Source organism: Scomber scombrus, chromosome 15 (genome assembly GCF_963691925.1).
Source record: "Scomber scombrus chromosome 15, fScoSco1.1, whole genome shotgun sequence".
Classification (NCBI taxonomy): Eukaryota; Metazoa; Chordata; class Actinopteri; order Scombriformes; family Scombridae; genus Scomber; species Scomber scombrus.
The window spans coordinates 6022404-6166582 of NC_084984.1; the positions used below are offsets into that span (position 1 = coordinate 6022404).

Genomic DNA, 144179 nt, shown 5'->3' on the forward strand with positions numbered 1-144179 from the left:
CGTTACTGTTGAGGTAAAACTTATAAAATCATCTTTTCATACCCATTTACTGCATTGGTCAGTGTGTAATAGGTCATTGGTTGTCTCTTTTTTCTTGCAGTGCTGACTGCTGTTTCACCTATGATTTATCATTATGTATTTTATTGCAGTGCTGGTTTTAAGAGGGTTTAAAAAATATATTAATGTGTGTATTTAACATCTAAACATCCTAATGTGTGTCTTAGGCCAGAACTTAATCCAGAAAGGGTGTTGTGGATCTGGTCAATCTGGGGCCTAGGCTACATTCAACAACTTTCTATTGCATGGTTGAGTGTTGTTACCTTTATCTTTAGTTACGTGTGTGTGTGTGTGTGTGTGTGTGTGTGTGTGTGTGTGTGTGTGTGTGTGTGTGTGTGTGTGTGTGTGTGTGTGTATCTGGGTCACCCACTTCTTGTTGTATTGGCCTAGATGGGGTCTCCCCTTAAATTCTCCCCAGCTTCATAAACAGCAACCCTCACCCTGATTAATAGTTCTTACAGCACCTCTGTATTGCTAGCTGCAGTCACTCCTGACATTCTTGTACATGGTTTTATTGCTGTCTAAAAAAAAAGAAATTTAGATTTTTTTTTCTGTCATTTTAATAAAAATAACAGTTTTCAACATAAGAAACCTGGACTCTGCTATTTACTTCTCTGTGTTATATGGGTCAAAGTCAAAGAACTGTCTTTAATTGTAGACACTACAGAAGTGAACTGTTTTAAGAACCACATATGAGGGACTGTGTATGATACTACTTTTCAGTAGGTATGGGTAAGTTAGTCTTTCTTGTTGATAGATAGATAAATATAACATTCCATGTGTGTATCAACTAAGAAAAAATAAAACCACATTTATTTATAAAACCAGTATTTATAAAACCAGTGTAACTATTTTATTTGCAAAATGCGAATGCATATTGTATATACATGCATTTAGTTTTTTTTATAACCTATATTGGGTTATTCACGACACCTTAAATTGTGCAAGAGTTTATTATTCCTTTTCTACCAATGAATTCAAGTGGAGATAATCTTTAATCTTTAATTCTTGTTTTGTCAAAACTGACCAGGGTTAAAAAAAAATCCTCATACAAACTCTTTCCAGTGCTCTGAGGGGCTTTAAAGTTTTACAAGCAGACATTTTTCATGATGTTGATGATTGTTTTAATAAATAAATTTAGTAAAAGTATGTCTGATTGTTTATGTTGTGTGAATGAACTGTCTTACTGCTATCTTGTGTACATGCAATCTCCTCTCAGGTGCAAAAGATATGTTGATCTCAATGAGATTTCCAAAATAGAAGATAAAAAACTTAAAGGGTTTTGGGGTAGGTTACTCCTTTTTCAATCACAGGGGCACTTGAAAATCTACTGCCCGGTCATGACTGATTTTACACACACTACATGCTTGCTGACTCCACCTGCCCTGTGACGCATTAGATGGATTTGGGTTTTTAACCCTGAGTACGGGTTTCCAGGAAACCTTTACGCCGCCTAAATTGAAACAAATAGGTCTGCAACCCGCAACATTAACCTAGTCTACACCGCCTATAAGTTAAACATAAGCACTTGAAGGGTGGAGTTTGTTAAAGGTGAAATCTTACGTTGGCCTGTGTGGGAGGAAACCTAGCCTGGGATCCCAAACTCGGGGCAGTAAAATCCCTCAGCTGCTGCAGCCAGCCTGGCTGTACTTTGACAGCTCGGTACTCGACGTCAGGTCACTGTATGGTACTTGGCGACGTGTCATCGACCATTTAACTGCATGACTGTCTGTTTTACACGGCAAGTGAACCATTTGACTTTACACAAAGGTGTTTCTCTAGCTAACAATATAGTTATGTGTTGGGTTTAGTAAGTAACGCTGCTAACTGGGAGAAAGCAACTTGTTAGCTGCCTAGCATTAAGGACCCTCCCATTACTGGGACGGCTAGCGGCTGTTAGCCACACTGTGTCACTGAGCCATCAATTTGGTAACTACCTATTTACTTTCTTCATATTTATTCACATTTCTACTTTGAACAAGGTTTGTTAGGGGTTTCTCCAGTTAGCCAGTGCTTTGTGACCCTCACTTGTTTTCTTTTACAGGCAACAGTTATTGTTTATCTAGGCTCAGCTGTAGCTCGCTGCCTCTATTGTTTACATGGATAGCGGTCATCTGAAGAGCTCCATGGGCATGTGGAGGCTGTAACAAGACTGGATCAAAGCACAGACCAACCACTGTGGAAATATGGAAATGGACCTGGGAGCTAGCTAACGTCTGTTGACGTTTAGACAAGACGTCTACAGCCAACTCTCGACCAAAAATGAGGATGAACGGGGGTCTAAAGGATGACAGCTGTGCCTGCTGGACTGTTTGACTTCGTGTGGGCGTTGGACAAAGGGCAGGGGTTTGTTTGTCCACATTAAAGCTTAACCTAATGCAAGATTACACGAGGAGAAAAGAAAGTACAGGTTGTTGGGAACTGGATCGCCCGTCTGGCACTGGGATGATGCTTAAGACCCTTCTTATCACCAGTCTGCTTGGCTGGGCAAAATGTCAAGAGAGCCAGAGCATGACACTAGAGGAGAAGACTGTCATCAGGTGAGAAATGTCTAGACAGACATATGACAACACTGTTCATGAGTGATTGTGTAAGCCTCTGCACACTTTTTGTGTCATCATCTGGTTAAATTAATACATTTCCCCCCTTTTTTGTAGGGATCAAATCATTGAAATGTTTGATCACGCTTATGGCAGTTACATGGTAAGATATTAACTTTGTACTGATTGTTATTACCACTACATTTATGTTTGCATGTTGCATAAGTTCAGTAGGGAGTTAAGACACTGTGAGTCAGTGGCCCAATGATCTGCTTTGGTGGGGTTGTGAAGAAAGCAAGTCTGCAGAGTTTGGTTGCAGCTGCTAACATCCTATGATTCCTGTGGCAGTATTGATTGTTATGTGTTAAGCAGTGGCTCATACAGTGTTTTATATAGAAACTTGTGTCTGTATGAGTAAAATACAGGAACAGGCAGGGTGTGAGAGGAAGAATGGAGCTGCATGTTCCTGTGTGCATGAGTGAAATAAATTACAGGTTTATTGTAAGTTGTGCAGCAAAGTGTTAGTAAGAACCTGATGTTTAAATCATCTATGGAGACATTGGGAAGAAAGGATGGGGCAGATGCTAACACTGGTCACAAAAATCAGTGTAAGGTGAGGAAGATTGTGGAAATACAGGATACACAGTTTCTTTCTTTCTTTTCATTATAAATGCAGTCTGACTGTTGTGTGTTATGAAGGAACTTTCTGATATTAATACACAATTTACATTGTTTCTGCAGAAGTTTATCCCCTGAGGTCAGTGACTCTCAATCGACCCTCAATAGTGGATTTTTTCGGCACATATCACAAATCTGAGGGCTTAAATATCTTAATGACTATATGCCAGCATGTCGTAATTTTTATCAAATAAACCACATTGTATGTAGTGAATTTTGCACAAAAAACCCCCCAAAAAAAACTGGTCAACGCTCTCAGATGTCAGTTTCTGTACTGCATTTTCTTCTTTCTCACAGGCAGATACATTCACCCGTACCAACAGATAAACACAGATGAACAAATATAACTGAATAGTTTATAGTTCGAGCAGTAATTGTCAGTACCAAGAATCACAATTCATTGAAACCATCTTATTAGAAACTGGTTTAAATCTGGGATACCGATTTTAAATTGATGCTCTGTCCTGGAATAGCAGGTAAATTATGGGAGAATTGGTGAGTGGAAAACCAAACAGGACTATTAGAGATGCAGCACCCAGTTTCTTTTCTGTTCAGGAGTATTTTCAGCCCTCCAGCTATGCTTCCTTAATGGACAGTTGGTGTTGTTTGTGTTTCAGAAATATGCCTATCCAGCAGACGAGCTGATGCCTCTAAGCTGCAGGGGGAGAGTCCGTGGACAGGAGCCCAATAGAGGCGACATAGACGACTCATTGGGGAAGTAAGTTCATCATCCACTGGCATCTGAAGCCTAGAAAGACCCAGTGAGGTTTATACAGCCACAACAGTTAAATTAGCTAAAGGAAACAAGCCATGTATTATTTATGCATCAGTTGGTATCAGTGCAGACCAAAGCCAAACAAGTCTAATATCTAGAGTAAGAGTGCTATGAGTGCTTAGAGTATTCTTGAAGTTATCAAAAACCTGTGCATTTGCTTAGTTTATTAGATTTAATCCCTCTTCATCCTCTGCCTGCAGATTCAGTCTTCTCTGAAAACTGTAACAATACATTTTAATCTTTCAGCAACTATTTCTCAAACTGCATTTTCTGCAATTTTGTACCCATATTAAAGGGAATGTTAAAGGCAATATTTATGTAATGTTGTCTCTTTTGAAATGGCATTTTGCATCTTCAAAGAAGACGGAGACTGAGTAATCGTTTGCTTTTATAATGTTAAGCTCTTCCAAACAGATTTAATTTGACATGGAGTAGTAGATTCCCCAGTTCCTCAGGGGTACAAGAATTAGATGCCAATTTAAGTCTTTGGAATTTAAATCATGGACTTATAGTACAAAACATCATTTTCTGTAGCATACATGTTGCATAATGTAATTTCACTGTAAATTCTACAGATTTGACATTCAACAGCTGGTGGTTCATTAAAAATGAAACTGGATCAATGGCAAAGTGGGGTACCAGCTGCAGTCTGCTGCAGCAGAGACTCTCATCGTAACCTCTCTTCTGCCTTTTCCATAGGTTTTCACTCACACTGATTGACACCCTTGATACCCTGGTGGTGAGTATTTGCTCATCCTCTGTTTACATTAATAAAAGTAACTTGCTATAGTCTTTTAGCTTCTTTGAAATGTGCGCCTGATGTTTTTGCAGATACAGCATTAACATAAAGCACACCTTTACATTCACTTGCACCTCCTTGTTTGTCTTTACGAGCAGGTGCTAAACAAGCTTGATGAGTTTGAAGATGCAGTGAGGAAGGCTGTAAAGGACGTACGCCTGGACAATGATGTGGTGGTGTCAGTGTTTGAGACCAACATCAGAGTTCTGGGGTATAAAAAGGCTTCTGATTTACTATATAGTAGAGTATTATTTGTATGTATAACAATATTAGAGTTGAGTAAATGCTTCTAAATTTCACATCAGTACAGCTGTTATAAGACTTGATGTGTGAGGTTTTAAACCATCCATAATAACCTTAATGTTTTATGCCATTATTCTACTATTTCTTCTCAGAGGGCTTTTGGGAGCCCACGTGATGGCTGACCTGCTCCGTCAGCGTGGGGAAAGGATGCAGTGGTATAAAGATGAGCTCCTGCACATGGCCAACGAGCTGGGCCATCGATTACTGCCTGCCTTCAACACCACAAGTGGCCTTCCTTACCCTAAGGTATACCTTATGTAGTTGCAAATATTAACAGTCCAATACTTCGTTATTTAAAAGATGTTAAAGTCCCAAAAGGTTCAAACAGAAAAATCACCAAGAGTCATCCAGCTGAATGCAGTTAGAGTTTTATTCGTCGACTAATAAACATCCTCGGAACCAAAACAACACAGACAGCGTCTATGCAGAAATGATACAATGATCTCAGATAAATGTTTCTTTTTATACTGGTAATTTTGCTGACCATCGTGGAAAAGTGGGAAGTCCCCTTTGGCCGAGTAAATTTCAACCAATCAGCTTCCTTTCAAAACAACTTTTCTTGGCACCGATCAATATCATGACCACTCCATCCATTTCTCGGGTAAAATGAGTCACAGGTGCATGGAGTTTTTTCATACCAGTGATTTTTTTTTCAGAGTGTGGCCTTTAGACTTTTTTTATACAGGCACAGTTCATCGGCTGATGCCCACTTACATTGAGCTATATTCACTATAAGCCATCTCAATTATAATACTGTTCAATTACTTTTCATACTGCATTCTGTTTTTAAAGATAATAATAGTAAAAGTGTGGCATATTTAATCACATACATTTTAGTGTATAGTTATCAGATCATCAAATGGGCTTATTCACTCAGTAAGTGCAGAATCACATACACCTCCTCTTTTATCATAATGCCCTCAGTTTTGATTATCTTTAGCTAATAACAATCAATAATCAAGTACCCTGTAAGCAGATACAACATTGTTCATTGTTAATATTTATCACCCAAATTTTAAACTACACTTTGTTGAATATCACAGTTTTTATTTTAGATGTCTTAGCAGATAAAGCAGACTGTCAAATAACCACATCAATAAAGGGAAGTTCCAGTCAGTGCATTACAGGGGAACTAAAATATTTCAGATTTTAGTTAAGTAACTAAAAATCATTTTAGCTGAGTCAAGTGACAAGAAGATTTTTTTTTCCTGTTTTGGTTTTCCAGGTGAATCTGCGGTACGGAGTCCTAAATCCACTTTCACGCACAGGCACTGAATCAGACACCTGCACAGCCTGCGCAGGAACAATGATCCTGGAGTTTGCTGCCCTCAGCAGACTGTCAGGGGACTCTGTTTTTGAGGTATTACCTTCCTCTGCGTCTCTGCCCCTTTTTCAAATTTTATGTGCACTTAATTGGAAGATACTGAGATATAAAATTAGACTACAGTATTACTTTTATTACTAATTTTACTTAGTTGTAACTGATGTTAGTTAACACCTATTACTGTTTTACAGGAGCATGCCAGGAAGGCTATGGACGTCCTCTGGGAGAGGAGACAGAGAGGAAGTGACTTGGTGGGGACAGTCATCAATATCCATAATGGAGAATGGGTCCGGAGGGGTGAGGCAGTTTAAACACACTGATGCATAGTGTAAAACGATCTAAAGTTTGGTGTAGGTGAGAGATGAAAAGTGGAAGCACGCATGTTCTCACACAGACAGTGGATCAACATGATACAGAACATATTCAGAAATATACGTAAACCGCCGTATACATGGACCATAATGTAATGTAATATTGTCACTTGTGTGTTTGCAGACAGTGGAGTTGGTGCTGGTATCGATTCGTACTATGAATATCTGATGAAGGCTTACATTCTCCTCGGAGACAATGTTTTTCTGGAGAGGTTCAACATTGTAAGTTCTCGATCATCACATTCCCCATGTGAATCTATATCCACCTACTGTATTTTTCTCCCTGTTGCAATATCATTTCCAACTATTGGTTTTTGTTTCAGTTGTGATTGCTTGGGTTAAAGTGTTTTCTCATATCTTTTTCATGATGTTTACCTGTAACAGCACTACATTGCCATAATGAAGTACATAAGTCAGCCTCCCCTGCTGCTCAATGTACACATGCACAACCCCACTGTGAGCGTGCGCAGCTGGATGGACTCTCTCCTGGCGTTCTTCCCTGGCTTACAGGTCTGTAATCCTGTCCTGAGATGCACTTGATTAATTACATTTACTGCCTTTAAAACATTGAAAGGTGATGCTAACAAAGAGGTGCTGACAAATGTTAGTGATTCAGTTTAATTATAGAAATTCTTGCATACGTTTCTGGTGTGACATTTATTTTTCCCCTCAGGTTTTGAGAGGAGATCTGAAACCAGCTATTGAGACTCATGAGATGCTTTATCAAGTCACCAAACAGCACAAGTTCCTTCCTGAGGCAAATAATCTCTACTTTTTTTTCGTGGCTTTATTTAATGCCATATAGAAAATATTTTCTAGAAGCAACCAGTGTCACTAACTTCACTCTCTTTATTTGGTTAATATCCCTGTAGGCTTTCACTACAGAGTTCAGAGTTCATTGGGGCCAACACCTACTGAGACCAGAGTTTGCAGAAAGCACCTACTACCTCTATAAGGTGAACAACCTCACAGAAATAAACTATAATTTTCAAAGTACATCACACTTGTACTCACACACAAAGTACACAAAGCTTTTTCATACCAATTTGTACCGTATAAGTGTGGTTGAGACTGTGATCTGTGCAGGCCACTGGTGACCCCTACTACCTCAGAGTGGGACAGTCCATTGTGGAGAAGCTCAACGCCTATGCCAGGGTGCCTTGTGGGTTTGCTGCTGTGCAAGATGTTCGCATGTTCGCACTGGGACACATGAAGACAGGTATTGTGTAAGACAGTTGCCGGTGCAAACTTCTTTAAACGTGACAGATACATGTTTTGTAGAATTCCCACATGGAAGAATTACCTTTAAAAAGTGTTTGTTGATGAAAAAACCCAAAATATTTTTCATCAATGTGTGATAATGTCTACTGTGTCTGTGTTTATGTATGTTATTGTGTGTGTTTGTGTGTGTGTGTGTAGGATGGACTCATTCTTTCTGGCGGAGATGTTTAAATACCTGTACCTGCTGTTTTCGGAGAAGACCGAGCTGCCCATTGATATTGACGACTACATCTTTACCACAGAGGCACACCTTCTACCCGTCTCTCTCTCCACCACCCAGCCATCCTGTCAAGGCAACAGATCAGTGAGAGCAGATACTTTATCACAAACACAGATGCACATTTGATTTTTGATTTTTGATTTCAGCCTGATATAAGTTTCAAACACACATGAAGAGAAAAGGTTTAGCTCAGTCTAAAATTATTATAAGTCGGTTAAGTCTTTATTATTTATACATAAATAGTAATTACTATTAGTTGCCATACTTTATATTGTATATTGTTGTGTATTAGATTTAAAGAATGTGATTTGATATACTGTGTTCTTACTTAATGGCTACATAAATGGATAGATTTGTCTTCTTATGGCGTTACTACAATGCCATGTCTTGAGAATAATACTGACCCTTAATGTGTGACCTAATGTACATATGAATGTAGGAGCTGACAAGTGTTAACTTTGTGTCCTGTGCTCCAGGAAACTGTTTATCAAGAAGAGGATCTGTTCACACACTCCTGCCCCAGCACAGAGACTTTGTTTCCCAACAACCCTTCATTTGCCAAAACCATCCGAGACAGCTATAAGTACCTCACTGGGGTGGGACGAGCCTTCCATCCTTTACCTGTCAGGTGTGTCCATTTGTTGCATGGAGCTTTTGATGTTAGAGTGGAACCTTTTGGCCATAATTAATTTGAGTTTTAACTTTGGGTTTGTTTGTACTTTACAGGGAAATTGAACTACCACTCCACGATAACGGCATGGAGCCAGTGGAGTTCCTGAAAAGCATGGGCATCTCTATCACCCCATTGAATGAGATCATGGCTCGAGACATTGGGAATCAGAAGGTATTTTGATTACTTTATACTCATCTCAGGATCCAAAGTTCTGCTTGTCCTGCTGCTTTTTAAATTTTAACTCTCAACAGCTGAAGTAACCAAGTAATTAATGTTATCAGAATGTTATCATTTTTGTGTTTCTCTTAAATAGCGTATAGTATCTGTTCTCTCAAGTGAGAAATCATGGACTTGCAGATATTTAAAAAGAAACAGGATGTTATTTTCACATGAGGTTGAAGAGAGATGATCAAAGAAGTCAAACATTATTATGTCCCAATTTATCTAAAAATCCCTCTTTGTTGGCTAATCTATTGAGACAAGAGGGAGTAAAATGGGGATAAATATCACATTTTTTAAATATTTTTCAGGATTTGTAGTTTGCTTAGAAGTTATAGAAAAATGAATCCCGGCTGTGAAGAGAAGGAAAATCACTGCTGTCAATCATTTTTTAAAATCATACAAAGATGTTTTTTAATCTCCTGACTTTAAGACCTGGGTCTGTCCATTTGGCTGCTTAGATTTTCTCAGTGATGCACTGAAACAACACATTGAACCGTGCATTTTTACCTTTTTAAGCATGCTTTGATGGAGCTGTCTGAACAGGTTAATTATATAACCTGCTGCTCAACAAATTATATATCTAAAATTGTACATAATAACAGTGCTTAGAGTAACATGGATTCAGAAAATTATAAGCCACTTTAACCAAATAACATCTCATCAGCATTGCTATGCTCAGTTTTGTGCTTTCTTAAGCACTAAGCATGCCCCCTGTGGTATCACGAGATCTCCAGCAAGGAAAAAGGGAGATATGTCAATCATAGTAATTGGATAGCCAAATGCTTTATAAGAATTGGGTTAATAACAAAGTTAATGCAGTAAATGAAAATGATTATAATATTAAGTGTCATCGATTAACATTTTGATACAGCTTCTCTCCCATAAAAACATGACACGACAATTTGGGAAAGCAATGTTTGAAAGTAATCTGTTTTTGATCAATTAAAAAAAATATATAAATCCTTGTAGGATCAAAAAGGAGTGTACCGGGTTAAACTTGTGGCAGAGGTGAGCCAGACACCAGAGGAGGAGGAGGTGGTTCCTCATGTTGTTCAGCTCATATCCCCCCCGTTTCTGGGTAGAACAGTCCTCACCGCAGGACCTGCCAAGTTTGGAATGGACCTCACCAAGCAAGAGCATGGGGTGAGTTTCTAATGTTAGAATAATATGGTATACGGTATCAACATTAAAGCTCCCAACAATGTATAGCTTTTATTAGAAACAGGTGTTGGATTGTAATGACATGAACAAGGAAAAACTTGATATTACTTTCTAGATTTTTCCAGAACTACACAAATGTTAACTGTTTTGCCAAAAGAAATTAAACTTTTGCGCACTCTTTCTTCTGAAATGCAAACACAATAACACATGAACACAAACTCTTCCGCCGCAGGTGAAGGGCAGCATAGTGAAAGCTTCCCCCTACACAGCATGCGGGCAAATAGATAATGCAGTGGAGCTTAAAGGCCACATCGCTCTGGCTCTGCGTGGTGACTGCATGTTCGCTGCAAAGGCTCGTTGGCTGCAGGAGGCAGGAGCCATAGGAGTCATCTTCATAGGTGAGGATCCCCTCCACAGCAACAGATCTTTTTTTTTTTTTTCCTTCAGTACATCTCAAATCTCAACATGTACAGCTTAGAATAACAGTCAAATACTTGAAAGGCTGGAGCTCAGGAAAATTAAATGATTTTAATTATCCCGCGTGTTCTCTTTCTTAGACCACCATGAGGGAAGTAATAGCGAGGAAACACCACTCTTCCAGATGGTGGGGGACGGCGACTCCACTGAAGACATCACCATGCCTTTGGTCTTCCTGTTCAGCCGTGAGGGTGCCATGCTCACAGCAGCCCTGGAGGAACATCACAATGTAGATGTGCTGCTGCTTCCCAAGGAGAGGCAGCTTGGACAAGGTGAGGACCAGCAGGAAGCAGATTAAGGGATGCTGTGATATTTCTATATTTTTTTGTTATGTCAGCAAATATTGTCAGATGAAAATACCAAAACCTGTCTGTCTTTTGTTACTCTCTGACATCCATATTTTGTTAATGGCTCTCAGCTTCAACCCATTCATCCCCACTCAAGATGTACATTTTATCTTTAAAATAGAGGTTACAAATATATACCATAATCAAAAGGCAAAGTAAATAGTGCATGTGTTAGGGTCTGTTTTCAACTGGGGATTTGGCGCATTAGTGAGTATAAGTATAAGTGGGATGTGACTCAAAATAAACTACAGTGGTGATGTTGATTGCATGAAGGAACAAATCACCCACCATATGTTTTTAATAGTTTGCTACATGCAATTTTACTCTTGATTTGTTAACAATGCACTGATTGGCCTATAGGTGGGGTACAACATTCATTTTATTTGTGTATTTTGAGGCATCCATGCATCTCAACATTTCAAATTGAAATTAGAAAATTGATTCTGAATGTGAACTGAAATTACATCCAAAAATAATATTGCTATGGTTGTTTTTATATATATTTGTTTCTATGTATCTTTTAGTTTATACAGGCACTTTTTGGTGGGTGACATGTTTACTGTTGCCTTGTAATAAATATTGTCAGATCCTACTTAGATCTGACAATATTCAATATGGTTAGTCTTAGATGTAATTATTTTATCTGTTCTGTTCTGATTTTGTTTTTTTCTATTTCTGTTTTTCTGATTCTGCTTCTCTCCTCCACATTGTCCAGATAAGAAAGGCAAACCATTCGGCATGAACATCAAACTCCGGCTAGCAGAAGAGGGGGAGCTTGAGGAGGGGGCAGCCAGAGGGCCCACACTGGAGTTTGTCTTGGAGAAAGAGGAGTTGGTGCTTCTTAATGAAGAGGTGGAGGCAGAAGAGCACAAAGGAGAGCGACAATCGCAGCAGCAGCAGCAGCAGTTCTGCTCAGAGGCAGCACAGAATGACAGAACTGAACCGTGTTCAGAAGAATCGTCTCAAAGCCTAAACTCTAACAATGGACCAGACTCAAATCCTTGAACACTTCTGATCCCAAAGCAGCCAAAGTTTCTTAACACTGATCCCTCATGCGTTTCTGAATGGCATGTGCCTCAGAGCCCCTCACTGCCCTACGTGGAGCCCCTAACCGCATGTTTACAACCGATAGAGGAGAGTCAAGCAGTGTGATGACCACACTCAGATCCTTGACTCTGAAACCTAAAGATGGGTCTATATTCATTAGACAGACCGTCAAAGTGGAACTTTTAGTCCATGCTGCAGGTGTCTGAAATGAGGGGTTTTATTAGACAAAACTAGGTAGTTAAAGGCCAGACGCTGTTGGTTATTATGTGCTGGTGCTGTCTAAACCTAGCTATCGTAGGCACATACAAGGTGTTTGTGGTGATAATGATGTAGATCATTGACTAGAATTTAAAATTACCTCACCTAAGAGGAAAACATAGGCAACGAAAATGTACGTGACTACATTTTTATGCAACGCAGTTTGTTTTTAATCTAGATTGCACCTTTTCACTCAAACAAGTACTGTTAAATATTCAATAATGGTGAATAGAATATTGTTATGGCCAGTACTGGGTGTTGGCTACCATAACTTTTCAGTAATATAACGTCAGTAGATGAAGGACACAAATTGGGGCCAATTTGGGAAGTTTATTTTGTTTTGTACTCGTAAGCAACTTCAGGGAATTTCAAGAGTGAATGCAGTTTGCAAGTTTTGACAGATTTGTTTGAATGTTTGCATTTTCTTTCTGCTTGTGTGCGTGCATGTGTGTAAGGTGTGTAATTACCATTATACCCAAGGCAGCGTCATTATCACAATACATCATTGCTATTAGATAAAACTATTCCTGTCTTTACAAGTTGTCATCATCAATGAATTAAAAGTATAGCATATGTATAATAGGCTGCCACGAATCTTTGATATTTCAGACTGAAAGCAATTTTTTCAACCTATAAATAACTGTGCAAGCATTGTTAATTTAAAATTAATCATGTCCTCTTTCAGAACATTTAAAAAAATTACCAAAGCTGGTTTTCCTGGAGATAAAGTCTTCACGTAACCATTTGGTTGGTTGCTGATACAGCATCAGGCTGGTCTGCAGTCCAAGACTGCTGTGCACTTTGTGAAACATGTGGCAGATTCAAACAGAAATGATCATCCAGCCTGTCGTAGCATTTCTTTGTGTGTGTGTGTGTGTGTGTGTGTGTGTGTGTGTGTGTGTGTGTGTGTGTGTGTGTGTGTGTGTGTGTGTGTGTGTGTGTGTGTGTGTGTGTGTGTGTGTGTGTGTGTGTGTGTGTGTGTGTGTGTGTGTGTGTGTGTGTGTGTGTGTGTGTGTGTGTGTGTGTGTGTGTGTGTGTGTTGCAATAAGTAGTTTTAATTTGCAAAAAGTCAATAATCATCCCATTTATACTGAGTAATAATTAAATGTTTATAACATCTTAAAACATAATAAAAACTCTACAGGGTTAGTTTCAAAACAGACAAATAGGATTATAATATTTTGTGACGTCCAGTAGGATTTCTGAAGTGCAGCAAGTTTTTTTTTTTTTTTAAATTGGTTTATTAATGGTTGCAGCTAAACTAGAAAGGTCAGTTGTATCCTGGAAATTGTTTCCAAATGGATACAGTTGTACCCAGTGAATTTCTTTGAACGCAATTTGGATCTAGTTTTGTGTTGTCAGTCTCTATCTCTCTCACACTCTACACAAATGAGACGGAGATGTTGTGGGCATTATGATGTGTAATAACTTTATGCAACAATTCAGAAACATGCATTACTGTTAAATCAGTTTGTTCATATATTCACTTTAATCTCACTAATTATAGTTTGCATGGTTTTTGTTTTTTTGTGATACATGAAAATGTGAGCTGATTTATTTTATTAAGTTTGTACAGTGGACCTTTTCTCAATGCTGCTGAGTCAAGTCTTAATCCAACATGACTTTTTTTTTTTGGTGTTTAGTATGTATGAGAACCTGTATACCTCAGGACTGTGTACATTACTGTTCACACAGAGAAAACAACCATGAAGACAAGAAATAGGGTGTTTTTTGTATTATTTTTCATGCTATTTAATATTGTGCTCAGCTGTTTTCTAAAATTTCGGTTTTTCAGCAACTAAAATTCAAAAAGTGCCAAAAGAGATGCATGACATGGCTCCTGTTTCTGTTTCACATCTTCTCTGTATTCCGTTTCTGAGCTTTGATGAGGCTGACTCATCAGTGAATTAACTCATCAATGAATTAAAACTCACAATTTCAAACTTTTTCCTCTTTGCTTTCTGTATTTGAGATTTATATTACTCTTCATTGTCAGGATCATTGACTGAAATGGGGATATATGGTGCCATATATAATGTTATATAAGAAGAGGAAAAATCTTCTGCAAATCCATTTCATGTCACATATATATTATATCTTAAACATTTAAAACGATGTGAATGCCAGGTATGGTATCTGTAATTTCTTTTCAACATCTGTTGTGATAATCTTGGTGATAACTTATTTCTCATTGTCACCCATGTATTTTTCTTAAAGTCATAGAAACTAGAATGCTTAATGTGCTAAAGGACTTAAAAACTTAATTTCACTGACTTTACTTTAAAGAGAGAAAAATCTTTGTAGTTACAGTTTCTCAACAAGAATGATATTTTATTTACTGTTTTTTTTAGTTAGGTAGAGAATTATTTCTAAGCTCACTTCTCATGCCTTTGCAGTGAAGTATTCAGCCCCCCAACAAAGTAGAAAACGTAACACCCACTGCCTTCAGCGACAGGAAGTTTTAAATACTGTGACTATTTCTGTCAGTAGAAAATGAGACAGAAACCTTTCGTGCCGGATGCAAACAGCCAGCAGAAAAAAGCACCATGACAAGAATGACGACATTTATGAGACGTTATTGATAGTGACGGATGCTTAAAAGGACATATGACAGCAAAGTTTCCAAATGAGTCACATAATTATGCTTATTGATATTCTAGTACACTGTGCGTGAAATAATAATGCATTTAAGCAGTTTGTCTATGCTGCCATTCATGTAATAATAGATAATAATATTCACCTTGAGCTCACATGATAAAATGTAATTTTAACAAAAATACTATTATAACTATTTAGTGTGAGTAGATATATTCCAATCTACAGAACAGAGATACAATGCTTTATTTTAAACTCTTCCATGGTAGTCCATTTTGACTCATTCTATCTGGTGATTCCTATCTGACACAAAGAGCCACCTTTTTTATATGATCCTGTGCAGCTAGAAACTTTTGTTTCTGCTCTGGTCACAGAATCATGGCCATTGCCTGAGTTGACCATTCAGTTCTGAACAAACATACAGACCCAGCCTCATCCATCTGCCATTTACCATATAGCCTATGTTTGTCAAAGAATAATGGATTTGATGGGCAGTATTCACAACAGTAGAATGAACGACACATGATATGTTTGTTTATTAGATGTGCATTCAAAACTCTTGAAAATATGTCCTTAGAGTTGAGGCATAATTTCACTGCACCTGCTATATCCAGCTAGATCTCTTTCTGTGTTATTGAAATGAACGAGCTATTTTCTTTGGGCCTTTCATAGCCTCAACTCATAACCTAAAATGGCTCTATACACTGTCCTTTTTTCCACAGGCTCACTGTACAGTCATCGATGACTGTGTGTTACCGTAAATGTGCCATGACGCTGCACTGTGCACATTTTTAATGGCTCTGTCTGTGGGATGAATCAGCTGTTGAATATACTGTGAATTCGCTTTTAAACAATCTGAGATTAAAACCAGCAAATACGTTTTCATTATACAGTTGGCTAGTTGTTTAGGTTCACAAATCAATTGACTCCAGGGCTTCGACTCAAGCATCAGCACCATTATGCAAATAAATCCATCCAACCACACTTTACAATATACTACAATATTTGCACATCAGCTTTTTCTCTCAACCACTACTGTACCTTCAATAGGCTATTGTTAGCCAGTCTGTGTTGCCTAATGTAAAATGAATTGGTATGAATGAATTAATGATTGGTTGACACACTGTCAACATAATGCTCATAATATCATATTAAATGTATATTATCATATTAATGTTTATTTAAACCCCCAGGGGTCCTTAAATGGGCTCCAGGGGGTCCCCAGCAAAAAGGTAAATAATTTATTTTCACTATAATTCCATCCATAAGTAACACAATAATACAATTTCATATACTTTCTGTAATAAAATATCTAAAAGCAAAAATCTTAGATGGGGAACCTGGGAAAAAATCTTATCAAATGGGGGTCTGTGGTCTAATTTGTGTCAGTGTAGGGATCCTTAATGTAAAAAAAACATAGAACCCTGGATCAGGGTTAGGGGTCAGTGGTGGTATGTCGTATACGGGTCAATGACGTATAAGGATTTACAACAACTCAATTTTAGAATAATAAAAACAAGCATATCTAATGCAGTAGTTCAAACATTCAGAATGTTGTGTACCTGAAGATCCATATTATACATTTGAAATTAAGTGATTTTAGTGGGTTTTTCAAGATTAATTGGCACTGGCCTTAAAAAAAGACATTTTTCAATTTACTTAACACGCTTCACATTTTTTTTTTTTTTACAAGTTTTCAGTAATATAAACTGTTTGGAAACAAAGTATTTGCATTTTTTTTTTTTTAATTTTTGTAAATGATGATCTTTTATTTATATAAGATATTTCAAGATGAATCATGGTCGCACCACATGACTTTTTTTTAAGGCCAGTGCCAATTAATCTTGAAAAAACCCACTAAAATCACTTTCAAATTGTAATATGAATTTTCAGGTACACAACATTCTGAATGTTTGAACTACTGCATTAGATATGCTTGTTTTTATTATTCTAAAATTGAGTTGTTGAAAATCCTTATACGTCATTGACCCATGCATGAATCCATGGTCGTGATCGTCTGCAAGACTTCAGATGCACCCTTCTCATTTAAACCGGTTTTGCAACGTCATCACGTCTCACGCACCTCCTGCGTCCATGGTTGTGCCCTGTTTCCCCGGTTAATCTCTCTGTATCTGCTGCCTTCAGGTACTGTTGGAATCTGTCAACTCCAGGCTGTATTAACAGTGGTGCTTTGGGGAGGTTATGGTAAACTCTACTGATGCTCCATATTTGTCATGGTGTGAGGGTGGACATTACACATTACAAACTGAAGTTAAAATTAGTATGTAATCATAATCATATTTTTCTTCATCTTTCTAGCATCATTTTTAATTTTTTACTCCATCTAAGCTTAGATGACAACTGAGCTATCACCATGACAACTGAGCAACAGCTTAAGTAAGAGGACCTTGAGATGGAGCAGAAAGCTCTTTAAAAATGGATCCTGATTATTTATTTTTTTCTTTGCAGTGGGAAAAAAACAGGTACCCAAAGGACACTATTTTATAAATTTACTGTATTTAATGTTTAAATCACATGACATTGACTGTATGCATAATAATAATAATAATAATAATAATAATAATAATGTTTTTTCGTATAAATAAAATAATGTAGAAAAACACAAGCTGTCTGCTGTGTGACAAGTCTGCGTGTTATTATTTGGAGTTTCCGAGGAAACCGTAAAGGCAGCATGTCAAACACACACACACACACACACACACACACACACACACCCACACAGTCCTTCCCTGCCTGAAGCTCCGCTATCTTTAGCACTGCCACGGATTACAGTGCGCAGTGTGTGGACAGACAGCGTCCTCTGTGCCACCTGCTCAGTTTATCGCCGTGAGTACTTTGCGCTGAAACTCGCTCTCGGAAAAACAAAAAGAAAAACAAAAACATAAAAGTGATGGGGGAATGACAAGGAACTCCCCGTCTTCGGTTGTCCGTCCCCCGTGAAGACCCCAAGGATGCTGCTGCTCTCCAGCCCACGGGACGGACCTCAGTGCCGGGCCTCGCTGCTGCTGCTGGCCGCGGTCCTGCTCTGTGTCATCCCCGCTACTGCTAGCCTCCCAGGTACAAAGCTCCACAACAACCCGCACTCACACATTACAAACACACAGCCAACACCACCAGACAAGCCAATTATCCTCGGTAGTGTTAAGCTTGTTGTCTGTCAGTCTGTCAGCCGAGGCAGCTGCTTTTTCTGTCAAAATATGACATTTCAAACTCAGCAAATAGAGCATTTTATTAAAGGCGGGCGTGTTTTATTTACTTTGATTGTTTCCTATGGTGTCTGTTTTGCTGCTACCTAAGTAGCTTGTTGTTAGTATGGGGCATCACATGAGTTCAGATGGCCGTTTTGGACAGGTTAAACAAGTAGCTAGGTGTACTTTGACAGAGTGAAAGACAAAAATGCACATTCCCTTCCTTGTGTGGCTAAATAATTCATTTCCTTGTATTGACTCCTTTAAAAAAGCCAACAGATTATTATTTCATTTAAACATGTAACTATCCAAACCCGTGTTAGCTAAAGTTGAGCCACACACAATGACATATCAGTGTGGAAAAGAAGAGGAATAAAAAAAAAAGTGATACCAGGTGACTTTTCCATTATTAATGAACTGATCTCTGTTTGATAAATGTATTTTTAATTTGTATTTATCCTTTATTTAACCAGGCGTAGTCCCATTGAGATATTAAAATCTCTTTTACAAAAGAGCCCTGGGGCAACAAATAAATATTAACTGAGTTGATCGGTAAGTTTAATTAAAAATAATGGCAAAGTAGTCACAGTAATCTTACTGAGTTTAGTGATAGTTACTGCTTAGTTAATCTAAACAGCAGCAGCAACTAAATCCAAATAATTTGGTTGTTAATAATTGCCAAAGCAGCGAAACAAGCCATTGTTTGTAATGTTGTAAATGTAAATGAACCACAATAAACTACATCATTTGCATTTATTTATTTGGGATATGACTGATTTATCTTTTTATCTTTTGAGTCACCGGGTAATCTGATAACAGGAAACTGGTTTGAACAGTTTTGCTTCTTTGTATTGTTGAAGAAGTTAAAAATGGAAATGTCCCATATAATTCTGAGTGCAGTTTTATGCCTTTCAATGTGTGTGTGTCAGTGATTGTAGCTGCAGATGTGTGCTGGGCACTGAGGAGATAATCTGCCTCTCAGCTTTTAACACAGCAACCCTGTGGGAGACACAACAGTTGGAGGCTCACATGTAATCTTTATCTTTCATCTGAGGGACACACACACACACATTCTGCCCTCCCACTGAACATTTACTGCCTTTCCCTTGGCACAAATTTGTAGAATATATAGATCTTAATTTTTTTTGCCCAAACACAAATACATCCACACACAGTTGTATAGTGGATGACTCCAACCCACTGACGTCTTATCATGAAATGAAAATGGTGTTCATTTGGCTTGTGCACAATAAAAACGATGGAGAGTTAGTGACGCAATTTGTGCTGTTGTTTTTTCCTCTGTAGGGAACATTTGAAAAGTCTGGTAACTTTCCATCTCATTGGAAATGTGACAATTTACTCCCTCAAATGCTGAAAAAGACAAATGTAGGATTTTTTCCGCCCCCTGTCACTAAGTGTCATTCCTGTTTTACATGACCAGAAAAGAATAATATGTTTGGTGTCATTGCGGTTTGCTCATGCGATACGTGACATTCCTGGACACCTGTTACATTTGAACGCAGCTTGTTCATAACAGCTTTTTACATTGTGCCAGTATGCAGGCTATTGTTTGTGTGTGTGTTGTGTTGAAATAACAAGACAAGGAAAAATAATACTGTTTCTCACTACAAGGTGAGACCAGTGATGACAGCACATTGTGTAATGTGACTGAGATTGTCATTGGAGTCATATCATATCATATCATGTCCACTGCACTTCTGAAGGAAACAGGAAAAAAGATTATTAAATGTACTGGAAGAGTCTACACAACCTCAAAAACCAGTATTGCAGCCAGTCTAGTTTGAGCATGATTTTTTAATGCAGTGTGACAACACCATGAAGTGCATAGCAATCAGGTGGTTGATTCAGCAAACATCGACACATCGTGTGTAAATACACTAGAAAGCTTTTACAGAACATTGGGTTCTTGGGATGGAGCTTATCCAAAATCTCCATAAACCCAATTGGTTACATAAACCATGTCAAGTGTGCTGGGCTGGCTAAGATACAACATTAATTACCTAAACATGCAGACTTTGTTGTGTAATTCAGACTCAGTGGGGTGCATTGAATTAACAGCAGCAGAAAAGTCACTTTTTTTTCACAGATGAAATTATTCGCATGTTGTTGCTGTTCTAATTTTAGCTTTCGCTGCGCAAACATCACCTTCACTTCTCAATATTCTAATTGAGCCTGATCATTGTTGTGCTGCCACGTTTAAATGCCAGGATTGTCATTCACCAAACCCACATAGAATTGGTGTGATTATTATTCAGCGAGCTACTGCCTCTGGCCTTTTCCTCTAAAAGGCTTAAGCATTAACGATTCATATCTTCAGTGTCACACTGTGTCTCCGTCACAGACACACGCAGCCACTGGCCTGATGGTTTTTTTCAATCACCTTTTATACCCTGCAGCAGAATTAGTCATCTGCTTTGTAGTGGGAATTGAGAGCCGTCAACAGTCAGGTGGAACAACACATCAATGCTGCCGAGGAAAATAGAGACCACCGAGTCGATGACTGGGCTCACATGTAATGATTTGTATCCTCATAGGACTGATGTATGGCTTGCAAATGTTTGTATGCAATTAAAAGGCGGTGTATGATTTAAGTGACATTTTTATTTTCCCCCTGGGCTCAAGAGCAAATCTAGTCTTTAAACTCATGAAAGTTGTCAGATTGAAGTGGGTTTGAACTCTGTACACACTTGTCAATAGAAATACTACTTTTAAAAAGGTTTTAATGGAATCTCGTAACATCTCTGTGGGCTGAAGAACAGGAAACATAAGAAGTGATGAGTTGCTTGGAATGAGGAACCAGAGAGTGGAATATTTAAAGTCTTTAAAGGGGATTTTTTTCCTGAAACTGTATGATGATACTGTTAATGTGAAGTAAAACAGGTGCTGTAAGTACTTTCTGTAGATGCTGCCACAAATAATCCTCATTACCCAAATTAAATTAATACACATGATGCAGGAAAATGACATCCATTCCATTTCATTTATTTATTTTTACAATTTATTGTTTTATTTCTGATATATTGTGTGTGAACTCATTGTTTCCTGGAAGTTATTTAGAAAAAAATACACTTACAATTAATCTTGGTTTCAAATGGAACTGTTATAGAGCTTGTGTGGTCTTTGAGGGAGTTTGACATTACCAGTGTTCACAAGCTCTCTCTCTCTCTCTTGTCCTTTCTATGCTTGACCTGTGGCTTCTTATTTTGAGAGCGTAATGTTCACAACCAGACCTCTGCAGGAAATGAGAGGCCCCACAATTAATCAACTTACAGAGCACTTAACAGACATTTGGTCCAACCCCAGTCAGCACCGTCTCAGCTGTTTGTTTTTTCTCTGGAGTAAGATTTTAAAGGGTAGCTCGCTCAGTTTTACTACCTTAAATGTCAAATTAGCCAGTTTTGTGATTAACAATGACAACTTAGCAATCAGCCAATATACTATGTCTGTGGTTTTGCATTTACAGGACTGTAACTGTGTGTAGCCAAATCTCCATCAAGAATGGGTTTAACTGATTGAAGATTGCTTAAGAAGCCTCGATAGTATCAGAAACATGCTTATCAGTGCTGACGCACATACCCAGAAATCTGTCTGTATTAGATACCACACCAGATACTTTTAGTAACGTGATTTAGAAAAAAGCTAATAAAATATTTTAAGTCAGTTATCAACCAAAGTAACCCAATCAATTTGTGGCAGTATTTTCCATTATTAAGTGTAGTTTAAGAAATACTCCATAATCCTATCAGGCTTTCAAGAAAATGTAATTGCTGCATCACAGATTAAATGCTGAACCAGCCAGAAGAAAACAAACAGGATGACCATGAAAAAGAAAAAGAAATAGAATTAATCAAGAAGCTTTTATTTGCCACCTATATGCTGCTTTGGTATAAATACCTTTAACCTTTTTTTCTGTTTGCTGCTGGGGTGTGCTGCCCTGCTCCGCTCTAATGATAATGACACAGTAATTACCACATGCGTGATGGGTCTGACTCGTCATTGTCTGACATGGCAGACAGTAACTGCGACATAAGAGACAAATGACAGACGGGGCAGAAGAGACACGCTAGCACCTCAAGAGTCAGTCAAACGAGGAACAAAAGTCACCTCGCTCATCTAAGAACTCACATTCCATTGAAGAGGAAATTATTTGGCTTTTTAAAAAATTCACTTCCTTTTCACCTTTATCTGTCTGTCGCTTTCCTGCCTCAGCATTAAAGTGTGTGTGTGTGTGTGTGTGTGTGTGTGTGTGTGTGTGTGTGTGTGTGTGTGCCTGTGCGTGCATGTGTGTGCATGTGTGTCAAACAGGTGCAAAGTCATGCCCCATTTTCCACCAAGCGTGCAAAAATCTTTAAACGTACGAGTCACCGCGTCAGATTATCGTGAGAAACCAACACCTACATTTACACAGGATCTTGAAACTGATACAGCAGACAGTTTCCATGCATTTAGTCAGTATTTAATTTCAGATCAGGGTTTTTTTGATGCGGTTTTCTTAGAATTGAAGCAATCTGGGTTGAAGTGGCAGCCTACGTTGTTAAAGACTGAGAGGTTTGAAGGTGGCTGACTTAGCAATTTTCTCTGTGACAGTAATGTGTCAGTTGACTTAAAAAACCTGAGCTTTGCTTCCATTTGTCAGCGTTTAGCCTCATTGTCTCTTTTGTCTGTTACTTTAAATTAATGTTAATCCATGTTGTGTTCATTGTTGTTATTCTGTGCTGTTGTTTGCTTAGGTAACTTCATTTTTCTTTTCTTAATGCTCACAATCTGTTATACTTTTCATTCATTTTATTATCACACAAACATCATCAGTCATTAGTTCAGTCTTTTAACACATTATTTACACTCCTTGCTGCTTTTATGGGGCTACAACAGTGACAGTTAAATTGTGTCATTGAAAAAAAAACCCTAGGCTGAAAAAGTAAATTTCCATTGCATTACAAAATTACAATCTCACAATCTTATTATTTTATTTTATTTGGATGTTTTCTGCATTACGATGTTTTTCAATGTCAATCTTAAGATCATTTCTTCACGTCTGTCTTTCTTCAGGGACAGTTTTTTTCCACCCTCAGTATCGCATGTTTTCTATTTCAACTTACTGTCACTGTTTGGCATGGAGAGCACAGGGCCTACATTACCCAGTATGCCTTGCTGTCCAGGGTTATGTCATTTTCATGAAGTCACAATATAGATAACATCCTCCAAATCCTCTAGAGCTGCAACGATTAGTCAATAGATTCATTAGTTGCCAATTAATAAATTAAGCACCAATTATTTTGATACCTGATTAATCATCTTAACTCATTCTTTAAGAAAAAAAAAGTCTAAATTCCCCTGCTCCAGCCTATCAAATGTTAACATGTTCAGGTTTCTTTACTGTTCTGTAGTTAACAGAATATCTTTGGGTTGTGGAATGTTGGATCGGACAAAAGAAAAAAATGGAGTACTTTATCTTTTGGGAACAGTCATGGACATGTTTCACCACTTTCTGACATTTTATAGACAAAACAAGGAGTTGATTCATTGAGAAAATAATTGACAGATGAATTGCTAATGAAAATAATTGTTAGTTGCAGCCCTAATATCCTCTGTTTTCTTGTGTATTTAGTTTCGATATATATTGTGATATTATGTATTTTCTGGAAAACTAATTGAGATTAATTGTTTTTGGCTCATCTGGTTAATTAAGTATTTGAAAAATAAAGACACAAAAATCCTAAGGCAAAATCTCTGACAAAGACAAATGTTATTTATTCTCAGGGTTTATAAAACACATCATCATATCACCCAAACTTAACTCATCATAGAGCAGCAGTGCTTCTCCCAGCTGATGCTAAGGAAGACAAAACATTAGAAACAGGCTGTTTGGTATTTGTTTTTGCCATGGTTACACAAAAAGGCACATACGTAAGTCACATGAGTTTCCACATACATGCACTTTATCCATGTGAACTGTGTTTATATGTCAAGTGAAGAGACTGCTCAGCAGAGCTCTCAAATGTTTCCATCTGATTAGGCTCACTTCCTGTCTGCTATCAGAGGGTCAGGAAATGCACACAATGGGAGTGTACGACCCTCTTGGCCCTCTTTTTCCTGCTTCCTCTTTAAATCTCTCTCCAGCTCTCTCTGTGTTTCTCTAACACACACACACACACGCACACACACACACACACGCACACTCATAATTACAGATTAGGTAACATTTGTTGTATCCGTCAAACAGCTTGAAGGAACACAAGTTAACGCTGACATGAGAGTGTGCGCATGCTTGTTACTGTGTATTTGTGTGTGTGCCTGTGTGTGTCTGAGAGTGTGGGCCAGGCGGTGTGAGAATGCCTCTGTTTGCCTCTCTGTTCTTCCTGGCAGAGCCGCTGCTGAGCACACAGCAGCAGCAGATGGTTCGAAAAGTCGATTTTCACTCGTTCCAAAGACTTCTTTAAGGCTGCGTTCACACCAAATCCGGCAATGCAGCACCGTCCTGCAGGGTTGTGCGGAGGTGTGGGCGTGCTTATTTGTGCTTTAGAACATAATCACTGTCAAACAATCAGAAAATAAAGTTTTATTTCTCAAATGTGCTTGTTTTGTTTTTGCCACTGCTGCTCGCTCTCTTCATATACTCTCTAGCTCACTTGACCACCACTGCTCTCTCGCCCATGCACTCGCTCTCTCTTTTTCCCTTTTTATTTTTTAAAATGAGTTGGGAACAAGTAAATAAGGTTCTTCTTCCTTTTGGTGTCTGATCTCTGTAGTGTGATGTAGGGTTGCATGTCGGTAAAAGTTGATTCTGGTTCAGCTTCTTGCTGGATGGCTGCTGTATTTTTTTTCCTGAACCCCATGCGGTCCCCCTGCATTGCCGGATTTGGTGTGAAATGTGGCCTAAGTCTCTGAGTAACATAATGTTTTTTCTCACATCCCCTGTCTTCACTGATGCCAAACGACCCGATGTACTGCAGCAATTTCTCTGCTTTTTTCCCCCACTTCTCTATCTCCTCGTCTCTCTCTCGTTTTGTATTTTCTTCCCCCGTCTCCTTGATTGAGCTCTGTAATGCACGACAGCACCGTGTGGGAGGAACGCTGATGCAAGGCCACCTCCTATGGTGACTTGACATTCACTTCTGTCACTGTGGCGCCTTTATTATGCCAATAATAGATTTGAGCAATTTTGTCATATGATTATCGTGACGAGCATCTTCATTGGTTCATCTCTGCTTAGAAAAAAAGTGCTGAGTTATGTAAGCATGAGTTTAGTAAAATAATAATGATTAAGTCAATTTGTTCTTTTTAACTACTTTAACACAAAAAGCACAATGAAATCATAAGCACATTTTTTCATGACAACTGCTGATGAATGGTAATGAATGCAGTTTTTGATGCCCTTTCCAGATTTTCACGCCCACTTTGCTTTTTCCTCGCCCTGTTTTTCTCACGGTTTCCTCGTTGCCAAACACATCCATAACGAAGCACCTGTTTTTTTCTCGGTGTGTGTGTCTGTCTGTGTTTGTGTGTGTGTGTGTGTGTGGGAAAAAATAATTATCTGCATTCATGTGACTGCAATAGGTTCCAGCACATTAATTTTCCATGTGATAAATAGCTGATGAAGTGCTGACCAGTGATGCTGAGGCTCCAACTGCATTATAATAAAAAAGGGTGGATTTTAAACAATAGAGCAGTCTGATTTATCCCATTCATAACCAGAATTAAATGCATGTTCCCTAGACACCAGTGATTAATTCATGTGTCATGAAAGGTTCATTTAAAATGGGTTTTTTTGGTGCATGATGACATACAGTCTGGACAAACATAGTTAATGATTCAGCAATACACTGAGATACGGTCTCCAGCAAAGCATTTTCACGGCATTTACACCAATATCTCAATGTTTTCTATTGTGTTTCACTCTAGATTTGTTCTGATTAGGCTTCCGGACATTTAGATGATAGCACTTCTGAACATATTGTTGTGTGAATGTTTAAAAAAAAAAAAAAAAAAAGTTTATTTCTGTACAACCAAAAGCGCCTCATGATGATTGATTTCTGCTTTCCTACAAGTTTTGGGCTCAGTACATTGACAAAAAAGAGGTGAAAGTGTTTCTGCACAGTTTTGTTTAAACAAGACTTAAGGGTCTGGCCATGCTAGAAGCCCGGTGAGGCTGTACTGCACTGCGGTGCCTTGAGCTAAATGCTAAATCAACATGCTCACAATGACAAACTGTTGTTCATCAGCACTGAACACCAAGTACAGCTGAGATGGTGAATCATGGGAATGTCAAGAGCTTTGTAGGTATTTGGCCATCACCCAAAGTTTTGGGCAGATTAATGGTTTGACCTGATAATAGCTTCAGGTGAAAAGTCAGAGGATCACCAAAGGCATTAATATTCATCCTTTGGATACAATGGATTTCTGTATCAAAATTCAGTCTGGATAAAAGTGTTGGACTGATCTGTTCGCCATCAGCATGGCTAAAAAGTCTGTTTCTCCTCTTTAGTTATGTGATGTATCACCGATAAGTACATGTGATTCCCTAACCTAACAGATAGTACAAACACTCAAGCAGATATCTGACAAATATATTTGACATTGGCTAATCCTCACAATGCAGAAAGAAGTTGAGACAGGAATGGGTGGCTTGATCCATGACATGAGGACAGTCTTCCCCTGATCAGTTACCGGATCAATGATGGCAGCTAATGAAAGGAGGGAAGGAGACAGGGCAGCATGTTTCAGAAGATACTAGCAGAGTCATGTGACTTAAGCCTTGGCTTGGTGTGGAGTTGTTAAAGGAAGCCTTGATTATTGGCTCTTGCGCTTCCCCTGACTGAGATGATATACTGATATCATTGCTTTCTCACCCGTAGTATTTAGGCCATCAATCACAGCTGTGCACCTTTCAACACAAAATTCAAATAAAATCAATAATACAAAGAGAAGCTTTATTGGTATTAAAATCTTTCAGACTGACGTAGTGCTTGAACTGATAAACAAACAAATGTTTATCCTGTCTCAGTCTACTGCAAATAAGTAGAGTCTGCATATACAGTATCTGTGTGCGTGGGTGTAATAATCAAACATACCTGGTCAGTGTTTTGTGTATGGAGTCTAGCTTTGTCACACACAGACACACACACACACACACACACACACACACACACACACACACACACACACACACACACACACACACACACACACACACACACACACACACACACACACACATACCGACAAGTGCCCAAGTATCTATCTCGAATCTCTCCACTCGCTCACACTACTAAATACCTCAAGGACAGAGCAATCTATTTCTAGTGATACTTTTGTCTGTAAAGGGCATGGGGTTGAAGGAAATCAATAAGAATATGTGACAAGTCCAAACAAAGGTTTCATATCTGCTGGGAATAGAAAAGGAAGAAAAGCACGTGGCGGGTAAAAGTAGGCGCCACGACAATTGAGGGAGGAAGAGGAGAGAAAATAATCGAGAGAAAATAACCTTCGACATAATCGAGAATGAGGGGGTTGGGCACATTAGCACGTTACACTCGCAGTGCTGTGGAATAACATGGCATTGAGGCAGAACGGTTGAAACAGCAATTAAACGTAGAGGTGACAGAACTGTTGCTAGGTCGTGGGAACAGAAAGAGACCGAGCGTGGGAACAGCTAATGTTAATAGGGAGGTGTCTACCTGCATGTTAGTTTTGCGACCATTGAATTCACGACACGAGTAAAACACTTGCTGTTGTACTTGTGGCATCTCAAAAGTTAGAGATGCTCGTGTTCTCCCATCACCATCCTCCTTGAGCTCTCTCTGCTTCCTCCTGGGTGTGTTTGTTTCTGCTTTTTTATTTCTCTGTCTGAAAAACCGAAAGAATAACAAAACAACTCAAAGATTACACATGCGTCACTCTGCCGCTGGCTCCCTGAGGCTTCAGGCCAATGATTGACACAAGATGTGGACATGTGTGTGTACCTTTGGTGTAACTGCGTTGACGTGTCAAAATATGTGTGTGTTTTTGGATGTTGTAATGTTCATATGTTGGTTTATGATTTGCTATCTATTGCTGTGTTGTTGAAGGTTTGAAATTTACATTACCATCTCTCCCAAGCACCAGTCCTCTGCCTCTCTTCTATGTGCTCTTCATCTCACCAGCGTTCCCTCTCTGGCCTTGTTGCCATGGAGGTCATTCTCCTACAGTGATTTCCTTCATGTGTAATTCTCTCCTCTCATGTACAGATTGGGGTGGGAAAAATCACATTACGAAAGGAGAAAGTTTAATACAGTAGGCTTGTCTGAGGATTTCTGTGGATCATTTAAATACTTAAAGTATTAACACTCTTAAATCCTTTAATAATTTATCACATACATCTGCTGCAAATGTCTGCACCACCAAGCTCAAACCGTTTTATCTCTCTTCTCATTTTTTTTTTTTTTTTTTTTTTACAATTGGGGGTTTTCATGGAATTGATTTCTCACCAAGACACACCAACAACCCTAACCTTTGAGACCCATTATACCACAAATGTCCTGGATTCATCCACCCTCTCCCCACCTTATATCACCTTCTGTCTGTTATGCTAGCATCAGCACCTGCTGTGCTGTTCACCTTTAGCTGCCCCTCTGTGCAGCACTACTGGTCTCATTATCTGCACTCTGCCTCCAAACACACCTGCTGCGTAACCCACTTCTCCCTTTGTGTGTCTCTCAACCTGTATGTGTGTGTCTAAATACAGTGTTTGGGTTCAGCTTTTTATCAAACTGGCAGTAATCAGGTCAAGTGATAATCTAAACTGATTGCGGGTAGATCTGTGAGAGCAGCTGTTGATCACTCTTTACATTGGTTTAAACTACCTTGGATTGCAAAGCAGGTGGGTCACACTACATTGTGAAATGCAGAAAATGGTTCGAAATGTACTTTACTTACAGTTAAACATATCTGTATTATCTGGTAAATCTCACCCAAATGGAAACTATGAAAAGGTTAAGATCTGTTATTAAAAACTGAAGCTGTGATGTAACGCTGACATCAGCAGACGCTCTGTAATATTTTATGTCTGAATGGAGCGGAAGAGCTGCCACATCCGCTAGTGAGTGAGTGTCCATTTTAAAGTTGAAGCAACTCTTATTGGGAACATTTTCATAGTACTTCACTCCACAGAAAAATTCCTCGTTGATTGCGTAATTTCTGCATTACAGCAGTGTGGTCGGGATACTAATGAAACTGGTGTTGTCACTCTCTTTCACTCAGCTGGCAGGCATTGCCCTCATCATATAGACTGTGCCAAAGAGGGACGCCAGTTTTGCAAGCCTGGCTCCTCCCACTGCGGCCCCTGCCTCAGACCATTGGAGGAGGACGAGGAAGGAAGCTGTGTGGCGAAGAAGAGGCACCGTCAGCATGGTATGAAGAGAAAGATCACACACACACACACACACACACACATACACACACACACACACACACACACACACACACACACACACACACACACACACACACACACACACCGCTCCACTCTGTTTAGCAACCAATAGAGTTTCTTGCCAGACCTTTAATTGGGATTTTTCTATTGGAGGCGATAGAGTTGCATTGATTACTCAATTAATTGATTAGTCAATAATTGTTTTTGATTCCATTTTTAAGAAGAAAAAAAAAAAAAAGCAAGAAATCTTTGATTCCAGCTTTTTAAATTTGTTTTTTTTCTGGTATTTTTTTAGTTTTCTCTGATATCAAACTGAACGTCTTGGGGTTGTGGATTGATGTTAAGGACAAAACAAAACATTTCAGGTTGCATCTTGGGCTTTAGGGCATTTTCTGACATTGTATAGATCAAACGACGAATCGATTAATCAAGTCATTATTCAAAATAATCAACAGATAAATCAATAATGAAAATAATTCTTACTTGCAGCCATAAGAGGCGAATGGACAGCTGGAATATTTTATTTATTACTTGGTGAGTTTTTGATGAAAATGATTTTGTAGAGGTGGAAGAGTTCAAACAGCAAGTCAGATGTAAATGTAGACATAAATTGGCAGAAAAAATCTGGCAAAACCTGAATTTAGATCGTATTATTTAGCTAAGATAGATTTTAAATGTGTATATCAATTTAAGTAAGAGATCACCTGTGCACGGATAAGACGCGAATTATTGCCACTATGTATTGAAATTGGAACATATAGAGGAGTAGATGAAGATAAGACGATCTGTGAATATTGTGAGCTGAATGAGGTTGAAATTGGAATTCATTTTATCCTCTACTGTCCTTTAAGCCATGATTTAGTGTCTATATTTAATTGAACGCACTTTTAACAAAGTCTTTGCGTTATCTGAATATATTTCCAAAGCACAGAATAGCAGAAAAATATGATATATCACATCTATCTCTAATAGATAAAAATAATTGTTACTGAATAGTTCCATGAGTGTATCATGTGACCGAGTGACCAGACATGAAAATAAAACTACTTATTCATTCAGTACAGAAAAAAAACAGTGGACAGAGATGACCAAACCCTTTTATAACTCTCATGATAACTTATACTCACACTGACACACTAACTCATCCAATGCCTTCATATGCACATCAAATAACTTGATTACTGTGAATAAACTAGATTAAGGTAAAAGCTTCATTAGTGCAAGTCAGCTGGAAGGAAGTCTGGTATCCTGCAAGCTAACATCTAATAGTAGCACACAACCAGAGAGGGAGAATGGATTGGAGAACGCCTTTGCTTTAGGCTGGATTATTGAGATGTTTCTTATATATTTATAAAATACAACATCTCTGACTTTTTCATGGAGGAAAAACCTGAAATGATTTCCACTGCTGTGCCTATTCTTATTGTACGCTCAGTTGCAGTCAGATAACCTGCTCGTGGTTTAAATGACAGTTACAACAATTGCTTCACTTTGGTTATAATCAGATTATTCAACTACATGTAAATGTAGTGACTGACTCATATTCTCTCTCTGTTTTTCTTTATATTTTCACTCCACATTAGTTCTTTGTCACTGCCTCTTTTCTCCTCAGTTGCCCACATCTCTCTTCCACACCACCTCTTTCTCTCAATTGCCTATTGATTCTGCCCTCTCCTCCTCTTCCACCCCAATCAATCTTAGCTTGATCTAAATACCCACCCCCTTTCCTCCAATTCTCTCTTTTCACGTCCAGCTCCCCTCTCTCTACATCCTTGTTGTGGTCATCGCTGTCACTCGCTTCTCCCCTCTATATCTCTGACAACTATGGTGCAGCCTGATCATCTGTTTTTTTAATCCGCCCCTGCTGTGCCTGCAACACACATGCACCGCCCCCTCACTCTGGCAGCTTTAATCACTTAGACGACATGCATCTCTCTCTCTCTCTCTCTCTCCTCTCTCTCTCTCTCTCTCTCTCTCTCCTCTCTCTCTCTCTCTCTCTCTCTCTCTCTCTCCTCTCTCTCTCTCTCTCTCTCTCTCTCTCTCTCTCTCTCTCTCTCTCTCTCTCTCTCTCTCTCTCTCTCTCTCTCTCTCTCACCCTTCATCTCCATCACTGGATCTAATGTCACTTAATGAAAAAGCCAAACTGCGAAAATAAATCGTATTTTTCAGATTTTCACAGACACTTGCTGGCATGCACGACGTGTTTTGAGACAGCGCTATAGAATGAGAGAGAGAGCGAGAAATGGAAACATTGTGTCTATCTTTTGAGTGCACTGGCTGGCCTCTGCATAAATGTGTGTTTGTGCATGTGGAAAAGTGTGTATGTGGGAGGGGGGGAGGGCTGTGTATTTATGTCTTTTTGTGGGCATGTGTGTCCTCTACAGGATTAATAATTTAGATGGGTCTGCTGCAGGAGAGGACACAGTACAAACTTGGCTGGAATTTTTTTTTTTTTTTAAAGGCGGCAGCACCACAGAGAGAAGACAACACGAGCAGGACATGAGTGTGAGGATTTTATTGGACAGAAAAGTCACATCATGTAAAATGAGTTTGTTTTTGCAGTGCATTCATATGATGATAAGGCCTAATCAGTTATTACTATTTTGACATTGGATAATGCATTTAATTGTATTTTTAAGTCTGTATTTCTCTGTATGGAGACTGTGACTTTAAGTTATGTGATGCTCCCGTACATCATAGGCCTTAAATCCCTAAAGTGGTTACATAAACCCTCAAGAGACCACAGAACACAGTGATCCACATGGGAGACCGACTCTCTTTTTTCACACTCACATTCTCACATGCTCACATACATAAACCCACACAAACTGTTGAAATGAACTGATAAATCACTGTTCTCACATGCCGCCTTAGTAATTTGGAATCTCCTCTGTAGTCACTCTGTTTTCACCTCAGTGGAAATATGAGGGCTGATTATTTCAGATTTTAGGGTTCTTACTGAAGCATGAACAAAAGACATTTTTCTAAACTGAAACTGTAATACATGACGCATCTGCATCCATAGTATGTGTCCGTTTATTTTCTCTCTTTCCACTGTATCTGTATCTGCCTCTCACACACACACACACACACAGACACACACTCAAGCTCATGACTAAACCTTCACTTTGTCAGTAAGCACAGTTTGCTTCAGAAAATATACACATTTGTTCTTTAATTAAATTTCTAACATCAGTCGTACCGCGAGAGGTAGTAGCTTTAGATGATGAGAAATTATTTGTCTTAGAAAAAATGCACAGTTCAGCGTAGAGGCCCAGATTTCTCAGAGACAACGTATGTATGAGAACAGCAGGATGCAACAGTGTCCTGACAATAACGGAGAGTGACGAGCAGTCCTGTTGATCCAGGATATTATCCTCCTCGTCCTCAGTCACCTCAGATTCTCTCTTGTCACTTCCCTCCTGTGTTGCTTTCTCTGATGGTGGTGTGTGAGGCTACTATAACTACTACTACTACAAGGCTGCTTCACCCCCTGACCAGTCTGACCATGGCTTGGCCTCTACACTGGCTCAGCTGGCTGTTCAGTAAGGCTATCTATTAAAGGGTCGTAGGTGATGAAAACAATTTTTGTCCATTTCCCATTTTGTAATAGTCAAGTACTCATACATTACAGGCTTACACGTTGTTCAAAATCACAGTCAGATATGTGGCATCACAGTAGTATTCACAAATGTGTCTCTTATACTTAAAAACGGTTCCATCTACGAGTGCATTTACCTGTAGTGGGACAGAATTAATGGCTTTGTAACTTATTTTTCAATTAAATCAACCATGTTATTATCAAAGAAACTCTATACAGTTTTACTCTTAGGGCCTGATTTGAAGATCCCAAATAAAGGGTACTAAATTGCGTGCATAGTGCAATAGATTGCGCGTTTCTTTTGCGTGTGTTTTGTGGGTTATCTACTAAGAATAACTGCGTAAATGAAAACAGGTGCAACAGGGTGGAGACAGCAGTATTTCAATGAAGGTTTTGCGTGTCTGAATGGAGAGTTTGGACGAGCAGAAAGCTGCAAGCGCAAAAGGAAATTTGATCATGAAAATATTCCACTCCAAAATTATTAACACAGGTGGAAAAACTCTGTCCTGTGTGTATTCTGTCATTGCGCCTCCGTCTCCTCGTCTCTACAGTGACAAAAGTCATCTGTGCCCAGTGCACAGCCGGTTAATACCTGCCCTTCAAAGGTATTATTTATACACGCAGTTTCCATCAGAAAAATTACCTTCAGGTTTGGTAAATCACAATGCGCTTGCTAAATAACATATTTGCATTTTCTCCTCCCTGTATTTTGCACACTGGGGTTGAAATGCCCCATATTACATATTCATTATGGCAAACGTACTAAATGGACCTTGCACATTTGAAAGACACAAACCTCAGTGCGCTGCGTTAGTAGATCAGCTTGCACATTTTTTGTGGGTGATGTCAAGTTTGCACACATTTTTATACATGCAAACCTTTAGTAAATCAGGCCCTTAGTGTTTATTCTGCATCAGCTCTTTCTTTCCTATAATGACATGCTTCTTATCCTCACCTTGGGTGGTATTATCTTCCCATTCCAGTCATTGCATTCATGCCGCATCTTTCACTGTAATATAAAACTGATCCCTCTTTCTGACTTCCTCTTCTCTAAATCACACTCCCTTTTTAAATGTGTTGCAGTGGAAATTATTTTATCAGCGCTCACATTATCCTACTGTACATCTGTGGCCTTGAACTTGTTGATCTCATAACATTGCAGCAGGTTATTCTGCTGTTGTATTCAGTGGAAGTCACTTAGTATACTTTGTCTAAATATGTCATACACTCGGTCCAGCGAGGATGAAAGTGCACAGCAGATGAACAAATGGGGCAGGCAGCACTTTTTTATTGTAAGTAGGACCTGCTTGTATTTGACATGGAGGCGTGCACTCCCATTAGTAAACAGACTATGCCTTGAAGCTAAGCCCTTTTTCCGAAAACAGACAAACAGTGTGAGAGGTGTGTATTCCTTGGTATGTAGTTAAATAGTGTACAGTTACTGTATGTGCTAAAGGCAGGGCCATCTCTATTTAGCTGGATATTTTACAGTCTGTCTCTTCCTGGCTGCTCTCTCTCTCTCTCTCTCTCTCTCTCTGTCTCTCTCTCTCTCTCTCTCTCTCTCTCTCTCTCTCTCTCTCTCTCTCTCTCTCTCTCTCTCTCTCGCTCTCTCGCTCTCTCGCTCTCTTTCTCTCTCTCTCTCTCTCTCGCTCTCTCTCTCTCGCTCTCTTTCTCTTTTTCTCGCTCTTTCTCTCTCTCTCTTTCTCTCTCCCTCTTTCGCTCTCTCTCTCTCTCTCTCTCTCTCTCTCTCTTACATTGACACATATAACTAAATATCAGATGCCATTTGTCACCCCTCTTTTGTGTATGTATGTTTATATATTTAAAATGATAGAAAAGATACAATACAGCAGCCCACAAACTATAAAAACAGACAACCAGACACTTGCTGGAGAGGCATAACCTGCACATGAACACATATCCTGCGGCCGTTTGGTAACATGATAGATTGAGAAAATGATGGATAGTCAAACAACAATTCAAACTTACAATGACATGCCAAGTTTACAACCTTCCAGTAATAGAGTGAATATTTAACCAATATGATGAATGATACATGGTTGTTGATGTCAATCTCGCCATTTCTACCACTATTCCACCCCATACAATTTATAAGTCAAATAACTTCAACATAGCCTTTTTAGAGACTTTTTACACTTTGTGTGTGCCTAATATTCACCCAGAGCACCAAAATATCAGAAGTGTTTTGGGTGAGAACACGCCATTTGTTCCCATTTTGACCATCATCACCATATTGCTGACTAATTTAACCATGCTTGCTAATTGTTTGTTTTTAGCCATTATGCCTCATGTTTGGTTACAGTTCACTTACAAGCAACATTTATGGTTAAAGTAAAACACAGGCAAGCATTAAGTTTAGTTTTTGTTTCTAAGTTTATTTCTGTGTATGTATTTCTTAATCAATCAATGCCTTTCTTTGCTACTTAACATACCCACCATGTGTGTGTTTCGAAAGATGACCACTTTCTGTATTTATACACCGGGTAACTACCAGTTTCCTAACCACTCTAGTCAGGCTTCTTCACACTGAAATAGCAGAATTTTTGTGATAAAATATTTTTACAGTTTTCCATTTCTTTTTTTTCTTTTTTTTCTTTTCCTTTCTTTAAACTTTTTAAAAACTTATTTTCTCTTAAATATTCTGCTTTCATAAGGTACTCTTAATAATAAATGCTGAAATACGTATTTGTATATTTTCATCCCTGACTTTTTTCTGGCTTTTATTGCATTTTTTCATTGGTGTGTCATTTTTTAAACACTGGATGAAAGACAGGTGGGACTGTTTATTGAAGGTTAGGACATACAGTAGATTTCCTGTATTGACTCGAAACTCTGCAGTCTGTTGAGACTAACTTTTTATAGCAGATAGGAAGGTGACTCACAGCCAGCCACCTTACCAGCCATAGACTTTATAGGAAAAAATACTTATTAACTGTGTTCCACTCCTTTATTTGTTCCTTCATTTTAGCTTAACCATCCTGTTGACCTTTCCTCAAAACACTGAGAAGAGCAAATAAATGAGACAGATTTAAACCTTGCAGGGCCCTTTTTGCTTTATGCTGGCTGACCACAACGAAACCTTCAATAGATTCAGTCTCCTGACACATTACATAAAGTCGGTCACTCTCTTCCTCCTTCACACAACATATTAACATGTCCACTAGAGGGCAGCAGGACACACAAGTATAAGTCATTAATCCATAGATAAGACTTTAATAGTGTCACTGAGGAGGGACTCAGTGTCAGTAACTTGCTGCTGTATAACTAAAATATCAGCTTACAGTCTTTTATGAGAAGTTAAATTACCAGTAAATTAACAGAATATCAACCAATATCTATGAGAAAATATACATGGTAGTTGATCGACTGTAAATAATTTCTTAGGTGAAGATTCCAGTTTATCAAATATGAGATTTTCTTGATTTTGTCAGGACATGTTATAGCCTGAATGACACAGTAAATGTATTACATTACATTAAATAACACAATAATGAAAGCAATCATAGTCCTGTTTTATGATTTAGTGCCTGATAATATGATCATAAACTGATATGATCTCCTTCTCTTAGCTGTCTTTGTCTTGGTAATCAGGTATTATGGTTCATATGACTGTTAGGCCAAGACTAGGTGCACAATACCGCAAAATACACTCAATCTTAGTAATACAAAGACACAAAGTTTCATCGGAAAGCATTTAGATTAATCATAGTTGATGTTTCCGTTGTGTAGTCTTTAGTTTCTGTATTCTCTTAAAATATACCGTAATACTGGTATCACGGTATATTTTGTAGGGCTGGGCGATATGGACAAAATCAAATATCACAATATTTTAGACCAAATACTTCGATATCGATATTCCAACAATATTGTAGAGATGGCTGTTGGTGCTTTCAGAAAATATTTACACTATGAAATTTTTGATAAATAATCTTCAGTAATGTGGATATAATGACAAAATGGGTAAAAGGTACAAAACAGAACAGCTAGAACAGTCTGTTAAGTTCCAAAAATCATATATTTTACTGTAATGCAGCATTTAAAACCAGAAAAAGACAACTCTGGTGACATATCGCGATAATACGATATCCAAAATCTAAGACGATATCTTGTCTCATATCACGATATCAATATAATATCAATATATTGCCCAGCCCTAATATTTTGTAATTGTTACTCAAATGTAGGCAAAAAAGAAGGAAATAAAAACTGTGAAATCAGTCGGATTCAGAGTGTCTGGACAATGAAAAGGGAAGCAGGAGGAGACTGTGTGTGTGCGCATGTATGTGGTTAGGGGGGGAGGAAGAAATGTGAATGGGTTTTAAGTGGGAAAAGAGGACAGCACAGATGTGTGTGACCCTCAATCCCTGTTGAGCTGTTTAGTGTTTGTTTGTAGTACCCAACTGCCCCCTGGGTGCCTCTCAAGAGGTTATGGGTCATTATCAAGCTAGTGACAAAACTCTCTTACACTAGGAGAGGTGTGCGTGCTTAGTCAGTGTGTGACAAACCACACACATACACACAGTCGTCACTTTTTTGGGGGGGTGAATTATCAGCTTTGGCCTAGGTGAGCCCCCCAGGATTTTCCTATAAATAGATGAATACTTTTTTTTAACCTTTTCCCTGCAGATTTCAAATCAAGTCTCCCTTCTCTTTTGAAAGTCTCCTCTAAAATTCAAACCTGTATTACCACACACTGCTGGTGAGCAGACCGGGCACTGTTGGAGCTCTCAGCCACCTGCAAAGTACAGATGGTGCATCCCGCCTCCACAGACACCTGCTATGGAGTGCACTAAATGGCCATTAGTGGAGGGGGGTAAGAAAATAACAAAGCAGGCAGTGAAAGTGCTGGCTTGTCATATCATACACATTAACACAGCCAGATGGCCGGCCTTCTGGAGGGAAAGTGACACTGTAATCATTAATCTAATGTAATGTTTTTGTCAAACTGTTTTTAATATCAGTATCATATAAATCAACTGTGCTTGTGTGGCCCAGGATGCTTAATGGGTAATGACATTATCTGCTAAATGTGCTTTCCTGTCAAGCACCATTTGCGGTTTTCTCTACTTTTTTTGTTTTCAACTACTTTTTTCATGATTTGCTGCCTTGACAGTTTTAATCACAAATGACTTTAGTTAGATATTTGATTGTGAACGTAGAAAACTGACACCCAGTGAGGCAATGGTCTGGCTGATTGCTCCTACCCCCCCCCCCCCCCCCCCCTGCTGTGCTTCCTCCCCCGGCCACACACACACTATCGGCCCTCCTCGTCACCCCGGAGACCTCGGCTGTACTGCAGGAATGCGGCTAACTGTCTGGCCTAAAGGGCTGTTAAAAAGCAGTTTAGTGTTGTCTCTTTTTTTTTTACCAGTCTTCAAACAAACAACACGCATGGACACACTCCCTGTCTGTCACTTCTGAGGCAAGACTCTGAAAAACATATGTAAAGAATGGGAGCGAGTATGTATACATGTCTAAAACATATGCATCTCCCAGTGTTACACACAACAATAGTCACACATTACCTACAGACATGAAAAAGCCTAAAAAGTACATTTTTCAGCTGTAGAAAATCTGTTTGAGGATTCCCATGTAACTGAATGTAGATTATTGCCACGCATATTCAGTAGGTTAAACAGCTACTTGAGGCAAAGGCCTGTTGCCCTGGTAACTGTGTTTGTGATTGAACAGGTACAACCAATTGTATATATAGTTACTGTAAGTGTTACTGACTGATTTTTATGTTATTTCTATGATTTAAGGTGCTTTGTACCAATCCTTTGGTATTTCGGCTGTGAATTTTAGAGCCAGTTTGATTTGTGTAACAGTAAATTTGAACTATCTTTTAATGTTGTGTGTCCTTTAGATAAAAATCCGACCTATCCTGACCTGGATGGAGAGATCGATTACCTTCACTCCTACATCGAAAAACAGTCGTTGACAGAAATCAAACAACCAAAAAAGCAAGTCAAACATCCTGGTAAGAACCCTGAGAGCAGTCTTAAGACAGACATACTACAATATAAGTAACAAACATCACTTCCTGTTTTGAGTTAGAAGGTGTTTTTTAAATCTCATGTATAGCAACTTATTTTTCTTGACATTCACCACCACCATCCGATCTTGTGCTTTTCCCCTCATGTTAGTCTTTGATGATAATTCTGTCGCTGTTTTTTTTTTTGTCTGACTCACTCTCTCCAGCTGCCGCCGACTCCCAGACAGATGTTAAAAAAAGCAAGACAGATTCCTCCAAACACAAACAGAAAAGCCTGCACACCGCCACTAAAGCCCCCCACCGTGCAACTACTACTCTTCCTCACACACCGACCCCCCAGCCTAGGGCCACAGCGGTTAAGGGCCGACTCGGTCCTATAGTTGTGCCAGCACGGAAGAATGACAGCATTATTGTCAGTAAGTATGATTTGATGTCCTCAGCATAGTAAGATAATAAAATGGAAGGGGATCAGTAACCCAGGATGACTATGACAGCTCATTAAGTGCAAATTAGCTTATATATTTAGCAGCCATAATAAATGTCTCAGCAGAGCAGTCATCTTATTTATTTCTTAACACGCTCTGTTCCTTCTGTCTTTTACTCTTTCGTCTGATTCAACTTTCAGTCATGATCTCAGTGTGTGTCGTGGTGGGTGCTGTGGCAGTGATCCTGGCTAGCGTCTGTTTTATCAAGTAAGTCTAAACAAATACAGTGATGAAGTTTTGTCTGTTTGATGTAGAATAAAGTATAATATTAATATTATATATATATATAATATTCTTATGGAATTATAATGAAATAAACACACACAAAAAGACTGACCAGTTAGTATAAAATGATCCATGACAAACAGCAGACAATGATTAATACTGAGTGATTTAAACAAATGAATGAAGACTTAAAGAGAAGACCAGTTCAATAGTATACACTTTAAAAAAAAATTCATACACAGTCTTTACAGTGTATTTCAAAAGTGGTTCCTCATTACTTTTTTTAATGACTTGCATATCTCATGAAGCAACATTTAGAGCTTGTAAAAGTAAGTTAGCATCATGATATTCACATTGGAGTGTAGATCACATTGTTTAGTGCCAGCCAAATGCTCATCAGCGTGTTTAACAAAGCAGCTTTTTAAGGATAAGGATAAGGAAGGCACTCATTTCAGTGAATTTAAATTGATTTGATTAAAATGTTATTACCAAATAAGGCTAACAGTGACTAAATCTAATCAAAGCTGAATTTGCAATGGTCTGTTCCTCAAGATTATAGAAGTGGTAAAGAGAAGATGTGCAATTTAAGCAAAGGTAAATATTTAGATGTAGATTAAGGACTTACAGCAAGAATTTAGTAAACCAGTGAAACCTTGTGCTGGAAACTGAGGCAAATTGCACAACACAGAAGCAGGAAGCAGCCCTCAATATTGCAGGAAACTCAGATTCATGATGCCCCCCACAGGCTGCAGAGAGAATCACGTCTAGCTCAGAAGGTGGACTACCCAGCCTACGGAGGGACAAGCACGCCTGCTACCACAGCTAATGGGACCTCAGTAAGAGCGATGCACTTTTATTCACTCTTCTGCTATTGTTAGAACTCGCCCTGTTTCAATTTCTCACTTCTCTTCTTGCAAAACCCACAAGATTTGCGACTGCATTGTGCAGTGTTGCTTCTCTTTTCGAATGTGTCACCCACACTTCCTTTCATCTGTTTTGTCCCAAGATGGGAGATAAAACTCTGGCCCAAAGTGCTCAGATGTTTCACTATCAGCACCAGAAACAGCAGATGCTCTCAATGGGAAAGTATGATTTTTTTCTATTTCTTTACTTTCTCTGTCACTCCAATCTTTTTTTCTGTAGTTAAAGTAGAATTCTCAACCACATCCTCTGACCTTGTTACCTCTCTACCGGAAATTGATTTTTTAATTTTTTTTTGTCTGTAGCCACAAGCCTGAACAAAAAGGCGTTGACACTGAGGTCACCTCAGATGAGGAAGAAGTGGGAGGAGATTTTACAGTATACGAGTGCCCCGGACTTGCACCGGTGAGTAGAAACACACACATGCAAACGCAGACACAAATGTGCACACTATCATTTCTGAAGTTTTTTTTATGACTGAAAATCTGATTTAATTCCCTCTTTGACAGACTGGAGAAATGGAGGTGAAGAACCCCCTGTTTGATGACTCAACTATCCATTATCAGGGGAATCAAAAGTGAATGCTGAACACTTAAAACACACATATACATCCATACACACACACACACAAGCCATTCCTCTTGAATAAACCACTTGATCTAACACTGCAAGTGATGAAAACATGATTGTTTTCTTTCAAGCCCTTCACTAATTCTACCCGAGTGCGGCTTTTAATACTACATATTTATGTTGGGTTCCTTGTTAATTTATTTCTTTCACTGTTTTTGAGGGTTACTGTCTTTTAACATAAGAGTCCTTCTTCTTTTGTTTTCTCATATAGTTGTTTTTTCCTGATTAAATATCACACACATATCACAAGTTAAGATTTTTCTCCTCCATCTTTGTTATTTTCCTTCATTTCTGCAGCTATTTCCAAAGAATGTTACACAAATATATACAACATACAATACACACGCACACACACACAGACACACAGACACAAATACACATACATAAGCTGAGAAACAGGTGCCGTCCCTTGTTTTGTCATGCATAGCTAGTTGCTAAACCACATTCCTAACAGATACCCAGGAACTATTTAAATTCATATCCCTTTGATTACCTCTAAAAAACCTTCCCTAACACAACACAAGGTTTATCATTGGAAATGTTACCGTTGCTGTTGTTCATTTTATTTCTTGTTATATAAGCTGCACAGAAAGATTTTAAGATTATAGAATATATATATGAAATTGAAGTACTTGATGATGTCTGCATGGTTTGACTGTACTGTGTTTGAATCATGGCAATGGTTTGATCAGTTCTGCCTCCTATATGTATGCATCCTGTTGCTGGAGGAGGAATGTACAAGAAACGTGACTTCACCCTTGATTGAAATTTGAAAGACAGACTGACAGATACTGGCGGATGTGAAGGTGGTATTTTTGACTATTGTGTATCACCCCCCTCCCCCCTCCATCCTCTTGACGGCCCCAAGTTAATCTTGTGCTGCAAAATGTACATACAAAGAGTGAAAGAGTTCACTTTTTATAGATATTTGTACATGCAGACCAAGGACTGGAAATAAAAGTTTTTACCACACGTGAAAATGACTTTGTTCAGCATCCTCTTTTTGTGCTCATCATGGTATGGATTCAGTAATAAGAATTTAATAAAATGTGAATTGAGTAAAAATCAAGATGGAAAATCAGCATGAGCTAAATGCATTAAATGGAGAAAAACAAAGAGAGAAACGAACAAAGTAAATGGTTTGTGTTTTAAGTCCTAGTGGAGATCCCAATTTTTTTTTCCCCGGGGGAAAGGTATATAAAATTATGCACATGACATTACAAAATGTCCATTTGATGAAATAGTGCAGGCATTAAAAAAAACACACACACACACAAAGTCTCGGATTTGAATATTTTACTATTTGGTGTAAACATAATTTATCATTTTCATCATCTGTAACAAGCTGATACAGCAGAGAAAGTGGAATAAGATTATTTTTTCAGGCCTCAAAAAGACCTAAAGTGGAAATTAAAGGATTTTGAAGGATTAAAGAGAGGTTAGAGTCAAGGGTCAAGTACTCAAAAAAATACAAGGACTTCAAGCAATGGGGCAAACACTAGTCGCAACATTTCTGGAGTGAAACTGTTCAGAATTGAAACAAATTCATGAAAGGAGAAAGTACACTATGAACTTTAAACTACAAAATAAGGGAAATACTGTAGGTTGCCTTTACAGATACATCTGACAAGACAAACTGAAATCATTTCCTATTTGAACTCCTCACACGTCCGCCTTCCACTTCGCAGTGTGACACATTTGATGCTGCCCTTCTGGCTCCAACAGACTTTATACTTGCTTCTTGGTGATCCTGTTTGACCTTGTTTTACCTTCAGGAGACAAACAAATACACAGAAAGTGTGTGTGTGTGTGTGTGTGTGTGTGTGTGTGTGTTGGGGGTAGGGGCTAAGAAAGAGCAAGAGCTTGCATGTACCTCTACGCTGGGTTTTGTGTATGTGCTTGTATGTCCCGGTTGTCGGGGAGGGGTTGGGTCAGTGTCCTGTCCCCATTGAGCCACATGCCAAGGGCCATTAAAGCCCATTGTGCCTGTGGACAGTGGAAGGAAGGCAGCCATTGGCCCTTGGATGAAAACCTGGGTGGGTGGAGGGTCTATGAAGGTGGGTGTCAAAGGCAGGGCCGTTAGGAAGAAAATCAGAAAGCCATCAGACTTGTTTGTGGGAGACAATTGTGCTACTCAACAGGAGGAGCGATATTTAGATTCCCGCATTATTACTTTATCAATTCAGTAACTTTTAAAAGTAGTGACTCATATTTATTCCCATTATGCTTTATGCTGTCAAAAACATGCACAGTGCAGCAAAAAACATGACCTTTTAGGCGGGTTTTAGGGGAGGCTGGGTTAGACTGTAGCATCAACTTTCACAGTTTTAGAACTCATAATTTCAAGTAATCATACGAGGAAAACACTTCTAATTAGAAATTCTCAGAAGTGCGATTAGTAAGAATGCAGAACCGCTATATGAAAGTGCCTCTTCCTGAGATGACAAGTGCACACACCGATCAATGGGGTGTACTCATATGTGTAGACTCAAGCAAAGCCATACAACCTCAAATGAAATGTGATGGTTTAAAAAGAAAAAGAGGACAAAACCGCATTTCTCTGAAAGGTACAGTTCAAGAGAATCTGTTGCAACACACTTTTAAAATGTGTCGCAACTAATATTTTGTAGATTTAGTGTGGCATTTTTGTCACAAAGTCACAGCCACATTTCTACAGAAAAATAACTAAACTGCATGACCAATATGCAATCATATGAAGGGAATTGACTCAGTAATTAAGACACCATGTGCAAAGCCTGTGGTGAAGGAAGAGCAAAAGAGGAGCATTCATTTTAATGAGCAATGGATGAAATACAGACATAGTCCTTTGGGGTTTGTTTTGGTCAAATTGTTAATGTAAGAGTTAGTTTTCTCATCACTGCTGCTGGCTTTCTATTATCTAAAAGTTTCTTCCTTTCTCTCTTTGGCTGAACAGGCCCTGCAAGCAGTGAGCAGATCTCTGAGGTGTCTTGAAGAGGCCACTTGAAAAGAACTAAAGACAAGATCTGAGACATTTGGGGGGTGGGGGGGGGGTCAACTAAATCCCCAGATACTCCTCTCACACATCACACATCTCCTCCTCACTGTACCAAGCTATTCAACACCGCCCCCCACCCGCCCACCCACCCTTGGACACCCTGAGAGCTCTGTGCTCCTCTGCTGTCCCTTTCTCTCTGAAGCCCTGCCTAAAGTCTACTATCTCTCTTGCTGTCTGTCTTTTGCATGACAATTATTCCTCCAAGTCCATGGCCCAGGACAATGCTTGTATGGTTGGGGTTTGATGCCTTTTAAGCTATTGATCGGCTCTTGTGTCTCCTTGTGATTCCCCTGGTCCTGGACCCTCATGGCTTTGTATCTGAGAGGGCAATGGGAGTGCTGGTCCTCTGGTGATAGTGTAGCATGAGCTGATGTTTGAAGTTCAGAAGGAGACATTTTTGCCCATATTCAATACCTGTGATGCTCAGCATGTGGCCATGGGCCACTTAGGAGGTTGTGTCTGGGATGTCTGCAAGACATTTTTATTTCTCTAAGCCTCCTCTGATGAGTAAATAAATAGGAATGTGACATTATTAAAATGGTTTTGTTCACCAGTCAGGTATTGCTTCATGATAAAGGGCCAGGAGGACAAATACAATTGAGAAATGTTGTTCTATAAGGCTACAAAATATGTTCTGATGTTCATTCATTTCAAGCTGGATATGTGTACAGAAAGGATGTGAACAGAAGGTACATCTTAGTTATGACACCTGCAGATAACATCTTGGTCCTCAGGCCTGTTTTGGAGCCCTTAGGCGATATCAGACTGGATGCCAAGATACTCGCCCTCAGTCAGCTGCAGACCAGAGTGAAACTTCAGCACTGGTGTTTGTTTCAGAATACCGGGGGGAGGAGGTGGGTGTGGGGCGGAATCAAAGGGTTGAGACTTATTGTTCCAATCTGAAAAGGAGCTAATGGTCGACCATCGCAACTCGGGATCTGAAATCCACGGGGTGCCCCGGGGCTAGGTCGTACAATGGCACCCCCTCTCCTTTCCCGCAGTGCGTCTTCCTGCTGCAATCTGCGGCCAACGACTCGCACTGGGGGAGCGCATCTGCACCGATGCTCCGGCCATCCAGTGCTTTTGAATGGCCACCGATCGGGGGTGAATTGGGAGAAGTTCACCTGAAAGCTGTTGGAGGTTTTATGATTTACCTCTCAACTTTTCTTCCATTTTTAGTCTAGTCTGAATGCAAGTAGCCAAAAATTCACTTCCAGTTTTACAACATGATACTTTTTAACGGCAACCATAGAGCTATAGCTACTATACAAAAATATATGTTTTACTTCACAGAAGTGCAAACCCCCCCCCAAAAAATCTTGTTTCTATACCAAAGTCCAAAAGTTTCTCATATACATTAACAGGCCTAAGAAAAATAGGGAAACCCTACTGGTTGGTTAAAAAAGGGACCTGGGCTCGAAATGCATCCAACAGGAGTCCAACTCAACTGTATCTGCTACCATGGGTGTATATTTTCTCCCTGAGTTTGACGTGTTTACATTTATAAACATTTTCAATTAGCCTAAAGCATTCTCCTCTCTGCCATTAATGTGGTACATAAATTATAAGACTACTTAAGTTAATTTTTCTCACAGTTATACAGAAGTGCAGTCCGTTTATTTTATTTGGTTTAAATGTTAGTGATTAAAATGGATGGATTCGGGTATGAATGAAGCCTCAATCACAGAGATTTTAATATCAAAGCAATCTCCTTAAAGGGGAATAATTTAAACAAACTGAGCATTATAATTCATGTATGAGGTGAGCAAGTTACAGTAGTGTAACAGTATGTATTTGCGGGAGCGGTGGCCCGTGCCTGTTTAGCATTGTAAATATTCCTTTTAAATATCCCAGGTGACTTGAATCTGTTGAATTATTATTATTATTTTGTTGTTTTACATTCAACTGAAAAGGTGAAAACATTGCTGCCAAAAAATGGCTAAAAGTTTACGTGAAATCACGCCCACTACTTTGGGAACAATCAAGGTCATTCACAAATTCACCATCAGCTGTGCGTAATTGTCTGCGCCGGCCAATCGGCGAAGAGATGAGGCGATCTCCAACTCCCGCAGCTGTGATTAGGAAAACCTGTAGAGCTGAGGCAAGAGAGAAACATTTGAGCTTGAAGGTGAGGTGATAAAGATAGGACTTCATGGAGTAGGCCGGAGGCGTATTGTTGATTATGGTGCACCAAAACAACAACTACTAAGGCCTACATTTTTGCGCAATTTCTCCAAAAACGGCCTTTTTTTTCGGACTGTCGCTGGTTTATTTCTGGAGAGTTTCTCCCCTCCCTCTGTGGTTTGTGCGTCAACTTGAAACGGATGAGCAGGTTTAAAAATCAACCATCGTGTTTTTAATAGCCAGTAAGTTATTTTGAAATTTTGGATGCGCGCTTAGGCCTCCACACCGTCCTCAAGATGTCTGAGAGATCGCAGAGCCCTTCTTCAGAGTGCCAAAGTCGGCCTTATGACTTCAGCCGGGCCAATCATTGCGCCCAGGTTTTGAGTCAGGAGAGTTTATGCAGCGCTGCGTCATTTCAGCTTCCTCACGGCATGCTGCCAGACCCGGGCCTCCTCTACAACAAAACCGCTTATAGTGGCATCACACCGGCATCTGCGCAGAACTTTTTCCCGTTCCCACCCGTCTCTAGTGACTACAGGGGATCCGACCTACACGCTGGAGAGTTCGGGCAACCCAAGCACTGGTATCCCTTCGCTGCGCCCGAGTACACCGGCCAGGTACCCGGTGTAACAGCAGCCACCCAGCCCATTAACCTGAGTCCCCCCATCGCCGAGACTCGGGAGCAAATCAAACTGCCCGAAATAAAGACCGAGAAGGACACAGGGGATGATTACTCCACAGAGATAAAGGTCCAGCAGTATCCAACACCGCCGGCCTCCGCCGCCATGCCCCCTGGAGTCTTCTACTCCGCCGCCTGGAACCCATCCTTTTGGCCTGGGATCACCCATATCACACCACCCGGCAGCAATAATCAAAACCCTTCAACATCCTCCGCATCTTCCCCATCTATGTCCCCCTCACCACCAAGCAGCGGGCTTCCAGGGAACGCGTTTTTCAGCGGGAACACAACTCAGGGTGCCACCGGGTCTCAGACGCAGAACCCGGCCTCCTCCACACGGAGCAGCGGGTCTTCCAGCGGAGGGTGTAGCGACTCCGAGGAGGTAAGGACAGAGATATTAAATCATGTGTCTTATTCCACAAGTGTGTCAAAGTTCTCCTCCTGAACTGTTTTTCCTCAAATGTCTTTCTACAGGAGAACCTTTCCACTGAAGAGCTGGAGCAGTTTGCCAAGGAGCTGAAACACAAACGCATCACTTTGGGTTTCACTCAAGCTGATGTTGGCCTTGCTCTGGGTAACCTTTATGGTAAGTTTGGTTCCTAAATTGAAACTATAATTTATTATGCCCACTCTTCAGCTCAGTGTTGTTGAACCCATGTAGGCCTAATTTTAAGAGTGATGACCCAACAATGCATAAAAACACCAACTTTTGAGTCCAGAATCAAAATGCCAATCTGATGCCATCTGTCATTTTAGAGCTACTCTTCAAGTCCTTAAGTCATAATGAAACGTTTAACTTTTCATTTGATGTGCATATCAGCCTTTTAATTGGTACATCACCAAGAAAGGAAGCTTCTTGGTATTGAGGTGTGCTTTCATTGGTTTGTCAAGTGATCAAAGTGTTTCACATACACTGTCAGGGACCATAGAGCAAACTCCTGAAATTTTGGTAGATCTGCAGTGATCAGACGAATCGTGACATAGTCAACAAGGCCGAGTTTATTGCCAAGTGATATCTGATCTGTTTTTTTCCCATGCAGGTAAAATGTTCAGCCAGACAACAATTTGTCGCTTTGAAGCTCTCCAGTTGAGCTTTAAGAACATGTGCAAGCTGAAGCCCCTTCTCCAGAGATGGCTGAATGAGGCAGAGACGTCGGAAAATCCCCAGGATGTAAGTCTGCAACTACAACATCTGCCAACTAGTTTACAAGACAACAGATAATCACACAGCCTTATGGGATTGGTTGGGGTTTTCAGGCCCAGCTAATGTCCTACTGAGTGAGCCTGAACCAAGCCCCTTCTCTTCCTTTGAGGTGGGATAGGCCACCTAGTGGCCGCAATAAAGCTATTTAGTGATCATGAAACCTTATTTAAACCTTGACCTCCATAAATGTTTTACCTAAACTTTTAAACCAAAATGTCTGCAGTATCCAATTGATCCAAATTTGCAAAGTACAACCTCACCATGGATATTCAACTCTACACAAACCTTTACCAACATGTCTGATTCCTCAGATGTACAAGATTGAGCGAGTATTTGTTGATACCAGGAAGAGGAAGAGAAGGACCAGCCTGGAGGGAGCAGTGCGCTCTGCTCTGGAGTCCTACTTTGTCAAGTGTCCCAAGCCCAACACCCAGGAGATTACGCACATATCAGATGACCTGGGACTGGAGAGAGATGTAAGTACAAACTCTTGAATGGTTTGTCTTTTTTAAAGAATGTGTCTAGTTTGGCTTGAAGTTTGAATGATTGCTGTTTTCGGCAGGTGGTACGTGTTTGGTTCTGCAACCGTAGACAGAAGGGAAAGCGCCTGGCCTTGCCCCTGGATGAGGAGTGTGATGGCCAGTATTACGAGCAGAGTCCTTCACCATTGAACATGGCTCCCTCTCCCATTCCCAGTCAGGGCTACTCTGCCTCCAGCTACCCTGTAGGTCATCCTACCCTCTACATGCCTTCGCTTCATCGGCCTGACGTCCTGAAGCAAGCCCTGCACCCTGGACTGGTTAGCCACCTGACTGGATAGACAAGCTCAAGTAGTCCCAGCCAGAACCACAGATTGCCTTCCCAAGCATCTCTGTCCAACCCCAACTCAAACTGGAGAAGAGCCTCTAAACCCAGTAACTCCATCTCGATGGACCATGGGATAGAAACAATCCAAGTGAGAAGGCTCTTCTGGTGATTGCAGTAGTGCAATGGATTCTTACACGACTTGCAGCTCCACACCAACAACTGCTTTGACTTAAAAACTAAAATCAAGAGGAAAACCTCAACTGAACGTAAAGCGCCTTTCTGATTTTTGTTCTTTTGATACTGCATAGTAAATTATTCCATAGGCTTTTGTTATGGCAGGTTTAAAACAATAGCAAAGTAAGATTTGGTGCTACAGTATAGTCCAGTTGTGGAATGAGGATGGGGATATTGCAGGGTAGGTTTTCTGTGGTGCAGAAGATCTGGGTTATCAATGGCGTCACAATTCGAGGAACAGCTCGGAATCACCATAAATATGAAGCTGATTACAAATCAGAGCCATGGCTCCATTTATTTTGCTCCAATTTTTGCATCTAAATGATATTCATGTAAGAAGTCAAAATTATCCACACCGCTTTGATATCCTGGTCAATGCTACTGTCATTGCTACTGAATACAGCAGTATTGTCTGAACTGTCTGTCATTGAAATGGAATGTGCAAATTGTCATTGAATGCATTTTTTCCATTTGATTTTGCACAAAGTGCCTTTTGTAATGTTGAATATTATCTTTTTTTAAAAATGTCCCATTTGTACACTGAACACAGATTTTGTCCTGTTGTTGATTGTCAATGACATCTTTAGCAAATATTTTGAGCATTGATGTGGGCGGCAGTGAGATTCAAAATAATATTTTAAAGGGGATGTGACAAATGTTTTGTTAAAGTGTCATAGCTGCTAATTCTGGCAATGTATTGCACAATGTCAGGTGAATAATGGGATAATGACTGACCTGACTTGCTGTCCACAGCTAAATTGTATTTCAACACCATTTTTGTTTTTATTGTAAAGGGTTTTTATGTTTATGAAATGTTGAATAGCCCACAATACTAAAGTCAAGTCTGGGTGCTCAGAGTTTTGCATGTCTGGTCTTGTATTTTAAGAATCTATTTCTCACATGAGTTAAGTCTTTATAGTGGCCATATGTCAGTAAAACACTGGAACGGTCTCTGTGCTATTACTTTGTGCTAATTCTACATTTAATGGTAAGATACACTGGACTTATAGCTTATAGCCCCTTTTTAGTAAGTAATTTCACTGAATTGACACAAGTTAAATGTGACATTTTCTTAATAGACTGTAAATGGATTAAATTCTAATTTATTTAAAAGATGGCTACACTGAGATGATTTTGTCTCAAAACACCTTTTAATGTATCTACATCAAGTAAAACTGACTTTTTCTCACATGTATTATATTAAGAAAGTTTACATAACATAATACATTTTATTTATAGAGAGCTTCTTACGTACTTTACAGAATCAGACTATAAAACCATACAAAATAATCAAAAACAAAAGCAATTCAGAGAAAAAACAAGACAAAAATCAAACATTAATAGCGGATTTGAAAAGGTGAGTCTTGAGAAGTGGCAACTGAGAGGGCTCGTGGGAAGGAGGTTACGGGAGGGAGTGTACGGGTTGAGCAGGTCAGTGAGGTAAGAGGGGGAAAGGTTGTGAAGGGATTTGAGGGTGTGGAGGAGCAGTTTATATTGGATGCGGTGAGGGATGGGGAGCCAGTGGAGGTTCTGGAGGACGGGGGTGATGTGGTCGTTAGAACAGATTTGAGTGAGGAGCCAGGCAGCAGGATTCTCGACATACTGAAGTTTATTGAGGGCTTTGGAGGTAGAACTGAAGAGAATACTATTACGGTAGTCTAGGTAGGAAGTGAAAAAGACGTGTTCAGCAGCTGAAAGAGAGATATGAGATAATAGGATGCACTAGGGCAATGTACCTTGACTGACAACCTTACATTTAATTTTGCAGAAGTCAAAACAAAAAGAGGCATCTATGCAACTCCAGTAACCTAACATTTAGGTCGTTTGGAGGAAGTTGAGCCAAGTGTCAAAAAGATCAAAAGATGCATTTAAAGATCAAAAAGAGTTTGTGTTTCTTCAGTAAGACTCATGATCAATTTGTGACAAATTATTTTCTAGTAAGCAAGAAAAGATGGACATAAAGAAAAACAAGTCACTGATCACACTGTAGGCTATAACTGACATCTTTTGACATATTTATTTATATAGCAACTTAAAAGGCAAACAGACTTTGCAGTGCTTCACAAAGGCAGGCATATGCATGCACATACAAGCATAAAAGGAGCAAAATTAGAATAAAACATTTAAGCACAAATTTAAAACCCAAAGAAATCAGTTAACAAATAAAACAATTAAAAGCCAAAGATAAAAAGTGAGTCTTCAGATGTATTTTAGAAGTATCAACAGATTCAGCATGTCTAATGGCCTCTGGCAGGCTGTTCCAGAGCCGAGGGGCCGCTACAAAAAAAGCTGTGTCCCCAGCCGTTTGTTGACCACTACCAACATGCTGAGGTGGGAGGATCTGAGGGGTCCTTTGGTGTATTAAGGGGTGAGAAGTTCTAAAATATATGTTGGGGCGAGACCATGGAGGGATTTATAGACAATTAGGAGAATTATGAATGTTATCCTGTAATGAAGGGGGAGCCAGATGAAGGATGCAAGGATGGGGGTGATGTGGTCTAATTTTTTGGATCTTGTTAATAACTGGGCAGCAGCGTTCTGGATCAGCTGTAGATGGGAAATGGTAGATTCAGAAATGTCATGGTAGAGTGAATTACAGTAGTCCGGTCTGGATGATATTAATGCATGAGGGGGGGGAGCCCTACAGAACCCCACATGAAATATTTGCAGATGTGGAGGATCAGCCGGCAATGGAAATGTTATATTGTCTGTTTGAGATGCAAGAGTGGAACAGCTTAATCAAACAACAACAATTCATATGCAGGAAATTTACAGTCATTACATTCAGCTCTAAGGCTGTAGTTGCACTTGTAACTGGCATGTGCATTTTCCTATGTTTCCTTTTTTGAATGTTTTGGTGATCCTTGTGGTGAAAAAAAAAAAATAATAAAATAAAAAAATTGAATGAAAATTGAACACTGAAAAAATGTATAACAAATTGGGCCTTAAGTGCTGCAAATTAGTTCTGGCACAGAATGCTAATGTGTCAAAAATATGGTTGAATTTAAGTTACCAGTGAAAGCATTAAACTGTAGCTGTGCAACTATTGAACTAATTATTAACCCAAGCCTCTAGATCTGAGTAAACTTTCTGTGGGGGTAAACTTCTGTACTGTGAGCATATCTTACACAATCTCTCCCTCCAGTCAGTGTAAAGTTTTACTCTCCACTTTTGTTTCCATTTAAAATATTCACTGTAGAGTTTCTTGTCCTCCATGAGCTGCTGTAGATACTTCCCTAAGTCCTTTAATGATGCAAACTCATCAACGTGGATGAAAGAATTAGGTGGTGACACACCTTTGTAATCATTCAATGGGGGTCCCAGGACAACAGGCACTGCCCCGCCTTGGTAAGCATTCCTCCACAGCTTCTCTGTGATGTAGTCTTTGGCACTCGCATTCTCAAATGCCAAATAGAAATAGCAGCGAGAGATTGTAGGTAAGAGGTCTCTAGAGGAGAGCCGTGTCTTTGTCCAGCGCCCATAAACCTTCACAGGAACTATTGTCTTGAGCTCATTGTAGACTTTGGTTCTCTTGTGCCTGCGCTTGTAGTTGCTGACCACCCAACAAACCAGAGAGCTCTTATTCAGAGGAATGTCATCCACCAGACTTCCTTCAGCCTCCTTTGGTAGGAACTTGCCGTAGGGAATAGTGATATCAGCATCCCTCCTGTAGGTCATGGTGAGGTTGAAGATGTTTGCAAACTGCTGTAAGTTTCCACTGTGAATAGGGGCCTCCAGGGACATCCAGGCCCACCTCTGGCCTTGTGGTCGTGGAAGGTCAAAGGGCAGCTTTTGGCTCCCCTTTACCAGTTCTCTGTTGTGGAACACCACCACATCAGCTGTTGGGTACAAGGAGCGCTGGTCCACCAGTCTGCAGTGGGGGATGCTGTAGAGGTCCCAGCACACGTCATCCTTCAGGCTAAATGACCTGCCAAAGGGCCAGTGCCACAACAGGATGGTCACGTTACGGTTTATAGCCTGGAATCCACTCGGCCATCCATTGAGAAGACACAGTGGTAAAATAAAGAGGAAGGAGAGTAGGCAGCGCTTCTTCATTAAGGCGAGCAAAGTCTTTTTAATGTTATGTCCCTGTCAAAAAAGGGAATTAAGAAGTAGGATTATACAGCAGCAATGAGGTAATCTCGGCTAGGCATTTTGTCTTAAGCAGATGTTCAACACCCATCAGCTGACCATTTGCAAATTAAAATTGGAAAATACTATACATTGGTTTCCATTGATTTCCATATGATATTAAATGATTATTGTTGTGAGGTAGTGCACTGCTTTTAAAATCAGTCTGAGTGTGCCCGGGTGACGAAGGGGTTATGGCAGTTAGGCCTCAACCACGAACCACAAGTATGTTTGCATCTTTGCTGCATTCACCATCTCTCTGCTTTCGTTTTTTGTCATCTATCAACTGTCAACATGGCACTAAAGGCATTCAATGCCCAAAATGGAACCAGTGGCTGCCTGTAACTGCAGGAAACAGTTATCAAAATGTATATGTTACATGATTTACAGCCAGAGACCTCATGCAGTCTTTTTAATTTTTTTTATTTTGAGGGTACAGACTTTCAAAATGCATAAGCTGTTCACACCTTGCCACGTTGCCAGTAACCTTCTGCTATAGCTGCTATGTTTATCATTATTCAGAAGAACTCTTAGGAACACTATATTGCATTTACAAGAAAATGTTAGGAAAAAGGTCTTTAAACTCAAGGGATAACGTCAGTTGATTAACTGCAACATTGTTTATTGACTGACCATTGAATCTTTAGCCCTTGACTGTAAAAAAATATCTTTAAGTAAAATCTCCTGTTTCATAAGATGTGTTTCAATGCTGCAAATTTGTTTTTGTTTTGACAAAAACTATAGCTAATAATAATAGTTAAGGCCAACAAGCTAACACTGATGTTAATTAATTTACTGTTACTGTTAATACATTAGGTTTTTTATGGTGTGAGCTGAGATTTTTTATATTTCGCAATGCAGTTAATACAACTGCATTTTGTAACAATAGCAAACCATTTCCACAGGTACAGCTGAGCTCTGCTGCTACTACATAGTGCTCTCTAGCTGCAAGGAACCAAGTAACCTACACAATCTTCTCACAATTAAAACTTCAGTCAGGTGCCCAAATGAACACTGAGAGAAGGCCCCCATCACTTACATGGTAAGTGTATTAAGAGGGCATCTTGTAATGTCAAGTATGAACAGGAGGAATGATTACAGTAATAAAAACACAATTCAGCATTTATTTGGGCAAATGAATAAAAGCATAATTAATCACTAGTTATCTATATAGTTATATATCTACAGAGGATGATCCAACATATATACAGTTCATCAATTCAGATGTGCACATTTTAACATACACTAATACATATGAGCATCATTTGATGCATTGAACACTACAGATTCTATACAATAATTCACATTTGAAAAACATTAACAAAATGAAATAGTAGGCTGCATGTTTTCATCTCAACTATGACTCATTTTTGAGGAACATTTATGCAGTTGACATAATGAAGAGTTTCTTCTTTTTCTAAGCAAATCACAATCAGTAAGGCATAGACTCTAGTAAATCTCTCAAACAAGTTAATTGTGAGCAAATATTGTAATATGTAAGCAAATATTACCAAAAAGAATAATTTCAACACATTAAATCATCTTAACTAAATGTATTTCCAGGGTCCCATAAACAAAAGAGGGGACAGTTCCTTACCGGGGAAAGTGTCTGTCTTTAACCCGTACCTATTTAAATACATGCAAGGTTCTTCAAATTATTATCATCAAATAAGAAACACTGTTCAATATTCTTATAACCCTTTGACAACAGCATAGACTTAGAGGCAAGCTATATTTAACTTTAAACTTTAAAATCTCCTCAGAATGACTGCTGAGCCTGGCATGTTAACATTTAACAGGAGAAGGGATACAAAACCATAAAGTGGTATTCTCAGGGTGTGGCAGGGTTCCTCTTTCTCCTTTCTGCTTTGACATTTTTTTTGTAACAGACCTGTTTGTAACTGACTAACCAGCCCTACATTGACCAGAAACGCCCTAAATTGACCAGAAAAGCAGAAGCACTTTGAAATAAATCACTAAAACTAAAGCTGAATGATTTTAGATGACATTTCTATACATTTAGTGAAAGTCTGTTGCACCAGGAGTCATACTGACCATCTGAGGCATTATGATAGTAATAAAAACTCACCATCAGGTCCACCCACTCAGCCTGTGACTCCCAAGTGTGAAGAGGACTCACCACCACCAACTCAAATGTGAGACTGTGACATTTCTCTGACGCCTCTCAAAGAAAGTTGTGCAAGCTTCCGTCTTTCTGAATGGACAAAAAAAGAGGGGAACATGATAAGAACAAAGTTATAACTGTTGTAGCCAAAGCTAGAAAACCTCTCTTGAGGAGAAATGTATTTCATGAGTTTTGTAATCTGGCAACATGTTAATCTTTCCTTTAAAATCTTAAGTCTAAAGTAGAAAGTAGAAAAGAATGACATAATTGTGCGCAATATGAATTATCAATCAACAGTTTACACTGAGTGCAAATAAATGGTTGAATTTTTATGTATTAAATTCAAATTTTATGTCACTACCGAAATGGTGAACATTTTAGTTTGTGGACTGAGACTGATTTAACCCACACCCCTACATTTTTGATCAGGAAGTATGTCTGCCTCCCTCTTTCTCATGTCTGCATGGGGAGCAGATAGGTTCCATCATTTTGAAGTAAATGTGTTCAAAAGTCTAAAAAGTCAGCGTGTAACCTTAAGGAGCGTCACTACCAAACACCAATTTTCTGCAATTAAACTTTTTTTTTTTTTTTAAAGATTTTGTTGGCATAGACGCCTTTATTTAGCAGTAGACCGACAGGAAACATGGGAGAGAGAGGGGGTTGTGACATGCAGAAAAGGACCTGCGATCTGGATTCGAACTGGGGTCGTCTGGGTATATGGCCTGCGCTCTAACCATTTGACCAACTTAAACTTTTAATTTTAATTTAGAAAGTATAGTTTTCATGAGTGTACCACTGTTCAGAACTGTTCTAACTAACCACGTGCTGTCCAGCATCTTTGAGATAGACTCAAAAATATCTAAAATTGTCATCTATCAACTGTCAACATGGCACTAAAGGCATTAAATACAAGAAAATGTTAGGGAAAAGGTCTTTAAACTCAAGGTGTAAGGTAAGTTGATTAACTGCACCATTGTTTATTGACTTCCTTCTCCGTGTTACATGGGTGTTGAGTTCAGTGGTCGGTAGGTTTGACCCATGGATGTATGGATGTACAGCGTCGGAGACAGGGCCTCCATGTTCATTCCTAGTTGCTCAGTGGCACATGAAGCCAAAAAATGTTCTTCCTCTTCCACATAGCTTCCACATCATTGGGCCTATGGAACAAGTGCACTAGCGACTTCAGCTGGCCGGACCCTCTACTACCAGTCTAGCCCTCCAGCTACCTTGAATGAGGATAAAACAATCTAATCGTGTGACTACTCTGGACTTTCGAAATGTGATCGGACTAAACAAATGAAATTGTAATTGTAAATCAAGTCATTTCGCAGGGTTTTGAGAAACACTCTTCAACTGATTTACAGATGTCTCGTTCACAATGCAGTATATATAAGTATATATGAAAAAGTGTATTTGGGCCCAATAGCATCACGTGATGTTGTAATTACACAGTTGGCCACTATGTCAAATTTACTTCAAAGCATGGCACTCTTCCTGGTGGCTTGGTTTGAGCAAAAAGACTGAAGTGTGTGTTTTAAGACCTACAGCACCATTAAGATGTTTTTTTCAGGGCAACTTTGGATTGCGCCCAACACAAAGAGGACCCATAGTGAGGTTAAACCTGTGGGAAAACGTTCTGTCGTAAGTTGAAAGAGGCATACTTCGGTTAATCAAGATTGATGGCAAGTCCGTGGCCACTGGGAAAAGGGAGGTTCTGTCTGCTTATGGCTTCAGAGACAGAGTTGCCCAGTTATGAATTATGTACACAGGGTGAAATACTTTGAGTTTTGCTTATTGCATCATAAATTACCACCATATACTGTGTGCTGACCGTACAAATTCACTTTGGAAAAAAAGTACTGAGGAAATGTAATCAGTGAAACTAATGGAAATTCCTACATCATTATCCAAAATTGTTAATGACCTAGCCAAAACAAAGTGACCGAAGCCAGTCCTCCACAAAACTTCACTCTGTGTATCAGTTAAATCAACAATCGATTTAAGACACTTGTCAACATGTCTGCCTTTGGGTCCATTCCTGACCTTATTTAGACATGAGCCAGGATGAGGCCAATTGGCTTCAAAAAACCTCCCTCTCTAACACACACAGTCACAAGGTAAAAAAAATAGTGATTTCACTTCCACAATCTTGTTTTGTTATTACTGTATATATAATTGTATAAAATGATATAATTACACATATTAACTAAAAGTCTCTATGTCTCTTATTCCATTAGAGTGTACCTTTTCTAGTTTCATACTATATGTGGACTTCATTAAATATCAATAGGACCTCATAACTTTCTACTGGTTTTAATGTTAACCCTAATAATTCCAAAGAGAACACATGGTGTTTTCTGTCTAAAGTCACAGAACTAGCAAGATATACATTGTGATTCATTTTTCCTTCAGAGGCTAACTTATTAATGATGTTAATGATGTTGCTGCATAATGTAGGCTCACAAGTGAATATTGCTTTGGCCCACTTATTCAGATTTTCACTGCACAGTTTCACAGGGGAGCTGGCAACAAAACAAAAAAAATATCCCATCACACTGCAGTTTACCACTATTATCCTATCATTATGTTGAAACAGCATCTTACTGTCATGCCTTTGTAAACAAGGTGAATACCAGATAAATGAAGAGAGGAACTTGCAACATGGACAGTGTTACTGCACAAAACCACATTGAGGGTAAAACCACATTAAGTTTAAAAATAGACTTTACTATTCCACCTGTCATCTGATAACATGAAGCTATATGCCCAGTATAGAGTGTAGTATAGAGTATATATTCCTTTGAAGCTTAAATCTAATTCAGAAAACATACAACATTGCCAAAGTGTAGTTTCTGTCACACACCGGTGCACAGCCATGCTGTTTCATACCTACTGTTCTGAATAAGAAAACCGCAGTATTTTCCAGCAAAAGTGAGAGATTACTTCACGAATGTTACAGAATCACAAACTATCCTAATATTTAGCATTATATGGTAATTCACAATAATTCATGTTGAAGTGAGCTTCTATATAGATGAGACTTTATAAAATTGTGAACAGGATGTGGTGACAGATTTATATTGGCAGTGATACTGTTTCCTTACCAATTCTTATAGAGCATTAGAAAGAACAAAGGCCATAGCAATAAACCCTCAATGTAGTAATTCACTGACAACAAGCATGTGTGTGTATGTCAGCCTTTACATAAAATGTTGTTTTTTAAATTAACTTTAACAAAGAATATGTAAAATATCACATTTTAGAAATCAGACCACAAGACAGAGAAAACCGCTAAGCGTACGTAACTAACCTGATGATGAGATGAGTTCCATCTTCAGTCACCACCGATACCATTTTTGGTTGCTGCTGGTAGGTGGTAGTTGAGATTTAAGCATTTAGAAACCAAAATGTGACCCCTTCTAAGGAAGCTGAGGTGTGGCTCTCTGACGCTCCTTTGTTTCTTTGGCAGGAAAAAGTGAGCACATAAGAAGTTGTGTGCAGCATGTGTGCACTGATTGTAAAAGAACTGTTGAACACAAAAAGGGGATTACACAAGGGAGATGACATATGCAAAAAGGTTAGACAGGAAGCTGTTTCGTAAAATATTTTTTCAGCACCAAAATGTGGAAATAGACAGAATATAGTCTACAATCTTTCACTTTGACCCTGAAACCAGGTTAAGCTTTTGGTTGAAGGAAAAAATGCTGAAGACAGCATGGAGAGCTTGATTGAATTAACATTATTCATGTATAGTACTTGCAGATGAATGCAGGATGTGCCACTGGTGTCAGCTATTTTAGCATTAAGAAATGAATAAGTACATGTATCAGCAGGAGGAAGATACACATCAAAATGTTTACCTAGGTTATGTTTCAGGTCACTGTTGTGTGTTTTTCAACTCAGAGCAAACTAATTATCTTCATCTCTTCTTTATTCTAAAGCAATCACAACTTCTAGTGATTGTTTATTTAAACAATTCCTGTCTTTAACAAACAGTAATAATGTCTTATTCTTATAACTGAATTTGAAGCTGGTCATCATGTGGTTGCTGAAAAATGTTCTTGGAAGATGAAGTGAGTGAGCAAATGTGCACAATCATCACAGGCACTTTTAGCAGTACAGAAGTACAGGGCTCAATTATCCATACACCATCTTGGTCTGCATTGGCTTTTAAAATCTTGTTCTACCCAATTCTTAAACTGCAGTTTGAGCTCATGTCAGGTCCCTTTGCTTTATGTAGTGTATTAAAAGACCACAAGAGGGGAGTGTGCTACAGAATAGGAATATGAGTGCAAGATTGGATTAAAACCCCAAAACCCAAGGTTCATGTTTTGTAGATGGATAGATAGATAGATAGATAGATAGATAGATAGATAGATAGATAGATAGATAGATAGATAGATAGATAGATAGATAGATAGATAGATAGATAGATAGATAGATAGATAGATAGATAGATAGATAGATAGATAGATAGATAGATAGATAGATAGATAGATAGATAGATAGATAGATAGACTTTATTGATCCCAAGCTGGGAAATTACAGTGTAGCAGCAGCATTACACAGACACATAGTGATGATACAGTGACAATAACAACATATAGTATAAGGATATAAAGAATAATAATATAAGAAAAACAAACTATACATACTAAAATAGCAAAATGTAAAGAATAAACAATACCTTGTAAAATAGCAACTCCAACTACCTCCTCCACCACCTCCCCTCTGATCCATAGTGGCTGTGAAGGCGTCGGACCACTCTACAAAGTTGTCTATCAGTGTCCTGTACTCCCTCTCCTCTCCATCTCTTATACACCCGACAACAGCTGAGTATGCAGCAGCAGTAGTACAATATAATCTACTGCAGGTCCTGCTGTTAATTGTCAGAAAGTTTTAATTCAGCCACAGTTGTTGGTTCATTGATTTATTGTTACTACACCTTTATGTACAGTTTAATCAGTAGTTTGGGGTGGCTGTGGTTCAGCAGATTGAATGGGTTGTCCATTAAAACACACAGACCCCAAATTGCATTGTGTGAGTGTGTGTGTGTGTGTGTGTGTGTGTGTGTGTGTGTGTGTGTGTGTGTGTGTGTGTGTGTGTGTGTGTGTGTGTGTGTGTGTGTGTATGTGTGTTTGCATGTGACTGTGTACTGAGCATTAGAAACACTGTAAAAGTGCTCTATTGCTCCTGATGACCATTATACTTTATTGTCCCCAAGGGGATATTCCTTTCGTGAGCACTGTACATATCAGAAAACAGTTCATACAACAACTCACTATAACAGCAAAGCAAGCCTGGAAGGGTATTAGGGTAAGGTGATGACTGAGTGGGTGTGTGATGTCCTGTGTTATTGAGATTGCATGCAATGGCTTTGTTTCATTCTGTGAAGTTGGGTGTGGGGAGACCAATTATCCTGAGTGTGAGTTTGGTGAGCAGGTGGAACTGTACAGTAATAGGATGGGCTGAACAATGCTTTGGTTCAACAGTAGGAGGAGATGGTGAGCAAATTATAGTCCTTTAAACTTGCAGATGACTGATTGTCTTTGGTGGCTCCCCTTTTGGTGTCATTAATGTTCCCGCTGAAACTGAGTCTATTGTCCATTGTCACTCCAAGGTGGGAAGGTTTGAGGCTGTCAACTATTTCAACTGTTTGGTTATTGGGGATAATGGGGTCCTGAGATGAGGTAGGCCAATTATCATTTCCTTTTCTTGCTGACACTGAGATGTAGATAGTTATCCTCACACCACTGGATGAAACAGTCTCTTTGTGCAATGCATTTCTCTGTATATCATATATGTGTGACAAGTAAAAATCCACTAATCATCAGTGAATTTCTTTTTTAACATTTACCCGATTTACACTACAACAAAACACATTTGTTCATGCAGTTGCTCATTAATCAGATCGGGATTTTTGAGCAGTTGCCTCATACAATAGTGAAGTGAGGTGAAGATAAATGACAAATGCCTTTCAGCTGGCCATGCTTGTAAAAGAGCTGATATTCAGGTTGTGACTGGAAGATTTTCATGTTAGATTATCTGTTGGTTTTATTCACCAACACAGATTGCATGTTGGTTTTATTTATCATCAAAGAAAGACATGACATTTTATTTGGTTGTTTTTAGTATTAATATGTCTGGGTTCATAGAAGAGATCGCATAAAAAACACGTACTAAATGGCTAATGCTTTAATTAATCTTGTAAACTCTGTACATTTCTGGATTGCACATCACAAAGTCATAGGTGACTTAGAAGCACACCCTTACGATTTCCTCATTCGTGCTTCCCCTTTCTATGAAATGACACTGTCCTTGTGTGCCATATCTCCACTGATCTCTTTCTTTTTGGGGATCTTTATCTCACTCCACTCAGCTTTCAAACTTGGTTGAGGTGTTTCTTCCTCCTCTCTCCAATCACATGACCCTCAGTGTCATTTGTGAATACCTGCTGCATTAAAACACTTTCTGCCTACCACGAATGCAAGTAGCCCGTGGGATGAAAACAAAGCAAACACATCAAAATGAGTGGAAAACAGGAAGCATACAGGAGAGAAAAAACATAGAAACATTATTGAGAAAACACACATGCACACACTCCTGCTTTGTTGTGAAAAGCCTTACCAAGAGAGTCAAGACTTTTATGGCAGCATATTTAATGCCCATAATTTATTAATTGGATGGTCAACAATCACATACAGCTGAGCGTCGTATTTCAGTATACACACACTTTGTTTAGGTGTACACATGCAGTAGTTTCTCCCGTATAGTGTACAAAGTGGTGGAATTTCATACTGGAAGAAAATATAGTAGGCTACATTTAGTGGTGTTGTACAGTATAATATTTATAAATTGCCATTTTAATTGTACATTATACTTTATACACCATACCTATAACCTGCTCAAATTTTTTTTTTTAAATCATCAAAATTAATTGTGGATATGGTATGGTTTTAATTGGGGTTTTTTTGTTTGTGTGAAAACATTTCAACTTGTAAACCTATCTGCATATTGCTTCTGGCTTGTTTTGGTAGAGGGAAATGAATAGAGTTCACATGGGACCAGATCAGACACAGACAGATTTATAGCCCAAAGTAGACATTATGACACAGTAACAGATCAAGAGTGACAGATAACTTTCAGAGAATATGCTGGAAGGCTGAGAGACTGAGACAAGAGATCCAGATTTGCTGGTCTGACTGGTAAGGCTGGAGGGGGTGTTGGCTGTTTCTTGGAGCTTGATAGGTGTGGTGACAGAGGAACCAAAAAACAGCAACAGGCACAGAGAAGAGAAAAGAGGGAGAGGTGAAACACTGGACTGAAAAAGAAAAATACAGGTGGAGTGAAAATAAAGCAGTGTTCTTGCACCCAGAGCTGATTCTGACCACCATTGTGAGTATAACCTTCCGTAATGCATTTTACTACCAGTGTCATCAGACCTTGAGATATAGTGCGTGAGAATGTGTGTGAGTGAAATAATGAGATTATAATAAGTCTTAATTACTAAGGAATCTAAACCTTACAATCCCAGTTTGAAAAAAAAAGAAAAAAATTTCTGCCCATCTTTGTAGCAACAGTGACAGAAACTAACTCTGTTGGTCCAGCAGGGAGAGGTGGACATTAACAGAGAAAAAGACAGAGAGAGAGAGAAAGAAAAAGATGGCTGATGCCCCGAAGATTGAACTCTTTGTCAAGGTAAGACCTGTGATTTATGTGATGTGTTATGTGTTTTAAAAGGTGTCCTTCTTAAATAACACACTACAGATGAAACTGTGAATAAGACAGTCATCTATTTGTTATAATAAAAAGCAATATGAGATTACTATGTGAAAAAAATCCCAGTAATCTTAATACCAAAAATTAGTAATAAAAGTAACTGCACACTGTATCTAATATTTAACAGAATCATTGTTTTCTGTTTTAATCTTAGCTGGCTTCTATTCTTGTGACCATAAACCTGTGTGTACTCAACTGTTTTTAGTTGCATTATTAATTGATAATATCTATGACTTTAAAACATGCTGTGTTAGTATGTCAAAGTGTATTAGTTGCAATATTTCTGTGTCTAAATGTCTAATCTGTAAAAATTGAAACTGAAAAGAGGCTTGTTCAGTTTAGAAACCAGTCTCCTGCCCTCTCAGAAGTGCCTTTGCTTCCTCGCATGCCTGTGACTCAATAATATCAACCTGCAATTTAAAGTGTGTGACGAAGCCAAGAAACTGTAACAAACACAATAGTTCATTTAATCTGGGTGTAAAGCAGTTTAAGCCTTCCATTTGAAATTCCTCAGCTGTTGCGTTTGACTGTCAGAGCAGAGCAAAGCAGGCTTGACAAGAATACCTGTGCAGGTATTGACAGTTTGGTCGGATACATTACAAGGCCTATGCCAGGACCTACATTTCTTTCCTTGTATCATTTTTACCTCACAATTTATATGGTTGGGTGTAGGGTTAGGGTTAGCAACATTTACTTTAAGCATCAAAAGTATGCATACAAAAAAATGTCTGTAGCTAGTGCAGTGACCTATGGGTATTATGCATTGTATTTTTACAGTACAATGTACACATAATAAATATTTTACAAGCTGATTCCAGTACTTTTGGGACTTTTTAAAAATTTGACAGGTTTAATGTCAGTATACATCTAAAAAAAAAAAAGAATCAGTATTTCTCCACCAGAATTTTTAATTAGAATTAGTGCTAAATTAAACAAAGACTTACAGACTTTGGGGAGTTGGCTACGGACCCTGACTGTCATATATACTATACATTTGGATCATTATCACTGATGCATTATTGTGTAATTAGAGTTGAGGTTTGTCAAAGTTCAGCTATATTATATACTATTGGGTAGTTACAATGCATCATATTCTAAAAGCCAAGTTACAAAATCTTGTGGGAAGCCTTGTGAAAAGAGTGGAGACTTTTATGGCAGCATATTAATGCCAATTGTTTATGAATTTGATGGTCAAAGATCACAGCTGAGTGTAATATTTGGGTATGCACACACTTTGTTTAGGTGTACACATAGAGTAGTTTACCCTAAGAGAAATAGCCCATCATGTGTTTTGCATGTAAATGTTGTACAATGTAAAAGTAAATAATAGAAGTATGAAGCTACACCATATGGAAATATTGAAGTAAAGTAAATGCGCCTCAAACATGTATTTAAGTATTACACATGTATTCACATAACATACAGTAATGTCTGTTTGTTTATCAGGCCAGTGTTGACGCTGAGAGTGTGGGGAACTGTCCTTTCTGTCAGAGACTCTTCATGATTCTTTGGTTAAAAGGGGCCAACTTTACCCTGACCACTGTGGACATGAGGAGGTAAAAGCATTTTACATTTTACATTTTTGTGAGAAAATCCTCAACACAATCATGGCAGAAAGATTGAGCCAAACTGTCATTTTTAATTTTTTTTTTTTAATTTTTTGTCTTATAGGATATACTATATTTTGTCAGGAAATTAGCTCCAATCATTACAGGGTATGACAGAAGGTTTGAATGTGGAGGGTTAGTGATAGAGTGGTGCTAAGGGGGACATGCCATGCACATTTACAGGACTACGTTTATATTCTAGGGATATAGTGTGATATTTTTGCATGATTTACAGTTTTAAAATCCCTTACTTATTTTATACTGGTCCTTTATGCACCCCTCAATTCAGCCTATGTCTGAAGCAGGCTGTTCTAACTCTTCTCTCCTGTCTTGGGCTCCCCTCCTGATGAGCCAACTCAGTTTTTGATTGGCCAGCTTCCAGAAGCTGCCCCTGACTTTTGCCAGCTCTGAAGGCTGTGTAAACAAACAGTAGTTGTAGAATTTCACTTCTTTTTCTCAAATAAATCCATACACATTTCAGCCTGAATTCGATCCATAATATGTGACAACAGGAACAATCTTAGCAAAAATGGCTACGGACAGGTCATCAAAAAGGAGAAAGTAGGGGTAACTTGCAAGTGCAGGGTTAGGAGCAGATTGAAGCCCTCACATTTTTTTTTTTTTACATATATTCATCTCAAATTTCGGAATTTTAACCATGTTTAACATAGACATAGACAACTTTGGTAAGCTAAACCTTGTTTGTTGGCTGCTTTTCTGTGACAGGGCACCTGATGTGCTGAAGGCTTTGGCTCCAGGCTCTCAGCCTCCCTTCCTCCTCTTCAATGATGAGGTCAGAACAGACACAAACAAGATTGAGGAGTTCCTGGAGGAGAAGTTAGCTCCACCAGAGTGAGTAAAGATGTTTAAAGTCACAGGCTTTTTGTTAAATACATTGTCTGTCACTACGTAATTGACACACACACACACACACGCATTTTTTACCTATGATAGGTATCCAAAATTGTGCTGTCGATACAAAGAGTCCAATGGGGCTGGAGAAGACATCTTCCGCAAATTCTCAGGGTACATAAAGAACCCCAATCCTGGATTAAATGACAGTAAGAGTGTTAGTAAATTCATTTATTGTAATTTCTGTTTTATACACTGTACAGCCACATGAGGGAGACTGTGACCCATAGAGACTATAACACCTGACCTTCTTTCAGTGCTGGAGAAGAAATTTCTGTCAACTCTGGTGAAGCTGAATATGTTCCTGGAGACGCCTGTCCCTCATGAGCTGGACCAGAACCCAAATATCACTGAATCCTCACGCCTCTACCTGGACGGCGACATCTTCACCTTGGCAGACTGCAACTTGCTTCCCAAACTCAACATTGTCAAAGTGAGCACAGTAAAGCAGCATTCACTATATACAACTTTGAGATCTCTTAATTTTTTTTTTCTCAGTGGTAATGTTCCAAGTAATAATGCTTTTTATATTCTTTTGGCCGGAATTAACAATATTTTACCTTAATTCTACTGATGTATTTTTGTACCCTCTTTCCCTAGGTGGTGTGTAAGCAGTACCGTGACTTTGCCATCCCTCCAGAGCTGAAAGGTCTGACACGTTACCTGAATAACGCCTACAAACAAGACGAGTTTCGCTACACCTGTCCAAATGACTCAGAGATACTCACTGCCTACCAATCTGTGGCAAAGTACCTAAACAAATAGATGAAGAGGGAGAGATGAAGCAACCTAAGTGAGAACGAAGGAGTAGAATGAGGAATGAAAACAGCAGGGAAAAGGTGACCAACTGCATGAAAACAAAATGATTTATGCTTGATTTGTGTCAAAATTGCATGAGCCTTTTCTTTTTTTTTTCTTAAAGTGTGTTTTTTATTCTGCCCCTTAAAGAGCAAGGAAGCACCGTAAATCCCACTGGCTATATGTTATGGCTCATTGTGCATGCATTTATTGTGTCTGAGAATTTACCAAAGATAGATTACAATTAAGTAATTATATTTTTTAATAAATCAAGCTAAATACATGTTCTTTTACAAATTCAAGAGGTTATTGGTGTAAACATTAAAAACAAATGGCTTTGAGTAAGTCAGCCACACCTTTTTGCTTTTACAATATCTAATTATGGTAAATTTTAAATCTGAAGTCACAAATAACATTGTTACTCTTAAAGTAAAAGGTTATTGCAAGTAGCACTCTAGTGAAAGTTATGTTTAATTTTGACAGAAATGTAATTAAACTGAATGAAGAAAGTCTTAAGAAAATGAAAACTATTCGGATGTAGTTGATATTAAAGGCAATGTGAAAATGTTTCACATGCTGATTTTATGAATATTTGGTAAGCTAGTGATGATGTGTATCATGAAAGTGTAAACAACATGTAAACATTGCTTTAAGTTACAGATTGACATGTTGAACACTCTTTATAGTTAACGTTGAGTTTTTTGTCTTCAGTCGAAGTGGACAGTTGCTCTAATAAACTGAGATTGCATATGACAAAGGACCTATTCAAGCCTCTCACAATGTACTGTTGTGGGTAAACAATAAGTTGTTTTAGTGATTTTTACTGTATGTGGCCTGGTAACAAATTTTTAAAAATCATTTTAATTTAGTAATGCTTTTTGGATTTACATTGTTCCAGAGTTTAGAATATCAGCCAACATCTCAGAGTTTTAACCAACTCAAATAGAAATAATTACTGAGATTGTATACTACTACTACAAATAATAATAATCAAAAATTAGTAATGAAGTGACAAATAATGGCAGTCACATTATTATCATCATAGGTTATGGAGTTGGCAACGAAGAAAAATGGAAAGGAAAGGAATAACATCAGTAACATTTGTGTATATATATGACTGCACCTGTACATGTCTTACTGTATGCCCCACTCAATAAAAACTGTGTAATAAAGTTATTTAAAATAGTATTGTGTATATCATGGAATTTCAGTGTATCTATATTTGAAAAATGTATGTAATGAAATACACATTTTAATAAAATAAATAAGCAGAGGCTCCTGTGTTTGTATAATTTCTTTTACACAGTTACACAATATTTTACACAACTGTGATCTTTTACTAAAAGAAGCATCACTATAATATAAAAAGTCATGTCAAGTCATTCAAAGTATTACTTACCTAAGTATTAACAACAAAATGTACTTAAAATATCATACGTAAAAGTACTCATCATGCAATTGTAAATTTAAAAAAAAAAGCAGCATTTAAATAATTAATAATTGGTCAGTTTTAACTACTTTACTTACTGTTGGATAATTGATTTTACCTTATAATAATCTGTCATATTTCATATGCTCATAGTTTTAAAGTCTTCATCTACAAAGTAGTAACTATATTACAATTGTTTTTATTCTTACTATTATTATTCTTATTATTATTGTACTACTGCCTATAATTGTTAAATAATTGTAGAGTGGCGTAAAAGGTGTACTTTTTGCCTCTGAAATGTAGTGGATCAGAAGTATAAAGTAGCAGAATAGAAACATTCAACTAAAGTACAAGCAGACTTGGGGCTGAGTAAGTACAGTAGCTGAATAAATATACAGCCTTCATATATAAAAGTAGAGAGAATATAATCTGTGCTCCTGCTGACACGAACAAAAGATCTCCTGCTGCTGTAAACAGGAAGACTAGGCTGGTGTCTGCTCCGTCGCTGATTGGATGACTGCTTTGACCGGTACCAAGGCAACAGCAGACATCAAAAACGCTATTGGTGGATTTCGCAACATGGGCGGGGCTAAGCTAGTGACAGTTTAGAGAAAACTTTGTTAGCTACCTGCTAACTTTGCTCCATCGTCTGTTGTTGGGAATGTTGCCAGATGGAAGCAGCCCAGCAGAAACCACCGAAAGGTACTATTCCGTACACTGAGAATTTCATTTATGCTTGTATGTGAACTTGACGCGGGTCATTTATAATTATTTGCAAGACCGCTGACTGGTCAACCAGCTGATAGCCAATGATATTTTAGCTAACGCATAGCTGCCTAGCTACTAAATTAACCACTTACAATGATTATCAGGCACCAGTACTTTATTGCTGCCTAGTTGTATGGGATTGTTGTTGACTTCCTGTGTGACGAAGTTGTATTTAGCATTAAATGAAGATACGAAGTATGATGATGAGGACGGCTGGCAGCTTATTGCTAATGTACATGTTCCTTCTTTCATAGCTGACACCAGCCTTTTTTTTCCCACTCACATTTCACCCGGTTCCTCACATGACTTTACACCCCTACTGTCTCTAAGTCTACCCAAAATGTAACCGTATGTTTGGGCTGCATGTGCAGTTTTTTAAAGGACGGAATCACACTTTTTCAAGAAGGTTTAAAACAACAGTCAGGAGCCGAGATGAACATCGAAACAGGTGTTTTCTTGCAATAATCATTCCTCCTATATTACTGGCCATTAGAAGATCCCTTCCTTATCCAAAATTCGCAACCCCCCTTCTGTGCAAAATTTACTTAAAAGTTAATCTGAAGCTAATATGAAGCTTCAGCCATCCAAATGAGTCAAATCAAGTAGATATCTTTCAACGTTAGTCTTTTAGTGCCAAAGTCTCTTTTTGTTACTATTCTTCCACCTATGCTCAACAGGGAAACACAAAGAGGGAATTTGAAACTAAAAAGACTGTAAATGTGTACTGCTGGAGACGCAGTGCTTTTGAAGGAGATCTTTTAGCAGCCAGTATGAATAGGAGGAATGATTACAGTAGGGAAAACCTCTTTCAGTGTTTTGTGGTCGTTTTAAGGGTGACTTGAAAAATGGCGAACCTATCTTTTAAGCATTCTTGCCTTACAGTATGGACTGCCATGGAGAAGATAAAGAAGGAGATTTTTGCCAGCTGACTGGTTCAGTAAGCACCCCATTTTCTTTTAAAGCATATAAATAACAAAAATAGCAGGCATTAATGACAACTGACTTCGTTGGCAATTAATTGTAATCAATAGGATTTGTGTTAATCTATGTTTTTAGGTGCTGTTTAACAGCAAAAGTGCCATGAGAGCACGATTGCAGCAGTTTGTGGAGGAGAGGATGCAGACCACCATGGTATGAAGTGATAATTCATTGACAGCTTATGCTCTTAACAACATAGAAGAGCTTGTTTGCAAGTAAATAAATTATGTTGTATCCTTAAACTTTTTCCCTGTAAATATATGAACACATTTTCATAGTGTAATGTTTTATTTTTAATGTCAAACTTTAACTTTGCAATGTTACTGATTATTAAGATTCACAGTCTGTTTTAAAAGATTAAGTACTTATTTGTTTCCACCACCTATTTTTGTATTCATACTGTGACTGTCTCTTTTCCACTGTGAACACACTATAAAAACCTGTGTAGAATTGGTCTGTACACTCACTTTATAGGAACACATGTGCAATCTAATGCAATTATATTGACAAGTGTACATTTCAACATAATTCACTTCAGTACACCACGACAACTCAATATGATCTCAATAATAAACATAAAGGTAAGTTTCATAAAAGTAGAATTTATGGCAGAGCACTTGTATTGGATTGCATTAGATGGCACAGATGGTCCTAAAAAAAGTGCTCAGGGAGTGCAGTTTATCTGGGACACAACTTTGGACTCTGAGGGATAATGTTCCTAAACCAGCATGCTGTGGGAAAATACAGTGCAATGCCTTTCCATGTGACCATATGTTTGCTTTATTGTTGTCTGTCTTGTAGCTCACAGGTGTACTGATTGGAGCTGCAGTTGCAGTCTCAGTGATTGGGATTGTGGTGCTCTTCCTTTATAGGAGATATAAACTTGCCCGTGAGTCATCCAACCCTTTCCTGAACTTCATATATATTCTAATGCTGTTGTGATTGATTGATTCAATTTGTATAGTTTTGTCTACCTCTAATGATTATTTTTTTCTCTTTTTCTGCATTTTGTTTTTTTGATTCTCTGGCAAGGTGAACAACAGTCTGGGGTACCTCATTATCGCTTCAGAAAAAGAGATAAAGTGCTCTTTTATGGAAGGAAAATAATGCGAAAGGTTTTCTCTCTTTCTCTTTTTGTCTCATTCACTCATACATGAACATTTACAGCCTGAAGGATTCATGTTTGTATCACATATATTAATGTTATTATTACTAATATATCATTATTAATGTAGGATTATTATTATTATTATCATTGTTATTATTAACTGTATGTATTTGTGCCAACAATTATGCTGTTGCAGTCTTGAATGAAATATACTCCACTGGCTAATATAATCACTAAAGCTCCAGTAGTAGCTCCAGTAACTTCTTTTTATAATGCACCTTAATACAGTAAGATTTTAAATTACTTGCATGCATTTAGCTTAGTGCTGAATATAGATCTTCATTTATTCAAGCAAGTTTTGAATATATTTTTTCTCCACCTCTGTCTTCACTAACTAGGTGTAGGCTTATTTAGGTCAAATACACAGTGTCTTTTTCTGTCTGCAGTTAAAAAGAAACACAGCACATTTAAAATTTTGACTTTTTCTTTTTTTTTTAGGTACAGACGTTGTCCTCGATTCCTCCTCCCTCCTCCTCTTCGGTATCAAAGCAGCCACAGCGCATACGCAAAAGAACCAAAGTTCTAAGCATAGCTCGCAAGTATGCTCATTTAAAAAAAAACATGAAACATTTCTTCAGATTTGCTTTGAGTCTTGTTGAATAAATTGATTAATGGAATATCTTAAATATTTGGTTTCGTGCCTCTTAACAGAATCCTGAGGATACGTAAAGACCCTCCCACACTACAACCTAAGGAACCTCCTCCCTCCCTCCTGGAGGCTGACCTAACAGAGTTTGATGTGCAGAGCGCAAATCTGCCCTCAGAGGTCCTCTATATGCTGAAGAATGTCAGGTGAGTGTGTGTATGTGTGTGGCAGACATACAGAACTTCTTTTGAGGTAACCTTTCCCATTTTCATAATGTGTTTGTGTTCTGCAACTTGTTATAGGGTCTTAGGTCACTTTGAGAAGCCCCTCTTCCTAGAGCTGTGTCGCCACATGGTGTTTATTGAGTTGCAGGAGGGAGAAGGTCTCTTCAGGCCAGGAGACGATGATGACAGCATCTACGTGGTCCAGGATGGACGACTCGAGCTCTGCATTCATGAGAATGTACATGTTGATTTCCAGTTACACACACGCCCACCCTCTTTTTCTTTTTTAAAAGACTGATTCAGAGTGTGTTTCCAAGTTTCACAGATAAATTAGATTTTGTCATATAGTGGTTCTTGTGCACTTGAATCACCAATTTCAATAATTTATTATATACAGTGTCATTTGATCCATTGTTAATATAGAATACACTGACCAGCTTCAAAACATGAAAAATATTTTAGCATTTTTAAAGGTCCTGTTGTTTGGAAAAAAAACGGAGGGAAACTGGGACACGTCATTGTGAAGTCAGGGTACTCGTACACGTTACGCTATGAAGTGACTGTCATAGATTATCCTGACAGATGTGTTGTGAACGTGGCTCTACTGTAAAGTTTGAATGAAGAATATTCAATGTATTTGCGTTTCCCTGTTTTTTAGGATGGCACAGAACCAGTTGTGAAGGACGTGCTCCCAGGAGACAGCGTCCACAGCCTGCTCAGTATTCTGGACATCATCACTGTGAGCTTCTATTTCTCCTCCTGTCCACACATCAGACTCGCATCTCTGCTGAGTCCTCTTTTGCACCCTGATCTGTCTGTTTCTCCTCTCCACTACTTTTATTTCCACTCATTCTATCTGTATGTCCAGTTCAACTCAGTTTGTTTATCCATTACCGCTATGAATAATGAGTGTGGTACAAATTAAATGTATTATTAATTATCATTATTATTATTATTATTATGTCCCTGCGTGTCAAGTAATTAATTTATATATTATGCTCGGAGGTGTGGTTTGTTTTCTTTCCATTTACTTTGATGTCACACTCAGTTTTGCTCATCCATTCAAATGAAAGTTCTTATTTTCAATTTTTTTCTCAAAACGTCCTTACCTATAGCTATATCTTGTGGGATTATTGATTAGTCTGAATGTTAAAAAGAGAAAAAATGAATAGATAATAATTTTCTTTTTTCAGGCACACATATTGCTGTTGTGAACGGATTGTAATTTACACTAATTGACTAATTTAAATTCAGAAAAATTAAGAAATCCGAGTATGGAAAAACATCTGAAATTCTGCCAGTGTCAACAAACATTTTCACATCATACATACATCATCATACATCCTAATACTAAGCACAAGTTCATATAATAGAATTGAGAGTTAAAAAAAAAAAACATTTATCCTGAGCTATTCTCAGTATTGGTTGATGGTTGTCATTGAAGTCAGAGATGGAGATGAGGTTTTTTCGTGACTGCACCCTCTGTCTTTGCTTAAATAATTTTCTTTTCTCAGGGTTATCCAGCACCGTATAAGACTGTAGTGGCACGGGCAGCAACTCGCTCCACCATCTTACGTTTACCTGCATCAGCCTTTGAGTCCGTGTTTAAGAAATATCCAGAGACGCTTGTGCGCGTCATTCAGGTAACAGATTGTCTAACAGTAAATATACAGGGTGTTTGTTTATCATTGAGGCAATTTTTCCACCCTCTGAAACATACAATTATATAAAACAGTCATTTTGATCTAATTTGGAAGTAACTACAATCTGATGTATGTGATCTGCTCTGTTTACTTCACTGTGTTGCAGATAATCATGGTTCGCCTCCAAAGAGTCACCTTCTTGGCATTACATAACTATCTGGGCCTGACAACAGAGCTCTTCAATCCGGTAGGAGGGAAATTAATTAGTACTCACACATTTATGTATATGCACACTCAGTCATGCAGAGAGGCTCACATCGGATACCTAAGCACAATTTATACATACACAAGCACTGAGAGGCACACACACACTGTCACACACATGCAAGCTAATTTCACACAACATTAAGCACAGCATCATAACACAGTCCTTCATAACGCTCAGTGAAAATGATAAAAATGATGATAATCCCTTCTCAGAAAACAGGGAGGGCACTATCCTTTCAACCCGGCTTGCCTCTGACTTTATAATATTTTTTTTTCCCTTTTTTCTTTTTTGAGAAAATATGTGAAAAGGTGTTTATTTAGCCAATTCCTAAAGGCTTTAAAATATTTGTATTAGTCATAAAAAAATCATAAAGTCTCTAAACATCATCAACTACATGTCACTTCTGAACTGTGAATGGATGGATTTACTTTAATTACTTTAATTCATATTTTTTAATTAATTTTTTTTTTTTTACTTATTTCAATAAATAAATGTACAAATAAAAAAATAAATACATAGATATATGTTCATATGTATGTATCATTGCATCCCTACCTAAAATGTTTTGTTTTGTCCCAAACCATCTGTCCACAACTCAAAGATCTTCAGTTTACTGTCATAGATGACTAAAGAAACCTGACAACCGACTAATTATCTAATCGATTAATCAACTAATCATTGCAGCTCTGGTTAACTTTTTTGTTGCTTAATTGACAGGAGAGTCAGGCGTTGCCCTTGTCCAATGTGAACAGTGTGATGGCAGAGATCAACTCTGGGAAGATGACTCGCCGTTTGCACTTCCAGGACGAGTTGCCTGCCGGGACCTCAGAGAGCCCCACGGAGACAGGTCACACTTTCGCACACAGTTTAAAATTGCGCTTATTTTGGTGTTGAGACTGATCAGTGCTGGCACTTCACTTTTACATTAAACAGATGGTGTAAAGGACAGCCCTTCAAATAACTACAGGAAGCCGCGATCCATCTCGATGCCCGCCGACTGCGCTGGTAGGTCACTGTCTTGAGTGTCAGCAATCACCAAAAGGCCGTATTAATTTCCTGCAGAATGATCAGAGTCACTGATCTGAAAGCAAGGACACACAGACATACTTAAAGTCATAATCCTTCTCCTTTGTCCTGACTTACAGACCTGAACATGGTTTGTGAACGCGCCAGAGTCACTATAGATGAGACTCCATCCAGTCCCGTTGCTCACAAAGTAAGACCCCCTGCCATGTCACCTCTACACACTGAATCACAGGGTGGTTGTGTCGATGTAATACAAAATGTATTACATCCCAGCTCCCACTGTGCTTTCAACCACCGATCACACTCACATCATTCAGCATAAAAGTGTTGTTTGCTTATGATGTCGCTTGTCATGTCGTTACTCATAAGTCACTTTCTTGTGCCCGTCTCCGCAGTCCAATCTGAAGAAGAGTGTGATGATGCAGCACACACCCTCAGAAGTGTTTCACTACACAGACAGTGGGGGGCAGTCCGATGCCATCTACCTCAGCAAGAGCAGCACAATCCTCCAGGCTGCTAAGAAGGATCTGTTGGGTATCATCCAGCTGCAGGTGAGAGTTTGATGACAGAAAATGAACATCAGCTGGTGTGAATATTTTGTTGTTGGATAGATTAGGGTGGCAGGGTTATACACAATACACAATACATCAGGAGAGATGAATGTGATGATATAATGAGCAAATATTCTAAATATTTTTGGTTTTCTGTTGCAGGATCCCAGTCTACTTGAGGGCAGAGTTACCCTCCACCACGTCAAAGCTGGTTCTGTGGTGGCTCGTCAGGGCGACCAGGTTAGAACAACAACTTACAAAAGCAGGGTCACTTCTCAGTTTCGTGACACTTAAGTTTTAAGAAAATGGTTCTTGCATTTTCGGAAGTTAAAAAAATATAATGAGGTCTATGTCACTCTCTGGTGGCTTACGTCAACAAGAAAATAATTTTTGCATTTAACATGTTTTGTTCAAGTGCAGCTTCTGTCCTCTACCGTAGGTTTTAATTGGCAGTATCAGCTGGCAGTATCAGCTGCTATTTTCCTCTAACTGTATTACAAAGCACATTTTGACACAACAACCCTCAGCCACTTATTTGAGATAAAGGCCTGATCTAAACCACACAGGTAAATTAAATAAGACCATCAGCTTTTTACAAGCTTAAGGAAGTTTGGTTCGTTCACATGCATGTTTTCTGAGTACTTGTAATCTAATGCAAGACAACCATTTTTATGTATTGTATCTCCATATAATTGTGCTGTGAGGAAAATTAAGATAATGTATAAGTTAATCAAATTCTGACAGTGTTAAACATTAAAAGTTTAAGAAAATGTTTGTTTACATTTTTTTAAATGGCTCTTGTGAAATACACAAAATATATTAATTGAGATTAACAGTTTAACTTTTTATTGTTTAAAATACAATAAGTACATTGCATGTTGATTTCAGTCAAATTTCCGATTTGACAACCAATCAATGTGACCCAGTTGCACAACTGAGTTTTCACCTTCAGACTGTTAAATCTTTCCTCTTCTCTCCTCTCTGTCCTCTCCCTGCTTTAGGAGGTGAGCATTCAGTTTGTGATTTCTGGCCTCCTCCACGTCTACCAGCGGATGATTGACCGCGAAGAAGACACACGTCTGTTTGTGACGCACCCTGGAGAGCTTGTCGGTCAACTCGCTGTCCTGACAGGAGAGCCTCTCATATTCACTGTCCGGGCCCAGCGAGACTGCAGCTTCCTCTCAATCTCCAAAACCCACTTCTATGAGTCAGTCACATAGACGCACACATAAGCACACCCTTCCATGCAGAATCATGTATTCAAGACACGTAGTCTTCTGCAGAGTTAAAAATCAATTAAATTGGATTTTTGTCTATTTTTCAGGATTATGCGCGAGGAGCCTAAGGTAGTGCTGAATGTTGCTCACACGGTGGTGAGGAGGATGTCATCTTTTGTCAGACAGATTGACTTTGCTCTCGACTGGATGGCTGTAGAAGCTGGCAGGGCTGTTTACAGGTATTCTGCTGAGAACCTTGATAAATGGTCTTTGGGAAACAAGTTAAACTTTATAGACATTCTTGCATTACATGTGGGAGCAGTTAATTATGTTTGATTGCTTCCAAACAAGTCGCTAAGGGACGCAACTCAATTTTAAAATTTTGGTTTTGGATTTGCAAGATTTGCAGATTAGCAAACAAATTAAAGTTATCTGTATATTTTTCAGGCAGGGTGAGAAATCAGACAGTACTTTCATAGTGCTGAGTGGTCGACTGCGCTCTGTAATCATGAAGGAGGACGGCAAGAAGGAGCTGATAGGAGAGTATGGACGTGGCGACCTAATTGGAGTGGTAAGGACCATAAAGGACAGATGGTGGATAGTAAGAGAACTACTAGTGTGCGCACTATTTTAAAGGTTATGGCTGTTGACTTTCTATTTTTTCTTTTCTTTTTGTCAACAAATCTCATGTGCAGAGCCAAACCAACAATTAATTCTACTTACAAGTATTGTGTGTGTGTATCCCAAGCCTGATAGATTGTATTACTCTGCTGCAGACCTCTGTTGTTCAATAAACTATTAAAATTACATCTGATCCAAACCGCACACAATACACATAATGCTTGTAAGTGGGATGAGTTCTTTATTGGTTCATCTCTGCATGGGATTTGTTGATAAGAAATAATTGATAAGAAAAAAATATAGAAAATCGTCAGCCTTATGCTATAAAATTTAAAGGACCAGTGGGTAGGATTTTGTCACATTTAGTAGTGAGGTTGCAGATTGAAATCAACTGAATAGCCCTCTCCTCACCCTCACTCTCCCCCTCCAAGCGTGAAGAAAAAAACACTGGCCATGAAAGCACACAAAAACCGAATGCCAGTGCTGTTCTAATTTTCACTTTGATAACCTTCCCCTCTTTGTTGTAGCCTTGCACCATAATTCAGACCAAAGTCACTTTGTTACACTCACCCATTTTCCCATCAGCTGATGTGGGTGGTCTCTGTCACAGAGCTTCTAATAATACCTGAGTTGATGGATGCTATGGTTACTGTTACCTGAAGGTGGGAAGTGGATATAAGATTGTCATGAAGGTGGCTAACATTCTGAGACATATGTAGCTCCACTGTGTTGATGTCAACTCTGGATGATAAGATGAAATGTTATTTGTAGATTTATTTTTCCTTTTCTTGAAAGTAGGGCACAAAAGTCCAAGACTTAAAAGAGTAAAACACAATACTCATTTAAAACCTTAAAAAGTAAAGTACTGTCTGTACCATAGTGCATTATTTTATGTGTTGTAATGATTAGGAATGATTGGGGTTTCTGTTTCGCCTGGGATCACCTTTTTAGTTTCCTGACCAAGTAAACATCATGACGTGTCCTTTGTTTCTCTGCAGGTGGAGGCCCTGACCCATCAGAACCGTGCCACCACAGTGCACGCCGTACGAGACTCTGAGCTGGCCAAGCTACCAGAAGGAGCTCTCAACTCCATTAAGAGGAAGTTCCCCCAGGTACGGTGAACCTCAGGTGTTAAATTCGATTCAGCTGATGTAAAAACACTTAATTTTTTGTGGATGGAGCGTCTATGTGTAATGACTTGATGATAATGGGGGAGTAAAGGGTTCCAAAAATGTTTTGCCTTTTTTCCCTTTTTAAATATAAAATTAAAATTAACCTAAATGTACAATGTGCTTTTCAGGTTGTCACCAGGTTAATCCACTTACTAGGACAGAAGATCCTCCAGCAGGTCAATGGTCCTCTGACAGGTGAGTGTCTATAATGTTTGGTTTTGGCTCATCCTGTTTAAACACATCTGTTTACCCACTGCATGTCTATACTGACTGATAGCTAAAGATAGGACTAGGATAATGGTGGTTTCAGTGTTGAAGGATATGTTTTACTAATGATGTATGTATATGTATGTCCCCACCAGCTCGCAGTTTGGCTCTCCACACCCCTGGTAGTAAATGGGATGCAGGAAACCAAGCCTCCAACCTCTCCACAGTGACAGTCCTGCCTGTATCAGAGGAAGTACCTCTCACTGCCTTCACCCTGGAGTTGCAACATGCGCTTCTTGCCATAGGTAAAAAAACTTAAACTTGAAAGTGATGTGTCTGCTCATCTTGTATTGTAGGTACTTCCTGCTACAGTATAACAGCTCTGGCTTCTCCCAGTAGAATTAATTTAAAATGCTTTGTTTACTTTAGTCCTTAATTTGAACTGAGACTGTGCCCCCAGGACAGCTCCTTTCCCTATGGAGCGACATTAAGAGGGGCGACAAAATTGGGTTCAGCTCAGTGTGAATCTCTCAGGGTTGGCTGGCTTCACTGAGCCTAACATTGGCCATCCTGGATACCCCTTATCTCAACGCTGGTTATCAACTAGCTCAGTCAACTCAAGCATTGAACACGTTTATGTGAAAGAGGCGGGATTGTTAATTAGGAGCGACATTGTCAGAACCATGAATAAATGACATGACACGATATAAAACAATGAAACCAGTTTTCTCAGTTAGCGACAGCATAAATTCATATTCAACGAGGTAAATTATATTAAATAACTACAATAGAATAAGATGTAGAAAACACTAGAAATATTACATAATAATTTTAGAAGTAAGGATAAGGCTTTAAATACACGTGGGGAATGTACGCGATGTATTTTTAGTATAGAGAATTTTTTGCTTTTTTTGGATGAAGAACAAACTGTGTCATGCACATTAAAAAAGTTCAAAGTAATGTCAGACTTCCAAAGCAGAGAGGAGAGGAAAAGTAGTTAATGCCTCATGAGGTCTATCTGTTGCATTTATAATGATGGGTTTGGTTTTTATTTGCATTCATCACCACACAGTCACCTCGTGTTCTTCTGAGCTGCAGTGATGGAATCAGAGTGCATAAACATCAAAACTGTCAGCTATCCTTTTAGGAATTTTACTTTACTCAGTTAAAATGCAGCTGCAATCATCATTATGTGTTAAGTGTCATTAACTCTCTTTTTTCCCCTCCAGTTTTAAAACCTGGGTGGGTGGAAGCGTGGAACAATAAAATTATTCTACTGACATATAAGAACAATATATAGCTCTTTTTTCTTGTCACTTATTGCAAACTCAGAACCTTTGACTATGTCAGGATCCTGAAGGAATAATGATATGGTGTTTTTTTGGTTAGTGGTTGTGCTGTTGGCAGGTTTTTCCAATCCTCTGAGGTTTGCAGTTCAGCATATGAATTCAGCATGGTGATTTACCCCGATTAAAAGTGAGCCAGCCACATAATACTGGTAAACCTGAGTTAAGCCTTATGTGTGTGTGTGTGTGTGTGACTAAACAGGGGAAAGGGTTAAGTGAAGTAGGTTTTCTCTCAGTGTAACTTGTTTTAATGTTATATTTTGATTAAAGACTCTATATTGAACTATTCTCAACAAAGTGGTGCATGTTCGCCATTCAAATGTTGCAGTAGAAAAATAAAGGAAGTTACCTTAGGAGTACTTACTTATTTGTATTTATTCCTATTGAGATTGCAGATAAGAACACTTTAAGACTTGTCAGCAATCCAAATGAACTGGATTTAGCGAAGTGCTTCGACAAGACATTGACTGTAACTGCTGTGTGATCTTTTACATGAAGGTCCCACTCTTCTGCTGACCAGTGATGTCATCAAACAGCGCCTTGGAGCTGCAGCGCTGGACAGGTATGTGTCATGGCAGATTGAAACTGGAATGAGCATTTATGTTAACTAGAGCACCACCCAAAGTAATTCTATAAATTATAATCTCTTGAACAAACATCTCAACATCTAGTCTTTTCCTCTGTCATATAGCTGGTCAGTTGACTTTTTTCTTTTTCTTTTAGCCATCTCCCTTTCTGACTCACTCATTAAATTCAGTTCAAGTATCCTTTATTGGCAAAATAGGAAAATGGATCTACTCAGCCTGCCAGCTAAGTAATGCCTTCTGCCATTAATGGACTGCTTTTCCTCTTCAGTGTCCATGAGTACCGTCTGTCCAGCTGGCTGGGACAACAGGAAGACCTCCATCGCATTGTTCTTTACCAGACAGACTACACACTTACCCCATGGACCCAGCGGTGCATTCGTCAGGCCGACTGCATCATTATCGTGGGACTTGGAGAGCAAGACCCTGCAGTTGGGGAGGTGAGGTGTTAGGGGTGGAGAAAGTTGGAGATGGGAATCAGTTGCAAAGATGGCTATGTTAATTATTATTGTCAGTATTGATTTAAGGTGTAGAGTATTTTTTACAAATGGCCATCACAAATCCCCAAAAGCATAAGGTGACGCCTTCAAATTACTCGTGTCCAACCAAGAGAAGGTATTATTTTTAGCTCAATTTAAAATTATGTAACACAGAGAAAATTGGAATCAGCAAATGCTTTGGCAAACAGCTGACTATACATTTTTCAGCCTTTTGATGTGATGATTTCTCTTTCCAGAGAAATCATCACATCAATTATTATAAATCGAGCTCTTGTACAGTCTTCAGTCTGTTATCAGGTGGAGATCTTGGTAGAGTAGATCTCTATCTGATGGTCAACTCTTGATCATTATGCTCTTGAATCACGGTCATGCCCACCGACTTAATGGTCACACAGGCTGTGAATGGTTTGCATTTGACCTTTTGGGCATACAGGGAGAAATGAGAAAAACGGTGGATGGATGTTGTGAAAGAGGCGGGTTGGAAGGGAAAGGAAGTTGAGCTGATGAAGGAAAGACAGATAATTGCCTTCACAGGGAAAATGGATATAGAGAAAAGAAAGGAATATATATACCCATTTAACAGGAGATGGTCAGAGAAATGGAAAAATGGATCAATATTTGCTCAGGCACAAGAATGAGTCATAGCTCGCACTTGACTATTATCTTTCAGGGCACACACACACACACACACACACACACACTCTCATATGTAGACAGAGACCCTCTCTCTTTGCACACTAAACGTTTAGCAGATGGCCTGTTGACTGAGTGGATGATCTGACCTTCCTTTCAGACAAATTTAGCCTTTTTCTGTAAGACTGCTCATTCTGGGGAATCACACTTAAATACAATTCTCAAATTCCCAAACATGACCGTATAGGTATATTTCTGTACAAGTGGTGATATTGTGTTCACTTAAACCTACTGTAGTCTCTAATAGTTGTCAGTCTGCAGTTTTTTCTCTGGACTACAGCCTCAAAATCCCCCATTATTCTGTCTGTAATCTGAAGAAAGAGAGTGTAAATGTTCTAAAACATCTGTTCTTTATGCCTTCCTGTAGCTGGAGCGTATGTTGGAAGGAAGCGCAGTGCGTGCCCAGAAGCAGCTGGTGCTGTTGCACAGAGAAGATGGGCCCCCGCCCAAAGGAACTGTAGACTGGCTTAACATGCGAAGCTGGATCTCCAGACACCTCCACCTCTCCTGTCCTCGAAGGGTTTTCTCTAAGAGGAGCCTGCCCAAACTGGTAAGGAATGGAGAAGACAGCCACAGTGTTATTTTCTTTCTCTCATCTGCAAATCCAATTGATTTCCTCATTTGCCTGATTTACTTTATCTTCCTTTTTTTCCTTTTTAATTATTTCACCTTCTCGCCATTCTCATTTCAGACTCTCATTTAATCTTTTCTCTTTATTCACCAGCTACTCATCCATTCAGTCATGCTCCATCTTCTCACTCCTTTTCTCTACTTTTAATTACAGTCATCTCCCTTTTTTTCAGTTGGAGTTGTATCAACGTGTGTTCGAGAAGCCAGCAGATCGCCACTCAGACTTCTCTCGTCTGGCTCGAGTCCTCACTGGCAATGCTATTGCCCTTATTCTCGGGGGAGGAGGGGCCAGGTAACACTCAACCCTTTGTGTGTCTTCCCAACCACTCTAAAGTTCATAGTATTCAAGTCATTGTATACTGTAATTTAGCACATGAATGTTTAGATATAACAATACAGTTCACAGTTTTTCAAGTATTTCTTAAAACAACAGTTAGGCACCCACATGAACATTGAAACAGGTTTTGCTCGCTGTAATCATTCCTCCTGTTGATACATTAAAAGATGCCTTCAAATGTGTTTACAACGTAAGTGATGGGGGACAAAATCCACAATCCTCATTTTGACAACAAATGTATCAAATTCTGATGAAAGGAGTCACTATTTAACGGAATTTGAATATAATATGAAGTTTCAGCCATCTGAGTTATCAGTCAAAATCTTTTTAGAAAAAAAATCCCTCTTTGTGTCTCGACAGTCTTTTCCTGTTAAGTTGCAGTGGAAAGATCAGAACAAAAAGCAGGAATCTGATACTAAAAAGATAATAACTTTAAGGTTTTGATTGGACTTATATGGACAACTCAAGCTTTATATTAGCTTCAAGTAAACTTTAAATACATTTTTGCATTAAAGGAGGACTGTGGATTTTTGTCCCCCAACACATTGAAAGTGCATTATCAAGGGATCTAATGGTCAGTATGAACAGGAGGGATGTTTATAACAATACAATCATGTCAAAGTTCATTTAGGCACCTGACTGTTGTTTTCAATTGAAGACTGAATTGAAATCTTGAAATTGACAAAATCCTTTAATTTTACTGTCGACAGTGTATGCCTATATCTTTTTTAATATAACAGATACTTTATCTCTGCATTTCCATCTTCTTTCATTTTTATTTCTCCACCCTTCCTATCAGGGGCTGTTCCCAGGTGGGAATAATGCGAGCTCTCTGTGAGGCTGGCATCCCAGTGGACCTCATCGGCGGCACGTCTATCGGTTCCCTGATGGGGGCGCTATATGCTGAAGACCGTAGCCACAGCCGCATGAGGATGAGGGCTAGAGAATGGGCAATGGTGAGAGTCAAAGCAACAGCTATTTATTGAAACTGCTACCTATTCTTAATTGACACCTGTCATGTTAATAACCCAAATACTGCAAGAGCCTAATTTCCACACCATCATGATAATTCCTTTATTTTTTTTAAAGCCCTGTATTGAATTAGCTTACAGTGAAACACTGATGCTTCCTGACCTTGATCAAACATCTTCAGGATGTTACATAACATCTGCTGGCTGCAGAGCTTACGACCAACAGGGATTTTCTTCTCTTGATGACATCATTCTAATCATCTCCAGAATGAGGCTAAATAATTGTGACAAATAAATGACTTGAGTGTGATCATTTAGTGGATGAATAGTATTCTGTTTTGTGGAAGCGAATCAGATTTCAACAGCTCCACTTGCTCCAGTGTCTTATCGAAGAAAGGAATATATTAAAACTGTGTTTTGCTTTGAAGCTTTTCACAGACTGTTAAGAGTCTGTCCTTGTGAAGGTGACTCCAAATTGTTTAATGCGCACTTAACCATGCTGTGCTAATTAACTATCATAAATAATGGCATGGTGTTGCACATATAGCCCCGGATGTTTGCACCTGTAGCTCATGAGCAGAATCTTTTTAGTTGTGATATGAAATTCAAATACTTAATACTAATTCTTAAATACTGTGACCATCCTTTATCATCCATTATGACTAATTTGAGACACCTGCTCTGTATCCGAGTTTGCAGGCCGAGCATGTGGTAGGATTTGTCTTCGTCACAGTGTGTCCAGCCCCTCCTACTCCAGCTCCGTCCTTGGTGCTGAACCTTCACTGTAGAAGCATCTCGCAGAGCTGCTGCTCCATAGTTTCACACTAAAAGAACCACTGTTGTAATAAAATGATTTGTCCTTTTGCAAAGTAAGGCAGAAACAATGAGAACAGGACAGTTTGCTCTGTTGAGATGTTTTTTTTTATGAGGAATGAATTGATCTTTTTAAGATTTTTTCAAATCGCTAAGAAAAGCATGTGTAGGTACTTCTCAGGCAGAAACCTGTTGTGTACACCTGGAGCAAGCGAGAGCACCCACAATAAAAATAAGCCAAAACCTTGCAAATTTTGTTTTACATTAAATGAAACCCTTTTCATTTTGATCGCTGAATGCTGCTTTGTGCATGAACATTGTGCAAAGGAACCATTCAACCTTATTTTTCTCCTGCAGGAAATGACCTCAGTGTTCAAGAAGGTTCTGGATTTGACGTACCCGGTCACCTCCATGTTCTCTGGTGCTGCCTTCAACTCCAGCATCAGCAATGTCTTCAAGAGCAAACAGATAGAGGTAGGTGAGATCCCCTGAAGCCCCGGCCAATAGAATGAGAAGAAGAATAGCACAGAGATGACAAATAAAATGAAAAGATTGTTTCAGCTGATTAAGACACAAAAACAGTCATACAGGATAAGTTAATGTGTCATCTAAGCCTATTATGTTGATCTGTTTTGATGTAACCTTTTGTGCATGCAGGACCTTCGGATCCCGTATTTCAATATTACAACTGACATCACTGCCTCTACCATGAGAGTACACACTGATGGTAGGTACAGAAATATTAAGTGTCCTTAGTTCTTGTTTGCTTAAAGGGTCAGTTCACACAAAAGACAAAGAAAAAGACCTAAAATAGTTTCTATCCATGCAGCTAGTTTTCATTTTATGTGCCCAGCTTTTCTACCTCTGACATCTTTGCCACCACTGTCCGCACTGGTGAACTGACCCTTTAATTAGTTTCATTGATGAATTCAATTTTCTCAGTTCAGGTCGGTTGCGTTCAATTAAATACATAATTCTTAAGTAGGCATAAAATATTAAGAGTTGCTTGTATGCTTTTTGAGGTTCTCTGTGGCGGTATGTCCGTGCCAGCATGTCTCTGTCTGGGTATCTGCCTCCTCTTTGTGACCCCAAAGATGGACACCTACTGATGGATGGAGGCTACATCAACAACCTGCCAGGTTTGCTTTTGAATACTTAATACCTCCCCTGTCAGATTCTTTCTCGCAGTGTCTTAGTGTATTTGCTCAGTTGTGTTCCTTCATGCCTTTTTATGCCTCCGCGCTGGCAACGTTGCCTGAGGCATCATTTTTTCAAGTTGTCTGTCCATCCCATTTTTGTGAATGCGATATTTTGGCAAATTTGACACAAACGTCCACTTGGACTCAAGGATGAAATGAGTAGATTTTGGTGGTCAAAGATGAACGTCGCTGTGACCTTCACAAAACACTTTTTTGGCCATAACTCAAGAATTCAGACACTAATTATGACAAAGTTTCACACTAATGTCTAATAGAATAAAATGATGAAGTGATGACATTTTATATCCAAAAGGTCAATGTTCTGCAAAAGCACTTTTCTGGCCACTATTCAACACCATAATTCAGGAACAGAAGGGAAGAATGTGACCATATTTCACATTTGGTCGGATACTGAATTGGTGACATTAATCTTGGGTGGCCACCTGGAAACTGTGTTGGTTGCTTTTTTGTCTCAACCACGAATATTATGAGTCTGGACAGACATGGATTATTTCTAGTTTTTAAAAAAACAACTATTTTACCTTCTCTGTATTAGTAATGTGTGAGTCATGAACAAGTCCTCATCTCCATTAACTTGTTCACTGACTCGCCCCTCCTACCTGCTACCAGCTAGCTAATGCACACTGCAAAGACGAGACACACAAGTGTCAATCAATTGTCAAGTTAATTACTGTGTTCGCGTAGCCCTGTGAGAAAAACAACCACTTTGGCATTTGTTTCAACTCATTACTTGCTCTCTCAGCCCAGAGCCCGCCCCTTGCCTTCAGCTATCATAGTTACCTGACTATAACTCCAGTTCTATGAGTATGTGTGGAGTCTCCAGAAATCACTCACCTACCCACAAGTTCCATGTACAGTCAATAATCATCAATGAATTTTGATTTGTCCCTTTTTAATGACTCATTTCACTATCAGAATTTGATCTATTCTGTTTGATAACATTTGGAAAGTCTAGAAAAGCCACACCAAAAACTCTCTTTTTCTCCTGTCCCACATTTTGATTCTGTTTCCACCTCTTCTCCCAGCTGATGTGGCGCGCTCCATGGGGGCCAAAGTGGTGATAGCTATTGACGTGGGCAGCCGGGATGAAACCAACCTCACTAATTATGGCGATTCGCTCTCCGGCTGGTGGCTGCTATGGAAACGCCTCAACCCCCTAGCTGAGAAAGTCAAGGTAATGGATGGATTAAAAATAAAGGCACAACTTACTGCACGAAGATGTGTTTTTAAAAATAAATGAGTCCTATGAATATCAAATAAGGCTATTTTTGGAGCTGTTTTTCAATGAAACATGTTACCTACGCTTGTGGACTTAGGTGTTGAACATGGCCGAGATTCAGACTCGGCTGGCCTACGTCTGCTGCGTGAGGCAGCTGGAGTCTGTGAAGAACAGTGACTACTGCGAGTATATCAGACCTCCAATTGACAGATACCGTACGCTGGAGTTTGGCAAGTTTGATGAGATTGCTGTAAGTTCAAGGATGGCAGTGTCATCTATTTTGTTTTCTCACAAATCTTTGCCTCAACTGTAGGTTATTTGTTACCCGATCATGAATTATAACAAAACTGTTGTTGATGTCAGTAATCTCACACAAAGTCCTTCATTTTCTGGCCAACAGTCCAGCAAACAAATATGTGATTGTTTGTGTAATTTAGGAGGTGGGATACCAGCATGGCAAGACTGTGTTTGACGTGTGGACTCGCAGTGGAGTGGTGGATAAAATGTTGAAAGACCGACACCAGGAGGAGTTCCACAACACCCAAAGCAAGAACAATGTAAGGATGGAGGGAGATGAAAAACATATGGGAATGCTGTTGAGAATATATGACAAGAAAGCCATCAGGGAGAGTTCATTGCAGAGCAACTGTAGAGTTTGGGCTTTTATTCAGTTTCTCCATATGATTAGATTATAATGAAAATTATACAAACATAAATGTATCCACACCTACAAATGCATTGCTAAGGTTAAAGAATTTCTAAAATGCTTGCTCTATTTTCATTATCAATTAATTTGCTGATTATTTATTGATCAATTGTTATGTCTAGGAGATGTCAGTAAATTGTAAAAAAAACCCAAAAAACCTCATAACTTCACTATTTTGGCCAACCAGTAACCCAAAATGCAAAGATACTCAGTATACTGTCATGAAAGCATCAATTTGTAACATTTACAAAGCTGAAATCAACTAGTTTTGGGCAGTTTGGCTTAAAAAATGGCTAAAAAAAATGATTGAATTTTATTGATTGATTAATCTTGCAGCTCAATAGTTTGCTCAATAACTGCTCTGCAAAGCTATTACCCAGTTGTTCCAAAATAGGCAGTTAAAGCACTCTCCTGATCAATAAACATATATTCAGATCTGGAGCTAACGCTAATGAAACACTCCTTATTCATATTTAATCCATAAAAATAAATCGACTATTGTAACACATCTCTATGCAACTAGACATTATGTTTGATTTCACAGGAGTATTAATGAGTAGCTCTATATTACACACTCAATCCAGATAATAGCAAACTCAAATCCATTGCTAAGTAAAAATATCCACAATTTTGTATACATATATTCTTATCAGCTTGATGATAAAAATTAGGAAACTATTAGGTTTACTTATCTAAAAGGTCTTACATTTACCAGTAAACATCCCACATCTGCTGAGACAAATTTCACATCTGCTTGGTTTTGCTCATTATCTGCCAACTCATTTGCATACCATGTATGTTTAATAGAACGAATGGTTATAGCTTTGGCTACGTTTTCCCCTCTTGTGTTATTGATCTCCAATATACATGCTCATTGTTAGCTGCATTTTGTTTTCAACAGCCTCATATTTTAGACTGTGGGCTACACTGCTGTTAAAGTAATAACATTAAGACTATGAATCAGTCTGCTCTTAAAGTACAGAGAAATAGATTTACCTTGCACCAGATCGGGCCCTTAGCAATGTCAAAGGAAGATAAAAGACCAACTAAACAAGGGGGGGAGGGAGAATGATGGAAAAAAAAGATGAGATATTTACCCCCGAATCTGATCAACAACATGAGGAGGATGAAGGGAAGAATAGTATGATTGATGATTGATTACGAAGAGAAGGATGGAGCTACAGTTATGGTTGCAGATTCAAAACAATCCTTAATAATGTCTTCTAAATAAATCCCATTTTATTTAAAACAATAGCCATCCCAAATAGGCAGTTGATGAGGGCCTTTCTATTTGCAGATGCTACTGTAGGGTGCAATTCTCAGGGGAAAATGGTGCATCACCTCCTGTGATGGATTCTACATCCTAAATTCAGATGGCAGAGAATTTTAAACAAATGGGGGAGTTTGTGGCTAAAAAAGAAGTCAAGATTCTAGTTTAAAAAATGCAAATAAGGATTACAAGATGATACATCTCAGCAATTAGGAAAGGGTAAATGCAACAGGTAGAATCACTGCAGGTGTCCCTGAAGAACCAAAACATACACATTTTATCATGAAAGGTTTAATGAAATATTTCATCATAGGATAAGGGTGATCACTCAGAACAACCTTGTATTGATTGGCAGTGACCCGTCCCTCTAAGGGAGCATGCCAGCAAAATGCCCTCTACAGCATACCAGAGACACCAGATCACTTCACTTAATCTTTATCTTGACAATTAAATAAGTATACAAATTAAAGATATATACATACTGCATTCACACACATTTTTACAATGACGCCTCAGATATAAAACACTTGTGAAAAATATATGTAATGGAGGCAGGATATTTTCACAATTTAAAAAAAACAAAAAAAACTTTATTGTCCAAAATGACATCAGTGCAGTAAACTTAACTGGCAATTTAATAATTATAAATAATAAAATACACAAATAGACTGTATATACATAGGATCAAATGTACATAAAATGCTGCCTTTATAAATGTTAGGTTGGACTGGGCTTGAATGAAAAATGCAGATGTTTTCACAATGCAGCAGTTAGGTGTGTAGTGCATCTGCACACTATGGCTTACAGCAAATGAAGACAGAGAGAGCTTCTCCTCAGAAAAGCTGCTGGCTGCTATTTATGTTTTCATCAGTGTATGTATGGAGGAATATATAATACTGTAGCGTTCTAACAGATGAGGTGTTAACACCTGGCAGCTGGTGAAGTCATAGCACAATTGGTTCAAATGGCTATAATCTGCATTTTGTATAATAATATATCAAATAACAATGTGTATTGAGGTGCGGCTCATACTGATGAACCTACATAGAATTATCTCCCGATCAACCGACTCTGCAGCTCCCCTCGGCTTTACAGAGCTCATTATTTAGCTGTCTGGCTGCAACTTTACTGTTTTTGTCACCGTTCTCATAGCGTTATTATCAGTCACAGCAGTCGGAGAAAAATGTCTAAAAACTGACTGTACACTACCTGCTCAGCACCAGATGGTAAAAAACACAGTTGGCGACTAGCTGGTGAACATAATCGAACACTTAACAGCTTAATAGCCAGATATGTCCCTCAGGAGTTGGGAGAGATAAAAAACAGAGCTAAAGGAGGGTCAATACTGGACTAACAGTCATCAGATGGACGGAAACGTGACTCTAAATGAAAGCATCTTGCTCCCTAACGGCTGAATGTGTAATTAACAACTATTTCTTGCGGCCTATTTAATGTGTGTGTGCGTGTTTCTTTCAGGTGGTGACATGTCCCAATGCTTCCTTCACTGACCTGGCAGAAATCGTGTCCCGCATTGAGCCTGTCAAACCTCCTCTGGTGGATGGTAAAACCAGCAACACACACTCCAACGCTCTCATTCACACCTGCAATCATACGTTTTTTTTTTTTCTTTGAAACACATGTACACATTGAGGGGAGCAGAAGGCGTGCTATTACTGTTTCTCCTCCATCTTTCCTGTGCTTGCTGTTATTTGTTTTTTGATGAGTTTCCTGTCATATTCTATTAGCAATTGAATCTGTTTCACACAGAGGAGGAAATGGATAGCTGAATCCCCATTGTTGAATAAATTATGTGTGTACACATGATGGTAGCTGTAAGATGATAATGGAAAAGTGATCATACTCAGGGAAATTCAGTGTCACAAATGAAGCATTTTCAAAAAAGTTACAGATTCAAATTACATTTAGAAACCATGTTTAAAGCAACCGCTGATTGTGATGTTTTACAGATCTTGCATCTCCATCATCCTCCTTTCCCCCCTTTCTATTTATAAACTATTCTCCATCCATCACTTATCAAACGACCCTGCTTGACTTCACACATTCTTTGCTTTTTCTGACTCATCCACCTGCACGCCCACTTTCAGTTGTCACCTCTTCCACACTCCACCTTTTCCAGTTATTCACCCACAATGTGCTTCTTTGTTTCCTGTCCTCCACTCCTTCCCTTCATCAGAGGAGTCAGAATACCAAACTGACTATGAGGAGGAGGCAGTGGAGAGCGCTCTGTCTGACATGGAACTGTACAGTCGCTATGGAGAGCACACTGAAGGGGAGGAGACTTTTGACACGGTGCGAACCTCTGGTGATACGGGTGGACACAATGAAATATCTTCTGCTAAGTACAGCACTTTTTTTGTGTCTAAAGGCTCACTCAAGGAGAACTCTCATTCTGTAATTTTGCGTTGAGTTGTCAGCAAAGTTTTTTGTACTCTGATATTATAGAACGAGACTTCTTCTTGAGAAAAAACAGACAGACTTGATCAAGTGAAGGTAAAGAAAAACATTTAATTTGTTTGTAAGGTCCTTTCCATAATGTTGTCACTTATAATAACAATCTGAGCCTGTCAGTGGCAAAAACAAGTACTATTGATGGATATTGACAGGACACTGTTGCGCCAATGGATTACATTGCAGTCTGTTTTGTGGCTGCCGGCTGAAGTGCTCCCACTCAATACTGGACCAATTTCAAAAATTGCTGTCACCATTAGTCACTTAGACACAAAAAGATAGGAAAATAGAGTCTATGTTGAAAAATACATTAGTTTGTAGTCATTGCATTTTAGTCTAAAATGATCTTCTCTGGGTAAAATACAAACCTTGACATTTTCACTATTATTGGGCACTTTTTCTTAAATCCAGACTTCGGGAAAGTAAAGAGATTCTTGCTGGCCATTGTTCAAAAGAGATAAAAGCTCATCTTGATGCCACGCCAATTCATGCTTTAAAACAGGTGATCAATAATACCATAAAATCTACTCTAAAATGTATTGCAAGGCCACCTAATTCATTTAAAATGATATTTTACCTCTAGTTAAGAGCCAGGACCCGAGGAATGGCTACGACTTTCACTAGAAAATAGAGATTTTCTGTAGTAAGGCCAAGAGTCAAAAAATGCTTGAATAATGTTTCACAATAGATTTTTTTTTAAAAAGTGATAGCATATGCTACCTGATCTATCTTCTTTCTATCAGCTATGAAGGAAATTGAGAGCTGAGTATCTTTTGGACTTGCTTCACAAACAGTAGTAGTTTTGAGCCATATAGTGTTTAAAGTCCCGCTCTGCTCAAAAAGTGTTTTTGATTGAGGTCTGATTGTCGCCTGACTGTGGTGTCTGAGCTTCACTGTGCAGAGTCAAGTATGTGCAGAGTTTGACACTAGAGGCTGTTTTCACATTAATTTGCCAAAGGAGAAAAGTTTAAGGGGTGAGCCTTTGAGCATGAGCATCACCTCCTTTTTGCTTGTTTAAAGAGGAGCAGGTAAAGGTTTTAACAGTCATCACTGCCAAATTGAAGGTGAATAGCAGAATTTTTCAATTTAATTTTAAGAGAAATTCAGGTAATTAATCCTTTGAATTAAGAATATCCAACAGAAGATAACGATGCTGTATAAATAACAGAGTGGAAACAAAATTCTCAGTAGGCAGGATGATGCATTAACAGAAACTCAATTTATTGTGCCACATTCAGTCCTCTATAAAAAAGTTAAAAATGCTTTACAATTTAAGTTGTGTCTGATATATTGTCACTTGATTCTCAGGATGAAGAACTGGAAGGGAGATGTGTACGCCGCAATACTTCACTCACCAGCAGCTACCCTCAGTCACCTGCCATCCTTGAGCGTCCACAGGACGTCCCGTCAAACCATGATGCCCTTTCCAAATAGTCCAATAAGTGAAGACTGGTTATATGAATTCCGCCCAAACCTGCATATCTTTGCTTCATTTCACCTTCCAGTCTGTCACACATAACACTACCTGCTCTCTCATTCTGACCGTGAGACTGTCAGTAACGGTGATTACCATTTTGCCCTCTGTAACCTGGCCTCGTTAGCTGTTTGGCTGACATAACAAATTGACAAAAAAAAAAGAAGAATACAGGCAGCTAGTATCACATTTACTCAGCTGCATGTGCTATGCATTCCTAATCTAGACAAGCTGCACATCACATTATTTCTCATATTGAGATAGTTGAACAGTAGCTTTACATGAATCACACCAGTACAGTGGAAAAAGAAGACAGGAGAGGGGAGGAGATACTATTTCCATGAAATATTTATTACATGAATGCAGGTGAAGCATATGAATCTTTGTTGATTGCACGTTACAGATTTGAGGAGTTTGAATTTGATTTGAGGAGGCTAAAGGTCAGTCCACCCAAATTACCACCCAAAAAACATTTTCTCCTCACTAGCCACGCAGATAGTTTTGATATGATTTGGGACACTCCATCTGAGTTTTTCTGCCACCACCCTAATACAATGTGCATGGAATGCGTCACAAGTAGAAATGACTTCACTTTAGGGATTATAAGCCAAAAAGGTTGGGAACCACTGCCCTGAATAACCCACAAAGCACACTAGTTTGTTCAGTTGACAGCAAACCTGTTTCTGATGAGGGAAACAATGCTGTTGACTTTTTTTAGATGTAGTTTTTCTTTTTATTGTGAACACTACAAACAAAATTGCATTCACCTCACTTGTATTGGGGATGGCAGACATCTCAAAGAGTTGGGCAAATAAAACAAACTATCGGCTAAGTTAAGTAAGTTAAATAAGAGAAATGTGTATTTTTATATATAATAATTTGGATTAACTGACTCTAACAGGCTCTCTTTTTCTTCATCTTAATTCAATACTTACACGCCCGTATGTACATTTAAAGTTATTAGTGGGGCATTGAAATGCTTGTCAGATTGCTTCAGAACCCCCCCCCCCTCACGTCTTTGTGACATCAGATTAGCGGGAATACTGTGGGTTCAGCTGTCTCTGCAACTTTCAAAACCGACAATCCAAAATTCACACCCACTTTATACAATGATCGGCCAGCTGTGTGGAGATGAGAGAGGACCCACAGTTTAAACTTCTCTCTAGCTCTCTTTTTTCTTTCTTCACACAACCATTTATGTCACTTTTCATGCAAATAAACAAGTACAACACTATGAATACCCTCCAGACTGACAATATGCAGCGTTATCGCTGTATTTAAACCTGTATTTAATCAGGTCTTCCACTTTTCTATGTCGGCTGACTTTTCAATCCACCTCCTACTGTGGCCATTCAGGACATTTATAAACACTTGATGTCCTATTTTCTGACATTTTATAATCAAACAGCACATCGAACAAGCACAAACTGATCCTAATAGTGGCCTCACACTGTGTGAAAGTGTGTTGGCCAAACAGATAGCGGACTAAATTCACAATCCTCATTTAGTACAAATCAAAGCATTCGAATATTCAGTTAAAGCTAAAAGACTTTGGCAGTCTGAGTGAGCCAAATTAATCTTTGTACAGATGTACAATATGGGCATGTGAGTATTGAATTGTTGTATTAAGATAGACTTGAAAAAGTTTGAACCTATCCTTAAATATTTTGTACACTCAGATTCTCACCAACACCTGCTTGCCAAACACAACTGATGTAAAACACAAAAAGGGAGCAAAACAAGTAGCACATTCCGAAGCCATGGCCGTTAGCGCAGCTTTTGTTGTACCCCGTGTACCTCGTGTGCCAGGGACATGGAGGCAAGTAATGATCGCAATCCACTTCAAAGCACTAGTTTCCCTCCTGGCTGACGAGAGAGCCCCCTCCCCCCCCATCTGCTTTCTTGCTCGAATCTATCAGACACAGAATGAGCAGCAGACAGTGTGGATCTGTTGGATGAACTCAGAAGCTCTGCTCGGCTATTTGCAGCAATAGAGCAGTTCTTCACTTTGTGTAAGACGTTATTTGACTTGTCTAGACCATTTTCAGTCAAATTTTTCTTGAAACAGCAAAAAAAAAAAAACAACAAACCAAAAACGTTTGGTTTTGCATGTGTAGCGTACCGTTAAGATGATCGAATATTTTTAAAATACATAAATAATAGTCAATAGTGAATAATTAAATGTTATATGTCATATTTAAGCCAAGAATGTATACAACCTCAGTCCCAGATGATTTTATACAAGTCACGGCAGCTGGACAATCATTCCAGAAATGCAACGCAATGCACAGTTGAACTAACAAGTTTATAGCCTTGATTAATATGCCTCTCTGTATGACACTATACTGTTGTTATAGGGTTAACTTCCTAATAAGAACTAGGGCAGCAACTAATGACTATTTCTTTCAACTAATAGATTAAAATTATGATTCATACAATTTGTAAAATGAAAATATTATCTTATTAATAATTTCCTGAATATTTTTTTTTTGTCTGACCAACAGTCTAAAACCCAAAGATATTCAATTTAATAATAATTTAAGACACGGAAAAGCTACAAATCGTCACATTTGAGAAGTAGGAACCATGGTGCAAAATGCAAATGTATTGATTATTAAAATAGTTGCTGATTAGTTTTTTTTTGTTGTTCAAGTTATGAATTCAGCTCTAATCAGTGTTACCAGAGCCTGACCCATACTAATATATTCATTTTAAAAATCAGATTGCAATACTTGATTTTCTTTTTTTTCTCTTTTTACATAAATGCACAAAAAGATTTAATGAGATTCCCTTGACGTAGTCTTTTTTTTTTTTAAAGGAGCTATGACCAAGATATGTATTGAGGGAGATGTCTTACAGTTATACTCGTGATGGCAACACTGTTTCTAAACTACCGCAAACTTATCATATCCGTCAAAATATCAATATACCTCACAATAAGCTAACATCATCCAGCCAATTTATCTGTCAGGCTCTAAATGTTAGTATATCAATGCAACTTTTTTCTGATGTTTTCTTCCCACTAGATGTAGCACCATGTGAGCCTCACTGTATGAAGCAGTGATCTGAGCTAATACTGGTACCGCAGCCTTACATGTGTAGACAGTTGGAGAAAGCCTGTGGTAAACACTATGAGGATCCCATATGGTGTTGGCTAAATAGAGTGTGGACAGAATGTGTGTGCGAAGTGGAGATAGGAGAATGTTACTGTTTACCAATGACGTGATGGTGTTTGCAGTGGTGTGTGTGTGTGTGTGTTGTTTTGTTTTTTTTGTACTTTTGGATGGTGTCCAAAAACCAAGCACAATGAATTGATATTGTCTGGCAGAATTCATGTTTCACTACTTTATGAAATGGGACATGGTAATGGATGAGTTGCTGATGTAATGTGTGGATCTGTGCCAAGTGAATGTAACAAAGCCTTAGCTGACCCCGACTGGAAAACAACCACTTGTGCCCTCATTTGGCATTCATTTTGACTATTAATGTACAACCACAAATGAAGTTTACCAATAAGCCTGTATACTGTGACATCAGATACTTGTCTATATTTGTTATTTGAGAACTATTATTTTAGATGATCAACTTCTACTAATAAACCACTGTTTTGATGTACTCTGTGTGTCTTTCATTTATTAATTTACCATCCGGCTTTGTAGTTTGCAGTTAAACAGAAAAGGGTACAAGTTAGTGCTGCAATTAACCACTATTTTCATCATTGATTTGGATCCTGATTATTTTTTCAATTGATCGTTTGGTCTCCAGGCATCTGCAAATGAGCTTGTATCTTAATTACATTCACCTCAGTAAATAAAGCATCATTAAGTGAATGAAATATCAATTAATGAAGAATATGCGGTTCAGCTGGCAGGACTTGGGGGAGAGATAAATGTACTGCTTTATGAGATCCAAACATCCACTGTAGTCAACAGTCACTTTCCCTTCAATCAAATCAACAATAGAAACAGTTTCTGCTCTGATATTGCTTCTGTTGGCATTACAGTCCCTTCACACTTTATTTTGCATGCTGAAACTGAAGCATAGGTTTGTTTATGGATATTTATGGCATGAGCTGGTGTTTGTATGGACATAAAGAACAGAATTCCAAGTGAACTCTTCAGTGTAGATTTTTGACTTACTGGCTTATTTCCTCAGGCATTCACCTTAACTTTTTTGCGACTTGCGAGTGAGACTGTGCTATTATAGAAAAAGCTAAAACCTCTCCCCTTAAAGCATTTGGCTGGTCATTTTTTTCCTATATTTTTCAGTTTGTTTAGCAGAAATGGCTCCAAAAACTAAAAACAGTGATTGCATTTTCAGTCTCCAGAGAGTAGTTCTGTATAAGGCAGACACCACTGCTCATGCACTGGAACTTGCTTCTGTTTACAGAGCCTCGCTAGCTCGTTGTGCTACATATCACTACCTCTTGACTTTGTACTACACTAAGCATTTCTCAAAAATCTTAGTCAGCCATATCTTTATAGATTTAAGAAATGAAATATGCTATGCAAAATCTCACATCTCAGTTTTCCAAATGCTTCAAGGCAGAACATTTTGTTTTAGACTACATGGCCCCACATAGAAAGAGGATGGCTGAATGAGTGAAGCAGAACGAGAGAAACAGAACAATGGATCCATATTTTTCTATTGTAGTAAATGCAGTGGAGGGTGATAAAGAAAACATAGCTTATCATAAATGAAGAACTATCTTTCCTGTGGACCCATTTATTACATACATACACACACACAGCGATGGATCACACATACCAATGGATGATTAATCCACTTTATTGATGTGACCTATAATGAGCTTTTTCAATCTCTCAGCCTCCCTAGGGAAAGTACACTTGCATCAGCTAATTAATGAGTGCACAGCGGGGAATATAGGTCACAAGAAAGGCCAGGAGAGGAGAACAAGAGGGGAATAAGTTGCGCTAGCCTTGATGGATACATCGCAGGGAAGCAGCGGAGGGCCGAAAAATTGAGTAAAAGAGTACAGGCTTCCAGGAAATTAGAGCCTTTAGAAATAAAGACAGAATTGAACAAGAGGCTCCACAGTAGCCTACTGGTTAGCGGTCAATGACCCCACTGGACTGAATTACTGTGACAGGCAACAAGAGATTTGGAGAGCCACTTTTGGAAAATTGAGGCAAGGGAAAAAAGAGAAAAGGGGAAGTTTCTGACCTTAAAACAGATGGACAGCTTGATTTATAGAAGGTCAAATGTAATGGTCCACAGCCATAGAGTATGTATGTATGTGTGTATATATATACACATATCCATCTCTTCATCCCTCAGCAATGCTCTTTTCCCTTCCTCCCGTTTCAACCCCTCTCATTCTTCTTCCTCTGCCTACAGGCTTTTGTGAAATGGGGACAAAAAGGACTTAAACAGGTAAGTGGGTCACACTTTTTGTTGCTGTAGTGAACGTAAAATAGTGTCAACACAGAGAAAGGTCCCCTTACAAAAGTGCATAAGGACCACTCACTGAAACTGCTATCTGAAACATTGAGGTCATAATACTAAGTCAACTAATCATCTTGGAATTGGTCATAAAACTATTATTATAAAATGATTATTATTATTTATTAAGGAATGGTGGTCTGTTGTTCAGGCCTCCACTTTGGTCCACATGGAAATATCTACAGCTATTGGCTGGATTGCTATGAAAACCTTTACAGACATTCACGATCCTCTACTTTTCCTCTATCATCAAAATGAAGTTTCCATTCTTGATTTTGTATGAATTTAGGCAGAAATATCCATGTTGTCCAGACAATTAATCCTAATTATCTTTTTAGGGCTACTACCAACAATTATGTCAATTATGTTATCTATTAATTTATTAGTTGTTTGGCTTATAAAATGTCCACAAAACAAAGATATTTAGTTTGCTACCATAGAAAACTAAATAAAGAAAACATTCACAACTAATTGATTAATCGACTAATTGTTGCAGCTCTAATTGTTGCGGAGAGAGATTTATTTGGTGGTGATAGGTTTAATCAGCATTGTGGGAACTCATTTGGTAAGGGTTGGAATGTAACAGATATTCATTTATATGTAAAAGTCCTGCACTCCAGCTTTAACTTAACTGTGAAATAGGCTACTTGAAGTTCTGATAGCAACCCAGTTTCCATGAAATTATGTATGACTAAATTCCATCCATCCATCCATCCATTTTCTGCTGCTTATCTGGAACAAGGTAATGGTGGCATCATACTGGGCTATGCCCTACAGGTCCTTCTGGGGGATCCCAAGGCCTTATCCAGGCCAGGAGAGATATGTACTCTGCCCAGGAGTGTCCTACCACTTGCCTGAAACACCTCTAGAGGGAAGCGTCCAGGTTGGTCCTGATGAGAGTCAGCAAATTCAAATCTGAGGCCATGGTGCTCTGCTGGAAAAGGTGGACTGCTCCCTCAGGGTTGAGAATGAATTAATGCCCCAAGTGAAGGAGTTCAAGAATCACAAGTGAGGGCAAGATAGAACTTGAAGTTGACAGGTGGATTGGTGCAACATCAGCAGTAACGTGGGTGTTGTACTGGTCCATTGTGATGAGGCAGAAGGCAAAGCTCTCAATTTACCAGTCAGTCTACCTTCCAACCTTCACCTTAGGTCACAAGCTTTGGGTAGTGACTGAAAGAACGCAAGCAGCCGAAATGAGTTTCTCTGGAGTGTCTGGGTTCAGCTCTTTTAGCAAATATTAGCATGCTAATACGCTAGCAAGCAAGTGAACAGGATAAAAAATGACACCTGTGTAGCAACAACATGTTGGCATAGCATGCTGACCATAGTTAGCTTAAAGCATATTCTAGCTGTAGACTTCTAGTCATATAATGTATTACACTCTTCAAATGTGAGAATATGCTGCTTTTCTCTGTTTTATATCATTCTAAGTGGAATATCTTTGGGTCTAAGGGCTCACCTTGGAGAAATCTGGAAACATCTGATATAAGGTGACCAGAATTCTGAAATGAAAATCGGGGACATTTTCAATGCGGCGGTGAAAAATCATTAAATATTATCATTATGAAATAAAAAATGGGGACAAGTACTTTTTCATGTATTTTAACCAGCTTTTATTACACAAAAGGACCTGGTTGTATCATCAAAAAAATATCATGTATCAGTAGCGCACAGCAGTGTAAAAAACACAAATGTAGAATACTTTAGAAAAAACATCTCAAGATGTAATTAATAATAATTACCAAGTCAAAACATATGAGTATATTAATATTGTATGACTCAGGGCATCAGCTAATCAGATGGTCTGCATTTATAACTACTACAGTCATTAGTTACCCACACAGCCCGACTTGGGTAAAGTTAGAAAGGGATTGGCAGTTTCGAACTTCAGCGATCAATAGCTAACAAACGAAACATTGTTAAAACATAAAAAATGTCTCTTTCCTATCGTAGTAAAGTAGACTATTGACTACAAACTCATTTTTGCCAAAACGAGTCGTCATCCAGGCTGCAGGAAATATATTGCTCTCTATGCGCTGCAGGCGGAGAGGCGAGCGCTTAGGGACCGTCTACAAAGTGAAGTACCAAAGCAAAAAATATTCAATATCTCCACTTTTATTCACTGTAGTCTCACCAAATTCACTCCACACACCAACGGTCACCTGATAATCACACTACAACAGTTATTTCATTAAAAAACCTTTTGCATATTTTTGGGGAATTTTATTGTGAAAAATCGTCAATAGCGTCAATATTATACACTGTATACTCACCAAAAGCATGCTACACGACAAGGGTCACCTGATAATCATACTACAACAGTCATTTCAGAAAAAAAAATGTTTTTGCATATTTTTGGGGAATTTTATTGTGAAAAATCGTCAATAGCGTTAATATTATACAGTGTAGGATGACCAAAATCATGCTACACAACAAGGGTCACCTGATAATCATACTACAACAGTCATTTCAGAAAAAAAAAATCTTTTTGCATATTTTTGGGGAATTTTATTGTGAAAAATCGTCAATAGCGTTAATATTATACACTGTATACTCACCAAAATCATGCTACACAACAATGGTCACCTGATAATCATACTACAACAGTTATTTCAGGAAAAAAAAATGCATATTTTTGGGGAATTTTATTTTGAAAAATCGTCAATAGCGTTAATACTATACACTGTAGGATGACCAAAATCATGATACACAACAAGGGTCACCTGATAATCATACTACAACATTTATTTTTGGGAAATTAGTTTTGATATAATTTTGGAGATTTTTTATATTAAAAAATCTTCAATATCGTCAATATTATACAGTGAAGGATGACCAAAATCATGCTACACGACAAGGGTCACCTGATAATCGTACTACAACAGTTATTTCAGAAAAATGTGTTTTTGCATATTTTTGGGGAATTTTATTGTGAAAAATCATCAATAGCGTTAATATTATACACTGTATACTCACCAAAATCATGCTACACAACAATGGTCACCTGATAATCATACTACAACAGTTATTTCAGGAAAAAAAAATAAGTTTGCATATTTTTGGGGAATTTTATTGTTAAAAATATTCAATAGCGTTAATATTATACAGTGTAGGATGACCAAAATCATGCTACACAACAAGGGTCACGTGATAATCATACTACAACAGTCATTTCAGGAAAAAAACTGTTTTGCATATTTTTGGGGAATTTTATTGTGAAAAATCGTCAATAGCGTTAATGTTATACAGTGTAGGATGACCAAAATCATACTACATAACAAGGGTCACCTGATAATCATACTACAACAGTCATTTCAGAAAAAAAATCTTTTTGCATATTTTTGGGGAATTTTATTGTGAAAAATCGTCAATAGCATTAATATTATACACTGTATACTCACCAAAATCATGCTACTCAACAATGGTCACCTGATAATCATACTACAACATTTATTTTGGGGAAATTAGTTTTGATATAATTTTGGAGATTTTTTATATTAAAAAATCTTCAATATCGTCAATATTATACAGTGTAGTCTCAACAAAATCATGCTACACAACAATGGTCACCTGATAATCGTACTACAACAGTTATTTCAGGAAAAAAAAAAAGTTTGCATATTTTTGGGGAATTTTATTGTAAAAAAGTTGTCAATAGCGTTAATATTATACAGTGTAGGATGACCAAAATCATGATACACAACAATGGTCACCTGATAATCATACTACAATAGTCATTTCAGAAAAATTTGTTTTTGCATATTTTTGGGGAATTTTATTGTGAAAAATCGTCAATAGCGTTAATATTATACAGTGTAGCATGACCAAAATCATGCTACAAAACAAGGGTCACCTGATAATCATACTACAACAGTCATTTCAGGAAAAAAACTGTTTTGCATATTTTTGGGGAATTTTATTGTGAAAAATCGTCAATAGCATTAATATTATACACTGTATACTCACCAAAATCATGCTACTCAACAATGGTCACCTGATAATCATACTACAACAGTTATTTCAGGAAAAAAAAAAAGTTTGCATATTTTTGGGGAATTTTATTGTGAAAAATCGTCAATAGCGTTAATATTATACAGTGTAAGATGACCAAAATCATGCTACACAACAATGGTCACCTGATAATCATACTACAACAGTTATTTCAGGAAAAAAAAAAGTTTCCATATTTTTGGGGAATTTTATTGTGAGAAATCGTCAATAGCGTTAATATTATACAGTGTAGGATGACCAAAATCATGCTACACAACAAGGGTCACCTGATAATCGTACTACAACAGTTATTTCAGAAAAATTTGTTTTTGCATATTGTTGGGGAATTTTATTGTGAAAAATCGTCAATAGCGTTAATATTATACAGTGTAGGATGACCAAAATCATGATACACAACAAGGGTCACCTGATAATCATACTACAACAGTTATTTCAGAAAAATTTGTTTTTGCATATTTTTGGGGAATTTTATTGTGAAAAATCGTCAATAGCGTTAATATTATAGAGTGTAGGATGACCAAAATCATGCAACACAAAAAGGGTCACCTGATAATCATACTACAACAGTCATTTCAGGAAAAAAAAGTTTGCATATTTTTGGGGAATTTTATTGTGAGAAATCGTCAATAGCGTTAATATTATACAGTGTAGGATGACCAAAATCATGCTACACAACAAGGGTCACCTGATAATCATACTACAACAGTCATTTCAGGAAAAAAAAAAAGTTTGCACAATTTTGGGGAATTTTATTGTGAAAAATCGTCAATAGCGTTAATATTATACAGTGTAGGATGACCAAAATCATGATACACAACAAGGGTCACCTGATAATCATACTACAACAGTCATTTCAGAAAAATTTGTTTTTGCATATTTTTGGGGAATTTTATTGTGAAAAATCGTCAATAGCGTTAATATTATAAACTGTATACTCACCAAAATCATGCCACACAACAATGGTCACCTGATAATCATACTACAACAGTCATTTCAGGAAAAAAAAAAAGTTTGCACAATTTTGGGGAATTTTATTGTGAAAAATCGTCAATAGCGTTAATATTATACAGTGTAGGATGACCAAAATCATGATACACAACAAGGGTCACCTGATAATCATACTACAACAGTAAAAAAAAAAAAAAAAAAAGTTTTTACATATTTTTGGGGAATTTTGTTGTGAAAAATCGTCAATAGCGTTAATATTATACAGTGTAGGATGACCAAAATCATGCTACACAACAATGGTCACCTGATAATCGTACTACAACAGTTATTTCAGGAAAACAAAAAACAGTTTGCATATTTTTGGGGAATTTTATTGTAAAAAATTGTCAATAGCGTTAATATTATACAGTGTAGGATGACCAAAATCATGCTACACAACAATGGTCACCTGATAATCATACTACAACAGTCATTTCAGAAAAATGTGTTTTTGCATATTTTTGTGGAATTTTATTGTGAAAAATCGTCAATAGCGTTAATATTATACAGTGTAGCATGACCAAAATCATGCTACACAACAATGGCCACCTGATAATCATACAACAACAGTTATTTCCGAAAAAATTTTTTTTCCATATTTTTGGGGAATTTTATTGTGAAAAATCGTCAATAGCGTTAATATTATACACTGTATACTCACCAAAATCATGCTACACAACAAGGGTCACCTGATAATCATACTACAACAGTTATTTCAGGAAAAAAAAGAAGTTTGCATATTTTTGGGGAATTTTGTTGTGAAAAATCGTCAATAGCGTTAATATTATACAGTGTAGGATGACCAAAATCATGATACACAACAATGGTCACCTGATAATCATACTACAACAGTCATTTCAGAAGAAAAATCTTTTTGCATATTTTTGGGGAATTTTATTGTGAAAAATCGTCAATAGCGTTAATATTATACAGTGTAGGATGACCAAAATCATGATACACAACAAGGGTCACCTGATAATCATACTACAACAGTCATTTCAGAAAAATTTGTTTTTGCATATTTTTGGGGAATTTTATTGTGAAAAATCGTCAATAGTTAATATTATACAGTGTAGGATGACCAAAATCATGCTACACAACAAGGGTCACCTGATAATCATACTACGACAGACATTTCAGAAAAAAAATCTTTTTGCATATTTTTGGGGATATTTATTGTGAAAAATCGTCAATAGCGTTAATATTATACACTGTATACTCACCAAAATCATGCTACACAACAATGGTCACCTGATAATCATACTACAACAGTTATTTCAGAAAAAAAAAAAAGTTTGCATATTTTTTGGGGAATTTTATTGTGAAAAATCGTCAATAGCGTTAATATTATACACTGTATACTCACCAAAATCATGATACACAACAATAGTCACCTGATAATCATACTACAACAGTTATTTCAGAACAAAAAAAAAGTTTGCATATTTTTTGGGGAATTTTATTGTGAAAAGGCGTCAATAGCGTTAATATTATACAGTGTAGGATGACCAAAATCATGCTATACAACAAGGGTCACCTGATAATCATACTACAACAGTCATTTCAGAAAAAAAAAAACTTTTTGCATATTTTTGGGGAATTTTATTGTGAGAAATCGTCAATAGCGTTAATATTATACAGTGTAGGATGACCAAAATCATGCTACACAACAAGGGTCACCTGATAATCATACTACAACAGTTATTTTAGGAAAAAAAAAAGTTTGCATATTTTTGGGGAATTTTATTGTGAAAAGTCGTCAATAGCGTTAATATTATAAACTGTATACTCACCAAAATCATGCCACACAACAATGGTCACCTGATAATCATACTACAACAGTCATTTCAGGAAAAAAAAAAAGTTTGCACAATTTTGGGGAATTTTATTGTGAAAAATCGTCAATAGCGTTAATATTATACAGTGTAGGATGACCAAAATCATGATACACAACAAGGGTCACCTGATAATCATACTACAACAGTAAAAAAAAAAAAAAAAAATGTTTTTACATATTTTTGGGGAATTTTGTTGTGAAAAATCGTCAATAGCGTTAATATTATACAGTGTAGGATGACCAAAATCATGCTACACAACAATGGTCACCTGATAATCGTACTACAACAGTTATTTCAGGAAAACAAAAAACAGTTTGCATATTTTTGGGGAATTTTATTGTAAAAAATTGTCAATAGCGTTAATATTATACAGTGTAGGATGACCAAAATCATGCTACACAACAATGGTCACCTGATAATCGTACTACAACAGTTATTTCAGGAAAACAAAAAACAGTTTGCATATTTTTGGGGAATTTTATTGTAAAAAATTGTCAATAGCGTTAATATTATACAGTGTAGGATGACCAAAATCATGATACACAACAAGGGTCACCTGATAATCATACTACAACAGTCATTTCAGAAAAATGTGTTTTTGCATATTTTTGGGGAATTTTATTGTGAAAAATCGTCAATAGCGTTAATATTATAGAGTGTAGCATGACCAAAATCATGCTACAGAACAAGGGTCACCTGATAATCATACTACAACAGTTATTTCAGAAAATTTTGTTTTTGCACATTATCGGGGAATTTTATTTTGAAATATCGTCAATAGCGTTAATGTTATACAGTGTAGGATGACCAAAATCATGATACACAACAAGGGTCACCTGATAATCATACTACAACAGTCATTTCAGAAAAATGTGTTTTTGCATATTTTTGTGGAATTTTATTGTGAAAAATCGTCAATAGCGTTAATATTATACAGTGTAGGATGACCAAAATCATGATACACAACAAGTGTCACCTGATAATCATACTACAACAGTTATTTCAGGAAAAACATTTTTTTCCATATTTATGGGGAATTTATTGTGAAAAATCGTCAATAGCGTTAATATTATACAGTGTAGGATGACCAAAATCATGCTACACAACAATGGCCACCTGATAATCATACTACAACAGTTATTTTAGGAAAAAAAAAAGTTTGCATATTTTTGGGGAATTTTATTGTGAAAAGTCGTCAATAGCGTTAATATTATACAGTGTAGGATGACCAAAATCATGATACACAACAAGTGTCACCTGATAATCATACTACAACAGTTATTTCAGGAAAAACATTTTTTTCCATATTTATGGGGAATTTATTGTGAAAAATCGTCAATAGCGTTAATATTATACAGTGTAGGATGACCAAAATCATGCTACACAACAATGGCCACCTGATAATCATACTACAACAGACATTTCAGAAAAATGTGTTTTTGCATATTTTTGGGGAATTTTATTGTGAAAAATCGTCATAAGCGTTAATATTATACAGTGTAGGATGACCAAAACCATGCTACACAACAAGGGTCACCTGATAATCATACTACAACAAAAAAATGTTTTGCATATTTTTGGGGAATTTTATTGTGAAAAATTGTCAATAGCGCTAATATTATACAGTGTAGGATGACCAAAATCATGATACACAAAAAGGGTCACCTGATAATCATACTACAACAGTCATTTCAGAAGAAAAATCTTTTTGCATATTTTTGGGGAATTTTATTGTGAAAAATCGTCAATAGCGTTAATATTATACACTGTATACTCACCAAAATCATGCTACACAACAATGGTCACCTGATAATCATACTACAACATTTATTTTGGGGAAATTAGTTTTGATATAATTTTGGAGATTTTTTATATTCAAAAATCTTCAATATCGTCAATATTATACAGTGTAGGATGACCAAAATCATGCTACACGACAAGGGTCACCTGATAATCATACTACAACAGTCATTTCAGAAAAATGTGTTTTTGCATATTTTTGGGGAATTTTATTGTGAAAAATCGTCAAAAGCGTTAATATTATACAGTGTAGGATGACCAAAATCATGCTACACAACAAGGGTCACCTTATAATCATACTACAACAGTCATTTCAGAAGAAAAAAATCTTTTTGCATATTTTTGGGGAATTTTATCGTGAAAAATCGTCAATAGCGTTAATATTATACACTGTATACTCACCAAAATCATGCTACACAACAATGGTCACCTGATAATCATACTACAACAGTCATTTCAGAAAAATGTGTTTTTGCATATTTTTGTGGAATTTTATTGTGAAAAATCGTCAATAGCGTTAATATTATACAGTGTAGGATGACCAAAATCATGATACACAACAAGTGTCACCTGATAATCATACTACAACAGTTATTTCAGGAAAAACATTTTTTCCATATTTTTGGGGAATTTTATTGTGAAAAATCGTCAATAGCGTTAATAATATACAGTGTAGGATGACCAAAATCATTATACACAACAAGGGTCACCTGATAATCATACTACAACAGTCATTTTAGAAAAAAAAGTCTTTTTGCATATTTTTGGGGAATTTTATTGTGAAAAATCGTCAATAGCGTTAATATTATACAGTGTAGGATGACCAAAATCATGATACACAACAATGGTCACCTGATAATCATACTACAACAGTTATTTCAGGAAAAAAAAAAGTTTGCATATTTTTGGGGAATTTTATTGTGAAAAATCGTCAATAGCGTTAATATTATACACTGTACACTCACCAAAATCATGCTACACAACAAGGGTCACCTGATAATCATACTACAACAGTCATTTCAGAAAAATGTGTTTTTGCATATTTTTGGGGAATTTTGTTGTGAAAAATCGTCAATAGCGTTAATATTATACAGTGTATACTCACCAAAATCATGCTACACAACAATGGTCACCTGATAATCATACTACAACAGTCATTTCAGAAAAAAAAATCTTTTCGCATATTTTTGGGGAATTTTGTTGTGAAAAATCGTCAATAGCGTTAATATTATACAGTGTAGGATGGCCAAAATCATGATACACAACAAGGGTCACCTGATAATCATACTACAACAGTTATTTCAGAATAAAATCTTTTTGCATATTTTTGGGGAATTTTATTGTGAAAAATCGTCAATAGCGTTAATATTATACACTGTATACTCACCAAAATCATGCTACACAACAATGGTCACCTGATAATCATACTACAACAGTTATTTCAGAAAAATGTGTTTTTGCATATTTTTGGGGAATTTTATTGTGAAAAATCATCAATAGCGTTAATATTATACAGTGTAGGATGATCAAAATCATGATACACAACAATGGTCACCTGATAATCATACTACAACAGTCATTTCAAGAAAAAAAAGTCTTTTTGCATATTTTTGGGGAATTTTATTGTGAAAAATCGTCAATAGCGTTAATATTATACAGTGTAGGATGACCAAAATCATGCTACACAAAAAGGGACACCTGATAATCATACTACAACAGTCATTTTAGAAAAAAAAGTCTTTTTGCATATTTTTGGAGAATTTTATTGTGAAAAATCGTCAATAGCGTTAATATTATACAGTGTAAGATGACCAAAATCATGATACACAACAAGGGTCAGCTGATAATCATACTACAACAGTTATTTCAGAAAAATTTGTTTTGCATATTTTTGGGGAATTTTATTGTGAAAAATCGTCAATAGCGTTAATATTATACAGTGTAGGATGACCAAAATCATGCGACACAACAATGGCCACCTGATAATCATACTACAACAGTCATTTCAGAAAAAAGTGTTTTTGCATATTTTTGGGGAATTTTATTGTGAAAAATCGTCAATAGCGTTAATATTATACAGTGTAGGATGACCAAAATCATGATACACAACAAGGGTCACCTGATAATCATACTACAACAGTCATTTCAGAAAAATAATCTTTTTGCATATTTTTGGGGAATTTTATTGTGAAAAATCGTCAATAGCGTTAATATTATACAGTGTAGGATGACCAAAATCATGATACACAACAATGGTCACCTGATAATCATACTACAACAGTCATTTCAGAATAAAATCTTTTTGCATATTTTTGGGGTATTTTATTGTGAAAAATCATCAATAGCGTTAATATTATACACTGTATACTCACCAAAATCATGCTACACAACAATGGTCACCTGATAATCATACTACAACAGTCATTTCAGAAAAATGTGTTTTTGCATATTTTTGGGGAATTTTATTGTGAAAAATCGTCAATAGCGTTAATATTATACAGTGTAGGATGACCAAAATCATGATACACAACAAGGGTCACCTGATAATCACACTACAACAGTCATTTCAGAAAAATGTGTTTTTGCATATTTTTGGAGAATTTTATTGTGAAAAATCGTCAATAGCGTTAATATTATACAGTGTAAGATGACCAAAATCATGATACACAACAAGGGTCAGCTGATAATCATACTACAACAGTTATTTCAGAAAAATGTGTTTTGCATATTTTTGGGGAATTTTATTGTGAAAAATCGTCAATAGCGTTAATATTATACAGTGTAGGATGACCAAAATCATGCGACACAACAATGGCCACCTGATAATCATACTACAACAGTCATTTCAGAAAAAAGTGTTTTTGCATATTTTTGGGGAATTTTATTGTGAAAAATCGTCAATAGCGTTAATATTATACAGTGTAGGATGACCAAAATCATGATACACAACAAGGGTCACCTGATAATCATACTACAACAGTCATTTCAGAAAAAATTTTTTTTGCATATTTTTGGGGAATTTTATTGTGAAAAATCGTCAATAGCGTTAATATTATACACTGTATACTCACCAAAATCATGCAACACAACAATGGTCACCTGATAATCATACTACAACAGTTATTTCAGGAAAAAAAAAAGTTTGCATATTTTTGGGGAATTTTATTGTGAAAAATCGTCAATAGCGTTAATATTATACAGTGTAGGATGACCAAAATCATGCTACACAACAAGGGTCACCTGATAATCATACTACAACAGTCATTTCAGAAGAAAAATCTTTTTGCACATTTTTGGGGAATTTTATTGTGAAAAATCGTCAATAGCGTTAATATTATACACTGTATACTCACCAAAATCATGCTACACAACAATGGTCACCTGATAATCATACTACAACAGTCATTTCAGAAAAATGTGTTTTTGCATATTTTTGGGGAATTTTATTGTGAAAAATCGTCAATAGCGTTAATATTATACAGTGTAGGATGACCAAAATCATGATACACAACAAGGGTCACCTGATAATCACACTACAACAGTCATTTCAGAAAAATGTGTTTTTGCATATTTTTGGAGAATTTTATTGTGAAAAATCGTCAATAGCGTTAATATTATACACTGTACACTCACCAAAATCATGCTACACAACAAGGGTCACCTGATAATCATACTACAACAGTCATTTCAGAAAAATGTGTTTTTGCATATTTTTGGGGAATTTTATTGTGAAAAATCGTCAATAGCGTTAATATTATACAGTGTAGGATGACCAAAATCATTATACACAACAAGGGTCACCTGATAATCATACTACAACAGTCATTTTAGAAAAAAAAGTCTTTTTGCATATTTTTGGGGAATTTTATTGTGAAAAATCGTCAATAGCGTTAATATTATACAGTGTAGGATGACCAAAATCATGATACACAACAAGGGTCACCTGATAATCATACTACAACAGTCATTTCAGAAAAAATTTTTTTTGCATATTTTTGGGGAATTTTATTGTGAAAAATCGTCAATAGCGTTAATATTATACACTGTATACTCACCAAAATCATGCAACACAACAATGGTCACCTGATAATCATACTACAACAGTTATTTCAGGAAAAAAAAAAGTTTGCATATTTTTGGGGAATTTTATTGTGAAAAATCGTCAATAGCGTTAATATTATACAGTGTAGGATGACCAAAATCATGCTACACAACAAGGGTCACCTGATAATCATACTACAACAGTCATTTCAGAAGAAAAATCTTTTTGCACATTTTTGGGGAATTTTATTGTGAAAAATCGTCAATAGCGTTAATATTATACACTGTATACTCACCAAAATCATGATACACAACAATGGCCACCTGATAATCATACTACAACAGTTATTTCAGAAAAATGTGTTTTTGCATATTTTTGGGGAATTTTATTGTGAAAAATCGTCAATAGCGTTAATATTATACAGTGTAGGATGACCAAAATCATGCGACACAACAATGGCCACCTGATAATCATACTACAACAGTCATTTCAGAAAAACGTGTTTTTGCATATTTTTGGGGAATTTTATTGTGAAAAATCGTCAATAGCGTTAATATTATACAGTGTAGGATGACCAAAATCATGATACACAACAAGGGTCACCTGATAATCATACTACAACAGTCATTTCAGAAAAATGTGTTTTTGCATATTTTTGGGGAATTTTGTTGTGAAAAATCGTCAATAGCGTTAATATTATACAGTGTAGGATGACCAAAATCATGATACACAACAAGGGTCACCTGATAATCATACTACAACAGTCATTTCAGAATAAAATCTTTTTGCATATTTTTGGGGAATTTTATTGTGAAAAATCGTCAATAGCGTTAATATTATACACTGTATACTCACCAAAATCATGCTACACAACAATGGTCACCTGATAATCATACTACAACAGTCATTTCAGAAAAATGTGTTTTTGCATATTTTTGGAGAATTTTATTGTGAAAAATCGTCAATAGCGTTAATATTATACACTGTATACTCACCAAAATCATGCTACACAACAATGGTCACCTGATAATCATACTACAACAGTCATTTCAGAAAAATGTGTTTTTGCATATTTTTGTGGAATTTTATTGTGAAAAATTGTCAATAGCGTTAATATTTTACAGTGTAGGATGACCAAAATCATGCTACACAACAAGGGTCACCTGATAATCATACTACAACAGTCATTTCAGAAAAAAAAAACTTTTTGCATATTTTTGGGGAATTTTGTTGTGAAAAATCGTCAATAGCGTTAATATTATACACTGTATACTCACCAAAATCATGCTACACAACAATGGTCACCTGATAATCATACTACAACAGTTATTTCAGAAAAATGTGTTTTTGCATATTTTTGGGGAATTTTATTGTGAAAAATCATCAATAGCGTTAATATTATACAGTGTAGGATGATCAAAATCATGATACACAACAATGGTCACCTGATAATTATACTACAACAGTCATTTCAGGAAAAAAAAAGTCTTTTTGCATATTTTTGGGGAATTTTATTGTGAAAAATCATCAATAGCGTTAATATTATACAGTGTAGGATGACCAAAATCATGATACACAAAAAGGGTCACCTGATAATCATACTACAACAGTCATTTCAGAAAAAAAACTTTTTCCATATTTTTGGGGAATTTTATTGTGAAAAATCGTCAATAGCGTTAATATTATACAGTGTAGGATGACCAAAATCATGATACACAACAAGGGTCACCTGATAATCATACTACAACAGTTATTTCAGAAAAATTTGTTTTGCATATTTTTGGGGAATTTTATTGTGAAAAATCGTCAATAGCGTTAATATTATACAGTGTAGGATGACCAAAATCATGCGACACAACAAGGGTCACCTGATAATCATACTACAACAGTCATTTCAGAAAGATGTGTTTTTGCATATTTTTGGGGAATTTTGTTGTGAAAAATCGTCAATAGCGTTAATATTATACAGTGTAGGATGACCAAAATCATGATACACAACAAGGGTCACCTGATAATCATACTACAACAGTCATTTCAGAATAAAATCTTTTTGCATATTTTTGGGGAATTTTATTGTGAAAAATCGTCAATAGCGTTAATATTATACACTGTATACTCACCAAAATCATGCTACACAACAATGGTCACCTGATAATCATACTACAACAGTCATTTCAGAAAAATGTGTTTTTGCATATTTTTGGAGAATTTTATTGTGAAAAATCGTCAATAGCGTTAATATTATACACTGTATACTCACCAAAATCATGCTACACAACAAGGGTCACCTGATAATCATACTACAACAGTCATTTCAGAAAAATGTGTTTTTGCATATTTTTGGGGAATTTTATTGTGAAAAATCGTCAATAGCGTTAATATTATACAGTGTAGGATGACCAAAATCATTATACACAACAAGGGTCACCTGATAATCATACTGCAACAGTCATTTTAGAAAAAAAAGTCTTTTTGCATATTTTTGGGGAATTTTATTGTGAAAAATCGTCAATAGCGTTAATATTATACAGTGTAGGATGACCAAAATCATGATACACAACAAGGGTCACCTGATAATCATACTACAACAGTTATTTCAGGAAAAAAAAAAGTTTGCATATTTTTGGGGAATATTATTGTGAAAAATCGTCAATAGCGTTAATATTATACAGTGTAGGATGACCAAAATCATGCGACACAACAATGGCCACCTGATAATCATACTACAACAGTCATTTCAGAAAAACGTGTTTTTGCATATTTTTGGGGAATTTTATTGTGAAAAATCGTCAAAAGCGTTAATATTATACAGTGTAGGATGACCAAAATCATGCTACACAACAAGGGTCACCTTATAATCATACTACAACAGTCATTTCAGAAGAAAAAAATCTTTTTGCATATTTTTGGGGAATTTTATTGTGAAAAATCGTCAATAGCGTTAATATTATACACTGTATACTCACCAAAATCATGCTACACAACAATGGTCACCTGATAATCATACTACAACAGTCATTTCAGAAAAATGTGTTTTTGCATATTTTTGTGGAATTTTATTGTGAAAAATCGTCAATAGCGTTAATATTATACAGTGTAGGATGACCAAAATCATGATACACAACAAGTGTCACCTGATAATCATACTACAACAGTTATTTCAGGAAAAACATTTTTTCCATATTTTTGGGGAATTTTATTGTGAAAAATCGTCAATAGCGTTAATAATATACAGTGTAGGATGACCAAAATCATTATACACAACAAGGGTCACCTGATAATCATACTACAACAGTCATTTTAGAAAAAAAAGTCTTTTTGCATATTTTTGGGGAATTTTATTGTGAAAAATCGTCAATAGCGTTAATATTATACAGTGTAGGATGACCAAAATCATGATACACAACAATGGTCACCTGATAATCATACTACAACAGTTATTTCAGGAAAAAAAAAAGTTTGCATATTTTTGGGGAATTTTATTGTGAAAAATCGTCAATAGCGTTAATATTATACACTGTACACTCACCAAAATCATGCTACACAACAAGGGTCACCTGATAATCATACTACAACAGTCATTTCAGAAAAATGTGTTTTTGCATATTTTTGGGGAATTTTGTTGTGAAAAATCGTCAATAGCGTTAATATTATACAGTGTATACTCACCAAAATCATGCTACACAACAATGGTCACCTGATAATCATACTACAACAGTCATTTCAGAAAAAAAAATCTTTTCGCATATTTTTGGGGAATTTTGTTGTGAAAAATCGTCAATAGCGTTAATATTATACAGTGTAGGATGGCCAAAATCATGATACACAACAAGGGTCACCTGATAATCATACTACAACAGTTATTTCAGAATAAAATCTTTTTGCATATTTTTGGGGAATTTTATTGTGAAAAATCGTCAATAGCGTTAATATTATACACTGTATACTCACCAAAATCATGCTACACAACAATGGTCACCTGATAATCATACTACAACAGTTATTTCAGAAAAATGTGTTTTTGCATATTTTTGGGGAATTTTATTGTGAAAAATCATCAATAGCGTTAATATTATACAGTGTAGGATGATCAAAATCATGATACACAACAATGGTCACCTGATAATCATACTACAACAGTCATTTCAAGAAAAAAAAGTCTTTTTGCATATTTTTGGGGAATTTTATTGTGAAAAATCGTCAATAGCGTTAATATTATACAGTGTAGGATGACCAAAATCATGCTACACAAAAAGGGACACCTGATAATCATACTACAACAGTCATTTTAGAAAAAAAAGTCTTTTTGCATATTTTTGGGGAATTTTATTGTGAAAAATCGTCAATAGCGTTAATATTATACAGTGTAAGATGACCAAAATCATGATACACAACAAGGGTCAGCTGATAATCATACTACAACAGTTATTTCAGAAAAATTTGTTTTGCATATTTTTGGGGAATTTTATTGTGAAAAATCGTCAATAGCGTTAATATTATACAGTGTAGGATGACCAAAATCATGCGACACAACAATGGCCACCTGATAATCATACTACAACAGTCATTTCAGAAAAAAGTGTTTTTGCATATTTTTGGGGAATTTTATTGTGAAAAATCGTCAATAGCGTTAATATTATACAGTGTAGGATGACCAAAATCATGATACACAACAAGGGTCACCTGATAATCATACTACAACAGTCATTTCAGAAAAATAATCTTTTTGCATATTTTTGGGGAATTTTATTGTGAAAAATCGTCAATAGCGTTAATATTATACAGTGTAGGATGACCAAAATCATGATACACAACAATGGTCACCTGATAATCATACTACAACAGTCATTTCAGAATAAAATCTTTTTGCATATTTTTGGGGTATTTTATTGTGAAAAATCATCAATAGCGTTAATATTATACACTGTATACTCACCAAAATCATGCTACACAACAATGGTCACCTGATAATCATACTACAACAGTCATTTCAGAAAAATGTGTTTTTGCATATTTTTGGGGAATTTTATTGTGAAAAATCGTCAATAGCGTTAATATTATACAGTGTAGGATGACCAAAATCATGATACACAACAAGGGTCACCTGATAATCACACTACAACAGTCATTTCAGAAAAATGTGTTTTTGCATATTTTTGGAGAATTTTATTGTGAAAAATCGTCAATAGCGTTAATATTATACACTGTACACTCACCAAAATCATGCTACACAACAAGGGTCACCTGATAATCATACTACAACAGTCATTTCAGAAAAATGTGTTTTTGCATATTTTTGGGGAATTTTATTGTGAAAAATCGTCAATAGCGTTAATATTATACAGTGTAGGATGACCAAAATCATTATACACAACAAGGGTCACCTGATAATCATACTACAACAGTCATTTTAGAAAAAAAAGTCTTTTTGCATATTTTTGGGGAATTTTATTGTGAAAAATCGTCAATAGCGTTAATATTATACAGTGTAGGATGACCAAAATCATGATACACAACAAGGGTCACCTGATAATCATACTACAACAGTCATTTTAGAAAAAAAAGTCTTTTTGCATATTTTTGGGGAATTTTATTGTGAAAAATCGTCAATAGCGTTAATATTATACAGTGTAGGATGACCAAAATCATGATACACAACAAGGGTCACCTGATAATCATACTACAACAGTCATTTCAGAAAAAAAATTTTTTGCATATTTTTGGGGAATTTTATTGTGAAAAATCGTCAATAGCGTTAATATTATACACTGTATACTCACCAAAATCATGCAACACAACAATGGTCACCTGATAATCATACTACAACAGTTATTTCAGGAAAAAAAAAAGTTTGCATATTTTTGGGGAATTTTATTGTGAAAAATCGTCAATAGCGTTAATATTATACAGTGTAGGATGACCAAAATCATGCTACACAACAAGGGTCACCTGATAATCATACTACAACAGTCATTTCAGAAGAAAAATCTTTTTGCACATTTTTGGGGAATTTTATTGTGAAAAATCGTCAATAGCGTTAATATTATACACTGTATACTCACCAAAATCATGCTACACAACAATGGTCACCTGATAATCATACTACAACAGTCATTTCAGAAAAATGTGTTTTTGCATATTTTTGGGGAATTTTATTGTGAAAAATCGTCAATAGCGTTAATATTATACAGTGTAGGATGACCAAAATCATGATACACAACAAGGGTCACCTGATAATCACACTACAACAGTCATTTCAGAAAAATGTGTTTTTGCATATTTTTGGAGAATTTTATTGTGAAAAATCGTCAATAGCGTTAATATTATACACTGTACACTCACCAAAATCATGCTACACAACAAGGGTCACCTGATAATCATACTACAACAGTCATTTCAGAAAAATGTGTTTTTGCATATTTTTGGGGAATTTTATTGTGAAAAATCGTCAATAGCGTTAATATTATACAGTGTAGGATGACCAAAATCATTATACACAACAAGGGTCACCTGATAATCATACTACAACAGTCATTTTAGAAAAAAAAGTCTTTTTGCATATTTTTGGGGAATTTTATTGTGAAAAATCGTCAATAGCGTTAATATTATACAGTGTAGGATGACCAAAATCATGATACACAACAAGGGTCACCTGATAATCATACTACAACAGTCATTTCAGAAAAATTTTTTTTTGCATATTTTTGGGGAATTTTATTGTGAAAAATCGTCAATAGCGTTAATATTATACACTGTATACTCACCAAAATCATGCAACACAACAATGGTCACCTGATAATCATACTACAACAGTTATTTCAGGAAAAAAAAAAGTTTGCATATTTTTGGGGAATTTTATTGTGAAAAATCGTCAATAGCGTTAATATTATACAGTGTAGGATGACCAAAATCATGCTACACAACAAGGGTCACCTGATAATCATACTACAACAGTCATTTCAGAAAAATGTGTTTTTGCATATTTTTGTGGAATTTTATTGTGAAAAATTGTCAATAGCGTTAATATTTTACAGTGTAGGATGACCAAAATCATGCTACACAACAAGGGTCACCTGATAATCATACTACAACAGTCATTTCAGAAAAAAAAAACTTTTTGCATATTTTTGGGGAATTTTGTTGTGAAAAATCGTCAATAGCGTTAATATTATACACTGTATACTCACCAAAATCATGCTACACAACAATGGTCACCTGATAATCATACTACAACAGTTATTTCAGAAAAATGTGTTTTTGCATATTTTTGGGGAATTTTATTGTGAAAAATCATCAATAGCGTTAATATTATACAGTGTAGGATGATCAAAATCATGATACACAACAATGGTCACCTGATAATTATACTACAACAGTCATTTCAGGAAAAAAAAAGTCTTTTTGCATATTTTTGGGGAATTTTATTGTGAAAAATCATCAATAGCGTTAATATTATACAGTGTAGGATGACCAAAATCATGATACACAAAAAGGGTCACCTGATAATCATACTACAACAGTCATTTCAGAAAAAAAACTTTTTCCATATTTTTGGGGAATTTTATTGTGAAAAATCGTCAATAGCGTTAATATTATACAGTGTAGGATGACCAAAATCATGATACACAACAAGGGTCACCTGATAATCATACTACAACAGTTATTTCAGAAAAATTTGTTTTGCATATTTTTGGGGAATTTTATTGTGAAAAATCGTCAATAGCGTTAATATTATACAGTGTAGGATGACCAAAATCATGCGACACAACAAGGGTCACCTGATAATCATACTACAACAGTCATTTCAGAAAGATGTGTTTTTGCATATTTTTGGGGAATTTTGTTGTGAAAAATCGTCAATAGCGTTAATATTATACAGTGTAGGATGACCAAAATCATGATACACAACAAGGGTCACCTGATAATCATACTACAACAGTCATTTCAGAATAAAATCTTTTTGCATATTTTTGGGGAATTTTATTGTGAAAAATCGTCAATAGCGTTAATATTATACACTGTATACTCACCAAAATCATGCTACACAACAATGGTCACCTGATAATCATACTACAACAGTCATTTCAGAAAAATGTGTTTTTGCATATTTTTGGAGAATTTTATTGTGAAAAATCGTCAATAGCGTTAATATTATACACTGTATACTCACCAAAATCATGCTACACAACAAGGGTCACCTGATAATCATACTACAACAGTCATTTCAGAAAAATGTGTTTTTGCATATTTTTGGGGAATTTTATTGTGAAAAATCGTCAATAGCGTTAATATTATACAGTGTAGGATGACCAAAATCATTATACACAACAAGGGTCACCTGATAATCATACTGCAACAGTCATTTTAGAAAAAAAAGTCTTTTTGCATATTTTTGGGGAATTTTATTGTGAAAAATCGTCAATAGCGTTAATATTATACAGTGTAGGATGACCAAAATCATGATACACAACAAGGGTCACCTGATAATCATACTACAACAGTTATTTCAGGAAAAAAAAAAGTTTGCATATTTTTGGGGAATATTATTGTGAAAAATCGTCAATAGCGTTAATATTATACAGTGTAGGATGACCAAAATCATGCGACACAACAATGGCCACCTGATAATCATACTACAACAGTCATTTCAGAAAAACGTGTTTTTGCATATTTTTGGGGAATTTTATTGTGAAAAATCGTCAATAGCGTTAATATTATACAGTGTAGGATGACCAAAATCATGATACACAACAATGGCCACCTGATAATCATACTACAACAGTCATTTCAGAAAAACGTGTTTTTGCATATTTTTGGGGAATTTTATTGTGAAAAATCGTCAATAGCGTTAATATTATACAGTGTAGGATGACCAAAATCATTATACACAACAAGGGTCACCTGATAATCATACTACAACAGTCATTTAAAATGTGTTTTTGCATATTTTTGGGAATTTTGTTGTGAAAAAATCGTTCAATAGCGTTAATATTATACAGTGTAGGATGACCAAAATCATGATACAACAACAAGGGTCACCTGATAAGTCATACTACAACAGTCATTTCAGAATAAAATCTTTTTTGCATATTTTTGGGGAATTTTATTGTGAAAAATCGTCAATAGCGTTAATATTATACACTGTATACTCACCAAAATCATGCTACACAACAATGGTCACCTGATAATCATACTACAACAGTCATTTCAGAAAAATGTGTTTTTGCATATTTTTGGGGAATTTTATTGTGAAAAATCATCAATAGCGTTAATATTATACAGTGTAGGATGACCAAAATCATTATACACAACAATGGTCACCTGATAATCATACTGCAACAGTCATTTTAGAAAAAAAAGTCTTTTTGCATATTTTTGTGGAATTTTATTGTGAAAAATCGTCAATAGCGTTAATATTATACAGTGTAGGATGACCAAAATCATGCTACACAACAATGGTCACCTGATTATCATACTACAACAGTCATTTCAGGAAAAAAACTTTTTTGCATATTTTTGGGGAATTTTATTGTGAAAAATCGTCAATAGCGTTAATATTATACAGTGTAGGATGACCAAAATCATGCTACACAACAATGGTCACCTGATAATCATACTACAACATTTATTTTGGGGAAATTAGTTTTGATATAATTTTGGAGATTTTTTATATTCAAAAATCTTCAATATCGTCAATATTATACAGTGTAGGATGACCAAAATCATGCTACACGACAAGGGTCACCTGATAATCATAGTACAACAGTCATTTCAGAAAAAAAAGTATTTTTGCATATTTTTGGGGAATTTTATTGTGAAAAATCGTCAATAGCGTTAATATAATACACTGTATACTCACCAAAATCATGCTACACAACAAGGGTGACCTGATCATTGCACTACAACAGCTATTTCAGAAAATTTTGTTTTTGCACATTATCGGGGAATTTTATTTTGAAATATCGTCAATAGCGTTAATGTTATACAGTGTAGGATGACCAAAATCATGCTACACAACAATGGTCACCTGATTATCATACTACAACAGTTATTTCAGAAAAATGTGTTTTTGCATATTTTTGGGGAATTTTATTGTGAAAAATCGTCAATAGCGTTAATATTATACAGTGTAGGATGACCAAAATCATGCTACACAACAATGGTCACCTGATAATCATACTACAACATTTATTTTGGGGAAATTAGTTTTGATATAATTTTGGAGATTTTTTATATTCAAAAATCTTCAATATCGTCAATATTATACAGTGTAGGATTACCAAAATCATGCTACACGACAAGGGTCACCTGATAATCATAGTACAACAGTCATTTCAGAAAAAAAAGTATTTTTGCATATTTTTGGGGAATTTTATTGTGAAAAATCGTCAATAGCGTTAATATAATACACTGTATACTCACCAAAATCATGCTACACAACAAGGGTGACCTGATCATTGCACTACAACAGCTATTTCAGAAAATTTTGTTTTTGCACATTATCGGGGAATTTTATTTTGAAATATCGTCAATAGCGTTAATGTTATACAGTGTAGGATGACCAAAATCATGATACACAACAAGGGTCACCTGATAATCATACTACAACAGTCATTTCAGAAAAATGTGTTTTTGCATATTTTTGTGGAATTTTATTGTGAAAAATCGTCAATAGCGTTAATATTATACAGTGTAGGATGACCAAAATCATGATACACAACAAGTGTCACCTGATAATCATACTACAACAGTTATTTAAGGAAAAACATTTTTTTCCATATTTTTCGGGAATTTTATTGTGAAAAATCGTCAATAGCGTTAATATTATACAGTGTAGGATGACCAAAATCATGCTACACAACAATGGCCACCTGATAATCATACTACAACAGTCATTTCAGAAAAATGTGTTTTTGCATATTTTTGGGGAATTTTATTGTGAAAAATCGTCAATAGCGTTAATATTATACAGTGTAGGATGACCAAAATCATGATACACAACAAGGGTCACCTGATAATCATACTACAACAGACATTTCAGAAAAATGTGTTTTTGCATATTTTTGGGGAATTTTATTGTGAAAAATCGTCATAAGCGTTAATATTATACAGTGTAGGATGACCAAAACCATGCTACACAACAAGGGTCACCTGATAATCATACTACAACAGTTATTTCAGGAAAATGTGTTTTTGCATATTTTTGGGGAATTTTATTGTGAAAAATCGTCAATAGCGTTAATATTATACAGTGTAGGATGACCAAAATCATGATACACAACAAGGGTCACCTGATAATCATACTACAACAGTCATTTCAGAAAAATAATCTTTTTGCATATTTTTGGGGAATTTTATTGTGAAAAATCGTCAATAGCGTTAATATTATACAGTGTAGGATGACCAAAATCATTATACACAACAATGGTCACCTGATAATCATACTACAACAATTATTTCAGAATAAAATCTTTTTGCATATTTTTGGGGTATTTTATTGTGAAAAATCGTCAATAGCGTTAATATTATACACTGTATACTCACCAAAATCATGCTACACAACAATGGTCACCTGATAATCATACTACAACAGTCATTTCAGAAAAATGTGTTTTTGCATATTTTTGGGGAATTTTATTGTGAAAAATCGTCAATAGCGTTAATATTATACAGTGTAGGATGACCAAAATCATTATACACAACAATGGTCACCTGATAATCATACTACAACAGTCATTTCAGAATAAAATCTTTTTGCATATTTTTGGGGAATTTTATTGTGAAAAATCGTCAATAGCGTTAATATTATACAGTGTAGGATGACCAAAATCATGCTACACAACAATGGTCACCTGATAATCATACTACAACAGTCATTTCAGAAAAATGTGTTTTTGCATATTTTTGTGGAATTTTATTGTGAAAAATCGTCAATAGCGTTAATATTATACAGTGTAGGATGACCAAAATCATGATACACAACAAGGGTCACCTGATAATCATACTACAACATTTATTTCAGGAAAACAATTTTTTTAGATATTTTTCGGGAATTTTATTGTGAAAAATCGTCAATAGCGTTAATATTATACAGTGTAGGATGACCAAAATCATTATACACACCAAGGGTCACCTGATAATCATACTACAGCATTTATTTCAGGAAAATTAGTTTTGATCAAATTTTGGAGATTTTTTATATTCAAAAATCTTCAATATCGTCAATATTATACAGTGTAGGATGACCAAAATCATGCTACACGACAAGGTTCACCTGATAATCATACTACAACAGTCATTTCAGAAAAATGTGTTTTTGCATATTTTTGGGGAATTTTATTGTGAAAAATCGTCAAAAGCGTTAATATTATACAGTGTAGGATGACCAAAATCATGCTACACAACAAGGGTCACCTTATAATCATACTACAACAGTCATTTCAGAAGAAAAAAATCTTTTTGCATATTTTTGGGGAATTTTATTGTGAAAAATCGTCAATAGCGTTAATATTATACAGTGTAGGATCACCAAAATCATGCTACACAACAAGGGTCACCTGATAATCATACTACAACAGTCATTTCAGAAAAATGTGTTTTTGCATATTTTTGGGGAATTTTATTGTGAAAAATCGTCAATAGCGTTAATATTATACAGTGTAGGATGACCAAAATCATGATACATAACAAGGCTCACCTGATAATCATACTACAACAAAAAAATGTTTTGCATATTTTTGGGGAATTTTATTGTGAAAAATCGTCAATAGCGTTAATATTATACAGTGTAGGATGACCAAAATCATGATACACAACAAGGGTCACCTGATAATCATACTACAACAGTCATTTCTGAATAAAATCTTTTTGCATATTTATGGGGTATTTTATTGTGAAAAATCGTCAATAGCGTTAATATTATACACTGTATACTCACCAAAATCATGCTACACAACAAGGGTCACCTTATAATCATACTACAACAGTCATTTCAGAAGAAAAAAATCTTTTTGCATATTTTTGGGGAATTTTATTGTGAAAAATCGTCAATAGCGTTAATATTATACAGTGTAAGATGACCAAAATCATGCTACACAACAAGGGTCACCTAATAATCATACTACAGCATTTATTTCAGGAAAATTAGTTTTGATTAAATTTTGGAGATTTTTTATATTCAAAAATCTTCAATATAGTCAATATTATACAGTGTAGGATGACCAAAATCATGATACACAACAAGGGTCACCTGATAATCATACTACAAAAGTCATTTCAGAAAAAAAATCTTTTTGCATATTTTTGTGGAATTTTATTGTGAAAAATCGTCAATAGCGTTAATATTATACAGTGTAGGATGACCAAAATCATGATACACAACAAGGGTCACCTGATAATCATACTACAACAGTTATTTCAGGAAAAAAACTTTTTTTCCATATTTTTCGGGAATTTTATTGTGAAAAATCATCAATAGCGTTAATATTATACAGTGTAGGATGACCAAAATCACGCGACACAACAATGGCCACCTGATAATCATACTACAACAGTCATTTCAGAAAAACGTGTTTTTGCATATTTTTGGGGAATTTTATTGTGAAAAATCGTCAATAGCGTTAATATTATACAGTGTAGGATGACCAAAATCATTATACACAACAAGGGTCACCTGATAATCATACTACAACAGTCATTTCAGAAAAATGTGTTTTTGCATATTTTTGGGGAATTTTATTGTGAAAAATCGTCAATAGCGTTAATATTATACAGTGTAGGATGACCAAAATCATGATACACAACAAGGGTCACCTGATAATCATACTACAACAGTCATTTCAGAATAAAATCTTTTTGCATATTTTTGGGGAATTTTATTGTGAAAAATCGTCAATAGCGTTAATATTATACACTGTATACTCACCAAAATCATGCTACACAACAATGGTCACCTGGTAATCATACTACAACAGTCATTTCAGAAAAATGTGTTTTTGCATATTTTTGGAGAATTTTATTGTGAAAAATCATCAATAGCGTTAATATTATACACTGTATACTCACCAAAATCTTGCTACACAACAATGGTCACCTGATAATCATACTACAACAGTCATTTCAGAAAAATGTGTTTTTGCATATTTTTGTGGAATTTTATTGTGAAAAATTGTCAATAGCGTTAATATTTTAAAGTGTAGGATGACCAAAATCATGATACACAACAAGGGTCACCTGATAATCATACTACAACAGACATTTCAGAAAAATAATCTTTTTGCATATTTTTGGGGAATTTTATTGTGAAAAATCGTCAATAGCGTTAATATTATACACTGTATACTCACCAAAATCATGCTACACAACAATGGTCACCTGATAATCATACTACAATAGTCATTTCAGAAAAATGTGTTTTTGCATATTTTTGGAGAATTTTATTGTGAAAAATCGTCAATAGCGTTAATATTATACACTGTATACTCACCAAAATCATGCTACACAACAATGGTCACCTGATAATCATACTACAACAGTCATTTCAGAAAAATGTGTTTTTGCATATTTTTGTGGAATTTTATTGTGAAAAATTGTCAATAGCGTTAATATTTTAAAGTGTAGGATGACCAAAATCATGATACACAACAAGGGTCACCTGATAATCATACTACAACAGACATTTCAGAAAAATAATCTTTTTGCATATTTTTGGGGAATTTTATTGTGAAAAATCGTCAATAGCGTTAATATTATACACTGTATACTCACCAAAATCATGCTACACAACAATGGTCACCTGATAATCATACTGCAACAGTTATTTCAGAAGAAAAAAATCTTTTTGCATATTTTTGGGGAATTTTATTGTGAAAAATCGTCAATAGCGTTAATATTATACACTGTATACTCACCAAAATCATGCTACACAACAATGGTCACCTGATAATCATACTACAACAGTTATTTCAGAAAAATGTGTTTTTGCATATTTTTGGGGAATTTTATTGTGAAAAATCATCAATAGCGTTAATATTATACAGTGTAGGATGATCAAAATCATGATACACAACAATGGTCACCTGATAATCATACTACAACAGTCATTTCAGAAAAAAAACTTTTTCCATATTTTTGGGGAATTTTATTGTGAAAAATCGTCAATAGCGTTAATATTATACAGTGTAGGATGACCAAAATCATGCTACACAACAAGGGTCACCTGATAATCATACTACAACAGTTATTTCAGAAAAATTTGTTTTGCATATTTTTGGGGAATTTTATTGTGAAAAATCGTCAATAGCGTTAATATTATACAGTGTAGGATGACCAAAATCATGCGACACAACAATGGCCACCTGATAATCATACTACAACAGTCATTTCAGAAAAACGTGTTTTTGCATATTTTTGGGGAATTTTGTTGTGAAAAATCGTCAATAGCGTTAATATTATACAGTGTAGGATGACCAAAATCATGATACACAACAAGGGTCACCTGATAATCATACTACAACAGTCATTTCAGAATAAAATCTTTTTGCATATTTTTGGGGAATTTTATTGTGAAAAATCGTCAATAGCGTTAATATTATACACTGTATACTCACCAAAATCATGCTACACAACAATGGTCACCTGATAATCATACTACAACAGTCATTTCAGAAAAATGTGTTTTTGCATATTTTTGGGGAATTTTATTGTGAAAAATCGTCAATAGCGTTAATATTATACAGTGTAGGATGACCAAAATCATGATACACAACAAGGGTCACCTTATAATCATACTACAACAGTTATTTCAGGAAAAAAAAAAGTTTGCATATTTTTGGGGAATATTATTGTGAAAAATCGTCAATAGCGTTAATATTATACAGTGTAGGATGACCAAAATCATGATACACAACAAGGGTCACCTGATAATCATACTACAACAGTCATTTCAGAAAAAAAATCTTTTTGCATATTTTTGGGGAATTTTATTGTGAAAAATCGTCAATAGCGTTACTATTATACAGTGTAGGATGACCAAAATCATGCTACACAACAATGGTCACCTGATAATCATACTACAACAGTTATTTCAGAAAAATGTGTTTTTGCATATCTTTGGGGAATTTTATTGTGAAAAATCGTCAATAGCGTTAATATTATACAGTGTAGGATGACCAAAATCATGCCACACAACAAGGGTCACCTGATAATCATACTACAACAGTCATTTGAGAAAAAAAAAATTTATTTGCATTTTGTTGGGTAATTTGTTATATTCAAAATCGTCAATAGCGTTAATATTATACAGTGTAGCATGACCAAAATCATGCTACACGGTAAGGGTCACCTGATAATCATACTACAACAGTCATTTCAGAAAAAAAAATCTCTTTGCATATTTTTGGGGAATTTTATTGTGAGAAATCGTCAATAGCGTTAATATTATACAGTGTAGGATTACCAAAATCATGATACACAACAAGGGTCACCTGATAATCATACTACAACAGTCATTTCAGAAAAAAAATCTTTTTGCATATTTTTGGGGAATTTTATTGTGAAAAATCGTCAATAGCGTTAATATTATACAGTGTAGGATGACCAAAATCATGCTACACAACAAGGGTCACCTGATAATCATACTACTGCATTTATTTTAGGAAAATTAGTTTTGATATAATTTTTGGGATTTTTTATATTCAAAAATCTTCAATATCGTCAATTATATACACTGTATACTCACCAAAATCATACTTGTCGTATTTTATGGTTTGAACAATTATTTGACAGATCAGTCAATAATGAAAATAATCATTACTTGCAGTCATCCACTCTATACACAAAATTACAACATATTCGTTATTGATCTCCATCATCTTCTCACAACTGATTTGATTTTCTGTGTCCCACTGCAGGCTACAGTCAGTTATCAGTGTTCTGACACATCCAGGCAATCACCAGGAAACACAAATCTAATCACAAATTGCCCACATCAATAAATTCAATGCAAGTTCTGATCAACACACAGTCTTATGCACATGTAAGACAAAAATGATCATGTGAAACTGCTTGTTCGCAAATGTGATTGAAACATTCTCATGTTCGTATACAATAAAGGAAGAATAATAAAGTGGCGAACCCATCTTCTGAGTCACACAGCCTTAATAAAATGTGTTTGACTTAAGACAACCTTCTTGTGTTCAAGCAGAACTACACTTAAGATTCTCTACAAAGCACAGGAATAATTTCTGACTGATTCTGAGCTGAGGCCTTGCAGCTGAAATCAATCAAGTCTCTTCATACGCTTGAGTTCAGACCTCTGTCAGCCTGCAGCTACAGCACCACTTGTGTAAACCTTTCCCTCTCAATGTGTCTCTGCCATCCATAACACCAGATCTGTGCTTTTTGTGTTCTAGGACAGAAGCGGCAGCCGATCCCAGCGCGCTCCCTTTTAAGTGAAAAGCTCTTCATAGACATGATTTTCCTAACTGCTGCACTCATTTGAGGCAGAATTGCATCTATGGTGGAGGAGTAATTTCCAGGGCTGTCTGTCATGTCTCACCTTTAACATAAATAAAACAAAAGGCATGTTTTTCTCCAAAAAACAATAAACAATCCATAAATACTGACTTTTCATCAAGTCTGAGAACGTCCAAATAGTTACTGAGTTTAAGTATCTCAGAGTAACTTTGGATCCTAACCTTAATCATCATCAAAAAAAAAAAAAAATCAAATACAATTTAGCCTTTTCCCACATGTCATATTGCGTTGCATGCTGGGGGCAAGTTATTCACAGGGAGAGCTGAATCTTACATTTCCTTAAGATTTTCACATATGAGTAACAGGTATTTGTGTCATGTCAAGAAAATGAATAAATGCCAAGTAGATTTACTTCAGGTGAGAGTTGCAGGAGGTCATTTTTCACAAAAACCTTGTATCCAGCAGTTTCGTTTGTCAGCTCTGGGTTCAGCAGGGTCCAGTAATTTAAGATTGTCTGTTATCTATAGATTTTTTCCCCCTAAGTTTAATGTCTTGGTTCGGGTCATTTGATCACTGCTGCAGGCCTGTACACGATGTGGCGATAAGAAGGAAATTAGATGTCTGTAGCAGTATAAGCACCATCAACAGGTTGTTTTTTTGTTGCAGTTTTTCTATGTGAGGCGATGATTCATATTAGACTTTACGTAACACACATTTTACCTCTCAGACATAAATCTGATGCTTATACATTTAGAGTAAATGCATTGGAGCGCTTTCATGTTAACACCCCTGTGCACAGACCACTGAAGCACTCATGTACAGACTTTAATCACACCGCTCTGCACAACATAACTGCTCCCACATACAGTACACCACTTATACACCCTCACATTACTGTAAAAAGCAGTCAAAACAATTACACACTAGTAAAACACTCAACTGCCACTGATTACCGACAACAAAATGCAGACATTTGCTGCCCACCTGTAAGTATTAAATTGTTGTAAGGATAACCAAATAGGAAATATAAATAGGAAATATCTGCTGAATATCTAGAGTGCTACTGAGGATATGTGATCATTTACAACCAGGGAAACAGGACGTAGGAATAACCAGAAAAAGGCTGTTTTAAGAAAGAATCAACCATAATAGAAATTATTTTCCTTTACAGAAATTCTGAATCTGATTTCGGATTTATAAAGGTGCAGAACTGCCATAATATGTTCTCAGTGGCAACAGATCTTTATTGTCTTTCTTAAAAACGTAACTCTTGTGTATACTGTACGCAGTTTTTATGCAAGACATTATGTAATATAAAAACTTTGCCTCATTTCAGAAGTCCCCTCTTTTCCTCCCTTTAGCGTTAGATGTGTATGCTCGAATTCTTACAAACACCAAATCTCAGGTTTAGTACTTCAGTAGCGCCTTCATTTAGAACAATTGTCTGATCACCAGACATGAAGAAATGGAAATGGAAATGGCCTGTACTTATATAGCGCCTTTCTAGTCTTTTCGACCACTCAAAGCGCTTTACAATACATTTCATTCACCCCCTTCACACACATTCATACACTGATGGCAGGAGCTACCACGCAGGGTGCCAACCTGCACATCAGGGGAAGCTAATCATTCATACACATTCATACACCGTTGGCACAGCAACGGGAGCAATTTGGGGTTAAGTGTCTTGCCCAAGGACACATCGACATGTGGACTGGAGGAGCCGGGAATCGAACCACCAATCTTCCAATTGGTGGACGACCGCTCTACCTCCTGAGCCACAGCCGCCCTATAAGAGACTCCAGCCAGCCTATAATTCTTGATTCAAAATCAAGAATTATCAGTCTTTGAAGGTACAAGTCAGGTATTACCTCATGTTTATTAGCGTGGAAGGGTGTTAAGATAAATGCATCACTATACCCGTTGTCTTTGTGCAAAAAATGCCTGACAAAAATAAAGTATTAAAAAATATTGTTGTTTATTGAACTGTTAACCTTTTCCTGTTTGTATATTGTTTATTCACTTTTAATTGCCTGTATGTATTACCTGGTATGTTCAAATAGTTTTGCACCCTGGTCCTGAGAAACATAATATAATTCTACTGGATGTGTATTTTTATATGGATATGGTTGGAATGAAAAAATAAAACTTGAATTATTCACACATTTTTCCAGCCAAACTACTACTACTACAGGACTGGTACCACTGCCACTACTGTGTGGTAGTGAAGAGCAATAAGAGTTGAACACTTATGATGAAGTTAAACATGCAGGATGGTGAGCTTATAAACCACACTTTAAATCAATTTTTATCCGAAATCTCTGATCATATATCAGATATTATTGACTTCTAATCAAAACTGCCATTTGAGAACAGTTTTCAGGCCTCATTGAAACAAATTAAGATAAAACTGAACTTCACTTTTAAAAAAGAACAGCAGAAAAAAGAAAAAAAAAGTCTTCATCGGGCAGCTTATGTGGGTCTGTATATGAGTGTGCAGAAACCCAGCGAGGCTAAGAATATGACTGGAGACTTGTGTGTGGGAGTGCAGGTTGTGTGTCTAACGTTAACTGAGGTCAGGATGAAAACAAAGACGGAGACACGGCTGTTGGTTGATCTGGGCAGAGCTGCTGCTTCTTTTCAGCTCTCCGCCAGGCTATTAATATCCTGCTAACACTGCTGATTGGGAACACGAGGTGAGAGCACCTCGCTGTCCAAATACGTCACCAGGGTTTGCAGCTGCCAAAAGGAGAATAACTTTTCCCCAGAAAAAATAGAAACAGGGGCCATTGGTTTTTGAATATTCTCTGCACGCTATAAATACTCCCACCTACCTACTTGCTACAGTGGAGCCTGAAAGCAGCAAATATAGAATGAAATTACGTGAATGATGTATTTTTACACCAGGCTTCTTCAGGTTTGGTCTGATGTACTGTATGTATTATTTTGGGTTTGGTTTAAAATAAATGAAAGTTACATTTAGAGCAAATTTGATGAATAGTTTAGTCAGTCTAGTTCCTCATCTCTACAGAAGTTTTTAGAAACACACTTTCACCTCAGTGCTGTCTTGGTTTGGAGTCATATAATCACACTCAAACTAATTCATTCTTGATTTGCTTCTTTAATGCTTTTAATGTCTCATATATTCTGTTTCAAGTGGGTGAGAATTTTTACTTTGCCCACTCATGCACAAAGCTAGATCCATGCCAAGCTGTAACTACCATGGCAAATACAGTGAGAAAAATCAACTTCTCAACTAATTGTTCCATTAGGAAGATACTGAGGCAGAAATACCGACTCCAAAATGTCACCAGTGTTACATGTTTTTCTGCAGACCATGTGTCGTGTGTGTGTGTGTGTGTGTGTGTATCAGTGTCAGGGTCTGAGGAAGTGCACAGTCTATCAGCACCAGGTTCTCCTATAGCTCACCCACCCAGCATCCCAATGACCACTCGTTTATCACTTTCTTCTCTCACGCTTCAACTCCCCATTCGATTCAGAGCTGCATGGGCTGTCACTACAATCCCCCTCCTCTCCATCTTCCATTTTACTCTCTTGTCTCCTCCCTGCTCTCCATCAGTGAAAATATCTCCCCATCCTCTCCTCGTCTTTTCAGTCGTACCCCTCTCTGTATTTCTCCAACTGCCCATGCTTACCTCTCTCCTCTCTTGTCTTATTTGCAGGAAAACCCCTTCTCCTACGGTGAATTGTCTCTCTTATATTGTTTGCCAACCCACAGAGATTTGAGGCGTTTTGGCAGGGCTTCCCTCAGAGGCATTAGGCCGCAGTGAGTGAGAAACCGAGTCAGAGACAGCTGACCTTTTCTCAGTCGAGCAGCGAGACAAAACAGAGAGCTGGGAAGCAAAGGGGTTTAATCAGATCAATGTGCCCTTTGTCATCTTGCCGTCTGCCCTGTCAGTCCATGTATATGTCTGCCTGTTTGTTGTCCTCTTTGTTTTTCTGTGGATGTAGTTTATATGTGTCATTTATCTATCAGTCTGACTGTTGTCCTGTCTTAGTCTGCTCGATATATATTTATTTTGCCTGTGAAACCATGGCTTTCTAATCAAGTTCAAGCTCAGTTATTTACTGAACATTACAGCCTGACTGATTCTTTGTTGACTGTTTGACATCTGTTTTTTTCTTCCTCACGCATGCTCACTCATCATTTCTTAGCCGTTATTTTCCATAGTCATCAATTAAGACATCAGCTGGTCACATCTAACCAATAGCATAATGACGCACCTTCATTGTCAACCTATAATCTCACAGCTGTCTTTTTTTATATGTTTTCTCCCTCTCTGCTTCAGTGTGTTCATGCTGCCATTATGTGCGCCCCACCACCTCCCCATCACTGCCCAGTCTTCTCAGTGCATCGCTTCATCAACCTCATCCGCCTTATCAGCCTCAGCAGAAGTCATCAGCTACCACCACCACCACTGTCTGGACTCCATGGAGGGATTGATCTAGCTGCTACTCAGGACCAGTATCCCTCAATTACAATATCTCCATATAGGGTCTTAGCGCCAAAGGAAAACATTTGAATAAATGATCGGAGAAACATAACATATGTTTATGCTTTCACACAGGTGCACTACATGTTGTAATTAAGCATGCTCTGTGGCATGTGTTAAAATGCTGAGCAGGCCCAGTTAATTCTGTTTTTGTATCAAGGTGACAAGAAGAAAGGATCTAAGTGACTTTGAAAGACGGTTCACTGTTGGGGCACAGATGACAGGAGCTTCAGTCAGGACTGCTCAACTAGCCAGTGTTTCAAGGAACAGTGACTAAAGTGACATCTGCATTCAGATCTATGGCAAAGACATCAGTAAATAAGGTTGGAAATTGTGGCTGACAGCGCACATTTTATGACCGTGATGCTTGTGCATTGATGCGATATGTAAGGAAAAACTGAGGAGCAACTCTTCCTCACGTGACTGAGAATATCAATGCAGGACGTGATCAGACTGTCAGCAAGAGCAGTCAGTTGACAATCACATATAGAGGGATATTATAGGAGGGTTGCAGTGCATAAACCCTCCATTACAAAGATGAATGCACATTTGAGAGTTCAGTGGTGCAAAAACCATCAGTGCTGGTCTACAGAGATGTGGAAAAAAGTGATATGGTCAGATGAGTCATCCTTCACCATATTCCCTACAAGTGGGTGAATGCTTAATTGCCTACACCAAGAGAACAGCACAGGTCTGAATGCTTGACCCCCACAGTGAGGGAATCTGGTGGCTCTGTTATGCTGTGGGGGTAATTTGCCAGCATCGTTTTGGTCCACTTGTCTTATTTGGGAGAAGGTTCACTGCAATTCAATAGTTGTTCAGAGTGATCACCTTTATCCTGTGATGAAACATTTCTATCCTGATGGGAGTGGTCTCTTCCAGGAAAACAATGCCCCCATCCATATGGCATTAGGGGTCACTGAATGGTTTGATGAGTATGTAAATGATGTGAATCATATGTTATGACCTTTACAGTCACAAGATCTCAACCCAATTGAACACCTATGACAGATTTTGGACTGACGTGTTAGACAGCGCCCTCCACAAAAAAACCCAGCTGAGGCAGATTCTAATATTGATAATATATTAGAGAGTTTCAAAATTCTAATTATAATATGTTGGCTTTTTTTTGTTTCGTTTTACATAAACACAAAACCAACTTATTTGATTATGATCCTTTAAATACGTTTTTTAAATAATTGTGAGCATGAAATGTACTGAACAGGACATTTATTTTAAAATGTCAGGGTCTCTAGGGAACAAACTATGCCAGCTCAAACATATCTTTCGTATCTCTGCACTGAAATTTCTTTCATTTGTGCAAATACTGATGAATCTGTACAAGCTAATATGAACCGATATGAAGGCCCAGCCAGTTTTTCAGTTATGCTCTTCTGTACACAGCTCTTCAACCACCATACTAGGTGATACAGTACTAGGCAATCAACTTTAGCAGAATCCTGTTGTGAGTATATGAACATTTAAACAACTTTCCTCTTTCTTTTCAAATGAACAATTCAGAGCAAGCTGTGATGAAAATGAATCAACATCATGTTTTGATTAATGATACTCTATTACCAGGTAAAACATATTCTGATTTCTGTGATATCCATTTATTGCAGCAGGGAGCTTCTTCAAGCATTAAGCCATTTTTCTCTTACAGATATGAAGTTTCTCAATATGCAAACCAGTAGAACACTGCTTGATTATTTCATGTTTGTTTTTTTCATATATCTGTTATATGACATGTGTTTAAATTCAAAATTATTCTTAATAATGCCATGATACTGACAACCTGTCACACACTAAGCTCCAATGATTCATTGTTAATATGAAGAGACACACCAAAGACTATACCTTTTGGACTTTGTCCCTAAAATGTTCACGTCTCAATAATCCAGTTTAAAGAGGACAACCTAATAATGAGGACTACATAAAATGGACACAAGGGCCTGTATTTATTTAGCCATTACAAAAAATGTGTTTGATACCATTGCCATGACTAGCACCCTACCCAATATTTCCTGACTCTAAGATATTGATCCTTACCTATCACCCAGCCCTACACAGGTTTCCCAGGACTTTGCAGATACTAAAATGTTGCACTTCTACCTCTGTGTTGTTTTTCATGTCTGTCTGTCAGCTGCTCTGAATCATTACACATTTCTGCACATCTTCCAGTCTCTCCAGCTGTCTCTCCGTCTGTCTGCCTGGTTGTAGCTGTGCAGGAGGAGAGCTGCAGCAGGACAGACAGACGCTCTCTGGCCCTTTGACTTCACATTCAGCTCCATCATGATGCCCCTGAGCAGCAGTAAATCACTGCCCTGCCTGCAAAGGACATATTGTTCCTGATGGTTGTTGGTATGCACCAACAGAGTACGGGGCAGTTTGTGTTTGTGAGCGAGAGAGAAGGAGATCTATTGTCGTCTGATGCCTGGTGACATCATTGAGCTTCATTTTCATAGCCTTAAGCAGTTCTCTCTCACAGACACACAGGAAGTGAATGAATCGAGCAAGGTCATGTTCGTCTGGGTAAACAGAGGAAAAGGGGCCTCCATAATTCATCATTCAGCCTCTGGGAAGGCAGCCAGTGCAAGCCTCAGTCGTTCATTCATCTGCAGTGTAGTGGAGCCCCATTCACTCTGGGCAAAGCTAAAATATACCCAGTGGACACCTCCTATGGAGGAGCACAAATGTGTTTACATTCTAATATCTGATAACTCTACAGGAGTTACAGTAAAGGGAGTCCCACCAGGGCTAAAGGAGAGCTGAAAACAACACATTCATGTTATTGGAGTCATACACATTGACAAAATAAATCAGCCTTTTTATAGCATCTCAGATTGTTTTGCAGATTTATATGAAGAAAATATCCAGAATATCATATTCACAGCTTGAGCAAGGTGCAACCACTCTCCTTTTCACTGCTTAGTGAAGTTATAAGTACCCTCTTGAAGCATGCAGCTAGTTCCTCATGAGAGGACCCTCAAGTGTTCTGTTACTGTTGTTGCTTTGACCCCCCCCCCAAAACCATTAAATATTTTACATTTAGCAGCCAAACAGAACTCCCCCCCCCCCCCTTTTTTTTTTTGCTGAAAGACACCACCAAATTTAAATAATCCTTTGAGCTTGATCTTCCAAAATGCTCATTAGCACAGTGCTTTTTGGGGACTGACTCTCTCATGCCAGACATTTTATGTGGTCTCTGCCAAATTTAAAAAACAAGTCCAAATGTTAATTAAATTACCTTTGTAATAGCAGTAGCAGTAATAGTGATTTTCAGAACAGGTAATTATTTTGTCCTGTGCTCTCCTCAGAAGAAAAAAAAATCAGAAAGCAAAAGGGATCAATTAACATTTTTAACTATTTGATTTGATGATTGTGGCCCCTAGTTTTACATTATTTTGATTAAATACTGTTCTACCATCAGCTTATGTGGAGGGAGTCTTTCTTTTTATATAGCAAATCAAATCTAGCAGCTTACCTTGTTGACCCAGGCACTAAACAAACATTCATTGGTGAAAAATGCACTGCTAAACATTGAATATACCTGAAATGTCACTTCAAATGAGTTAGATGCTGTTTTGTTCATTATTCTTGTAGCTACCGCAGTGTTTTTTTTGTTTTTTTACTTTGTCTTCATACATTATAATAGCAGCAGCCTGCCTGCTAATGTCAGTCAAACAAGACATCAACAGCTGGCTCAGACAAAAAGTAACATTTCTAATATAAGACCTCTCTTTTCTATTCAAATAATACAAAAGTACAACACATTTAAAAGAACAAGCTGACATTATTACTGACTGCAAAGATGGACGATTATATGTTATTTCAGTTGAACTTTAAAATGTACAAGTTTCAGGCCTCTCGGAAGTTTGGTGGCAAACAAAACGATTGGCTGCTTTTCTCAATTTTATATAAATGTAAATTGAATATCTTTGGGTTTTAGACTGTGAATTGCCAAAAACTACACTGAACAGTGAGCCAATCCAGACAGAATAAAGCCACAGAGTATAACCGTTCTGTCTCTCTTTAACCTACTGCCTTGAGCATGACTCTCATCACCTGCTCCTGTAGATACTGCCCCAACTTTTTTCTCTTCCACTTTCCCATCTCCGTCACCCCTTTGCTTTTCTCACCGTCTCCAACTTTCATCAGCTTTCTGCCTCTCTCCCTCATCCTCTCCTTTACCTTTCAGAGAATCAAACCACTGTGCCCCAGCCAACCAGCGAGCAGAGGAATCTATTAAGCACCATAGTGGAAATATGTCACCTGGGAGTCGATGTTACGAGTGATTTAGTAGGGATAGAAGGATGAAGAAGAGGGTAAAAGGAAGGAGGGAGGTGTGCTGCAGTATCAAGGTGAGACAAGGTGGGGATAGGCATGGGTGTCACGTACGGAGAAGGCCTTTCCTCTTCTCTCTTTCTCTCACTCTCTCTTACTCTCTCTCACTCTCTTTCACGCATACACAATGTGATTGAACCTTAAGAGCCAACACGGATGTCATTAGTCTCAGAGGGGATTTTGGACCAGTAATGAGATTGGAAGACTGCCCTGTTAAGAGTTATATCACCCTTAACAATCCTGTAAATTTACCTGCTTACACTGCAGTGGGCAGACATACATGACAGCTCATCTCCACATTTGAATAAGGGTGACTTGATTTTTAGACCTGAGTTTTCATTTAGTACTGGATGGTTTCATATGATGTAGAGCCAGTGAATGAAAGTATTGACCCATCATTCTGTAAGAATGAAGGTTTGGAAAGAGGTGCGTTGAATACGGCTTTGACTGAAACACTGGAGTGCTTCTATTCTCTTCAAAGGAATAGTGGAAGGAATAGTGGATAAAAGAGATTCATAACTAATCCCATTCAAGTCATTGGCAGTATGCAATATAACTGTTTACACCCTGGAGGTAAAAGCTCCACCTCTTGGGAACTGTAGTTTTTAAATGAAGCATACAAATGGAAGCCAAAAACAACAAAAGGGGTGAAACACAGTTAATATTAAAAAAAAAAACATACAGTCAGGAAGCACCTTATATATAATTTCATTACGTCGTACATGGGGCTTTCAGGGGTAATCCATTATAAATCAGAGATCCCCAGGTCCATAAGAAAAAAACATCTCAAAACAAAACAGAACAAAGACCTATGGAGGGGTATCAAGTGGGGGCCATCATGAAACCCAAATTCTATACTAGAAATGAAAAAATAAACTTTCTTTATCAAGTTTGGACTCACTGATGCTACCAGCACCTTACAAAGATTTAGCAGGGTGGAAACGGCTGAAATTTTCAACATAAATGGAAAATGTTTAATTGCAAGTTATGAGTATAATATAGCTAATTAGGATCAACTCATCTCTCTCAAACAAGTGACTAATAAAGTTCAAAAAAAGCAAAGTAGAAGTCCATAATCGCACGTAGTCATGATGCTGCTACCTGCTACATTCAGCTGAGTTCATCTCTCCCCCCACACCATCAGGCTCATCATCTTCTAATTACATTTAGCGTACTTGATTATGCCACCTCATGCCCTTTGCATTTTGTGCATCCCAATGATACTGAATGTGTCTGCTGGAATCTGTTCTGTAGAGCCCTTTAGGGGTTTTATTACGCTGCAGCTACAGTATACCCAGCAGGGAGAGACTCATAAGAGAAGAGATTATTCTGTCATATTAAACTTCTTAACCATTCATGTAATAAATTGACTTATATCCTAAGATGTAAGCGTCTGTCAGAAATGTGTGTAGTGAGACGCTGAACCTTTGCCCTCCAGAGTTTCACATAAATGTTTGGCAGACCCAATTGTGACTGAAATCAAAGTTAACCATTTAGCTTACCATTTACAGTTTATGCCTAACATAGCGACACAGCGATAAACAATATTGTTGTCATTTGAAGACCATTTTAAGCCACTGACTGATGTAACATAATAGAATAATAAAGCAAAGGGGTGGGGGGTGGGATTGAAGAATAGGTGCTACATTACTGTAAAAACACAGACTGCCATTATGGGCCGGGCTGGAGTTATTTACATTTAATTACTTATAAGCGGCTCCGTCTCCACTCAGGACATGAACCTTGAGGAATGGAGGCAACTACTTGCTTAGCCAATATGACATGAATAGCCCCTCAGCTGCTAATGTGAAGTGTGGTAATATTGAGGTCAAAAGAATAATCAAAGTCATGTCCATTTATCATACCATAAGTTAATATATAGACATGATGATGTTTATAACTACGTTATTGTACGATAAGTCGATAACGTTATTATTGTATAATATGTCATTTTATTTATATGATGTACCCGTTTTGTGCCATTCAGTCACTAAGTAAGATTCTCTCTTACGAGTTGGGGACGTTTTGTGTATTGGTTAAACTGTGCATTACACCCATATGCTCACAAAAAAACATGACACCAATTCACGCATGAAACCTCTGCACAATTCACCTGCTGCTAGGTGTGTGAATTGAGAGCTTTTACTGCCAGAGAGCACTGCAGAGGAAAATGTGTCTGTTTGACCTTTTAGCTGAAGGAGATTTGCCCTGGCTCTTCTCTGCCTTGCTGTTAGAAAGAGAGCCTGCTTTCATTCAGGAGCATACAGATGACAGAGCTCACAGTGATAGCTGAGCAAAGGGCCAGCTCATCACTGTCAACACCCCTGCAAGGCTGGAGTATAAAGAACTGAAGCAATTCACTGTACACACTAGGGAGCAAATCTTTTTATATGCAGCTGATGTCAAGTGTTGACTCAGTGGTGTCCAGGAATTTCCCCAAAAGCTCAGAAATTGTAATAACTACTTCCCTATTGGCTATGAGATCCCTGAGGAAGCTGCTATTGAAGACAACTGGTGCAAAACAATTGATCTTACAAAGTGAAAACATTTACTGGATAATGATTAAATTATTCTTCTTATTATTTAATATCTGATGATGAGGCCAGAGGAGCAGGATTGAAAAGCAAACCAGAGCATAATGGAAGCTGAGGGAACAACATAATGATCAATAAGATGAGAGAAGCCACAAGGTGACGTCTGCTCTTTGTCTTTTGCTGAATACCGGTCTCCCTCATCATGTGAAAGACTTCAGACATTTAATCCCCCCACATATCAGTGGGATTTAACAGCTCATTTATTGCCACTGCCTGAATGTCACAGGGGCGTGGGTGGGCGACGTGACTGCGGGGATTCCCGTTAACTAGGGAGAATGACAATTACCATCCTGCCACCTTTTCCAGGCAAAGAAAAGAACATGACATGGGGTGATGCTGGATGAGTCACTGGGAGAGGGACCACGGTTTGGCCGCCTAATGAAGCTCATGTCCACTGGTGATAAATAATGAGGGGTGTCCTCAGTCTCTGGGGAGACTGGGGAGGTAAGGAGGAAGTGGAGGAGGGCACGACTTGTGACGCAGGTTCACTTTTAAGACATGGTGTACACATGTCGCACCGGACATAGACACCCCCTTTGTCGTGGATATTATATTATCTCTCTTTGTCTAACATTTGATTTCATTAGTGTGTTTCATTTCCCCCAGGCCTTCTCTACCCCGTCTATTAAATTCGTGTTTCCCATCTGCCCACTTACTGTCCTCTATTTTGAAGTCTCTGTTCTCTCCTCTCTCTATTTCTCCTTGGGCCCATTTAGGGTCAGCCATATTTTTCCCAAGAGTATGCCAAATACTGTGTCTAGGTCATTTTTAACATTAGTATTCACAGCAGTTGTTTGCCTCAGTGGTTTTCCTTCCTGTCCAGAGCAGTGTCTGGTTTCAGCGCCACGAAGAGAAACAGATTTCAAGACCATGGAGAGAAAATGTTTTCTCTATATTGGGAACATTATTGTCTCATTTTTGGTCTGGTGACATGGGAACATTGCTGGAAAGGTGTCTAGCAAACCTGGTGCTATTACATGAGCTGCATGACACCTGCAATTAAAATCAATCCTTAAAGACTAATTCTAACTCCAATTTTGCAATTTTCCTCTTTGATAGACTAAATTGTATTTTGGTATTGTGGTGTGCAGGTGAGGTTGGAAACAGATGGAGAAAGTTATAGAAAAAATAATGCAAACTTTAGATTTCGCCATCTATAAAAGAGGTCTGGCAATCACCACTTTCATACTGTATGTAGTTTTCAAAGCAACAATGAAGAGAGCTCCAAAGAGGTCTCAATGATCTGTGGCTGCAATTGCAGGTGCATCGGTACACAAACTTGCAAAGTCATTAATAACATAAAGGGAGACACTCTCAAAAAGTGTGAAAACACCTAAAGAACAGACAAACTCCGTCAACATAGGTGAAGAGCAGTCACAATTTAACACAAATCAGGAAACAAATATGATCTATCCACCTTAGAAGCAGTGTTTACTTCATAGTTTAGTCCTTTTGATGATGCATTTGCATTATTTTGTCTATCTCTTGCATGAGGACACTATTGATTCAAGTTCAAATGAAAAGCGCACCTCCCCTGCCTGACAATGAATATGAAATTATGTAAAAGTGATATTGTCATTTTAAATTGAACAAATTGTCAGAATACATTAACATAATTCCCAATTACTTATTTAGATACACCAAACAACTAATTTAAGCTGCTGCCAGCAGCTTGTCGACTCTGTTTAACAAGCTACAAGGCACCGACATCAAGTGAAAATTCGGGTGCATGCTACAGTTCCAGCCTTTGATAGGGATCTGCCTGTATGGCAGCTTTTTCCATGCCCCGCCTGCTTGCCCATGGAAGTGCTCATGGTTCGTTTATCAGCTACAGTGAGTGTGCCATTGTAATTGTATTCACACAAGCTTCTTAGGGTGAGATTGATGTGGTGGCTACTCTATGTATGCAGAGTGGATGAATGTCTCTTGGATGACCTTGTTTGTTAGTTTACTTGCCACTAGCTCTGTTTGGCTCTGGCATTCTGTCTCCAGCATATAGAGGAGCGGTGAAAATGGCTGAAAAGAGAATCACTGTACCTGTAAAAAATACTTGGTTTTGAATATTTCCAGAAGGAGGCCCTTGTTTTGGGGAGGAATAATGACCACTGCTCAGTCTTACTCAGGGTCTTTACAAGGACATGTCCTGGCAAGAAAAGTGTTTGGATCTGGCATGCTGCAGGGTGGAAATAAAACCACTTCCTCAGAGTTTAAATAAATGTTCTCACCACTTTGCCTTTTAGACGATCTACATGTTTAACTTAATCTAAATTGTAGTTGCGATAATGGGATGTAAAATTATTTTGTTATATATTCTGGTAGCCAATCTAAATTGGGGCTCGAGACTCACACACACACACACACACACACACACACACACACACACACACACACACACACACACACACACACACACACACACACACACACACACACACACACACACACACACACACACACACACACACACACACACACACACTCATCCCACTTTCTCTTTGCCCACCAATGGATTGCACTATCCATCATCTGCCCAGGAAAATCTCTCCTCCTACACCAGTGCACTTCATTTCTATGCTGTGCTTTCTGTCACTTTACTGCTGTCATCCATCTCCTCTCACTTACACAATGATATGCAGCAGCTTTTTGATTCTCCCTCTTTGAATACAGACAAGGAAAAACACTGATTCTCCGCAAATGAGCCACAACAATGATGCAACCTTTTCTTTGATTCAATTTCATATTCATTCACATCAAGTCATGCTAGCAGTGAAACTCTATTTTCTCTTCTTTCATTGTCTTTTTTAAAGGTGCAGTGTGAAGAATTTAGTGGCGTCTAGTGAAACAGACTTGGCAGAAATGAAATATAATATACATAATATTTCAATTAGTGTATAATCCCATGATGATACAAATCATTGTGTTTTTGTTACCTAAGAATGAGCCCTTTATATTTACATAGCGACAGAGTCCATGCACTGTCATGTTTCTGCAGTAGCCCAGAACGGAGAAACCAAACACTGGTTCTAGAAAGGCCCTTTTGAATTTTTTGTGAGTTTTGCAGTCACCATAAACATAGATTCTTCTACAAAGGAGAGATCGAGGGAGGGATATTCAATTGGTTGCAATTTGCAATCTCACCACTAGATGCCACTAAATCTTACACACTGGTCCTTTAACCACCATTTGCCCTCCAAGCACTATTTATCTTTACTTTCTTCCTATTGTCCCTCATCCCTAGACAGCCTGCCAGCATCAAGGGAGCAGGGCTTACTGCACAAGTGCTTGCTGTTATTATGGGGAAGGACATACATTTTGCTGAACAAAAGGGCTACATGGCACTGTGGGACTGATTGATGCAAAAATCAGAAACCCATTTGCTTGAAGGGTTAGATAGGTTATTGTGTTTTTCCTTGATATATGAAAGGGTCACATGAACGCTAGCAAAATTAACAGATTGGTGGTGATACTAGCAGTATCATCATTTACATGTTTGTAAATTTAGCTTACTTAAAGTGTCTTAGTACTTGTTTAGACAAGACTAAGACTCTAAAGCCATGCCAGCAGTGAGGTTGTAAATGTGGTGGTGGTAGAAAAAGGCTAATGGATCACCAATGTCACTAGGGTTGATCCTTTGAGGACAATTATCATTGCTACAAAATTTCATGGCAATCTATCATAAGGTTGTTCAAATACTTCAGTCTGGACCAAATGGGTTGACTGGCAGACTGACTGATATTGCTAGCAGCATCTGCTAGGCCAGCATGGCTGAAAAGTGCACAATGATGAAAAATGCAAACATCCCACTGATTCAAACAGCTTGCCTGCATGTTTAGATCACTCTGAAAGTAACTATAAAGACACCTTAGCCAGTCAAATTTCGAGAAGCTGTAACATACCATATTCTTTTAAAATGTGAAATCTGTCTGCATCAAGTA

General features: G+C 37.4%; 6 protein-coding genes across 6 annotated transcripts; 5 read left to right on the forward strand and 1 right to left on the reverse strand.

Annotated features, from left to right (window-relative positions):
- Window positions 1–1713: 1713 nt before the first annotated feature.
- Window positions 1714–14476, forward strand: si:ch211-282j22.3 (ER degradation-enhancing alpha-mannosidase-like protein 3). The gene is given in 22 exon segments (XM_062434402.1): window positions 1714–1986; window positions 2102–2597; window positions 2715–2760; window positions 3893–3993; window positions 4750–4789; window positions 4948–5060; window positions 5245–5398; window positions 6378–6512; window positions 6668–6773; window positions 6972–7069; window positions 7232–7357; window positions 7521–7604; window positions 7720–7803; window positions 7934–8032; window positions 8035–8066; window positions 8267–8432; window positions 8825–8976; window positions 9075–9192; window positions 10213–10386; window positions 10637–10802; window positions 10962–11153; window positions 11944–14476. Coding segments are annotated over 21 exon segments (2640 nt in total). The 5' UTR covers window positions 1714–1986; window positions 2102–2433; the 3' UTR covers window positions 12234–14476.
- Window positions 14477–17876: 3400 nt separating this feature from the next.
- Window positions 17877–42611, forward strand: npdc1a (neural proliferation, differentiation and control, 1a). Its single transcript, XM_062434559.1, has 9 exons — window positions 17877–18206; window positions 29597–29746; window positions 39257–39370; window positions 39592–39801; window positions 40011–40077; window positions 40841–40931; window positions 41102–41181; window positions 41322–41421; window positions 41526–42611. The coding sequence occupies exons 1-9, from the start codon at window positions 18101–18103 to the stop codon at window positions 41595–41597; spliced, it is 990 nt and encodes a 329-aa protein (XP_062290543.1). The 5' UTR covers window positions 17877–18100; the 3' UTR covers window positions 41598–42611.
- Window positions 42612–46952: 4341 nt separating this feature from the next.
- pou5f3 (POU domain, class 5, transcription factor 3) lies at window positions 46953–49586 on the forward strand. The gene is made up of 5 exons (XM_062434477.1): window positions 46953–47868; window positions 47961–48072; window positions 48527–48657; window positions 49002–49166; window positions 49253–49586. Exons 1-5 carry the CDS (start codon window positions 47104–47106, stop codon window positions 49508–49510), a joined length of 1431 nt encoding a protein of 476 aa, XP_062290461.1. The 5' UTR covers window positions 46953–47103; the 3' UTR covers window positions 49511–49586.
- Window positions 49587–51127: 1541 nt separating this feature from the next.
- LOC133995161 (fucosyltransferase 7 (alpha (1,3) fucosyltransferase)) lies at window positions 51128–56032 on the reverse strand. The gene is made up of 2 exons (XM_062434475.1): window positions 55952–56032; window positions 51128–53820 (listed from the first exon to the last, which is right to left on the reverse strand). The coding sequence occupies exons 1-2, from the start codon at window positions 55952–55954 to the stop codon at window positions 52783–52785; spliced, it is 1041 nt and encodes a 346-aa protein (XP_062290459.1). The 5' UTR covers window positions 55955–56032; the 3' UTR covers window positions 51128–52782.
- Window positions 56033–63649: 7617 nt separating this feature from the next.
- clic3 (chloride intracellular channel 3) lies at window positions 63650–67050 on the forward strand. Its single transcript, XM_062434631.1, has 6 exons — window positions 63650–63685; window positions 65213–65322; window positions 66100–66225; window positions 66328–66434; window positions 66543–66718; window positions 66886–67050. Exons 1-6 carry the CDS (start codon window positions 63650–63652, stop codon window positions 67048–67050), a joined length of 720 nt encoding a protein of 239 aa, XP_062290615.1.
- Window positions 67051–69115: 2065 nt separating this feature from the next.
- On the forward strand, window positions 69116–96759 carry pnpla7a (patatin-like phospholipase domain containing 7a). The gene is made up of 36 exons (XM_062434492.1): window positions 69116–69214; window positions 70163–70217; window positions 70337–70411; window positions 71060–71147; window positions 71291–71373; window positions 71865–71965; window positions 72078–72218; window positions 72315–72474; window positions 72895–72975; window positions 73751–73879; window positions 74046–74126; window positions 74865–74994; window positions 75081–75152; window positions 75293–75363; window positions 75569–75724; window positions 75887–75964; window positions 76726–76931; window positions 77049–77180; window positions 77389–77512; window positions 78561–78674; window positions 78863–78929; window positions 79097–79246; window positions 80786–80849; window positions 81143–81311; window positions 82432–82614; window positions 82868–82986; window positions 83831–83987; window positions 85173–85289; window positions 85473–85542; window positions 85838–85954; window positions 87061–87209; window positions 87352–87504; window positions 87692–87811; window positions 90707–90791; window positions 91425–91540; window positions 93008–96759. Exons 1-36 carry the CDS (start codon window positions 69174–69176, stop codon window positions 93131–93133), a joined length of 4080 nt encoding a protein of 1359 aa, XP_062290476.1. The 5' UTR covers window positions 69116–69173; the 3' UTR covers window positions 93134–96759.
- Window positions 96760–144179: the final 47420 nt, after the last annotated feature.

Bases quoted from the DNA above. Each gene is read 5' to 3' on its own strand.
- pnpla7a (XM_062434492.1), top strand. From the start codon at position 69,174: ATGTTGCCAGATGGAAGCAGCCCAGCAGAAACCACCGAAAG. The intron at 72,976-73,750 runs GTGAGCTTCTAT...TTCTTTTCTCAG, and splicing joins GTATTCTGGACATCATCACT to GGTTATCCAGCACCGTATAA. The intron at 74,127-74,864 runs GTAGGAGGGAAA...CTTAATTGACAG, and splicing joins CAACAGAGCTCTTCAATCCG to GAGAGTCAGGCGTTGCCCTT.
- clic3 (XM_062434631.1), top strand. From the start codon at position 63,650: ATGGCTGATGCCCCGAAGATTGAACTCTTTGTCAAG. The intron at 65,323-66,099 runs GTAAAAGCATTT...TTTCTGTGACAG, and splicing joins ACCACTGTGGACATGAGGAG to GGCACCTGATGTGCTGAAGG. The intron at 66,719-66,885 runs GTGAGCACAGTA...CTCTTTCCCTAG, and splicing joins CCAAACTCAACATTGTCAAA to GTGGTGTGTAAGCAGTACCG.
- pou5f3 (XM_062434477.1), top strand. From the start codon at position 47,104: ATGTCTGAGAGATCGCAGAGCCCTTCTTCAGAGTGCCAAAGTCGGCCT. The intron at 48,658-49,001 runs GTAAGTCTGCAA...CTGATTCCTCAG, and splicing joins CGTCGGAAAATCCCCAGGAT to ATGTACAAGATTGAGCGAGT. The intron at 49,167-49,252 runs GTAAGTACAAAC...TGTTTTCGGCAG, and splicing joins ACCTGGGACTGGAGAGAGAT to GTGGTACGTGTTTGGTTCTG.
- npdc1a (XM_062434559.1), top strand. From the start codon at position 18,101: ATGCTGCTGCTCTCCAGCCCACGGGACGGACCTCAGTGCCGGGCCTCG. The intron at 39,371-39,591 runs GTAAGAACCCTG...CACTCTCTCCAG, and splicing joins AAAGCAAGTCAAACATCCTG to CTGCCGCCGACTCCCAGACA. The intron at 40,932-41,101 runs GTAAGAGCGATG...TTTTGTCCCAAG, and splicing joins CCACAGCTAATGGGACCTCA to ATGGGAGATAAAACTCTGGC.